We start from the raw sequence: 144,179 nt of genomic DNA, 5'->3' as shown, positions 1-144,179 counted from the left end.
TATAATGCTTTTATAAATCTTCAGTTAGCAATGTTAGTATATTATCCCAAAATTAAGCTAATGAACTCAGCAGAAGTCAATTTACCTTCCTGAAACCTTACATATCAACTACCATATGTCCTCTACTTGAATTGACTAGTTGGTTATTATGCAGCATATAATAGTTTTAGGGATTGGTTGTTCGATCTACCTCCCTAAAGATGGAAGTGGTAGTTTACCTTGTCTTTTAAACTTCATGTACTTGCATATATTATGTTTCGACTATGGTTTCTGGTGTAGGTTTTCCGATTGGAATTACACTGTAATCTCTAAAATAAATTAAGTAAGCGAATTGAATAATACAAAACCCCATGTTGTTTATGATAGAAACTTATATTGCTATATTATATTGAGGTATCTGGGTGACTAATGAGCACAACCAGAGAAGTCACTAGCTATCTTTTATGGGATTATGGTTATAGTTGGATACACTAGCTATCTTTTACTCACTAGCTCAGTATGCAGCAACAGCCAACAGGCACATCAGCACCATTTACCTCAGCAACAATAGTATTCGTCTCACCGTCTTGATCTTCAAAGACTTGGGATGCTGGTGACCTCAGCCTTGTGTGTGTCAAGCATCCCCCTCTCTTTTTTCCTGGCTTTATAGATTCTGCTGGTGACCACATGGACGCCAGGGTTTCTTTCTTTCTTTCACATTACTGTTGAAGACGAGTGATATATTTATTCCTTGTGCATTACTGTTGACATATGACTTTGTTGTTTAAATCCTCTTGAAAATTGTTGTCTCCAGATTTGCTCTTTCTGGAAGTTCCCTCATCATCAGTGTTTGTTTCTGCGTTCTTGTCTGGATTAAGCTTGTAAAGAATGTGTGTCCTTTAATAAAATACGGTCGTTTATGCAAAGTATATCCTTTAATAAAATTCGGAGGGAGTATATTCCACCTTTTACACTTTCCCATACATTATATTTACTTTTCCACTTTCCTATTACACCATATTTCACTTTTCTTAAAACCCGTATTTTTAGTCAAACATGACTATAATTTTTAGGACGGAGGGAGTAGCATTTTATGTGTTCAGTTAGCAAAATCAATACTCATATTAATAATTTTGAACAGGATTTCATGGATGGAAGTAATAATTATTATTATTTACGTACTAGTCCAGCGCCCATGCCCAAATACTAGAGTTGTCAAAAACTGACCTGACCCGAGGAATCGATCTGAACCGACCAATATTTTTAAGGACTCAGACCCTACACGAGACCTGAAATGTTGTTAAAATAGGAAACTTGTATCCCGACCGTATCCAACCCGTTAAAATCGAAGACCGATTGCGACTCGTTTATGCATGATCCGGACTTGGCACCCGGTCGAAATATAACCGATAACGGAATTGAGTCAACTGACCCGATCGAATAATGACTCGGACCTGATTCAACACCCAACCCGATGTCAACCCAAAACCGATTATAACCCCATGAAACCTGTTATTGACCCAACTCATGACAACTCGTTACCTGATTTTACGCGACTTGTTGATAAACCGATTTGTCATTGACCTAACTAAATAATAACTTAAATCAAGTTAATATTATTGTTTATAATTACCTAATCTAAAACAAGTGAAAAGCGTTAAACCAATTTTACAAAAGTCAATTATAAGGTTTAAATTTGACTAGTCCTGATAGTTATCTGACCTGATCTTAACTCGTGTCGTGAACTTCATCTGAATTTCAACCGACCCAATAAATATCCAATCCGAACTTGACCCGAATCCGAAATTAACTGCTACAAGTTTGACTCAAACCCTACTCGTTAAGACTCGAATCCAAAATTGTACCCGACTAGAAAAGCTCCGACCCAAACTCCACCTATACCGAAATGAAAAATATAATCCGACATGACCCGACAAATAATCAACCCAGATTGAACCCGGTCTACACCGGTAATAAAATGACCCGACACGACCTGACCAGATCAAAACCCGAGATGACCATACCCGAAATCGACTGAAGTAAGGGGGCATTTGGTTGGGGGTTTTCAGGAAAGGGAAAGGGAATGATGAGGTTTCATTCCATTTGTTGTTGTTTGTTTGGTGGTTTTTGTCATTCCCTTTACCCTATTTTCTTTTTCACTTGCCCCCAAATCCCTCTACAATGATACCCTACCACCCCCCAAGGTTTGCCATTCCCATTCCCTTTCCCTTGACCACTCTCTATAAATAATAAATAATAATAATTAATAATAATTAATAATAATTAATAATTAATAATTAATAATTAACAATTAATAATTAGTAATTAGTAATTAGTAATTAATAATCAATAATCAATAATTAATAATTAATAATTAATAATTAATAATTAATAATTAATAATTAATAATTAGTAATTAGTAATTAATAATTAGTAATTAGTAATTTATAATTAGTAATTAATAATTAATACTTTATAATTAGTAATTAATAATAAATAATAAATAATAAATAATAAATATAAATAATGAATAATTAATAATTATAATTAATACTCCCTCCGTCCCGGAATACTTGACCTGTTTTCCTTATCGGGCCGTCCCGTAATACTTGACCTGTTTCTAAAAATGAAAATATTCTAACAATATTATATTATTTCTCACTCCACCCCTATTAACCCACCTACCCCCTACTCCATACAAAAAATAATTAAAAATTCAACTCCTACTCTCCCCCAACCCCACCCTTTATAGGAATTTTGATCAGGAACTTAGAATTTGGAGGAGAAGAACATGAAAAGAATGAACTCTTTTGATCAAATAATATCAAAAATTATAAAATATGAATACTTTGCTGCTGGTTGTTGCAAGAACATAAATTAAAAAATCTATTTGATGATGCAAGAAAAATAAATAATACCTTTTAATTTTGAATAGTAATACTGGTTACTAATTTATTCATGAAGTCTTACACGTCACGAAATAGATTAGGCAACTAGACTACTGAACTGATGAAGATTTTATTATAGACGATAAGAACCTTAGAGAATACACCAATGGTAAAAGTAAAAAGCGACAGTTGGACCATATATAACCAAAAATCACTATATAAGAAGTTATCTTCTTTATTACGACATCCAAAACAGAAGAGAACGGGATCAGTTGGACCATATTGAATCTGGACAGCTCTCTCTGCCACAAATTCTTGCCTCTAAAGCTCATGAATGGGCTCATCTTGCTACTCATCTCAATAGCAACATTCTTCATCACTTTCCGAGAGGGCATGAGCTGGGCTCCTATTCCGGTTGCTCTTATTGCCTCAGTCCCTGTCACGCTCTTCACTTTCCAACAGTTTCTACTTCTGGCCGACATTTATCTTTCAACATACAAATCCAAGTCTATGTTTCAATCCAGTAAACCAAAGATTTTTCGGCTTCCTTCTCAGCATAATATTGAGAGAACAACCAGTTACCCTAAGCTCAGCTTTACATTCCTGCATCCAGATGTTTCTACGGCTCCTAAATTATCTAACTATCGTTCTTTACATAGGCAGACACCCTCTCTAATTGTTAATCCTGTTGTTGCCTCTCAATTTACATCTCAAACTTCGGAACAAGGAGCTTCTACACAGGAGGTTAATGAAACATGTCCAAACCCTTTTCCTTGAGAGAACAATTAATATACTGGTTTTGCTCATATACCTCCATAATCCATCTGTATTACGTGATGTCAAACCATTTAAGATAAATAACGATTGATGATATGTCCAAGGTACATAAAAAAATTAGTTACATAATTCCATACAGGCCAACTAGTTTAGTTATTTATTTCAACTTGATATATGGTGTGCTGAAAGGGGGGCAAGAGAAATAAATTAGCAAGAAACGAAATAAAAACCTCAGGAAACAAATAAAGATAGCCGAAGCAGTATACAAAGGTGCCAAATGAGGGTGAAAACTCTTTCTTCCTGGATTAAAATTTGTATGCACACGAGGACGAAGCTATCTGTAGGGAAGACAGAAATCTCTCCCACAAGAATGCTTTTTGGAGAACCAGGATTCCATTCATGTATGTCCAAAGATCAGGATTACGAATCTGGCACAATTCTTTCAGGAGATTGATTAAGGATATCTCCTGGAACCAAAAAGAAATTATCATCAGATTAACTTAACTGTATGAATGTGGTCCTCTAATCTCTCTATCCATCTTCATTCTCTTTGCACTCTGCATTTCTGAGATGCTACTAACCCGTTGCTGGAGCAACATGTCATGCTGATAAATACAATTCACACCATGTCTGCAACCTTTTAAACTATTGAAATAAATTCAAGGCTTCATCACCTTATGTTTTGCATCCCTTGGTTTTGAATTATCTACTTCTTGATCTATTATTCCTGACTGATGGATGGGAATGGGATGGGTTGAAAATGGAGGTTGAGCTTGAGCTTGAGGTTTGAGGCTCGCCTTGCCTTTCTCCTCCATGTTGGTGAATCAAGTTCTTGTAGTAGTTGAGATCCTTCATTTGAGAACCAGAACCAGACTGTACAGAGAGCGGTGGGATTGATTGCTGATGGGTCATAGGTCCAGTACCATTAGTATACGGGTAAACTAACCCATTTGACATCATCATTGGGGATGAGGATGATCCTGTTTCCATATTATTATACTGAGCTGGTGTATCCATCCTGTACACGGGTGCTCCAGAAGATAAAGGCTTGGAGATACTCTGAGGACCTTGATGCCTAACTAACTGTTCTAAAATTGTCGGATTACTTAGAATTTTTACAAACAGGTCGTGGTCAATCTGCTCATTGCTCTTCGCCACAGCAGTAAGAGCAGCTTTTAATGCATTTGCTTGACCACAACGTGCTACTCTAGCAGCCAATCTATATATTATACTAAAAGAGAGAAAATCAATGTGGTGATGACAAATGTCACTCATTGATTGGCCTCTCTTTTAGATATAAAAAAATTAAAAAATAAAATACTTGATTGTAAATTATTTTGTTACCTTTTTACCCAATAAAGTATTTGATTCTATTTTCCTAAAAAAAATGTCATTCTATACATGAGTAATACTTTATAAAATCTGTTTTTATATTTTGGTAACAAATATAACAATATATGATTATATATATTTTTTTTAAATAATCCATTAAACGGATTACGTAGTAGGATATTTATAAAAAATAATTAATGTAATCTACCGATTTGTACTTACATAACTAGAATACAAATAAATTAGAAAATCAATGAAGTATGAATATAGTATAAAAAAAAAGGTTACTATAATATTGTATAATATTTTGACAACTAAATTCGATAATTATAAGTAATATTTTATTACTTTAAAAAAGAAAGTACGGAGTATGTAACTTCCTTAAACAAGAGAAAAACTTACGTAACCTAATCTATCTACTACTCTACTATGTAACTCCTCAATTTTTTAGATGTAACTCTTTTATTTTTACACTAACTATTATATTACACATCTCTTGGTGACTATGATGAACATAGTCATGTACTCCGTATCATTTTGTAAGATTTGTCTAAATACTTACATAATACAAATTTAATATATTATATCATAAGCCATAGACGTTGTAATGGTTATATCTTATACAGTTAAATACATGGTGCTGACAAGTGCTGTTCTTTTATTTGATTATCTTATAATATCAAAAATTATACTAAAATAGTGGAAATCAATGTGGTGATGACCAATGTCACTCATTGATTCGCCTCTTCGTTAATATAAATAATTAAACTTAAAATAATTTACAACATCAAATATTTTACAGCCCTATAATGTCACGCAAATAGTATACATATTTCGAAAATATAGGGCCGAGAATCGTAATATCAAATGGTTCATTTCTTTTTACCAAATATAATATGCATAACTAACACTTACTAAAAGTTCTACTACGTTGTTATGAATATAAAATTTTTTTACTAATAACTTACTTATTATAATTTTGTTTATTTACTTAATTATTCAAATCAGACAAACGAATTGTCAAATACTCGAGAATAGAAATTCAAAAATGTCTTACCAAAAAAAAAATGTTGAGTATAGGGGTGGGTTTGAGGCGGGTGCATGTGGATACACGGGAGAGGGTGATGAAGAGAGGATGCATTTTATTTTGTACCTCTCAAAACGGGGATTGGAGGGATGAATATCATTCCTATCTTTGATGGAGGGGATAGGGATAAGAATTGTAGATGAGTGCGGATATGCAGGCTAAAAGTGTTAGTGGGGCAAGTTTTTTGGGGGATCCGCATGTGTATCCTCCATAAGTGGGCGGAGATCGAGGAAATTTTGATGGATGAGGGGTAAAAGAATGTATACGTTGCGGGGTGAACGAGCGGTGATGGATTTTAGATTTGACCCGCCTGCGTTGTTAATCCTACATATATAGAAAAAATAATACTACTAACTTAGGAGTATATATTATAATGGTTTGTGAGAGTGATGGATAGCTCAGTTAGTTAGAGCTTCTAACCCGGTTCCAGGTAATTTTGGGATTGTTTCTCATCCCCGCCCTTGTGCCTCATTTACACACAAAAAAAACATATTATAATGGTTTGTTTATTTACTCTTTTTATCTTTATCAGACAAACGATTTGTGCAAAGACTTTAGAATAAAGTTTTAAATTTCAAAATTGTCTTACCAAAAAAAACTTATTGGGTCTAGGGGTGAATTTGAGGCGGTTGTGGATACATGTGGGGTGATGAAGCGATGATGAATTTTTATTTTCTATCTCTCGAAACGAGGATTTGGATGGGTGTGTATCAATCCTATCGTGGACGGCAGGGATGGGGATGAGAATTGTAGGTGGGTACATGTGTAAAGGACCACCCCGCCTTAAAGTCATCTCTAACTGAATCAAGTAAATGATAGGTAGGTGTTAAATGATCGGGTAATTAGGTTGATGGGGCGAGTGTGCGAGTAATAAGTGGATATTACTATTGAAGTGAAATGTGGTTGAAATAATTTTATGCTTGACACAAGTGGTGAATGAGAATGAAAATAATTTTATCTCTGTACCCTTATTGGTTTTAATTGTTTTAATAAATAAGACGCGTCGAATGAGCAATAACAAATTTACCCATCATTCATTTTAATTTGGAGAATATCTATAAGCTCTACTTTGATGATAATTGTCTACCAGATTTCATATAAATTTATATTTAGATTATAAACCGTGCATCGCACGGGTACTATACTAGTGTCCCACTATATCTGGTGCATAAAATATTGCATTCAACCGCAAAACATCAAGAAAAACTCATAATCAATAAAAAAAATAGGAAAGAGACTAGAGAGAGTAATACCTGAAATGTAATGAACAGATTATACGTATAGTAATTTTCTTGATTTTTGTTGATCATACCTGAAATGAAATGACCATATTTCTGTGAGACTATATAAAATGACTTCTTCTATAGTGATTTTTTGGTTATTCCAAAATAGTGTTAATACTTTTTACATTTCACAAATATGACATAATTTTTTTTATGTGTAGATTAATGATGATTAAGGTGGCAAAGATAACAATTAGATCAAGATATGAAGCTTCGATCTCAATCACGGGGATTTAGGAACCAACAGTTCTTTGATGTTAAAGGAACGAAATTAGTTATTTTTATTTCTAGTGTGATTTGATATAAGACAAAAATTTCATGTATGGATATATAATATAGGATCCTATTTTTATTTTGGTATGTTCTTAACTAGTTTGATTATTGGACAATGCAAATACGCACATTGATGTTTTTTATTAAAATTAAGTATGTGATTACAAGTACGTTTGATTACTGGACAATGCAAATATGCTGTTTTGTTCTGTTGTTGCAGTCAGTTGTTTCTGTTGTGGTTGGTTGCTGAGCTGTTTGCAGGTTTTATAGTGTTGCTGCTATAAAGTTTTGGTTATAAAGTTTATCTATTTAGAAAAATATAAAAAAATATGATTGGTAGGTAAATTGTGACGCTTTTTTGCATCAAAGGTGTTTGGGTGGGAAATAATGGGGAGGTAAATTGTGACGCTTTTTTGCATCATAATAGTTTTGGTGGAAAATATGGGGAGGTAAATTGTGACGCTTTGTGGCATCACAATCGATTTGGCTCAAATGCAGCTCGACAAAAATCAACCATTAAAAGCGTCCTTATATTAAGGGAGTGGCTTAAAAAAGCGTCACAAAATTTGAGCTTTGTGGCTACTAAAAGCGTCATTATATAGTGGCCCAAACAATAATGACGCTTTGGTGAAGCGTCATAATAGAAAATTGTGACGCTTTTTAGCGCCACTTTTCGACCAAAAAAGCGTCACTATGAATCCTGTTTTTTTGTAGTGATTTCCTACTAACTACATTAAAATAATACCCCACTATCAACTACTACCTCCGTTCCTTAATGTTCTTTACGCTTACTATTTGCACGGACTCCAATGCAATATTTAACGACTTATATATCCATTTTCGTATGTGGAAAAATTATAAAAATTTGATATATTAAAGTACATAACGAGACCAATCTAACAATATCTTACATGATAACATTTTGATGTATAACAGTGAGAATCCACGACCAAAGTTTTCATATTTTGGACACATATTTCAAAGCGTAAAGAACATTAAGAAACGGAGGTAGTACTATCTATTAAATTAAATAAGTCAATTCAAGTCCCTTAAACTCTGTGCCGGTCAAACCGGGTCGAGTATTCCGGGACGGAGGGAGTAATTAATAATTAATAATAAATAATTAATAATAAATAATTAATAATAAATAATGAATATTAAATAATAAATAAATAATAAATAATGATTAATAAATAATTAGTAATAAATAATAAATAATAAATATTAATTAATAATTATTTATTATTTATTATTTATTATCTTACTTAGGAGAGAGAGAGGAGAAAAATAGACAAACCAAACAACATTCCTAAACAAAGAATTTTCATTCCATTCTCCTTGATTCCCATTCTCATTCTCTTTCCCTTTCCCCTTCTCCAACCAAACGACCTCTTACTGTTTTAACAACTCTACCAAATTCTAGACATTTAAAAATCGAATCGGATGTCCGATTTTGCTCACGGCACAAGGGACAAGGGTAGTATTGGTAATCTCCCTCATCATCATTATTCATTACTTCCCTTTCCTTTTAAAAAGCAAGTACTTCTCTCTGTACTTCCCACCATTTTCTCTATCCAACTCCAACAAACCTCTAATGGCAAAATCCATGAAGCAAGAAAATTACTTTGACCTCCTCAACGAAGAAATCCTCTTCTTAATCCTCGATCATCTCTCAATCGAAGATGACCACCTCGCCGTAAAATCATTTTCTCTCTCCTCCAAATCATTCCACTCCGCCGAATCAAAACACAGAGGATCAGCCAAACTCCTCCGACCCGAATTCCTCCCTTGCGTCCTCCGTCGTTACCACTTCCTATCTCATCTCGACCTCTCTCTCTGCCCCCGCATCACCGACTCTCAACTCCAAACGGCGTCGTCTTTAGGACCCGCCTTGCGTTCCCTCAAGCTCACTTTATGCAGGTTTGTTACCGGGTTAGGGGTCTCGGATCTGGTATCAAAATGCCCGAATTTGGTGGAGCTGGACCTTAGTAATGCCACTGAACTTAGTGACTCCGCCGCCGCCGCCATTTCCCGGGCCCGGAATTTGGAGAGGTTGTTAATGGTGAGGTGTAAACGGGTATCAGATATGGGAATCGGGTGTATTGCTGTTGGGTGTAAGAAATTGAAGAGGATTAGTCTGAAATGGTGTTTAAGGGTTACTGATTTAGGGGTTGGTCTTCTTGCTCTCAAATGCAAGGACCTTTGCAGCTTGGATCTGTCTTATGTCCCGGTATTTGCTCTTCCCATTTTAAAATTAATGTATGGTTAAAGTTTCGGCTTTATGATCGAATGTTTATGGTAGAAAGATTAAAATGGGGCAGAAGTAGTAGTATTTCATTTATACTGCATAACTGGATGGTATTGCATTGGAAATTGAAAGTGGCATAATGTTTGGTTAAATGGATAAATAATATTTGATGGAATTATGTTATTGGTTGATTGAGTAATTGACTTAGAGATTAATATTACATTCTATAAGTGTGAATGAGGAATTTTGTGAGCTCACTAGGAGAGAATCATGCAATATAATGTTAGAGGACTTCTGTTTGTAGACTTTGTTTTTAATGATTACCCTTATGAATGTAGAGTAGATTGTAGAGTCATCTAACATAATATTGCATGATTCTCACTGTTGCACAATTGGAAGATTTCCTCTATTAGCGTAAGCAAGTCATATATCTCTTACGTAGTACTTCGAACATATCAGATGTCATTATCGTGACAACTTTGGATACATATCAGACACAAATGAGGCTCTATGAGTAATTGACTTACCCTTCTAAGCTACCTAGCTAATACAAAGCTCCTGGTGTAGAACATTTTGACTTAATCTAGTTTTCTTACAAAAAACTTGTCAAATTAGGAGTCCGTGGGATAGTTATCTAATTTTCTCTTCGAAGCATCTATGTGATGTGATTGAGCTGCTCTTCCATTGCAAGCTCCGGCTTGTAACTTGTAAGCATGCATTGCAGATTACTGAGAAAAGACTTCAGCCTATATAGCCAAATTCCGTTTCTTGTTTGGGCAATATATCGTTGCACAATAACTAATCTTGGGCTTGAAAAATACTTATCCATCCTTAATAACATGTATTGCAGATTACAGAGAAAAGCCTTACGCCTATATTGCAACTATCTTATCTAGAAGATCTAGTGTTAGTGGGATGTCTTGGCATTGATGATGACGGGCTTGCTTTTCTTGATAAAGGTCACACTATGTTGAAGGTCTGCAATTTCATGCTTCTAATTACTTTTCCTGTTTTCACGATTTCGGCTGATCGATATCTTTAAATGACACTCCGTACCTACTTATTCGTGGTTTCTGACTCTGCTTTTTATTCATATTATTGCTCCACTAGACACTTGATTTATCCAACCGTCAGAACATCAGTCACACTGGTATAGCAAATTTGACTAGAGGTGCTGGATGTCTGAAAGAAATTATATTAGCATATGGCTCAGCTGTAAGTAACAACCACCAAGTGATGTATGCACAATTTTACAAGTTATCTAAGAGGGTATAGTTTGGTTAATTGTTATTTGTTTGAGTACAGGTTACACTTGACGTGGCAAAATGTCTTGAGAATTTCTCAATGTTGCAATGTCTTAGTTTAGATGGTTCCCCGGTCACTTGTTCTGCATTGAGGATGATAGGAAACTTGTCTTGTTCTCTCAGAGAGCTTAGCTTGAGTAAATGCTCGGGTGTAACTGATGAAGGCATTGCCTGTATCGTGAGGAAGCATACTCAATTGAGAAAATTAGATATCACATGTTGCCGTAAGATATCAGTTGTATCTATTGACTGCATCACAAGTTCATGTACTGCTCTCACTTCCCTTAAGATGGAGGCTTGCTCTCGTATCTCTGCAGATGCTTTTGTATTCATTGGACAACGGTGTCGAGTCCTAGAGGAGTTAGATGCAACAGATAATAATATAGATGATGAAGGTTCACTTCTATACACCAGCTTGGAAATCCGTTCGCACTCTGTTTTAGTAGCAAGCTTATGACAGCTCCTATTGCAGGTCTAAAATCTATATCTAGATGCTCCAGGCTTTCCTGCTTTAAGTTAGGGATCTGCCTTGGCATAAGTGTGAAGGAATTATGTCCTTAGACATTTCCGGCAATTACTAAATATAAATAGGAATTAATTATGAAGATAATAAGTTAATTATTTTAGTAATCATATTTGCTTGCTAGAGAATAAATGTGATTAGCAGGACAATATTGATTGGACCTACAACTAAAATATATTAATCCTATAAGGTCACACATATAAGCATTAATTGGAATGGGCCCAAAAGGCCCGATGGCAACCGGTCTGTTAAGGGAAGAATGTTGGGCTTTGGTTTTGTGTTAACCTAAAACTCTCACATTATAATAGTTATAATGTCAGGGATTTAGAAATCACGTTCATTCAATATCTGACAAAAAGGAAAACACCAAAACCCTAATTCTAATTCTCTAAACGCCGTACATCCCAAACAAAGCAAGAGACAGATTGTGATCGTTCTCTTCCGTACTAGCATACGTGGGATTCAATTCGTGCTTGTGGACTGAGTAGAGGAGCAACAAGTGGGGCTCTAAGATCTTCGAAGCTTGCATACGAACGGGAGAACACGCTTCAAAGGTGATTATTCTTTCGACTTAATCTGATCTATACTATTGTTATGCATGAGATCCTGTGATAGATGTTAGGAAATTGTTTCCTGAAATTCCGCTTTATGCATCTATATGTTCCTACAGTGGTATCAGTTAGCTCCTTGCATACCTTAATTTTGATCATGATTAAAGTTTTAAATTTTTGATGCATATTCTTGATTATTTTGATTCAATTACGACAGAAAATTATATATGTATTAATTAAAATATTGATTTTAAATTGTTTGGGTTGTATAAAATATTGATCTTATACAAAGTACTCTCGTCAAAACACATCTGCCATACCCGAAACTTGAGCTTCACAACAAAGTTTTGATTTATTTCTTAAATTTATGCAACTAATTACGATTAATTGTACAAATTTATAAAGACATTGAAAATATTCGATTTTCATGTAAATATAAATCTGAAAATTATCAAGAACAATTCGAAATTTATATGTAAATAATTTGATTATTTAGCCTATTTAATTCGATTTCGTACCCAATTATGCCCAATTCTTCTATGAACCCTAATTTTATGAAAATTACACACCCCCCAAATTCAATCAAATTGTTGCTTGAAATCTTACCAAATTCACGCAAATTGTTGCACGAATTTAGTGGGAGAAAAGGGGATTGTGCGCAGCTTGTGCGGGGGCAAGGTTTTCTGGGGTCTCGGGGTTGTAGAGCAAGGCTGCACAAGCGGGAAAATCGGTGGGCTCGCGCAACAGTTGCGTGGATGCTCCGTGGTGACTCTGTTCTGTGCTGGTGGCTGCGCGGTGGCTCGTTTTGCCGTTGCTGCTACTAGATCGATGCCGAAAAGCGAAGCTGCGGGAGAAACCTCGTAATTGTTGCTTGGTTTCCGACGTGGTTGTATTCTATGGTGAAGGGGATGAACTGATGAAGTAGGCGCTACCTAATTGAATTGGGGTTTTGTGGTGCTGTGACTCGGTTTTCAAAATCACGTGAATACATGATCCATTGGGTTTTGGTTTACTTCGTTAGTACCGCAAACTACAAAGCATATTGACCAAACAATTCCATATATACATTAGACACGTTGAAATGTTGGTTGAATCAAAATAATAAGATAATTGTTTTAATTAATTAAAGTTAGGCTAATTAATTAAAAATAAGATAATTATTAATATGATTAATAGTAAATTAGGGTCATTTACTTTAATTAAGTAAATGAATGAATGATAATATTTTGATATTATATGATATGCGTGTATGGAATATATGATATTTTGTTACAGGCACGTGACTAGTATGGCCCAAAATAGGATAGAAAATACGATCTGCGTATCGTTTTGTATTCTTGTAAACTTTGAAATACGATCTGCGCATCGTTCTGTATTGTTGTAATTTAATTTAAAAGTTTAAATTAGATTATAAAGTTCGTATTATAAGCTCGATGGAGTAAGAAGGTTCAATCAGAAATTCAAGGATGGAGATCCAAGAAAGATGAACAGAAACCCAAGAAGATTTGAGCTTGTTTTTTAGGGGCCATACTAGGATCACATTTAATTTTTATGCATTTTATATTGCCTTAAAATGCTTATTGAGTTTATGTATGTGGTTATTTAAAGCAATGTGTTCACTTTTAAATTAACCAACATAGTAAACTTAGGTCCCAAAATAATATTGAGTTTAAGTGCTTTTCCATACAACGCCTATAAAGCCTTAGATCATGAGTAATAGGTTCTGCCAAAGCAGGGTGTTGCTTATAATTCCGGGGATAGTAGGGTAGGTTTTTGAAACTTACATGTCAATGTATGGTTTAACTCAACAAAACTATCAAAATACAAAGTTTTGGGTTTTGAAGCTAAGAGATAGGAAAATACAAAGAGTTGTTAACCTGTCTACCAAGAGTTATAATTAGTTATAATTAGTAAAATGTTTACTTACCTCGAATACTATAAATTAAAGTAGCAGGGCCAAAGTCCGTTTGATTGTAGTGGGAGGGGATCTTGGTTAATTCTTTATTCAATGGGGACTTCTAATTTTGAATAAAGGGTGGTAGTGAATTGAATTTGTTTAATTGCTACTTTTGATAAACATTATATTGAATCTTGCTTTATTTTTTTATTGTAGTTATCATGTCTGGTGCAAACAACTCTACTTTTAACTTGCGTCCTCTAATTGAAAAAGACAAACTGAATGCTACCAACTTCCTACAATGGCAAATGGCTGTGAGAATTGTTCTCAGAGCGGAAGGAAAAGAAAGTGTTCTTGACAATCCTCTCCCTGAACCCTTGCCAGAAAATGCTACTGCAGCTCAAAAGCGAGCTAGACAAACTCTAGAGGATAACTCCTTGCAAGTAACATGCTTGATGCTTGCTTGCATGGAACCAGAGTATCAAAAACGTTTTGATGGTCTGGATGCCTACAGCATAATCCAGCAACTGAAAACTTTGTTTCAGAAAAATGCTAGATTGGAGAGATTTGAAGCAAACTGCAAACTTCTGGATTCCAAGTTGGAAGAGGGGAAGCCCGTTGGTCCGCATGTGTTCGATTTGATTGGACATTTTCAGACCATGGAGAAATTGGGTTTCCCTTATCCTAAGGACCTGGCAACTGACATAGTCATCAGATCCTTGCCTGAAGATTTTCATAACTTTAAGTTGAACTTCTACATGCAAGGAGGGGAGGCTACCCTGCAAGAGTTGCATGGTTCACTAATTCAGGCTGAGAGAAACTTACCAAGTAAACCTAAACATAAGGATGTTCTAATGGTTAGTAAAGGTAAGCAGTTCAAGAAGAAAGGGGCTCCCATGAAGAAGAACAAGGGCAAGGTAGTTGCCAATGAGAACTCTTCAACCAAGCCAAAGGCCACTCCCAAGGCTAAGGTAGCTGCTCAACATGAGTGCTACCACTGCCACAAGATTGGTCATTGGAAGAGGAACTGCCCCAAATATCTGGAGGATAAGAAGACTGGTGCTTTAACTTCAGGTATCTATGTCATAGAAGTTAATTTAGCTACAACTGCTTCTTGGGTATTTGATACCGCTTGTGGATCTCACATTATTGGTAATGTGCAGGGACTAAAAAGAAGTAGGAGCTTGAGCAAAGGCGAAGTGGATCTCCGAGTAGGCAATGGAGCAAGAGTTGCTGCTTTAGCTGTAGGAGATTATAGTTTACGCTTGCCTTCTGGTTTAATATTAGAACTTTATAATTGTTATTACGTTCCAGTTATTACCAAGAACATAATTTCTATTCCGATTTTGGATTCGGAAGGTTTTTCATTTCAAATTATGAATAATTGTTGTTCAGCATATTTGAATGGTATGTTCTATGTCTCTGCTAAATTATCAAATGGTTTGTATGTACTAGACTTACAAAACCATATCTATCACATAGAAAACAAGAAACACAAACCAAATGATTTGAACCCTACTTACCTATGGCATTGTCGATTAGGCCACATAAGCTCAAAGCGCATAGAGAAACTTCATAAGGATGGAATTCTCAAATCATTTGATTTTGAATCATTTGAAGTATGTGAGTTTTGCTTAATGGGGAAAATGACAAAGTCTCCTTTCACAGGCTCAAGTGAAAGGGCCAATGATCTTTTAGCCCTCATACATACTGATGTTTGCGGACCTATGAGTACTTTGGCTAGGGGAGGGTACGGGTATTTCATTACTTTTACTGATGATGTGAGCAGATTTGGATATGTTTACCTCATGCGACATAAGTCGGAATCCTTTGAAAAGTTCAAGGAATTCCAAAATGAAGTACAAAACCAACTTGGAAAGAAAATTAAAGCATTGCGATCCGATCGTGGTGGTGAATATTTATCTCAAGAGTTTGGTGATCATTTGAAAGATTGTGGAATACTTTCGCAATTGACTCCACCAGGGACACCACAGTTGAATGGGGTTTCCGAAAGAAGGAATCGAACTTTATTAGATATGGTTCGGTCCATGATGAGTCTTGCTAACCTTCCTGCCTCATTTTGGGGATTTGCGCTTGAAACAGCGGCATTCACACTCAACAGAGCTCCGTCCAAAGCAGTAGAAAAGACGCCATATGAGATGTGGACTGGAAAAGTTCCAAAATTGTCTTTTCTAAGGACATGGGGTTGTGAAGTTTATGTAAAACGTTTACTTTCTGATAAGCTTTCACCCAAGTCCGATAAGTGTCTTTTTGTGGGTTACCCAAAACAGACTAAGGGATACTACTTCTACAACCAAAGCGAAAACAAAGTGTTTGTTGCTCGCGATGGTGTCTTTCTGGAAAAGGAGTTTATTTCCAGAAAAACAAGTGGGAGTAATGTATATCTCGAAGAAATTCGAGATGAGCAACAAATGGATGAGGTTCACACCTCGTCAGAGACGACCCAGCATGAAAATGCTCAGGAGGCGGTACATTCCATTCATGCGCCTTCTACCGTCCCACTTGGAGATAATCCATGCGAAGTCCCTCAACCTAATGAGGTGGAAACTTCTCCTGTTGTTCCCCAACGTAGGTCTAGTAGGACTGTCATTCCGTCAAAGAGATATATTGATTTCCTTTTGACTGAAAGTTCTGAAATAGAGATTTTAGAACATGAGGAACCTACTAGCTACACAAATGCTTTGACGAGTCAAGACTCCAAGAAATGGCTTGAAGCCATGAGATCCGAAATGGATTCGATGTTTGAAAATCAAGTATGGGACTTGGTTGCTTTGCCTGATGGGGTTAAACCCATAGGTTGCAAATGGATTTTCAAACTGAAAAAGGACAAAGATGGAAACATTGATGTCTTTAAGGCAAGACTAGTGGCAAAAGGTTTTAGACAAATTCATGGTATTGACTATGATGAAACCTTCTCACCAGTAGCCATGCTGAAATCCATTAGGATAATTCTTGCGATTGCTGCCTTTCATGACTATGAGATCTGGCAGATGGACGTCAAAACCGCTTTCTTGAATGGGTTCTTGAAAGAGGATGTGTACATGACACAACCACAAGGTTTTGAAGATCCAAACAGTCCAAGAAAAGTTTGCAAGCTTAAGAAGTCCATTTATGGGCTTAAGCAAGCATCCCGGAGTTGGAACCTCAGATTTGATGAGGCAGTCAAATCTTTTGGCTTCCTCAGAAATGAAGAGGAATCTTGTATATACAAGAAGTTGAGTGGGAGTAGTATTGCTTTCCTAGTCTTGTATGTGGATGACATACTTCTCATAGGAAACGACAAGACCATGCTTGATTCAGTCAAGGAATGGCTTAAAAGTTGTTTTTCCATGAAAGACCTAGGAGAAGCTGAATACATCTTGGGAATAAGGATCCATAGAGATAGATCCAAAAGGCTGATTGGACTTAGCCAAGAGACTTATATTGATAAGGTTCTTGCAAGGTTCAAGCTGGAAAACTCCAAAAGAGGTTTCATTCCCATGCAACATGGCATTTCACTTGGCAAGACTCAGTGTCCTTCGACACCTGATGAGGTCAAGCGCATGAGTAATGTTCCTTATGCCTCTGCAGTAGGGTCCATTATGTATGCCATGGTATGCACTCGACCGGATGTTGCATATGCTTTGAGTATGTGCAGCAGATACCAGTCAAACCCAGGAGAGGCGCACTGGATGGCAGCAAAGAATATCCTTAAGTACTTAAGAAGGACTAAGGATGATTTCTTGGTCTATGGTGGAGATAATGAGTTGGTTGCCACTGGATACACCGATGCAAGCTTCCAAAGTGACAAAGATGATTTCCGATCACAATCTGGTTTCATATTTTGTCTCAATGGAGGGGCTGTGAGCTGGAAGAGTTCTAAGCAGAGTACCATCGCAGATTCTACAACAGAGGCTGAGTATATTGCAGCAAGTGATGCAGCAAAAGAAGCTGTTTGGATCAAAAAGTTCATTAGTGAACTTGGTGTAGTTCCTAGCATTGAAAATGGCATTGAGTTGTATTGTGACAACAATGGTGCCATTTCCCAGTCCAAGGAACCCAGATCGCACCAAAAATCCAAACATGTGCTCAGGAGATTCCATCTTATTCGAGAGATCGTTGAAAGAGGGGATGTGAAAGTAAGCAAGGTTCATACTGAGGATAACGTGGCTGATCCTCTGACTAAACCGCTTGCTCAACCTAAGCATGAGAGTCATACTAGGTCTATGGGGCTTAGGCATATGGGAGAATGGCTTTAGTTTGTTTACTTTATGTTTACAATTGTAAAGACATTTATTATGCTTTGAATGTTTATCAATAAAAGTTCATTCTTATTTAATTGTTTGGTTTAGTATTAAATAAAATGTCCAAATAACTTGTGTTTTCAAATAGGATTATCGAAAACGTTTTGATAATGGAACCCTTTAAAGTGAACTGAAATCACAACTTATTAAGTCCCTAGTCTGAATCACTAAATTGGACATAAGTGATTTATGAGAAGACTAGCATGTAATTAATTGATAGTGCAGTTCCATGGGCTATGGAGACATAGGGATGTCTAATTGATTATATGGATGTATACTTGATGCATTGTGACTTGACCTAACTAGATTCTAAAAGTAGAATCAAACTTCTATATTTAGTGGATTCCTTAGACATGAGTATGTCTTAATAACCACGAGACAATTAGTTTAACTTTGACGCTGTTAAACGCCGCGCCGTAAAAGGAGGTTATAAAGGCAATGATCAGGTGGGCTAAGAATTGAGTGGGAGTTATGGTCATACAAGAGTGAATAAGTCCTCCTATTTGATAGGAATGGTGTCTGGGCCTCTTGATGAGCGAGAACTGAAAATTGCATGGCCATGCGGAATGGGATTAAAAGTTAATCTTTATTTGAACAGTTCGAACTCGGCGATCAAGAAACTAGAGTTTGAGAATAACAGTGTGTTATCAAATTTTGGCATTAAGAGACTTAAGGAATTTAGCATTGCGTTCTTGTCTTCGGACAAGTGGGAGATTGAAGGAATTATGTCCTTAGACATTTCCGGCAATTACTAAATATAAATAGGAATTAATTATGAAGATAATAAGTTAATTATTTTAGTAATCATATTTGCTTGCTAGAGAATAAATGTGATTAGCAGGACAATATTGATTGGACCTACAACTAAAATATATTAATCCTATAAGGTCACACATATAAGCATTAATTGGAATGGGCCCAAAAGGCCCGATGGCAACCGGTCTGTTAAGGGAAGAATGTTGGGCTTTGGTTTTGTGTTAACCTAAAACTCTCACATTATAATAGTTATAATGTCAGGGATTTAGAAATCACGTTCATTCAATATCTGACAAAAAGGAAAACACCAAAACCCTAATTCTAATTCTCTAAACGCCGTACATCCCAAACAAAGCAAGAGACAGATTGTGATCGTTCTCTTCCGTACTAGCATACGTGGGATTCAATTCGTGCTTGTGGACTGAGTAGAGGAGCAACAAGTGGGGCTCTAAGATCTTCGAAGCTTGCATACGAACGGGAGAACACGCTTCAAAGGTGATTATTCTTTCGACTTAATCTGATCTATACTATTGTTATGCATGAGATCCTGTGATAGATGTTAGGAAATTGTTTCCTGAAATTCCGCTTTATGCATCTATATGTTCCTACAAAGTGATGAAGGCCTGATTCAAGTCGGGATGCGTTGCTCTCAGTTAAAAGAGATTGATTTATACAGGTAAATAGATGGATTAATAGATTGATTGCTTGAGTTCATGACAAAATCATTTAAATACTTTTCCAGAAATGCAAACTCAAATAACATTAGCTTCCAATACTTTTGGTAACTTTCGGTAACTTTTGGCTTTGTTCATTATCAGGGCCATAAGAATATCTGATGAAGGCATTGCATCAATAGCTCAAGGCTGCCCTATTCTTGAGTTGATCAACATTGCATATTGTGATCAAGTTACCGATGTCTCTCTAATATCGTTATCAAAATGTTGGAGATTAAAAGCATTGGAAGCCAGAGGGTGCTCGCTTATCACATCAAAAGGTCTAGCGTCCATTGCTGCTGGATGTGGGCAACTTATGGTACTAGACATAAAAAAGTGTTACAAAATCAACAACTCTGGAATGATTCCTCTAGCTCGTCATTCCTTAAACCTCAAACAGGTATTGATCAAACTCTTATTTTTTATTTCTTGATTCATTATCCTGATTACACAACTCTGACAGGCCTTGTTTACACATGTTGGCAGATAAATCTGTCATATTGCTCAGTTACTGACGCTGGGCTGTTAGCATTAGCGAGCAGGAGCCCGTTGCAGAACATTACGATATTACATTTGGCCGGACTGAGCCCAAATGGACTAGCAGCAGCCTTGCTGGCCTGCAGGGGATTAAAGAAAGCGAAGATCCATGAATCCTTTAAAGCTATGCTTCCTCAATCTCTTCTAAATCACATGGAGAGCCGCGGCTGTATATTTCACTGGAGAGACAAAGCCTTTCAACCTCAGGTGATCTCCCTCGATAAATCCCTTTTCTTGTGTTTAATAACAAATGACCGAGAAAATCCGAATCATTGAATTCTAGACAAGATGCATTAAAATATAGGGAGTACTACTTGATGGTTGACAAATGACTGAGAAAATTCCTTTATGAGTTGAGCAGGTTGACACAGACCCATTGAACTGGAACCTACAAAGTACTCCGTAGTAGACACTCAGGACCCATTACATTTGGACCAGGCAGAAGAACACATCTACTTATTTTATTTTAGTTTTTTTCTTTCACTTTTGCCCTGATTTGTTTGTATTTTTAATGAGAAATGAGAAATCCCATGATCTTTACATATAATGAGGGACAACAACTTGATAAGGACTTAATTTAACAGAAATTTTGTTATCAATTAAAATTATTATTATTGTACGTCTGTCAACTTTGTGATAATGTTATTATATAGGATTAGATAGCGTATACGGTTGGATTGATGTCATTGTCAACCACCTTGGTTGACAAGATTTCATACATTGTATATCCTGCCCGAATAGGAGACGTTTTGGGTAGCTTATCTTTCGCCTAAGAACAGACTCGTTACTCCGGCATCTAAAACACGAAAATCTTCCTTAAAAAATATCATACGTTGGACTTGTGCGTTGTGTTTTGTACTTATGATCAGGGTATGCGTTCTTGTTAAATAGGGGCCTGCCCACGAACACCAGGCCCCGTAACCCAAACCCGGAAAGGAGAGAGAAAGGGTAAGTCTGAAAATAGAAATGCTTTTGGGATTTATAGGAGTGACAGACGGACGAAATTGGGAAGTGTGATACCATGATTTTAATCCAGCATCACTACAATTCATCAAACGTGTGAGAGACGACAATTGGGATCCTTGTTTATCTAGAAGCCTGTCTTGTTTTAAAAGTTGGCGTGGGGTTACATAAGTTCATCTTGTCTTCCAAAAGTTGATCAATTATTAACAGAATCAAATAAAATACATCTCAAAATAGTTCTGTTATAGATTAATGGATTATTATGACCATGTAATTTCCTTTCAATAAGACAATTTGGCAGTTAATTCAAACCATATACATCGTATATACTTTTTTTATATGATCGAATTTTGAGTACGGACTATTGAGTATATGAAAAATGGTTAGTACGGAGTATCAAGTCTGATCGAATTGGGATGCCAATCTTGCCATATTAAAATACCAAGTTCATTTAGTTTTATACTTTGTATTTTCAATAGTGACTATTTTCTTGTTTATAAATTAAAAGGGCATATACATTATACATTATACATATATAGTAATTTTATTAAATAAACACAAATATTTCATCATCTACCATTATTTGAAAGAGACGCACACTAACATCATCTTTAGAGTGTGTTTTATTTACCTGATTTTTACTTATTTTTCCGGAACTTATCTTATTTTAACTGAATTTATCTAAACTTATCAAAACTTATTTTAGTTATAAATTACTCCCTCCGTCCCTTAATACTTGACATGCTTTGACTTTTTGTACTATTCACATAATTCACTTTGACCCTATTTTATTTCTAGTATATGAAAATAAATGTTAGTATATAATATATTGTTGGCTTCATCTTAATATATATTTTCAAAATATTAATATTTTTATAAGTTTTTATAATATGTAGTTAAAGAAATAGGTGGTCAAAGTTGTGCATCGGCAAGCGTGTCCGGTCAAAACAGGTCGAGTATTAAAGGACAGATGGAGTATACTTAATTGATCAACCCTTATTTTTTCTAAATTTATTTTTACTGAAATAAGAGAAAATAAGGTGAACAAAACAAAACCTTAGCCATGGACAAAATATTTTTTTTATATTTGATGGACAATATTCTTTTGGTACTAATAATGAACAAAACAATATTTGATTTATCAAATACTTGAAGGAACACTTGAAAACGTTTATTAGTGTTTGAGCTAACGTCCGCTGTAGAATAAGAGTTGATGACTTCTGGCACAATCATTGAGCAAGTGATATAACACGGTATTTTAGGAGAGAGAAAATAAAGATAATACAAGCGAGCTTCATTATTTCAAAATCTAAAATTCAGAAAACATAATAAAAATCTCCACCATGAAATTATATTTTTTGTACTCAACAAAACATTCACTTTAATATAATTTTTAGTTTTGTACTTTTGTTATATTTATGTTGAAGAGATAAGAAAAAAGGGATGAACTTCTACTTTGGTTCATGGTTAAGGAATAAAATGTACCGTTGTTCATGACATATGAAGCGGAGGAGAGAGAAAGTTAGAGAAAAGATGATGACATTTTATTTTTGTTCATTGATAATGTTGCTCTAAGAGCTACGAATACATCAAGTGATCAAACATGTACTAGTATATACGTGGTATATGACAGATGGAAGATTAGTTTGATGGTAGCTTCTCATATATCGTAGGAAAAGTCTCAAGTTCAATCCTCAATAGCATTACGATATATAGACTCATTGTCATACATAGGTTAGGTTAGTACTAGTACATAGTTTCTCCATCGATTATTATTTGTCAATCGCACAAATTTTCTATACTAAATGTTAAGTTGAGTGAATTTTAGAAAAATATCAAAGTAATGAAATTACAAGTTGTATATTTTATGTGAGAGTAATATTTTAAGAACAAACCCAAAAAAAAAAAAAAAGCAAGCCAAAAATTTGTGGTAATGTGTAGCAAGAATTTCTTTTAAAGTTTTAAAGTTACTTTTGCCCAAAAATGGAAAGTATGAAATGCACAAAAATGATCGAAAGAAGAAGCAGAAAGGAAAAGTAAAACATCCTTGTACAAATGCAAATTGGGGAAAAAAAAGGTAAGAGGACCAATAGTAAGAAGCCACAGTGGTGCTGCATATGAAGAATGAGGATAAGGGACCCACACACAAACTGTGGAAACGTCCTTATTTTTCTCTCCTCCTCCTCTCGTATCTCACTCAGCCGCCTCCTCCCTCTCTTGTCTGCTTTGTATGTATCCTTATTCACCAATCCAGTCAAACCCACATGTTTTGACCACTATTATCATTTTTTTCCTCTTTTTTTATTTTATTTTTAATTTTCCATTAATTTTCTTAATTTTTTGATTGCTGCCTCGCCGTGGGAATTCCACGGTCAAATGGTCCCTCACCTTCGCGGAAGATGCCAACCTCAAAATGCCTTGCGCGTTACGTGACCGATTTTATCAATTATTTAAATATTATTAAACAAATTTAACCAACCAAATATTGTCAATTTTATGTCTTCTTCTTTTACTACTACTGCTGGTCTACTACCGTACTACTGCTGGCTTTAATCAAACTCTTTGGTAACTTCACACTCGAATCAATCTGAACTTTTTAAAGTATTTTAAGTTTACTTTATATGCGAATTAAATTATATCTATATCATTAAAGAATTTTATCTTTAATTTTTTTAAAAATAAGTTTTAACTTTAATAAGTTTAGATAAGTTGCAACAGATTAATGAGTTACAATCAAGTGTTATAAGTCACTCTATCAAATTTAATATTTTGCAATTATGTCTGATCAAGTTTAATAAACTCCAATTAGTTTAGATTTTATCTGTTAAAAAGACTATTTCTTTGATCTCAATAGCACATTTACAATCTGCACTACAAAATATGGAGTAATAACAATATTTATATTAGATCTCTAATTTTTAACATGGATGTATTTTAAAGTTTATATATATATATATATATATATATATATATATATATATATATATATATATATATATATATATATATATATATATATATATATATATATATATATATTTATATAATAGGTAAGAAGAAGGGACCCTAACTGAACCAGCACCTAGCACAAGTTAACCAGCCCAGCTCCGCAGGTCATCGCTTGAGCCACTCCCAAGCATTTTGCAGTTGATGGGGCTCGAACTTGTGACCTCCAAATCACAAGGTGAGTTCCCCACCAACTCCACCAACTTATGTTGGTTCAAGTTTATATATACTTGTACTTGATATTTATAGTTAACTTTTTACTGCATACAGTAGTAAATACTCCCTACGTCCCGGAATACTCGACCCGGTTTGACCGGCACAGAGTTTAAGGGACTTGAATTGACTTATTTAATTTAATACTCCTTCCGTCCCAAAATTATCTTCCTGTTCTCCTAAACGAGCGTCCCAAAATTATCTTCCTGTTTCTAATTTTGGCTACTAAGGTCTCCACTTTCTCATGTACTATATTAATTAAAATTGAATTGAAAACCTCACCCAAGTACTATATTCCACTTTTTCCATGTACTATATTCTCTTTCACATGTACTTTATTCCACTTTTCCATACAACTCAATCATCATTTGTACTTTATTCCACTTTTTCATGTACTATATTCCACTTTTCTTAAAATCCGTATTTTTGGTCAAACAGGAAGATAATTATGGAACGGAGGGAGTAGGTAATAGTTGATAGTGGGGTATTATTTTAATGTAGTTAGTGGAAAATGTGTAAAGGGGTGGAGTTGGGGGAGAGTAGAAGTTGAATTTTTAATTATTTTTTGTATGGAGTAGGGGTAGGTGGATTAATAGGGGTGGAGTGAGAAATAATATAATATTGTTAGAATATTTCCATTTTTAGAAAAAGGTCAAGTATTAAGAGACGACCCAATAAGGAAAACAGATCAATTATTCCGGGACGGAGGGAGTATTTAACATTCCACTTAAATACAGACTCCCATGTCTAATACGGAGTAATATACGGAGTACGTCATAACTAGTAAAATACACATCAATTTCCACCCCATTTCTCTTCAACCCTATAAAACTCTCTCCCACTCTACCTTTTTATAATTTTCTCTCTCTCCAGTCTCCACCAACTCATCATCTCATCCAAAAAACCGTCTCTCCATTTTTATCATTTTTATGGGCTATGGGCTTCTCAAATGGTAGCTTAGACAACAACAATTACAATTTCATGACCAACTCCTCCTTCACCGACCTGCTTAACTCCGGCGCCGACGACTCTTCCAAGCTCACCGTACCTAACCGGAGCTTATCCGATCGTATCGCCGACCGAACCGGCTCCGGTATCCCGAAATTCAAGTCCTTACCACCTCCTTCAATCCCATTATCTCCACCTCCGGTCTCACCTTCGTCATATTTTGCTTTTCCTCCTGGTTTAAGTCCTACTGATCTCTTAGACTCCCCTGTTCTTCTCTCCTCTTCTCATGTGAGTTTTTCATCTCTTACTCTTCAACAACGTTGAATTAATCATTAATCAAACCAATAATTACAATAATTATTAGCTTAAAACACTTTTAAAATATTCTCGATAATATTGCGTAATTACGTCAAGTATTCTCGTAGCATTCGGATTGTGTAATGATGAAGGTTTATTGTGTAAAATTTGCAGGTGTTGCCATCTCCGACAACGGGGGCTTTTGCGGCAAACTGGAAATCGTATTCCAACAACAACAGCAGCAACAACAACAACAACAAACAAGAAGATGTGAACAAATATTCAGATTTTACTTTCCAAACCCAAACAAGGCCTAATCATGTTTCATCCAACATGTTTCAACCTTCATTTCTTAATGTAAGTAACTTTCTTTTATTGTTTTACTTACTAAAGATTTAATACCGATTTTGGAAACTTTATTATAGAAGTATCCAAATTACGCGTCTAATTAAATATTTTCTACCTAGACGACTGTGAGGAAATACGCGTGTTATGCTTACTTGTTAATAACAGTTTTATTCTATCTTTAAAAAAAATTCAGGAACAGGCTGTAAGAGGAAGGGAAAACCAACCAGTACAACAACCAGCACAACCCCAACAACAATCATGGAATTTCGATCAAAAGAATGATGGATCTTCGAACTCAATTACAGCTATGGTGAAATCAGAGTTTCCTGGTGAGAATTACAACCAAGGAAGCGTTGTAAAGTATGAGACAGACCAAAACCCTCCCTACCAACCAGCTCAATACATAAGAGAACAGAGAAGATCAGAAGATGGGTATAATTGGAGAAAATATGGACAAAAACAGGTAAAAGGGAGTGAAAATCCAAGAAGTTATTACAAATGCACGTTTCCCAATTGTCCAATGAAAAAGAAGATTGAGACAGCAATAGATGGTCAGATTACTGAGATTGTTTATAAGGGTAGTCATAATCATCCTAAGCCTGTGAATACTCGGAGATCTTCTGCAGCCGCTTCAGCTGTTTCTGCAGCTTTTCAAAACGGTTCTGTTCCTCCATCGTCCTCAAATGATTACCATGATCATTCATTAGGTCCGCAGAGATCATCCTCGGGGCAAATGGATTCCGGTGCTACCCCAGAGAATTCGTCGATTTCGATGGCTGATGATGAGGTTGACATGGGTTCTCATAGGAGTAGATCATCAGCTGATGGTGATGAACCCGAGGCTAAAAGATGGTACGCCTTTAACTTGTTTGAGTTTCATGAATTTTTAAATGTTTTTTTGGGGGATAATTTGCTAATTAATTGATATGTTTTGGTGAAATCAGGAGAGGAGAAGTTGATCAGAATGAATGCATGTCAGCTGCACCAGGGAGTCGAGCAGTGAGGGAGCCAAGAGTTGTAGTTCAAACAACTAGTGATATTGATATCTTGGATGATGGATATAGATGGAGAAAATATGGTCAAAAAGTGGTTAAGGGAAATCCTAATCCAAGGTAATTAAATCAATCTCTAAATGGAAGTATTAATCCGTGTCTAGATACTAATTAGTGGACATTTTTGTATTGAAATTTGTCTGCCTTTTCAACACATTTTTGGGTCTAGCTAGGCAATAAAAAAAGTTCCTTATAGATGAGTGGTGATCATTACTTTGCTAATTAGAAATATAATTAATTTAATTTGATGATTATCCAGTCCGGGATCTTTAATTAGTTATGGATACATGTATGATTAGGTCCATTTCAATTAGTCGAAGCTGAGTTCATACATACAGTAGCTATATTTTGGAAACCTATTGCAACATTTAAAACATTTCGATCATCTAATGGAGTTCTACATGATGCGAAATTACAGGAGCTACTACAAGTGCACGCAGCCAGGTTGCCCGGTGAGGAAACACGTGGAACGGGCAGCTCATGATCTTAGGGCAGTGATCACAACCTACGAAGGAAAGCACAACCATGACGTGCCAGCTCCCCGAGGCAGCGGGATGAGCAGGGCAGCCATGGCTCCTAACAATGTTCCAGTTTCTTTAATGGCTATAAAGCCATCAGCTGTTAACTATACAAGTAACGCTCATTCGTTCCAGACTAGTAATCAAGGAGGAATGCCCTCGTCTTTCGACGGGGCAGGACCATTATCACCTTTTACATTACAGTTGTTGCAAAATCCGGGGAGTTTCGGGTTTTCTGGCTACTTGAATCAACCTCAATACTCAGACAACAACATGTTTTCTAATACTACTGCTACAACTACTTCTACTATTAAAGCCAAGGAGGAACCAAAAGAAGACATGCTTTTTGAGTCATTGCTTTGCTGAAAGTAATACTTTGCCTCTTAGTTTTTTTAGGAAATTTTTACTAAGAGGAAGTTGGTACTTGGTAGAATTAGTTCATAAACCTGGTTATTGAGCAGGCCAGGTCACGGAATGGGGTCTATTACTTCATACTGACAAAAAAAACAAGATCAGGATTCATTTGTTTATTGTATTCCACATTGGGTTGGTTTGTTTGTTTATTTGTTTATATATTAGTGTACACAGAAATGACATATACAAGAGTTTCGCCCATTTGTGTAATGTACATGGAATTGTATGTATAAAATACTTTAATTTATCTCTAGAAAAAACTTCAACTATATGAATTGTGATTGTGTCAAATTGGCCGGGTTTATATCATACTTAGCTTGTTTAATTTGTTACTACTTACGAAGTATCGATCAAGACGATGAAGAGACGAGTTGTGCTCAGTTTGATCATAGGATCTTTAAGTGAAAGGCGGAGGGAGAAACCGATAACCCGTTTCTTACGCCCGGCCACACGATGTAATTTGTTTGGAGGGATGTTTGTTGACAATTCTATATTTCTAAGTGTACTTATTCCTCCACAGACCATAGTTCTATAATACTATAGTAGTATATATAGAAGACTTTGGAATAGCTTTTCATTGTTTTGACTTATGTTATACGTAGTAACTTCATAGTAAGGTTCAATGGGTACTAATTGACTTGTAGTTTTGGACGAATTAAGTAGATTTGCATGGTTTTGCTTGGTTGGTTGGTCAAATTCCAACAAAGAGAGTCTTAAATGGCAGTATGTTTGGAATTAGGATGAAATAAGGTAGATATTAGCTAGTGTACGTGAGTGCATGATGTCGGTAGAGTAAAACTCACTCAGCGTCACTTTGATTCTTGTCCGGTGTCAAACTTAATGTTTCAACTTGGAATTATGTTCAAGTACCATTCACATTCAAATTTATTCCGCACTCATGCATGGTTTCAACTAATACGTACTCAATCGTCGGCAGATAATTGTTAGATTGTCCGAATCTCTTATAGTTGATGACGTTGATTACTTGGACGATGAATACGAAGAAAGGAGAAAATTAAAATCAAACGTGGCAAGCTGGAAAGGAGTGGATCGAGTAGACATCAGCCTCATTGTCGCATGAACTTGAAAATATTGTCACTACAAGGTTTAAAATAGACTTGTAAGGCAGTAACCAATTACTACTACCATCCACGACGGGGGGTGAGGTGGGGTGGGGTGGTGGAGGTGTTGGAACCCTCTTTATATGTCGCGCTACGCTTGTGAACACTTAAGTAATCTAAGCACCCAATCGAGTTTAACTAAGCTCTGTCTTGGGTTCGAGTTTTGGGTATAGAAAAGTCTCAGTTGGAGGGATGCTGTCCATCGAGATATTCATTTAAACTCCCGCAAAAAATTAGTCTACTCACTAAACGTGGTAAGAATTCCTTAATAATAGAAAGGAAAAAAAATAGGCGCCGACAACAGCCTCATGTTGCACGAACCTAGATAAAATTGCGATGACTAATGAATGAGTACTACATCTACATGTGATAACCAAATCCTCCTATCAATCAAGTTACTGCAATTAGAGCATGATTCATGAGCTTAAAATAGTGTATTGGACTATTAGTGATTTGTGAATAGTGATGACACTAACAGCACGTCACGAGTGACATACACCATGACTTGCCAAAAGAGATATAATTAGCACGTAGTAATTAAAATGAAAAGAATAAAAGGAGGATATTTAATTAGGCTAAATTAGATGGCGGTGGCGCCTTTTAGTAGTCAAGTAGACAAAAGTCTCTTTCGCGTTTTTTTTAATCTCAAAATATGCTTTATTTATTTTTCTTCTCTACTACCTACAGTCCTACACGTATAGGCTAGAGGCTTAACATTAATTAGTTTATCATCGAAGTTTGTAATTTGTACAAAATCGGTTAGATGTAAAATGTAATCTCAGACACACTAATTAATTCGTTTTATGTTTGTCTATATGCTATGGTCATAGTAAAAATGACCATCGTTTAGAATTAATATGGGTTATACAAAATTCTTTTTTTTACCTTTAAATTTAATAAAAATAATATATTTTAATCAATTTAATTGTTCTATCTTTAAATTTAAATACACAATTTATTTTATGAAAATAGTTTTTGTAATTTTTGAAATTTTCAAAATTAATTATTAGTATTTTCGGAAATTAATAAACAAAATAATTAGAAAAGTTAATTAACAATTAACTTTATTTCTCTCTCCTCTTGCTTAAGCTAATCCAATGTTATCACTAATTCTCGCCGGAGTTCCGATGGCCAACAAATCAACCCCATCATTCCTAGAGCTGGCAAACGTGTCGTGTCGGGTCGTGTTCGTGTTCGTGTCGAATATAAACGGGTTGGAAAAGTCTCAACACTAACCCGACCCATTTAATAAACGTGTCGTGTCGTGTTGACCCGTTTAACTAATCGTGTCATAATCTCTTGACACTAACACGTTTTTTTCGTGTCCGGTTCGTGTCGTGTTGTCGTGTTTGCTCGATAAAGTTGACTTTATTATAAGGTTTTTAACCGATTACATCAAATTATTGATTGATTTTTCTTAATCGGTTTAAGTCGTGTTAGTTTCGTGTTGAGAATCTCAACACTAACTTGACCCATTTAATTAAACGTGTCGTGTCGTGTTGACCCGTTTAATTAAACGGGTCGTAAAACCTTGACACTAACCCGCTTTTTTCGTATCCGGTTCGTGTCGTGTTATCGTGTCGTGTCAGATTTTGCCAGCTCTATTCATTCCTCATGTTCTTCTGGACATTATCAACATCATGTATGGATAGTATCCAAACACTTTGGTGGTCGAGTTACCATCCTTATGTCCTTAGGAAATTACTAACATCTGCAAGGTAGTATCCAAACACATTGTTGGTAGCTACCTATCGTAAGTTATTATGGATATTACCAACATCATTCATGGATAGTATCCAAACACAATTAAAAATGATGATTTAGTACAACGTGTCCGTAAATTCCCCATTTTTTCTCCCGACGGTGAAACCCTTCTACTTTATTTCCCGCTTTCTGCCCTCCACTTTCTTGTTTAACCTACACCTATAATTGTACATTCAAACCCTAAATTCTATTATTCTAAAACCTAATTTCTCTCTATTTAACCCACTCCCAGAATTGTACATTCAAACCCTAATAAATTCTATTCTTCTAAAACCTAATTTCGCTCTCTTTAATTTCAATTTAAGCCCCTTCTCAGGTGAATTGAGCATTAAACCCTAATTGAATTGTACATTAATTTATAATTTGTAGAATTTATGATGATTATGAGTCCTTGTTTCTTTGTAAATGCAAGCGAAGGTATCCGGATTACTTCCCAAATACAGGTTAGTAACGGAAAACTACCGTACTGGTCATGTTCGAAGGGATACAAGATGCAAATGGAAAAGGTTCCCTTGAAATTGTTTTAGATGTAAGTAGATTAAATTTTGAATTACAAAAGCCTTTCATTTGTTTTTGGGTTTGAATAATTGCTTATTTGTTTTCTCTTATGTCATGGTTGCTTGAGTAGCGAATGAGTGTTATAGAAAACCATGTGATTCAACTCAATTGGAGGATATCCAACATGGGTTACACATTGAATCAAGTGAAGGACCTCATAATTAAGTCGATGAAAACAAGGGACGGTAATCGAGGATGTTCTCCGAATTCCCCATTCTCTATCAACGACAACAGCCTAAAGGGTAATTGAGGATGTTCTCCGTTCTTAAATCCAGTCGGGAATTATGTGAAAAGGAAGTTGATTATTGACCCGGATAAAAACGGAGTATATTTGGATGACGATGGTGTCCAACAATCAACATTAGAAATATCCACTTCACGACATCCCAGTTTCCTGATGGTATGGACACTTTAATGGAATTCTCAATTCTTGATGTGGTCAATAAAAAGAAAAAATATCTTGTGACGAGTCCGGTGGAAAAGAAAACACCCGACAAGGCTCCAACTAAGAAGAGTCCTGACAATACAGGCGGCATAATGTACGATGCTAATCAGCTAGAGAGAAAAATTACAAAAAGAAGAGGAACTCGTCGTGGTAACAAAGATAAACAACTGGTAACTTACTCATTTATGCACTATGTTCATCTTTCGTAGTTATAACAGCGATGGCTGCGAGCAAGCCCATGCCTCGTTGCATCGATTTTTTCACTTTTGCTTCAGTTTCAGTTCAAGGCCTAATTTTGGGTTTTGGGCTTACTTTTGCACGAAGGGGCTAACGGTGGAATTTTTCATTATTTTATTTTATTTGACTTGGGTCGGGCCGTAAGTTTAATTATTTAAAATTCTTATAAATTATGATTTGGATCACGCACATTACGTGGTTGTATAGGCCTTGGAATAAGATTTTTCATAGACTTATCATAAGCCCAAATCCGATATAAAACGAATAAGTTATAAGACATTTAGTTGGGTTTTGCCAAAACGGACCGACTTTCACTCTTTGGGTCATAACTCGAGATTTAAGAATCCCATTGATGCAAGACCGGTGCCATTTGAAAGCTGGATTCCGTAGCTTTCCAACAAGATATTAGTTTCTGGAATTCGAGTTTGTATGAAGAAGTTATGAGCTGTTAAAGATCAAAGTTCCAGGAAAAAGCGGATCTGGGCAGCGCAAGAATATTCTTGCGCCCAAATACCAGTGCGAGAATATTCTTGCCCCCAGGTGTTGCGCGCGAGAAATTTCTTGCGCCCAATACAGTTTCAGCCAGAAACAAAAGAGATTTAAATCTGGTTGAAGAGATCATAATTCTATCGGAATTCTACCAGTCTACACTATAAATACTGTTAGGTTATGATACATATGACAATTCATAAATCATGCGGAAAAAACCATAAACCCAGGAAAACATATTATTTACACATAATCATTTAGCATAGAATAGATGCATACTCTTTGTTGCGTGCCTTCCCTAGCTGCGCCCGAACCGAACAAGAACAAGTCTTTAGGACTCCAAGTGTCGTCCCTCCGTAGATAGTCCACAGCACGTCCGGATCCGCCTTAAGATTGACCAACTAGAATCGCCCTTAAGGTACTAGAAAATTTCGGCAATTTGAGCAAGATGTGTGTTTGAATTTTCTCTCAAAAACTCACTTTGAATACTTTGAAACTTGTGTTATAAATTGTGAGCCCTAGCCTCATATTTATAGCGGTATGGAAAGGGAATCGAAATCCTATTCAGATACAAATTAATCAAACCTAGAATCCTACAAGAACTCTAATTTAATTAATTTATCAATTAGAATTAGGAATTTAATCATTAACCGAACTCTGCATGTTTTAGGAAACGTGCACGAACACAAACACTTGCACACACACGCACGACAGCCACGATGGGCCTCATGCGTGCGCGCGAGCAGCAGCCCACTCAGCGCCCGCGCGCGCTGCGCGCTGCGCGCGCTGTGCGCGCTGTGCGCTGCGCGTGCTGTGCGCGCTGTGCGCGCTGCGCGCTGCGCGTGCTGTGCGCGCTGTGCGCGCTGCGCGCTGCGCGCAGCCTGCTGGGCCTGGCCTTGCTGTTTGTGCGGCGCGCTTGGCTTGCTGGGCGATGGCCTGGCTTCGTGCTGGGCCTCGTCCGGCAGGCCTCGTCCGATGCTTATTCGTACGATGCGCTTCCGATTAAATTTTCCGATTCCGGAATTCATTTCCGATACGAACAATATTTAATATTTCCGATTCCGGAATTAATTTCCGTTTCGAACAAATATTTAATATTTCCGTTTCCGGAATTATTTTCCGATTCCGGTAATATTTCCGATTCTGACAATATTTCCGTTTCCGGCAATATTTCCGATTCTGGCAATATTTCCATTTCCGATAATATTTTCCGATACGTACCATGTTTCCGTTTCCGGCAACATCTACGACTTGGATAATATTTATATTTCCGATACGATCCATATTTCCGTTTCCGGCAATATCATCGTTTCCGGAGTATTCATTTCTTGCCTGTGACGATCTTAGCTCCCACTGAAAACAAGATCCGTCGGTTCCGAATATTCATAGATGGAGTATTTAATGCCATTAGATACTTGATCCGTTTACGTACTATTTGTGTGACCCTACGGGTTCAGTCAAGAGTAAGCTGTGGATTAATATCATTAATTCCACTTGAACTGAAGCGGCCTCTAGCTAGGCATTCAGCTCACTTGATCTCACTGAATTATTAACTTGTCAATTAATACTGAACCGCATTTATTAGACTTAACATAGAATGCATACTTGGACCAAGGGCATTATTTCCTTCAGTCTTCCACTTGTCCTTAGGGACAAGTGTGCATTTCCTAATTCCTTTGTCGCTCGATGCTTGCTCTTGAACATAAGGTAAGAGTTGTCATCCTTATTATGTCCAGAGGTGTTCCTCGGTTTCAGAGTTCAACTGATCAAATAAACAGATAATCATAGCCTATGATTCATCCGAGCACGGCCATGCATTTCACAGTTTCTAGCTCTCCGAGTGGCCTTGTACAACTTTTAAGCATCTCATCCCGATTTATGGGAGGACAATCCCAATCTTGCGATCTTGAGATTAGACTTCGTTTGATAGGTGATTACCTGAGCGTTGCCTTTATAGCCTCCTTTTACGGTGCGACGGTTGGTCAACGTCAAAGCAACCAGTTCTCAAACAAGTAATCTCAAATCACTCAGGTATTGAGGATTTAGTGTCTAATAATTTAATGAAATTTACTTATGACAGACTTTCATCTCTTACAGTAAAGTTTCATAGGTCTTGTCCGATACTAGTCTTCCCAAAGTAAGTATCTATGCAAATGATTATGACATTGCCATGTCCACATAGTTCAAGAAATAGAACTACTAGTCATCTTGCATTCTAATCGTCTAACGTTTTCTATGCGTCCAATTTTATAGAAAACTCCGATTAGGGACCATTTTCAACCTTTGACATTCAAGTTCACTTGATAGACATTTCTTAGTCACAGGACTGGTCCTGACAGTCTATCTTGAATATATCGTCAAGTTGAAGGGACTCATCATTTAATAAACCACAAATTAAATGGAAAAATGAATTCCTTTCATTTATTGTGAATGATTAACCAATAATGTTTTACAAAGATTTAAACTCTAAAACTTTAAAACATTAAACAGAGACATCAAAGCCATTCTCCAATATGCTTGATTCCCATAGCTGCAGTGTGCGAGTTGTGCTTCGCTTGTGGCAGAGGTTTAGTTAATGGATCTGATATGTTGTCATCAGTTCCAATTTTGCTTATCTCGACTTCTTTTCTTTCAACGAACTCTCGTAGAAGGTGAAATCTACGAAGTACATGCTTGACTCTCTGGTGGTGTCTAGGCTCTTTTGCCTGTGCAATAGCTCCGTTATTATCACAATACAGGGCTATTGGTCCTTTAATGGAGGGGACTACACCAAGTTCTCCTATGAACTTCCTTAGCCATATAGCTTCCTTTGCTGCTTCATGTGCAGCAATGTACTCCGCTTCAGTTGTAGAATCCGCAATGGTGCTTTGCTTAGCACTTTTCTAGCTTACTGCTCCTCCGTTGAGGCAGAAGACAAACCCAGACTGTGATCTGAAATCATTTTTGTCGGTTTGGAAACTTGCGTCCGTATAGCCTTTAACAATTAATTCATCATCTCCACCATAGACCAGGAAGTCATCTTTGTGCCTTTTCAGGTACTTCAGAATGTTCTTGGCAGCAGTCCAATGCGCCTCTCCTGGGTCTGACTGGTATCTGCTCGTAGCACTGAGTGCGTACGCAACATCCGGGCGTGTACATATCATAGCATACATTATTGAACCAATCAATGATGCATATGGAATCCCATTCATTCGTCTACGCTCATCAAGTGTTTTTGGGCACTGAGTCTTGCTTAGAGTCATTCCATGAGACATGGGTAGGTAGCCTCGCTTGGAGTCCGCCATCTTGAACCTATCAAGCACCTTATTGATATAAGTGCTTTGACTAAGTCCAATCATCTTTTTAGATCTATCTCTGTAAATCTTGATGCCCAATATGTACTGTGCTTCTCCTAGATCCTTCATCGAAAAACATTTCCCAAGCTAAATCTTGACAGAGTTCAACATAGGAATGTCATTTCCGATAAGCAATATGTCGTCGACATATAATACTAGGAAAGCAATTTTGCTCCCACTGACCTTCTTGTATACACAAGATTCGTCCGCGTTCTTGATGAAACCAAAGTCACTGACTGCTTCATCAAAACGTATATTCCAGCTCCTGGATGCCTGCTTCAATCCGTAGATTGATTTCTTTAGCTTGCATACCTTTTTAGCATTCTTTGGATCCTCAAAACCTTCAGGCTGTGTCATAAACACAGTTTCTGTTAAAACGCCGTTTAAGAAAGCAGTTTTGACATCCATCTGCCATATTTCGTAATCGTAATATGCAGCGATTGCTAACATTATTCGAATAGACTTTAGCATTGCAACTGGTGAAAAGGTTTCATCGTAATCCACACCGTGGACTTGCCTGTAACCTTTTGCAACCAATCTAGCTTTGAAAACTTCAAGTTTCCCATCCTTGTCCTTTTTCAGTTTGAAAACCCATTTGCTTCCAATGGCTTGGTAGCCATCTGGCAAATCGACCAAATCCCATACTTGGTTTTCAGACATGGAGTCTAATTCAGATTGCATGGCTTCTTGCCATTGCTTGGAGCTAGGGCTCGTCATAGCTTGCTTGTAAGTCGCAGGTTCATCACTTTCAAGTAATAGAACGTCATAGCTCTCGTTCGTCAAAATACCCAAGTACCTTTCCGGTTGAGATCTATATCTTTGCGATCTACGCGGGGTAACATTTCTAGATTGACCATGATTCTCACCAGATTCTTCTAAAGATCTCTGAGTTTCATCCTGAATGTCATCTTGAGCATTCTCTAGAGTTTGTTGTTCGACTCGAATTTCTTCGAGGTCTACTTTTCTCCCACTTGTCATTTTGGAAATGTGATCCTTCTCCAAAAAGACACCATCTCGAGCAACAAACACTTTGTTCTCAGATGTATTGTAGAAGTAATACCCCTTTGTTTCCTTTGGATAGCCCACAAGGATACATTTGTCAGATTTTGGATGAAGTTTGTCTGAAATTAATCGTTTGACGTATACTTCACATCCCCAAATCTTAAGAAAAGACACATTTGGAGGCTTTCCAAACCATAATTCGTATGGAGTCTTTTCGACAGCTTTAGACGGAGCTCTATTTATAGTGAGTGCAGCTGTATTTAGTGCATGTCCCCAAAATTCTAATGGAAGTTCGGCCTGACCCATCATTGACCTGACCATGTCTAGCAAGGTTCTGTTCCTCCGTTCCGACACACCGTTCCATTGTGGTGTTCCAGGAGGAGTCAATTCTGATAGAATTCCACATTCTTTCAGATGGTCATCAAATTCATAGCTCAGATATTCACCGCCTCTATCAGACAGCAGTGCCTTAATCTTCTTGCCTAATTGATTCTCTACTTCACTCTGAAATTCCTTGAATTTGTCAAAGGATTCAGACTTATGCTTCATTAGGTAGACATAACCATACCTACTGAAGTCATCAGTGAAAGTGATAAAGTAGCTGAAACCACCTCTAGCATTTGTACTCATTGGTCCACATACATCTGTATGGATTAAACCCAGTAGTTCATTTGCTCTTTCTCCAACTTTAGAGAAAGGTTGCTTTGTCATTTTGCCAAGTAAACATGATTCGCATTTACCATAATCCTCTAAGTTAAATGGTTCTAGAATTCCTTCCCTTTGAAGTCTTTCTAAGCGTTTCAAGTTTATATGGCCTAATCGACAATGCCACAGATAGGTGAGATCTGAATCATCCTTTTTGGCCTTTTTGGTATTTATGTTATATACTTGTTTGTCGTGATCTAATAAATAAAGTCCATTGACTAATCTAGCAGATCCATAAAACATCTCTTTAAAATAAAACGAACAACTATTGTCTTTTATTATAAAGGAAAATCCCTTAGCATCTAAGCAAGAAACTGAAATGATGTTTTTAGTAAGACTTGGAACATGGAAACATTCTTCCAGTTCCAAAACTAGCCCGGAGGGCAACGACAAATAGTAAGTTCCTACAGCTAATGCAGCAATCCGTGCTCCATTTCCCACTCGTAGGTCGACTTCACCCTTGCTTAACTTTCTACTTCTTCTTAGTCCCTGTGGATTGGAACATAAGTGTGAGCCACAACCTGTATCTAATACCCAAGAAGTTGAATTAGCAAGTATACAGTCTATAACGAAAATACCTGAAGATGGAACGACTGTTCCGTTCTTCTGATCTTCCTTTAGCTTCAAGCAATCTCTCTTCCAATGCCCCTTCTTCTTGCAGTAGAAGCATTCGGATTCAGAAGTGGGTTGACTGACCTTCCTCTTTGCAGATTTGGCGCCAGTTTGCTTAGTTGGGCTGGCCTTGTTGCCACCTTTCTTAGCATTCCTCTTCTTTCCAGATTTCTTGAACTTGCCCCCACGCACCATAAGCACATCCTGCTTATCACTTTTGAGCGTCTTTTCAGCGGTCTTCAGCATACCGTGAAGCTCAGTGAGCGTTTTGTCCAGACTATTCATACTGTAGTTCAGTTTGAACTGATCATACCCGCTATGAAGAGAATGGAGGATGGTGTCTATAGCCATTTCCTGAGAAAATTGCTGATCCAGCCGACTCATATTCTCAATGAGTCCAATCATTTTGAGAACATGTGGACTTACGGGCTCGCCTTTCTTAAGCTTGGTCTCAAGAATTTGCCTATGAGTCTCGAATCTTTCGACTCGAGCCAGATCTTGGAACATGTTCTTCAACTCACTGATGATTGTGAAAGCATCTGAGTTGATGAACGTTTTCTGCAGATCCGCACTCATGGTGGCGAGCATTAGACATTTCACATCCTTGTTGGCATCAATCCAACGATTGAGGGCTGCCTGAGTGACCCCGTCGCCTGCAGCTTCGGGCATCGCCTCATCTAGGACATACTCCTTTCCTTCCTGCATAAGAACTATTTGCAAGTTCCTTTGCCAGTCAAGGAAGTTTTTCCCGTTCAACTTCTCTTTTTCGAGAATTGATCGAATGTTGAATGAATTGTTGTTTGCCATATTAAAAACTACAATTGAAAAGAATAAACAAATAAATAACCATTCACAGTTTCTCTTAATAAACTTAAATTCTAGCATACATGCATAATTCAATGTTTATTAAGCATTTTATTCAAGTTGTGTGTTCCGGCAGGTGTGAATAAAATGATTCCAAGATCCTAAAATCATTGAAGAACTAAGCACAGTTTGTCGACTTAATCCTAGAACATCTTAGGTAAGCAAAAGCCTTTTGCTAATAGTCTAGAAACTATTCTTGGTTGATAGGTACGTCTAAGAACTTATTAGGTAAACCTATCGAATTTGCCACGACATAAAAGGACTCCTTACTTATATCGTTGAGTTTCACCAAAACTAACATGTACTCACAATTATTTGTGTACCTTGCCCCTTTAGGACCAATAAGTAACACCTCGCTGAGCGAAAACTATTACTAGATTGATGTAAAGGATATCCAAGCAAGTGTATATTTTGGCATGGCACCTTTTAACTCAATTTTTAAGTTTGGAACTTAAGGCTCTTACTATGTTGGTTAGATTTTAAGTGAACTAAAATCCTTAATCATGCAACATAATCAAGCTTTTGATCTCATGCATTTTAAGACATATTTAAAACAATAAATAACTTAAAACATGCATAAGATATTTGTGATCTAGTATGGCCCGACTTCATCTTGAAGCTTTGACTTCAAAGTCCGTCTTGAAAATCTCCGTGGGAGGCACCATTTTCTTCAAATAGGATAAGCTATAACTAATTACAACTATTTGATGGTTCGCAGACCATATTTGAATTGAAAAATAACTTTGGTACTTTAGACCAATTACATTCAAATTAATGGTACGCAGACCATATTTTCTATCCTATTTGGGCCATACTAGTCACTTCATAACCTGCAAAACAGTACATATACAATATATACCATTCACCCATTCATTATCATGAATGGCCCACATAGCTGGTTAGTAAAACACATTATGCATCACGTAAACATTTGCAGCAATTAATCAAGGGCACCAATAATCTACCAATTATTCAGTCCTTATTAATTCTAATCAAGTTGTTTTAACCTTAAGGATTTGTAGACCTAATCAAGAGTTTATGACTAAAAAGCGCTCCCACTTAAACCAATAAATTCATATGCTTTACCAATTTTAAACATAAAAATGTATTTCTAGTCCAACCGGAAACATACAAATTTAATTAAAATTTAAAGCTCATATCAATTTATAATTGAATCCAAAAATTTAATTTAATTTCAGTCGTATTTAAATTAATTCATGATTTTAATTTTAGTAAAATAATTAGAATAAATAACATTTATTATAATTATAATATTCAAAATTAAAATCCAAGAAAATAATTCAAATTATTAATTTTAAAATTAATTAAAATTACGTGAACTGAAATTTTCAAATTAAACATTCAAAACGATCTAATCGTAACGCAAACACCCTACGCGTTGCACGCCCATGGGCCGTACGCACACAGCCATTGCTGGCCATGTGCGCGCAGCCCATGCGCTCGTCGCATAGCTGCTGCTTCCCTATCGCAAGCCTCCGCACGCATTGGTGCTTGCTGCGCGCGCCAGCGCTCATCGCACGCGAGCTATCGCTCGCAGTGCGCGCGCGCGACATCGCTCGCTGGGCGCGCGACATCGCTCGCTGGGCGCGCGAGCCATCGCTCGCTGGGCGCGCGACATCGCTCGCTGGGCGCGCGACATCGCTCGCTGTGCGCGCGAGTAATGCTGGGCGCAGCGCTCGTGGCACGCGAGCTTGCGCTCGCTGCGCGCGAGGCTGCGCGCTCTTGTGCGAGGCAGCGCGCGTTGTGGCGCAGCTCGCTTGCTGCCCACACGCGACTGCCTTGGCTCGCTCTTCGCCCATGCCCATTCGTTCATTGCTCGTGGCACACGACACAAGGCAGGGCTGCTGCCTTGTGCTCGTGCACTACGCCCTTGCTCATTGCATTCGTGCCGCACGGGCGACGAGCTCCCTTGCTCGTCGTCGCATGCCCGCATTATACAACACCCCTTAAGGGTAACACGAAGCGTCCATTGCTTCGTGCGTGCAAGTTTTATGAACGAATCGCATAAAAATTTAAAATTTATTTTCAAAATTAATGACAAATTAATAAATAATATTAATTTCATAATTTTAGGGCGAAAAAATCGAAAATTTATTATCCAATTGATTTCCGATTGTTATGGATTCAAGTCTAGGTCATAAAAATTTAAAATTTATCGTAAATTTACAATTTTTATGGTGGTTTTTAATCATAGGTTTCTAATTAAATTACAATTAATTATGAAAATCAAATTAATTCTAAATTATTCTAATTTTCAACAAATTAATCATAATTACAAATTAGATTGCATAATTAACAAGACTAGGCATTCAAACTTGTTAAACATATGCAGTAGGTCAATCAAAAATTCAAGATTTATCAACAAGAATCGCAAATATTTAATTTAACATCTTAAATTTACGAAATTTTGCATTCGAAAAACTAAAACCTTCGAAAAGTCATAGTTAGGCTTCGAATTTGAGAATTCTGGGTTCGGCAGAAAAATACTCTTTTTGTCAAAATTTTAGAATGCCTTTTACATGCGGAATTGACACAAAAATCACTCAATTCGGATGAGTAACGAAGCAACTGCCGAAAAACTGCGTACGTATAATTAAATAAACGCAATTTGCAATTAATTAACAATTACGAAAATTAATCACCCCTTTTAATTCTTGCAAATTTGTAATATTTAACCATGTTTATGCAATTTAGATTATGAAAATAATAAGGGGCTCGTGATACCACTGTTAGGTTATGATACATATGACAATTCATAAATCATGCGGAAAAAACCATAAACCCAGGAAAACATATTATTTACACATAATCATTTAGCATAGATTAGATGCATACTCTTTGTTGCGTGCCTTCCCTAGCTGCGCCCGAACCGAACAAGAACAAGTCTTTAGGACTCCAAGTGTCGTCCCTCCGTAGATAGTCCACAGCACGTCCGGATCCGCCTTAAGATTGACCAACTAGAATCGCCCTTAAGGTACTAGAAAATTTCGGCAATTTGAGCAAGATGTGTGTTTGAATTTTCTCTCAAAAAACTCACTTTGAATACTTTTAAACTTGTGTTATAAATTGTGAGCCCTAGCCTCATATTTATAGCGGTATGGAAAGGGAATCGAAATCCTATTCAGATACAAATTAATCAAACCTAGAATCCTACAAGAACTCTAATTTAATTAATTTATCAATTAGAATTAGGAATTTAATCATTAACCGAACTCTGCATGTTTTAGGAAACGTGCACGAACACAAACACTTGCACACACACGCACGACAGCCACGATGGGCCTCATGCGTGCGCGCGAGCAGCAGCCCACTCAGCGCCCGCGCGCGCTGCGCGCTGCGCGCGCTGTGCGCGCTGTGCGCTGCGCGTGCTGTGCGCGCTGTGCGCGCTGCGCGCAGCCTGCTGGGCCTGGCCTTGCTGTTTGTGCGGCGCGCTTGGCTTGCTGGGCGATGGCCTGGCTTCGTGCTGGGCCTCGTCCGGCAGGCCTCGTCCGATGCTTATTCGTACGATGCGCTTCCGATTAAATTTTCCGATTCCGGAATTCATTTCCGATACGAACAATATTTAATATTTTCGATTCCGGAATTAATTTCCGTTTCGAACAAACATTTAAAATTTCCGTTTCCGGAATTATTTTCCGATTCCGGTAATATTTCCGATTCTGACAATATTTCCGTTTCCGGCAATATTTCCGATTCTGCAATATTTCCATTTCCGATAATATTTTCCGATACGTACCATGTTTCCGTTTCCGGCAACATCTACGACTTGGATAATATTTATATTTCCGATACGATCCATATTTCCGTTTCCGGCAATATCATCGTTTCCGGAGTATTCATTTCTTGCCTGTGACGATCTTAGCTCCCACTGAAACCAAGATCCGTCGGTTCCGAATATTCATAGATAGAGTATCTAATGCCATTAGATACTTGATCCGTTTACGTACTATTTGTGTGACCCTACGGGTTCAGTCAAGAGTAAGCTGTGGATTAATATCATTAATTCCACTTGAACTGAAGCGGCCTCTAGCTAGGCATTCAGCTCACTTGATCTCACTGAATTATTAACTTGTCAATTAATACTGAACCGCATTTATTAGACTTAACATAGAATGCATACTTGGACCAAGGGCATTATTTCCTTCAGAACTCTGCCCGTATAAGCACTCAAACCATCCAAATTACTACCAAAGTTATAGCCAATTCATAAGCCTAAACCAAGGAATCTAAGGGGAAACTCTGCCGGAATTAAAGGAAGGATAAGGATCTAAAAGTCAGTACAAAGGTTGTTCTAAAGCTAAAGGAGGCTCTGCTAAGGCGAGTGGTAAGTGTCCTGAGAACCGCAATATAGCAAAACTAAATTGTAACGTGCCATAATGAAGGAAATAATGCCCTTGGTCCAAGTATGCATATAATATTAAGTCTAATAAATGCGGTTCAGTATTAATTAACAAGTTAATAATTCAGTGAGATCAAGTGAGCTGAATGCCTAGCTAGAGGCCGCTTTAGTTCAAGTGGAATTAATTATATTAATCCACAGTTTACTCTTGACTGAACCCGTAGGGTCACACAAATAGTACGTAAACGGATCAAGTATTTAATGGAATTAAATACTCCATCTATGGATATTCGGAATCGACGGATCTTGGTTTCAGTGGGAGCTGAGATCGTCACAAGCAAGAAATGAATACTCCGGAAACGACGATATTGCCGGAAACGGAAATATGGATCGTATCGGAAATATAAATATTATCCAAGTCGTAGATGTTGCCGGAAACGGAAACATGCTACGTATCGGAAAATATTATCGGAAATGGAAATATTGCCGGAATCGAAAATATTGCCGGAAACGGAAATATTGTCAGAATCGGAAATATTATCGGAATCGGAAAATAATTCCGGAAACGGAAATATTAAATATTTGTTCGAAACGGAAATTAATTCTGGAATCGGAAATATTAAATATTGTTCGTATCGGAAATGAATTCCGGAAACGGGAATTTAATCGGAAAGCGTATCTTACGAATTAGCATCGGATGAGGCTTGCTAGACGAAGGCCCAGCACGAGGCCAAGCCAACGCCCAGCAAGCCGCACGCCAACTGCTCGACCATGCCCAGCGCAAGGCCAGGCCCAGTCAAGCAATGGCGGGCGCGCACGAAGCCCATGGGCTGCGAGGCCGCATGCGCTGTGCGCTCGGCGTGGGCCGCAAGGCCTGCGTGCGGGCGTGCATGCGTGTGCGTGTGCTCGTGTTCGTAACAAATCCTAATCCTATCGGAATTCGTGCATTGATTAAATCCTAATCCTAAAAGATTAAATTTATTATTTAGAGTTCTAATAGGATTCTAATTAATAAATCCATATCCTAGTAGGATTATAATTCCTTTCCATAAACTCTATAAATAGGTGCCTAGGGTCACATATTTACATCGAGATTTGAAGTATTCAAAAGGTAAGATTTTCAAGCAAAAATCAGCCAAACACTTGCAACCCAAATAGCCGAAAATCCTAGTAACCTTAAGGGCGATTCTAGTTGGTCAAGCTTAAGGCGGATCCGGACGTGCTGTGGACTATCTACGGAGGGACGACACTTGGAGTCCTAAAGACTTGTTCTTGTTCGGTTCGGGCGCAGCTAGGGAGGGCACGCTACAAAGTGTATGCATCTGAATTATGCTAAATGATTATGTGTAAATAATATGTTTCCCGGCTTTATGGTTTTTCCGCATGATTTATGTTTATTCATATGTATCATAACCTAACTGTGGTATCACGAGCCTCTTATTATTTTCATAATCTAAATTGCATGAACATGGTTAAATTTTACAAATTTGCAAAGAATTAAAAGGGTGATTAATTTTCGTAATTAATTGCAAATTGCGTTTATTTAATTATATGTACGCAGTTTTTCGGCAGTTTCTTCGTTACTCATCCAAATCGAGTGATTTTTGTGTCAATTCCGCATGTAAAAGGCATTCTAAAATTTTATTTTCGGCCGAACTCAGAATTCCCAAATTCGAAGCCTAACTATGACTTTTCGGAGGTTTTAGTTTTTCGAACGCAAAAGTTTGTAAATTTAAGATGTAAAATTAAGTATTTGCGATTCTTGTTGATAAATCTTGAGTTTTTGATTGACCTACTGTATATGTTTAACAATTATGAATGCCTAGACTTGTTAATTATACAACCTAATTTGTAATTATGATTAATTTGTTGAAATTCGAATAATTTAGAATTGATTTGATTTTCATGATTAATTAATAATTTAATTAGGTACCAATGATTAAAATCCACCATAAAAATTGTTAATTTATGTTAATTTTTTAATTTTTATGACCTAGATTTGAATCCATGTTAACCGGAAATTAATTGATTAATAAATTTTCGATTTTTCTCCCTAAAATTATGAAATTAATATGATATATTAATTTGTCATTAATTTTGGAAATAAAAGTTTTAATTTTTATGCAATTCGATCATAAAACTTGCACGCACAAAGCAATGGACGCTACATGTTACCATTAAGGGGTGTTGTATAGTGCGGACATGCGACGACGAGCAAGGGAGCTCGTCGCCCATGCGGTATGATGCAACGAGCAAGAGCCATGGCACACGAGCACAAGGCAGCACGTTGCCCTGTGTCGAGTGTTGTGCGCATATGGGCGAGTGGTCAAGGGCGAAGGGCCGAGGCGCAAGCCACCGGGCAGACGCGTGTGGGCAGCAAGCGTGCTGCGCCACAGCGCGTGCTGCCACGCCCAACAAGCAAGCAGACGCGAGGCAAGCAGGCGCGACGAGCGAGCGGGCGCGCGCAGCGTGGCCTGCACTGCTGCGTTGCGTGTGGCCTGCTTGCGTATTGCTACACGAACACTCGACAGGGCTTGGGCGCAAGCCCAAGTGCTCGTCGTGTTACGATTGTCGCGTTTTAAATTTTAATTTGAGATTTTCAGTTCGAGTAATTTTAATTAATTTTAAAATTAATAATTTAAATTGTTTTCTCGGGATTTAATTTTGATTATTATAATTATTATAAATTTTAATTTATACTAATTATTTTACTAAAATTAAACCTTGAATTAATTTAAATTCGTTATATTCAACTGAAATAAATTAAATAAGTGGATTCAATTATAAATTTATATGAGCTTTAAATTTTAATTAAATTTGTATGTTTTCGGTTAGACTAGAAATACATTTTTATGTTTGAAATTAGTAAAGCATATGAATTTATTGGTTTAAGTGGGAGCAATTTTAGTCATAAACTCTTGATTAGGTCTACAAATCTTTTAAGGTTAAACAACTTGATTAGAATTAATAAGGACTGAATAATTGGTAGATTATTGGTGCCCTTAATTAATTGCTGCAAATATTTATGTGATGCATACAATGTGTTTTAACTAACCAATTATGTGGGCCATTCATGATAATGAATGGATGAATGGTATATATATATATTGTATATGTACTGTTTTGCAGGTTATGAAGTGACTAGTATGGCCCAAATAGGATAGAAAATATGGTCTGCGTACCATTAATTTGAATGTAATTGGTCTAAAGCACCAAATTTATTTTTCAATTAAAATATGGTCTGCGTACCATCAAATAGTTGTAATTAGTTTAATTATAGCTTATCCTACTTGAAGAAAATGACGCATCCCACGGTGAAATTCAAGACGGAGTTTCCGATCCATTTTCAAGACGGACTTTGAAGTTGAAGCTTCAAGATAAAGTCGGGCCATACTAGATCACATTTATCTTATGCATGCTTTAAGTTATTTATTGCTATTAAATATGTCTTAAATATGCATGAGATCAAAGCTTGGTTATGTTGCATGATTAAGGATTTTAGTTCACTTAAAATCTAACCAACATAGTAAGAGCCTTAAGTTCCAAACTTAAAAATTGAGTTAAAAGGTGCCATGCCAAAATAACACTTACTTGGATATCCTTTACATCGATCTTAGTAATAGTTTTCCGCCATAACGAGGTGTTACTTATCGATACTAAAGGGGTAAGGTACACAAATAATTGTGAGTATATGTTAGTTTTGGTGAAACTCAACGATTTAAGTAAGGAGTCCTTTTATGTCGTGGAAAAATCGATAGGTTTACCTAATAAGTTCTTAGACGTACCTATCAACCAAGAGTAGTTTCTAGACTATTAGCAAAAGGCTTTTGCTTACCTAAAAGATTTTAGAATTGAGTCTAAATACATAATGTGCTTAATTCTTCAATGGGTTTTAGGATCTTGGAATAATTTTATTCACACCTACCGGAACACATAATTTGAATAAAATGCTTAATGAACATTGATTTATGCATGTATGCTAGAATTTAAGTTTATTAAGAGAAACTGTGAAAGATTATTTATTTGTTTATTCTTTTTCAATTGTACTTTTACTATGGCAAACAACAATCAAAACATCATCATGGGTTCTGAGCTTATGGTCAAGCTGAACCTAACAAATTTTCTTGAATGGGAAGCTAAGCTAGTTGAAATAGTCAGACTCACTGGACTTGAGTATGTACTGTTACATCCCATGCCAAGCTACTATGCCAGAGACATGACCCCTGAAAGATTTTCCGCCTGGGATGCGGATCTCAAAAAGGTTATGAGTCTCATGCTGAACAATATCCCTGATGAATGGGCTAGAAGGTTTGTAGCTTATGAACCTTTTACGCTCATCAAGAATCTGAGGGATATCTGTCGTGGAAGCACGGAGGACAGGGACCTGAACGTCCATGAGTTGATTGAATCAATGTCTGGTCTAAATGTTAGTTCTTCCAACAGGTGTTATAGGATGGAAGTCCAAGAAACACATGTTCAGCTCCTTCGTACTAAACAAAGGGTAGGCGTCCCACTAAGGTTCCATGTGGATCTTATGCTTTCATATTTCGATCGCCTAAGTCTGCTAGGAACACCAATAAGCGAAAGGATGGCAGTCTCTATCTTGCTCAATTCACTGCATAGTTGGTTTGGTCGCTTCAAACAACTATACCTAAGTGAACCAAGAGAAGAAACAGTTGCAGAATTTGTTCACCTTGTCAGAAAGGCTGAGATAATACTGGACTGTGAAGCCAAAGGTTTACTCAAGGCTAAAGGGAGACCATTCAAGAAAAGTGGAAAGTCCAAGGGCAATGCTAAATCAAAGCAGGACAAGTCCACATCAAGCTGTCTTTATTGTGATGGAATAGGCCATTACAAAAGAGAATGTCCAAAGCTAAAGGAAGATCAGAAGAACGGAACACTCGTTCCATCTTCAGGTATTTTCGTTATAGACTGTATACTTGCTAATTCAACTTCTTGGGTATTAGATACAGGTTGTGGCTCACACTTATGTTCCAATTCACAGGGACTAAGAAGAAGTAGAAAGTTAAGCAAGGGTGAAGTCGACCTACGAGTGGAAAATGGAGCACGGATTGCTGCATTAGCTGTAGGAACTTATTATTTGTCGTTGCCCTCTGGGCTAGTTTTGGAACTAGAAGAGCGTTTCCATGTTCCAAGTCTTACTAAAAACATCATTTCTGTTTCTTGCTTAGATGCTAAGGGATTTTCCTTTTTAATAAAAGACAATAGTTGTTCATTTTATTTTAAAGAGATGTTTTATGGATCTGCTAGATTAGTCAATGGACTTTATTTATTAGATCACGACAAACAAGTTTATAACATAAATACCAAAAAGGCCAAAAAGGATGATTCAGATCTCACCTATCCGTGGCATTGTCGATTAGGCCATATTAACTTGAAACGCATTGAAAGACTTCAAAAGGAAGGAATTCTAGAACCATTTGACTTAGAGGATTATGGTAAGTGCGAATCATGTTTACTTGGCAAAATGACAAAGCAACCTTTCTCTAAAGTTGGAGAAAGAGCAACTGAACTATTGGGTTTAATCCATACAGATGTATGTGGACCAATGAGTACAAATGCTAGGGGTGGTTTCAGCTACTTTATCACTTTCACTGATGACTTCAGTAGATATGGTTATGTCTACCTAATGAAGCATAAGTCTGAATCCTTTGACAAATTCAAGGAATTTTAGAGTGAAGTAGAGAATCAATTAGGCAAGAAGATTAAGGCACTGCAGTCTGATAGAGGCGGTGAATATCTGAGCTATGAATTCGATGACCATCTGAAAGAATGTGGAATTCTATCAGAATTGACTCCTCCTGGAACACCACAATGGAACGGTGTGTCGGAACGGAGGAACAAAACCTTGCTAGACATGGTTAGATCAATGATGGGTCAGGCCGAACTTCCAATAGAATTTTGGGGACATGCACTAAATACAGCCGCACTCACTATAAATAGAGCTCCGTCTAAAGCTGGTGAAAAGACTCCATATGAGTTATGGTTTGGAAAGCCTCCAAAAGTGTCTTTTCTTAAGATTTGGGATGTGAAGTATACGTCAAACGATTAATTTCAGAAAAACTTCATCCAAAATCTGACAAATGTATCCTTGTGGGCTATCCAAAGGAAACAAAGGGGTATTACTTCTACAATACATCTGAGAACAAGGTGTTTGTTGCTCGAGATGGTATCTTTTTGGAAAAGAATCACATTTCCAAAATGACAAGTGGGAGAAAAGTAGACCTCGAAGAAATTCGAGTCGAACAACAAACTCTAGAGAATGCTCAAGATGACATTCAGGATGAAACTCAGAGATCTTTAGAAGTTTCTGGTGAGAATCATGGACAATCTAGAGATGTAACCCCGCGTAGATCGCAGAGATATAGATCTCAACTGGAAAGGTACTTAGGTATTTTGACGAACGAGAGCTATGATGTTCTATTACTTGAAAGTGATGAACCTGCGACTTACAAACAAGCTATGACGAGCCCTAGCTCCAAACAATGGCAAGAAGCCATGCAATCTGAATTAGAGTCCATGTCTGAAAACCAAGTTTGGGATTTGGTCGATTTGCCAGATGGCTACCAAGCCATTGGAAGCAAATGGGTTTTCAAACTGAAAAAGGACAAGGATGGGAAACTAGAAGTTTTCAAAGCTAGATTGGTTGCAAAAGGATACAGGCAAGTCCACGGTGTGGATTACGATGAAACCTTTTCACCAGTTGCAATGCTAAAGTCTATTCGGATAATGTTAGCAATCGCTACATATTACGATTACGAAATATGGCAGATGGATGTCAAAACCGCTTTCTTAAACGGCGTTTTAACAGAAACTGTGTTTATGAAACAGCCTGAGGGTTTTGAGGATCCAAAGAATGCTAAAAAGGTATGCAAGCTAAAGAAATCAATCTATGGATTGAAGCAGGCATCCAGGAGCTGGAATATACGTTTTGATGAAGCAGTCAGTGACTTTGGTTTCATCAAGAACGCAGACGAATCTTGTGTATACAAGAAGGTCAGTGGGAGAAAAATTGCTTTTCTAGTATTATATGTCGACGACATATTACTTATCGGAAATGACATTCCTATGTTGAACTCTGTTAAGATTTGGCTTGGAAAATGTTTTTCTATGAAGGATCTAGGAGAAGCACAATACATATTGGGCATCAAGATTTACAGAGATAGATCTAAAAGGATGATTGGACTTAGTCAAAGCACTTATATCAATAAGGTGCTTGATAGGTTCAAGATGGCAGACTCCAAGCGAGGCTACCTACCCATGTCTCATGGAATGACTCTTGCTTAGAGTCAGTGCCCAAAAACACTTGATGAGCGTAGACGAATGAATGGGATTCCATATGCATCATTGATTGGTTTAATAATATATGCTATGATATGTACACGCCCGGATGTTGCGTACGCACTCAGTGCTACGAGCAGATACCAGTCAGACCCAGGAGAGGCACATTGGACTGCTGCCAAGAATATTCTGAAGTACCTGAAAAGGCACAAAGATGACTTCCTGGTCTATGGTGGAGATGATGAATTAATTGTTAAAGGCTATACGGACGCAAGTTTCCAAACCGACAAAGATGATTTCAGATCACAGTCTGGGTTTGTCTTCTACCTCAACGGAGGAGCAGTAAGCTGGAAAAGTGCTAAGCAAAGAACCATTGCGGATTCTACAACTGAAGCGGAGTACATTGCTGCACATGAAGCAGCAAAGGAAGCTATATGGCTAAGGAATTTCATAGGTGAACTTGGTGTAGTCCCCACCATTAAAGGACCAATAGCCCTGTATTGTGATAATAACGGAGCTATTGCACAGGCAAAGGAGCCTAGACACCACCAAAGAGTCAAGCATGTACTTCGTAGATTTCACCTTCTACGAGAGTTCGTTGAAAGAAAAGAAGTCGAGATAAGCAAGATTGAAACTGATGACAACATATCAGATCCATTGACTAAACCTCTGCCGCAGGCGAAGCACAACTCGCACACTGCAGCTATGGGAATCAAGCATATTGGAGAACGGCTTTGATGTCCTTATTTAATGTTTTAAAGTTTTAGAGTTTAATACTTTGTAAAACATTATTGGTTAATCATTCACAATAAATGAATAGAATTCATTTTCCATTTAATTTGTGGTTTATTAAATGATGAGTCCCTTCAATTTGACGAAATATTCAAGATAGACTGTCAGGACCAGTCCTGTGACTAATAAATGTCTATCAAGTGAACTTGAATGTCAAAAGTTGAAAATGGTCCCTGGTCGGAGTTATCTATAAAATTGGACGCATAGAAAACGTTAGACGACTAGAATGCAAGATGACTAGTAGTTCTGTTTCTTGAACTATGTGGACATGGCAATGTCATAATCATTTGCATAGATACTTACTTTGGGAAGACTAGTATCGGAAAGAACTATGAAACTTTACTGTAAGAGATGAAAATCTGTCATAAGTAAATTTCATTAAAATTATTAGACACTAAATCCTCAATACCTGAGTGATTTGAGATTACTTGTTTGAGAACTGGTTACTTTGACGTTGACCAACCGTCGCACCGTAAAAGGAGGCTATAAAGGCAACGCTCAGGTAATCACCTATCAAACGAAGTCTAATCTCAAGATCGCAAGATTGGGATTGTCCTCCCATAAATCGGGATGAGATGCTTAAAAGTTGTACAAGGCCACTCGGAGAGCTAGAAACTGTAAAATGCATGGCCGTGCTCGGATGAATCATAGGCTATGATTATCTGTTTATTTGATCAGTTGAACTCTGAAACCGAGAAACACCTCTGGACATAATAAGGATAACAACTCTTACCTTACGTTCAAGAGCAAGCATCGAGCGACAAAGGAATTAGGAAATGCACACTTGTCCCTAAGGACAAGTGGGAGACTGAAGGAAATAATGCCCTTGGTCCAAGTATGAATATAATATTAAGTCTAATAAATGCGGTTCAGTATTAATTAACAAGTTAATAATTCAGTGAGATCAAGTGAGCTGAATGCCTAGCTAGAGGCCGCTTCAGTTCAAGTGGAATTAATTATATTAATCCACAGCTTACTCATGACTGAACCCGTAGGGTCACACAAATAGTACGTAAACGGATCAAGTATTTAATGGAATTAAATACTCTATCTATGGATATTCGGAATCGACGGATCTTGGTTTCAGTGGGAACTGAGATCGTCACAAGCAAGAAATGAATACTCCGGAAACGATGATATTGCCGGAAACGGAAATATGGATCGTATCGGAAATATAAATATTATCCAAGTCGTAGATGTAGCCGGAAACGAAAACATGGTACGTATTGGAAAATATTATAGGAAATGGAAATATTGCCGGAATCGGAAATATTGCCGGAAACGGAAATATTGTCAGAATCGGAAATATTATCGGAATCGGAAAATAATTCCGGAAACGGAAATATTAAATATTTGTTCGAAACGGAAATTAATTCCGGAATCGGAAATATTAAATATTGTTCGTATCGGAAATGAATTCCGGAAACGAGAATTTAATCGAAAAGCGTATCGTACGAATTAGCATCGGACGAGGCTTGCTAGACGAAGGCCCAGCACGAGGCCAGGCCAACGCCCAGCAAGCCGCACGCCAACTGCTCGACCAGGCCCAGCGCAAGGCCAGGCCCAGCCAAGCAATGGCGGGCGCGCACGAAGCCCATGGGCTGCGAGGCCGCATGCGATGTGCGCTCGGCGTGGGCCGCAAGGCCTGCGTGCGGGCGTGCATGCGTGTGCGTGTGCTCGTGTTCGTAACGAATCCTAATCCTATCGGAATTCGTGCATTGATTAAATCCTAATCCTAAAAGATTAAATTTATTATTTAGAGTTCTAATAGGATTCTAATTAATAAATCCATATCCTAGTAGGATTATAATTCATTTCCATAAACTCTATAAATAGGTGCCTAGGGTCACATATTTACATCGAGATTTGAAGTATTCAAAAGGTAAGATTTTCAAGCAAAAATCAGCCAAACACTTGCAACCCAAATAGCCGAAAATCCTAGTAACCTTAAGGGCGATTCTAGTTGGTCAAGCTTAAGGCGGATTCGGACGTGCTGTGGACTATCTACGGAGGGACGACACTTGGAGTCCTAAAGACTTGTTCTTGTTCGGTTCGGGCGCAGCTAGGGAGGGCACGCTACAAAGTGTATGCATCTGAATTATGTTTAATGATTATGTGTAAATAATATGTTTCCTGGCTTTATGATTTTTCCGCATGATTTATGTTTATTCATATGTATCATAACCTAACACATAATCTGTTTTATTGCTTTAATCACCATTATAAATATGTCAAACATAATATGATTATTTATCACGCCTAATAAGATATTCTTGGGACAATACGGATTATTGTTTGGTAGCTTAAATCAATCTAAATCACATCTTGACGATTGTTAGTTAATACTTGTGCATTAAAGCAATTCAGATTAGTAATGTAGTCTAACACATGTTTCGTCTTCGTTACATTGAACTAGCAAGGACCGCTTCATGGGCTAATGCATTGCACTCCCCGTATTAGTAAATGTCCCCCGAACCCTCAATCTCTACTCCGTTAGATGTATGTTGAACGATTCCCACACCAGGAATAACAAGGGAACCTAAGGCCGTTATGTAATCCCCCGTAAATTTATAGATTTTATTAATATATTTTAAGGTATAGTTATTTATAATTTAATAGAATTTACGAATTTTAATAATAAATATATAATTAACGTATATTTATTTTAGTTAATTACATTTAAATTTTTTTTTAACGATTTATGAAATCAAAATAATTTTAGAACTTTACATTGAAAAAAATTCGTTTTACGAAAACACGTTCGATTGAATTTAGAAAACAATCCTAACCGTTTTGGATTCAAACAAACTCAATTCTATTCCTAGCCCAAGTTGACAAAGCCCAAAATAAGTAAGCCCAAAATTTCTCCTCCCTTCCCTTCCAACTTCACGTGAAACTCAAAACCAAATACACAAAACCCTTCTTCTTTCCATTCACGTAAACCAGCCAAAACCCTCAAAAACTTTGCTCCTATCTTTGCAGCCGTCGCCGGCAACCACTGCCTAACCGCCGTCCCTGCGCCACCGGTGCCCCACCGCCGGTAACTCCCTCTCCTTCCTCCTCTTCTCTTTCGTTTTCCTTTCTCTCTCTTGTTGTTCTTTGTCTTCCCCCTCACTTGTGCTCTATTTTGCGCAGCAACCACTACGACCACCTTCTCCACCAGTGCACGCCAACCACATTCACCGTTTCCACCGCATTGCGCCGCCCCACCTGCACCGTCGCCGCTGCTCCAGCCGACGCCCTTTTCCTCTCCTCTTTGTTTTCTCCTTTCGCACGCAACCAGCGGAATCACCACCCACTCGCACCACCAGTTGCGGTGTTCAGCCTCCGAGACCGCCCTGACCCGCTGCCGCGAACGACCCTGCCGCCGACGTGCCTCTGTCCGCCGGCCAACACACTCTCCCCTCCTTTATTTGGTTATTTCTTTAAACCCTAAACTAATTAATGAAATTAATTAAGTTTTAATAATTTAAATTATGTTCTTGAATTTAAATTATACGTTTTTATGATTAGTTAGATTTTCAGATTATATATTATGTTTAAATAATAAATTTAATTTTCAGATTATTTAACTGCATTGAAATAATGATTTTTAATTATTAAAGCATGAATTTTTAAGGTTTTAATGGTTTAAGATGATTATGAATTATTAAAGTTATGATTTTTATGATTTCGGGCATGATAATTTGGTTTTGATGAATTTTTAAACGATTTTATATTGCTGGAAATTTTAAAAAGAATGTTTTATTGGAGTTTAGAAAGATTGGGGATCATTGATTCAATAATTATTATGCTAGGAGATTAAACATTCAAGTTTTGATATTGGGGAATGTTCTAAATATGTTTAGAATGTACTTAGAATGCCTTGTTATGGTTGCGAACGATTAGAAATTGATTGGGAATAATTGTTGGTTGTTTTAGGCGGAGAATTCTCTTTAGGCGAATTTTGAATTGTTAAAGTGGTTTCGCAGTTTGTTTACACAAGGTACGTACATACCTGTGTGCTTGGAATGTGTGCTAATTGTTGAAACCATGTTGAATTTGTTGGTGAACTTGGTTGTGTTGAGATTGTTGTTGAACTTGGTTATGTTGATATTATTGACGAACTTGGTTATGTTGAAATTGCATGTTTAATACTGTTGGACGGACATATTGAACTTATATTGCATTATGAGAATTGTAACATGTTAGTATGGATGATTGATACAAACATGTTGGTTGGGAACACTAGATTATTCTATATATGTTGGTTTGGATCGATTGATTGTTGTTCCCTTTTTAGCTTTTCACTACTTTATGAGGGCGGTGGACCTTGTTTAGTAAGTTGAAACTTTATACCCATATACAGGGGTTGATCATGGTTAAAGGAAAGGTTGGATAAATTGGAATGAGTCTTGATTGATGCCTTTATGATCATTGAGTCATAACAGAGTCTCAATTTGTAAATCATGTAAAGTGAAACTGAGTAGCAATAGCTTTAGACTGTGCACGTCTAAAGTGACGGACAAACAGGAGTTGGGGTTCATGGTGGTAGCCCATGGCCTTTATCTCGGACCGGATTGATCACCGTGTCCTATTTTTATTCAAATGTTCCTCGATATCGCAGGTCTCTGAGGTTACGGAGTCGCGCCCGTACCTCGTCTTCCTTAGTAAAGACTGCCGGACGGACAACTCGGTCCATTGTCTATTTCAACTAAAATAATATTATTGTTATAAGTCTAGCCTATTCTAGTCAAGTATGGTCGTCAAATTATCATGTTTTGTCTGCCCTTATTTATGTTCATTAGTATCATGTTAGGGTTGTTCGTTTAATAGTATCATGTTAGGATTATTATTGTTTTAGTATGTAGTACTCAGTTTTGCTGATTACGTGCTTTCAGGGCCGGCCCTGGGGCAGGGTATAAGGGGCCACCGCCCAGGGCCCAATTTTTAGAAGCCCAAGTTACGTTATATGATTTAAAATAATAATAAAAAAAAAATTAAATCTCCAGCAAGTTACGGGGTAGTGGAGTACCAAAATACCAACTTCCCACATTGTTTCTTCCGCCTTCTTCCCTTCCAAATCAACCTTCAATGATTCAACTTCTCAACCAAAAATTCAAGAAACCAACTCCCTATAAATCAGACCTCTTTTTCCAGATTTTTCTTCTTCCTGTTACTATTTCCCCCAAATTTCCTTCCCCATTCAATCTCCTAAAAAATCTCTAAATTTGTTTTCAATTAACGGTAATCTTTAATTTACAATGAAATTCGATTCACAATCTATACTTATAAATAAACCTCCCTTCATGTCTTCTATATATCAAAAAATATTCTTATTTCTTCTGATTTTTACACACCTTTCAATTGCTAATTGTGTTGGAGTGTTTCACGAGGAAGAACGGGAAGATCGACATTCGGCAATTGTTGCTTCAGTAATTCGAAAAACCTTGAAATCCTTGAGGTATTTTAGGTCTGATGTTAGTTTTTAAACTAAATTTGATATTTTAGTTTTGTAATATGTTATTCTGAATCTCTGATTATATTTTCTATGTGAATTGTGATGATTAGTTACATCTGTGTGGATTTGGAGACTTGAAGTTCAATTAAAAGCAGAGTGTTCTCACTTTTCAATTGAAAAGTACAAGATCAGGTGCTACTGTTCTTTAACTAATTTTCTAATTTATGTTTGGCTTATGTTTTTAATATATAATGTTGCCTAGAAAGAAATTATTTGGTTATGAAAAAAAGAAGAGAAAGCAACGAACAGAGAATTTAATAAAAACACAAAAAAGGGCTATTCACAATTATTTTTCTAAAAGAGCAGGAGAGACTTCAAATGGTGGTGAATTGGGTGTAGATGAAAATGACCTTGAACACTTGAGTGATGAAAATCCAATAAATGAGGATGCTGCTAATTTGAATGCCCATGATAATGTACCAAATTCGACAAGTGGTGATGATGTAGGCATTGATGATCACTTAGTCCCTCCATTAGATTTTTATGATCCTATGAATTGGGGTAATCTTGACAACAGAGTTAGGGATATTATAGTAGAAAAGGGGCCTATAAGAAAATTAAATCTTACATATCCTAAAGATAATATTAATAGGCACTTTTCAGATACTTATTATTCTAGAAAGTTGAGTAATGGAGAAACTAGTGATCGAAAGTGGTTGATTTACACTAAAGTTGCTAATAAAGTATATTGTTTTTGTTGCAAATTATTCACATCTCAGAATAAAATTAGTCTTTTAGCAACTGATGGGGTGGATAATTGGAAACATCTTAGTGAGAGACTTAAACAACATAAGAATAGTGTTGAGCATATGACTAATATGAATATTTGGAATGAGGCAAAAGTAAGATTAAAAACGAATCAAGGAATTGATAAAGAATTGCAAGAAGGGATTTTAAAGGAAAAAGAACGTTGGAGACAAGTTTTAATCAGAATAGTATCTGTTGTAAAATGTCTTTTAAAAAATAATCTAGCTTTTCGTGGTTCTAATGAAAAACTTTATGAGGATAGTAATGGTATTTTTTTAGGGGTAGTTGAAATGATTGCTGAATTTGATGTGATAATGCAAGATCATGTTAGACGTATTCGAAGCCAAGAAATTCACCATCACTACCTTGGTCATAAAATACAAAACGAGTTGATTTGTCTTTTAGCCCAAAGTGTGAGAACTTCCATAATAGGGATCATTAAAGAGGCAAAATATTTCTCTGTAATCCTTGATTGTACGCCTGATACGAGTCATCAAGAACAAATGTATCAAATAATAAAATAAAAGTAGAGGAGTTTTTCATAGAGTTCTTAAAAGTAGATGATACATCTGGATTAGGCCTTTTCAATGAATTGTTAAATATATGCAAGTCCCTAGATTTAGATGTTGATAATGTGAGAGGTCAAGGTTATGATAACGGTTCTAATATGAAAGGAAAACACCAAGGGGTTCAAAAGAGATTACTTGAAATAAATCCAAGAGCTTTATACATGCCATGTGCTTGTCATAGTCTAAATCTTACTTTATCCGATATGGCACTATCTTGCACTAAAGCTAAGTCTTTTTTTGGAATTGTGCAACGCATATATACATTATTTGCACATTCTCCTAAAAGATGGAAAATTTTAGTTGATAATGTTCCGGGTTTAACTTTGAAATCTTTGTGTTATACTCGATGGGAGAGTCGAATCAAAAGTGTTAAAGCTATTAGATATCAAGCACCTCAAATCAAATTAGCTTTGTTAGAATTGTATGATTCTAGTGGCAATGATGCCCTTGCATCAAGTGAAGCGGAAAGTTTGTCTAATTCTTTATCCAGTTTTGAATTTTTGCTTGGCATGGTGATTTGGTATGAAATTTTGTTTGCTATTAACATGGTGAGTAAGAAATTGCAATCTAAATCTATGTGCATTGGAGCTACAATGAAAGAAGTGGGAGATGTAATGTTATATTTTGAGAAGTATAGAAATGAAGGTTTTGAATCTAGTATGAATATTTCCAAAAACCTTGCATTTGATATGAATGTTGAGCCAACACTTCCAACAAAGCGTCATATAATTAGAAGAAGACAATTTGATGAGGATGATAATGATGATGAAATACAATCACCCGAAGAATCTTTTCGAGTTAATTATTTTCTAGTGGTTGTTGATATGGCTATAACTTCTTTGAAAAATAGATTTGAGGAACTAAAGGGTTTTGAAAGTATTTTTGGATTTTTGTTTGATTCAGAAAGATTGAAATCTTTGGATAATGATGAATTAAGAAAATCTTTCACAAATTTTAACAACATTTTTTCTCATAATAATTTTTCGGATGTTGATGCAGATGATCTTTTTTCAGAATTGAAAGTTTTACAATTGACTTTGCCAAATGAATTTATCTCGGCATTGGAAATTCTCAAGTTTGTCAAAGCTGCAGATTGTTATCCAAATGTTTCAATTGCTTATCGAATCCTTTTAACAATGCCAGTGACTGTTGCATCTGCTGAAAGAAGTTTTTCGAAGTTAAAATTATTGAAAACTTATTTGAGATCGTCAATGTCGCAAGAAAGGTTGAATGGTCTAGCTATTTTATCTATAGAGAAGGAAATATTAGAGCATATTGATTTAGACACTACTATTAGTGATTTTGCATCTAGAAATGCTCGAAGACAACGTTTTGTAGTATGATCAAGTACTTGATTTTTAACTTTTAGTTTTTTTTAGCTTATAAAATGTTATTTAACTTTTTCTATTAGACCTTTTGATGAATTACTGTAATAAAAATTTCCATTTCGAAGGGAAAAGTTTTCTATAGTTATAATTTTTGTAGTTTATCTATTAACTAGGGCCCCAATTTATTATATCGCCCATAGGCCACCAAAACTCTAGGGACGGGCCTGCGTGCTTTGTTTGTGTGTGTTGATCATGGCTATGCCTTATTGATCCTGTGATGACCCATCTTTGGTGAGCAGTCTCTAAGGATCAATAAGCGTTGCCCATCTACAGGTTTGAAGATGATGCATCATTGGGATCGGGATTAGAGAGCTTGTAGTTATATGTTTTATTAAGTGATTTGGTTTGTTAACTTGGATTTGAAATTTGTCGTACTATTCGTATTTCCTTATTTCCGTTAACTGGTTTTGGGCTTAATATGTAATCGATTATTTATGAACCTAAAAGTTAGTGTTATGTTTTCCGCTGCAAAATTCTGAATAAGCCGTTACGTTTTCACACGGGCGATAATACTTTGATAATTCTCTATAGTTATATTCATAAAAGGGTTATTTTAGAAAAAGGGAATTGTCAGGGTATTACACGTTATGGTCAAATACGTTGAGCCTGGGTCTCACAAGCTTGTCGCACGTATCACAATAATCGGGTTTTGTCAGTTGAGCCATGAGGACATTATAAATTACAACGGGGAAGGTCTCCCTTTAAAAAATTACAATAGGGAAAGGTGGATTCAAACCCATGAACTATCATACATGAGACTGTAATAGTATCTTTACCACCAAGCCAATACCTATGTTTCTCCGTATGTCAAAAACAGAAAGATAATTGAGTTATTTTTCAATTAGTGTCATCATTCGCTATTGAGGTTCTTTTGCTACGATTATAAGATTGGTCACATAATTGCATAATTGACAGAAGAAGAGGGGTCCAAAGATTATAAAAAAATTAAGCAGTACTCTGTATAATAAATGACAGGTTTGGATAAGATATACTCCTGTTTGGAATATAAAAAGTTTGGGATAAGATATATTGAGTTTATCCTGTTTCTTTTTGTTCACAATACTAATTTACAATAAACTTTAATCATAATCCATATGAATAAAGATCTATGCATCGCACATTTACACACATTTACACACAAACAAAGTACACTTTCTTAAGCCTAAAAAAACTTCTTCGGTACCTAACATTTCCTCTGAAAAAAAATGATTCTAACAATTGGGCTCAAACCCAATTTTTGATTCGGACTTCATGGGCCAATACCCCCCCCCCCCCCCCCCCCCCCTAACCAAAACCCCCATTAAAATTAATAAAAAGGAGTACAAGTATAACTTCTTAATCATCTCCACATAAACAAGAATCAGCACTCTAATTCCCGCGCCAACAGGAAACGCCATTAACAAAAATGAAGCCAAGTTTCGTGAAAAACATCTTCCTTCGTCTTCTCATCTTCTTCATCTTCCTCTTCCTTTTACGCTTTGCTTACATCATCTCCTTCAATCGCGATTTCTGCAACCATTCTTCTTCCTCAAATTTCTGCTTCTTCTCCAAAACATCATCATCATCTCTTCAACGACAATCTTCCCAAATTACTTTTCTTCCCAATTTTCGCGGTTCGACTGAATACGATTTTTACTCCAAAATCTTCCAAGATTTCATCTTCCATGGCTTTCTCTCTCCTAATTCTTCCTCGTTTTCACTCTCTTCATCCCACGTTATCGCTCTGAAAGACCTTGGAATTAATCAATCTTTTTCTCTCTCCTCTGGGATAATCTCGGCTTCTAATTTACCCTTTTCCGATCAATTTTTCGATTTTATGTTTTTCCATAAATTCGACCTCCCTTCTTCGATTCCGGTTCTGGGTTTTGTTGGGGAGATTGGAAGAACGCTGAAACCATCTGGGGTTCTTGTAATTCACATAGAAACCAAAGACTTTTACGCCTTTCGTTCGGTTCTCAAGCTTTTCGATTTCTGCAATTTTGTGGAGGCTCGTGATATACCTGGTCCTAGCCCTTCAATTCCCTCGATTCGTCAGATTATCTTGAAGAAATCCAGAAATTCAATGAATAAAATTCACAGAGAAGATAATGAATGCTCTGTTTCTGGGTATAAAATTCAATTGATCAAGAATTTAGAACCTCTGATTGAGAAAGAGCCATTGAAACCATGGAGTACACTGAAAAGGAACTTAAAGAATGTAAAGTATCTTTCTTCTATGGTTGATATAAGCTTCAAGCCCCGATACGCTTACATCGATGTCGGGGCTCGAAGCTATGGGTCCAGCATTGGTAGCTGGTTCAACGAAAGGTACCCAAAACAGAACAAAACATTCGAGGTTTTCGCAATTGAAGCCGATAAATCTTTCCACAGAGAATTACAAGCAAAAAAAGGCGTTAAGCTTCTTCCTTATGCAGCTTGGGTGAGAAATGAGACACTGTTCTTTGAGATAAACAGAGAACCCACAAAAACGATTGAGGTGAACAAAAGAAACAGAGGAAACAGGGGAATGGGAAGGATTCAACCGGTGCAATCATCGATAAATTTCGAGGGAAACGTCGATAAAATACGGGGTTTCGATTTTGCAGAGTGGTTGAAGGGTGAATTTGAGGAGAGAGATTTTGTGGTGGTAAAAATGGATGTTGAAGGAACAGAGTTTCAATTGATTCCAAGGTTGATAGAAACAGGGGCAATCTGTTTAATTGATGAGATGTTTTTAGAATGTCATTATAATAGGTGGCAGAAATGTTGTCCTGGGATTAGAAGTCCTAAATATGATAAGACTTATGATCAATGTCTTAATCTCTTGTCTTCTCTTAGAAAAAGAGGTCTTCTTGTTCATCAATGGTGGTAGTATTGTTTTTAATTGAGATTTTTTAGGTCTTAGATTAGGAATTATGATGTCATATTGTTTTACAAAAGTTGTACAGAATGAGAATTTTATTTGTCTTTTCTTTTTGGTACAAAGTTTAATGTTTTTTTGGTTAAATATGTGAAATATTTCCCCATTTCCGAATAAGTGCAACACTTATAAATGCACAAAGTTTCCGAATAAGTGCAACACTTATAAATGCACAAAGTTAAGTTTACCATTTACATGCACAAAGTTCAAATGTTTAAAGGTTTCTAACAAAGAAATCGAATTGTTCTCATTGTTAATCACAAAATTATTCAAATGTCTAAGGGGTCGACAATGAAGGTTGCTTTAAACTAATCGTCCATATGAATAGGTGAACTAATGAACGCGTGATATCAAAATGTAACATAATCGTACAGAGAAAATATACATGCTCCAGGAAGCTCTCGTGTAAGTTTTCTCCAAAGAATTTTAGCTCATTCTCAAATACATTGTTTGATTAGAAAACAGGGCCCATAAATTGTGTTTGTTAAAAGCATTGGAAGCCTCATGAACGTACAAGTCACTTAGGAGTTAGGAGATATGTTTTCAGTAAAAGCATCTTGATTATGATTCTATGAACTCCGATATTGCTAGGGTTACAACTAAAAGACGTGCTCTAATAAGATATCAACCACCTATAAGGCTATAAGTAACATATTACAGTTTCATATGAAAAATGAAGAAAAAAATTAAAAAATAATACAGGGTAATATCTTTTTTGTTATCATCAATTTAAGGCAAATTTGCCAAAAACAACCTTTTATAATCTTTTTTTTTTGCAAAAAACAACATTTTATAAAAAAAATTGCGAAAACAAACCTTTAACTAATTTTTTTTTGCAAAAGACAACCTAATTGGTATTTCAGGAGTCGACCCACCATTATCCGGCTTGACTTCTCACGTGACGGTCACGTGCGTTCGTTTTTCATTAACTACACCCTTTTCCCTCCCTTTTGTCTCCCGTATAAAAGGGAATTCCTTAAAACCTAAAAAAAAAAAAACTGAGAAACCTATGAGTTCTCTGGCGCCATTAAACCAAGATGAAGATTTCTCCCAAATCGAAAGCGCCGCCTTTAGCCACCACATTGTATCACTTTTTCCCAATGACACCGCCAAAGCCACTTCCTTGATTCACTCTCACCCCCAAATCTCTCTCCGTTGACCCACCTCCATCTGCTATAGAAGTCATCAACTCTTGGGAACTCATGGATGGTCTTGACTCTACAATCCCTGATAGTAGCAGCAATCACAACAATAATGACGGAAGTTTTCGATTTTCTCTGCCTTCATCAAACTCAAAACCTTTTACTTTTGCCGGTACCCCTAATTTCTTCTCTGATAAACTCAAAGAAAATTTGAACCCGAATACCCTTGTTCGGAGGCCCCCGAAACTGTTTCCTGGCAAAAATTAATGAATTAGGGGGGGAAACCCCTAACTTTCCTACATTAAAATTAAGCAAAATTAATGAACAAAACTTACCAAAAATTAGTGGTAGAGTGTCGAAAATCACTTAGTATAGCAGCAATCTACCAATTTTATGCAAATGATAAAGCAGGAAGAGAGGAAAAAAAAATTGGTTGGGGAAGAACATAGAAGCCAATTTTGGGGGTTTTATTTTGGCAAAAAATTTGGCTCCAAATGGGTTTTAAGTGAGAAAAAGGGAGGGAAAGTAGGTGCAATAAGTAAAACCGGCCAAATCAAACCGGAAAAATGAAGGTCAAGCCTGAAAATACCAAAAGGCTGTCTCTCGCAAATCATTTTTACTTTTAGGTATGTTTTCACAAAAAAATTATAAAAGGTTGTTTTAGCAAAAAAAAAGGATTATAAAAGATTGTTTTTAGCAAATTTGCCTCAATTTAATTATCATTATATGCATTGCATATTTTGCACGGGAGTTATTTTACGTAAGTTAGTCTATAATGTCTTATTCTCAAAATAATAATACTCTAGTCTATCGTATCATAAACAATAATAAGAACGTCATTTTCTCAACTTTTCAACATATCAAAAACCTCATCCTAACAGGATTAAAAATTCCCTCTTAAAATAGTTTTAAAAACTTCCATAATAGCACACACAACTTTGACATGTAGCTTGGATCAAGTGATAATTAATATGACAAAATGATTACAATGTTGACAGTATACAAGGGTCAAAATTTTATTAACTTGACTCGGGTCATATATGTGATCCAATGTCAAGTTAATTGAAATGGGATGTGGGGCCAAATTTTTGCGCAATTTGCATGAGTCTAGGCAATTGTTGCTTCCTGTTTGCATACAGAGTATTATCCTGGACTAATATTGGCTAATATCATTTTGTACTATTGCATGCAACACATTTTTTTTTTTTTGGGTTCACGTGGTGCTGCCATGCATGCAACGCATATTTTTTTTTGTAGAAAATTTTACATGATATATAATTTTACTTCATTGTGCTATATATGTATGTTTAAGATTGTACGTTACATTTTTATTTATTTATATGTATGTTAATTTAATTTCACATTTTTTGTTTGTTAAAATTAATAATTGTGTTTGAAGGTGAATTTAAAGTGTAGTATATGTAAAAGTAAAAAAGTAGGTAAGAGAAATTAATGATCTTGAGTCAAGATTGTAGAAGAAAATAGAGAGATTTAAGTAAAAGATATGTCAAGTTAGTGGAAGATAAGGTGGTAGAAGGAGAAGGATGAGAGAGAATTTATTTTTCACTTGACCTTTATTGAAGAATGCACATGGTCTAATGTTAGCAATCTTGTCAAGAAAACTACATGAAGTCACCGATGTCCAAAAAAAAAAAAAACTACATGAAGTCTTATTTTTCCACAAAGTATAATATGTTGTGCATTAGCAAAATTACATTATAGTTTGATTAAAATGTGATTGTTTTATATTTTTGAATTAAACATGATGTCAAAGTTATTTTGCCTTAATTAGGATAAAATAGAAAGCCAACGGTTAATATCCCTCAATTCTCTCTTCCGTTCCAACTCTATTGCTCCTCCACCCATCTCTTTCTCTCTAATTGTCTCTAAACATCTCTCTTTGTCATTTTTGGTTTCTCTCTTTTCCATTCAACCACACCATTCTTTCAAAGTTGGTCGAAAACTCGATTTTTCATTAACTGCTAGCAATTAATTAATTAGAAGATGATGTTGGGGGGATTCATAAGCGCCAAATGAGTAAAATTATTGGTAAGTGTGATGGGTGGAGATCATCATAGTAGGAAGTTATTAATTAGTTTCAATGGGGAGGGCAGCATTTGCAATGCTAATGCAGGATGAGAGTAATAATGATATGATTTTAGAAGCAGCAGCAGCAACAACAACAACAACAAGACCGACAACAACAACAACAACAACAAGACCAACACCAACAAGACCAACACCAACACCAACAACAACAACAACAAGACCAACAACAACAACAACAACAACAACAACAACAACAACAACAACAACAACAACAAGACCAACAACAACAACAACAACAACAACAACAACAAGAACAAGGAGAATGGTTTTAGAAGCACAAAACAAAGCATTTACAGAAGATGATGCATTTAGCATAGGTAATGGATACATATGTCATCCTTTGGGACGAACTGGATCTCGGGGCATATTCTTTGGGGATGATCCGTTCCGTTTCAGCATACCGGGTTTGCTATTCCAGCTCTCCCTCATCTCCATTTGTACGCGTGTTGCTTATTTCCTTCTCAGGCCTTTTGGCCAGCCTTCCATTGTTTGCCAAATCTTGGTTAGTACTCGATCATCATATATTTATTTGTATCATTTTATAACAAAAAATTATTAGGCTTTTAAACCATACTCCGTATATATTAATTAAACAATGTTATGGTTGGATATTATATTACATGTAGGGCGGCGTGGTTCTAGGTCCTTCAGTCCTGGGACATAACAGGAAATTTCTAGCAGCAATATTCCCAGCGAGAAGCAGAGTTCTTTTAGAAAACTTATCTGTTTTTAGCCTGATGCTATTTATATTTCTGCTTGGAGTAAAGATGAATCTAAATTTGGCATTGAATTCGGGGAAGAAGCCGATAGCCATAGGAATACTAGGGTTTGTAATTCCTTATGTGTTGTCTAGTTTGGTTGCCGTGTTTTTGCAACATATTGGTTCATTGGACAATGACATGTTGACAATACTTCCCTTTGTTGTTGAGACTCAGTCTATGTCAGCCTTCCCTGTTATTGCTTGTTTCCTTGCTGATCTTAAGATCCTAAACTCGGAAATAGGGCGTTTAGCCTCTTCTTCTTCAGTAGTCTCAGATGTTTTACAATGGTCTTTAGTAACAGTTAGGTTCGCGTTTAGGATAGCTAAAGTAAAATCATTCTCATCATCTGTAGGAGCTTTTCTTTCAGTTGTCCTTTTCATTGTTTTAGCCTTATATGGAATACGACCTGCGGTATTATGGGCAATCAGGAAAACACCTGAAGGGGAGCCAGTTAAAGAGAGGTATATTGTTGGTGTTCTTTTGGCACTTCTAGGATGTGGTTTTATAGGCGAAGTTATTGGGATTAGCGCAGTTATAGCTTCCTTCATTGTTGGACTTGTCATACCTGATGGACCACCTTTAGGAGCTGCTTTATCAGAAAAGCTGGATTCTTTCGTATCTGTGCTTTTGATGCCCATCTTCTTCGCCATATGCGGTCTACAAATGGATGTTTTTGCTATTCAGAAGTTGAAGAATGTAGGCATTATTCAGTTGGTCGTATTTGTTGCCTTCATTGGGAAGGTCGTTGGGACGATTGCACCCCCATTGTTTTACAGGATGCCATTTCGAGATGCCCTTTCTCTTGGTCTTATCATGAATGCAAAAGGCCTCATTGAATTGGCATTATTGAATCACAAAATGAAAGACAGCGTAAGGCTTCAATCTTGTTTTCTATCTTACATATAATTGACTATATATATATATATATATATGATCTTACCAGTACAGTACTCATCTTAGTCGTAAATCTTTTTGCAGGGGATGTCTGATGAAGGGTTTGCGATAATGATCATATCAGTGGTGTTCATGACAGGAGTATTGTCGCCTGTTGTAAAGATGCTATATGATCCATCAAGAAGATATGTGGCTTTTAAGAGGAGGACCATAAGACACAATAAACGAGATGAGGAGCTACGCATTTTGGCATGTGTACATAGTGCAGACAATGTAAGGGAAGTTATGAGTGTGGTGCATGTTTCCCATCCAACCAAAGCAAGTCCTATTAACTTAACTGTCATGCATCTAACAAGGCTAATAGGGCGGTCTTCTTCCCTACTTGTTGCACATCAACCGCGAGAAACATATTCTGTTTACCCAACCCAATCAGAGAGGATTTTTAATGCATTCCACAAGTTAGAGCAACAATACCAAGGCCTATTCACGGTGCAATGCTTCAAGGGTATATCCCCATTTGCATCTATGCACAATGATGTGTGCTCTATCGCCTTAGAAAAGAGGACTTCGTTTATCATAATTCCTTTCCAAAGACAGTGTAGTGATAAAGAGATTTTAGAACAGTCTTTTGTTTACAGGAACCTTAACAAGAAAGTTCTTGACAAGGCTCCTTGTTCTGTTGGTGTCCTTGTTGACCATGGAGGATCACACAAGAAAAAGAAAATACGACCATCAACATCAAAGCCCGGACTATATAGCGTGGCAGTCTTCTTTTTCGGGGGCCATGATGACCGAGAAGCGTTAGCATATGGCATGAGAATGTCAGAGAATCCAAGAGTAAACCTAACCCTTAAAAAAATATCAGGCACTTGTACTTCTTCTCAAGACATGTCTGACAATGAGAAAAGCAAGTTGTTAGATGGAGATATTCTCAGTGAATTTAGTCTCAACACCTTGCACAAAGAAGATAGAATATTTTATCAAGAGATGGTATTGAATGATGCCACGTCTTTGATAACTCTGATCAAATCTATGGAGAATTATGATTACGACTTGATTTTGGTAGGAAGACGTCATAAGAACTCACAGTTAATGACTGAACTTACACAACTGACTGACTATTCCGGAGAGTTGGGACCGGTCGGAGAAATGCTCACTTTGAATAACAAAATCAAAGCTTCAATTTTGGTGGTGCAACAACAAACTAGAGTTTGGGGTCTACATGACCCTGAGGAGTCCACACATCTTAGAAGAATTGAATTGTAGGTCTTTCCCCCTCTTTGTATGTATAAAATTTTGTTAGAAAACATCTTGTATTCAATCATTATACACTTAAAGTTTGTAAATACTTGAAGTTTTTCGTAATTTTGTAAATCGTAGAAAAACCTTTTAGTTATCGTTAGATTCCTTCATACACATTTCATAGAAAAATACGCGTACACTAATCATATCGCTGATATTTACTATGAATAATTATCCATTAAATACATAGGTTTTTCATAGTACATACACAGGGATAGAGTGCCCATAAATAAAAAGGATATAAGCCGAGATAATGTTCAAACTTCAAACAACAACCACGACGAAGATCAGATGGAACATTGCTATATCCAAACATATATTATTTCTCCTTGTACATTGAATGAATATAGAGGAGTCTCATCAGCATAAGTACTTAGGCAGCTAAGCTTGAAACCACGGATGTTGAGTAATCTCTGCGATAGTTAATCGCTTCTGAGGGTTAACATTAAGCATCCCGGAAATCAGCTTTTTAACCTCAGATGACATGTTATCGTGAAATCTAAAACGCCCCCTCTGAACAAACAAACAAACAAACAAACAAACAAACAAACAACGAATTAAGTATAAATTATTAGAGATCTCACGTATAGTAGTAAAATAGTGAAATACATTTCCCCCCTGAGAATCATTGATTTCTATGGCAGGAAATCTTTCATTTCATTTCCTGCATTTTTAACTGAAAACCTATAGCAAAGGAAAAATTTACAAGTCCAAAGATTCTAGATTTAACAAGAAATTATGGACGTCGTTCCCTCTCCCACCCACCCCTGCACTTACAATAGGCCAAGTAAGGAAAAAAGAAACAAAACTCGGATGAATTGAAGCAAGAACTAATTCCTAATATACAACTTCGGCAAGGTTATTATTATATCAAGCCAAAATTACAATTACCTTTATTTTGCTGAAAAGGATAGCAGGATCTGCAGCTTCAAACGGATATTCACCAGTGATAACAGCATACAAAATTACGCCGCAGCTCCATACATCTACTTGAGGTCCATGATATGTTTCTCCTGATAAAACCTAAATTGAAGAAGTTGAGGTATTCCCATCAGTAAACACAAACATTCAATACGATTATAAAAACAGTTACAACGTATAAGGTTCTGCAGGCAGTGTTTGGGAAATGTTGAACACGCATACATACTAAAACGAAAAATGCACGCAACTTCCAATTAACAGTAAATTTTACATTCAGACATATTCTAGTACAAGAAAGTCATTCAAACCTCTGGAGCAGCATAATGTGGGCTTCCACAGCCTCGTTCCAGCATATAATCATCATTCATTATGGCACTTAAGCCAAAATCAGATAACTTCAGATTGAGAGTTTCATCTAAAAGCAAGTTCTCAAGCTTCAGGTCGCGATGTGCAACCATCATCCCATGGCAGTACTCCACACCTAATATCAACTGAGTCCAAATAAAAGAGAATCAAACCATTTACTAGTATCTAAAAATGAAAAATACTGAAGAATGTGCCCATTAAGAAGATAAAATCTATGTGCAATCTAATACCTACCTGCCGGAAAAATGGACGTGCTTCATCCTCTGGCAACTTCACCCTCACAGAAACATAATCAAAGAAATCCCCTTTCGAGGCATGCTCCATCACTAGACATGTATAATTTTGAGTGTATACAACATCATACAGTTGAATTACATTTGGGTTTGCTAGTCGTTTCAGTATTGTGATTTCTCGTTCAACTACAAGGTGAAAGTACAGAATCTCAGAAAAAAATAGCAGCTCAGTCTCTTAACCCCCTAACGGAGTGATGTAACAAATTTCTACCCTGATGATAACATAGTCGAAACAACACATAACTAAGTCAATGACAAATGTTACAGGGCAACAAAACCTTAATGTAAAACCACCTGTTTCTACAATCAAAGTAACGAGGGACACAAAGGAGTTCTGTAATTTCATCAAAGACAACCATATATCTCAATCTGTATGCTAGTACTACGTATGTAACGGGACAGAAAAACGGTTTTCTCGTGTAGAAGCAATCCCAAGCATATATAAGAGGCGAAACAATTGACTTCCTGTATTTTGGCAATAAGTTAAACAAACACAGCATTAATACAACATAATCAACATCACCTATATCATATGACATGTTTGCCCCGATATCTTCCAAGGATATGATCTTAATGGCTACTGAACATCCAGTCGTCCCATGAGTCGCTTTGTGCACTACACTGGTCGAGCCAGAGCCAATGAGTCCATCCAACTTGTAGTCGGGCAAGAGCCTAGCCAATTCATCGCCCTCCGGAAACCCTGATTTAGCCATCCTCCTATCATGTCAGGTTACACATATCCATAAGTTAAATCATATATCTGTATCAAAATAAGAGCAATTAATAAGATTATATAGGCAAATTAAAGATTTTTCATAAATTAGATCTCAAATGGCAGTAACAACTTTAACAAGTAACAAGCACTTGAAATCTTATAGTCAATCAAATAATTAATATCAGTTGTCAGTGTCACATTGCCACTGTGAAGCACAACCCACCAAAGCCTGCATCTGTTCCTACAAATTTGGTATTCAACACAACTTTTTTTATCTTTTTGTTTTTGACACCGGCTTAATCACACATTAATCATAAAGAGTCTACAAAGAGTTTACAAAGTACAACAACAACAAACTAACAACATAAGCTTCGAGGGCCCTTCCAAACCCTTACACAGACGAACTTTTTGTTATTTATCATTGCCTACAAAATCCCACAAAATATTGTAAGAGAATTTTTTTTAATTTTTTATTTAACTAGAATAAAATATTTTAATTGTACCCTTCTTGAATTCCAGTTTTTTCTGGACCTATAACATATATCATGAATTCATGATTTGCATGTTTCCATAACATATACAGCACAACCACGTTACATTAGATGTTCCCCTCGAGAGTAGAATCTTCCGATATTCATATTTCCTCGCCATTATTAAAAAAAAATTAGCATAGCCACATTCACTATAATCTAAAAAATAAAACTGGATCATTTCTTGACAATTTTGATAACTTTTTTAAGGGAAATCTAGATTTAAATATTAATTTAAAAAAATCGAATATTGTGTATTCCAACAACAACAACAACAACAACAACAACAAAAATTTAGACAGTCTTTTGGGATAAGAAATTTAGGGGAAATTTGAGTAAGAAGCAAACCTAAAGGTTAACTAAGAATTGAAAAATCAAAGAACAAATTTGAAGAAATGAAGAAGGGCAGAAGAAAATTTGATGAGATAATCCAAAGATTTGGAGGTGCTATATATAACCACACATCATAGTCTACAAGACTGCATTCAGTAGAAGGAGCTTTAGAAATGGAACATATCCCATAAAATGGAAACAATTCTAAATTTTCTAAAATTATTTTTAAAATTAAATTTAATGAGATTAGAAGAAGAGAGAAAAGTGTGACGATGCATTGATGATACTCCATTACAATTTTAATTATTATTAAAATTATTGAAATTAGAAGAAGAGAAAAGATAACTTTAATAAAAAGTCAGATTTTGATAACTTTTAACATGTTTTGATTAACTTTTTTATGTTATGAAGTAATTTTGACGGGTAAATTTTTTAAAAGAGTTATATGGTCACCATTATATATCATGAGTGATAAGTGACTTTTATTATAGAAAACGAATTCATCACCAAAAAAATAATTGAATATTGGGATAACTTTTAAGCATTTGAGTTAACTTTACAATTGTCTTACAATATTTGTTGTACATCCGCCTTTATTAAGGGTTTGTGTAAATTTAATTAAAAGTAATTTTGTAAGTATTGTTTAGGAAAGATATCCATTTTGCAAATTTAATTACCTTATGTGTGAAATGGTTCTCAAAAACCAAGTTTAGACAAGTAAAATAATCCAATATTAACGTCAAAAAAAATCCCAATATGATTTTCATCCGATAATGTATGATCCGATTGGATTACAGAGTATTTTTAAAGTAAAATCAATTCATTTACAATCATATGTACTTGTATCAGTTTCTTTATTGGGATAATATCTCAATTCGTACTAATTTAGGAGTATTGTTATCAATTAAACTAATGTTGTTAACTTTGAATTGTTATGAGAAATAAATCCAAAAAGTTGATATTATTCTATTATTTAATGGAAAATTCTAATTATTTTAAGAAAACAATCTCCGGATTTGGAAGTAAATCAAATACTTCAAAATCACTTCAACAAGTTTGAAATAAATTTGATTTGTGTCCAAATTAGGAGTATAAGTGTCTAAGTGGACTGGAAAAAGTTCAATCCAATACAATCGAAGGTTGTTGGACATGAACCGATTACCCCAAAGCATTCCACGTCTAGTTCTACCCTAAACTCAATATTCTAAAGACCCGAAAATAAACCATAGTCAGTAGTTCTCACCAATAAATGCAAACTGAACTACACTCCTGCACTCCATCAATTCCACGCAGCATTCCAGCCGCACATAAAGGAAAAAAGGAGTTCAAGCACCTCAGCGCCACAAACCTCAACCAGTTTATTACCTAATTCTCTCTCACCCCACGAAACATAACCTGAAGTGGTGCATGGTACAATGGCACGCTTTTAGAGTAATAAATTGTGTTCCCCTACCTATTCCACATACCAAAGTGTACTGCAACTTAGACTACATCTGGATAAGAAGAAATGGAGGGGAAGGGACAGGGAGAGAAAGAAGTCCCTTGTTTGGATAAGGGTTTGGGAGAAGGAAGGGAATGCAGAGGGAGGAATCCATTTTTCTCCCTTTTTAATAAATATCATCCTTCCAAAATTGGAGAAATTTGGAGGGAAGTGGAGCTCCACCTTTCTCTCCCTTTGTTTTCCTTCCCCTTCCTTTCTTTTCTATCTTCTTATTCAAAGTGCCAGCTAACGTTGATCTCAAATGTAGGTCTTCTTGTTGCTCGAAAGAAGAAAAAAATTATATGAAAAGAAGAAACCTAAGATACACAAAACCTCCTCAGGATCACCAATTACCAGAGTACACAACTGGACTGACATCAAGATGGCAATATCTCCTTCAAAAACCAATATTCCGTTGAAAATTGAAATTAAGCACTTCTTTCCATTACATGGGTTTTATAAAATGATCTGTTAAAATAAATACATGACATAATTCACAAACTACTCGGATATAGCAAGGAAGACAAGGTACATCAAACAACCAGGATCAAGGCAAGACCTATAGTCTGGAAGAGGGAACCTGGAAAAGTACGTAGTTCTTTCATTCGTTTAAATGCTCTTAATTGCAAAAAATGTGGTAAAAGTTTAAGTGATTTATAGGGAATTAATTGTTCTATGTCTAGACAACAATTATAAAAGAAAATGTATATACATAATTTGATTTGAAATACTCCGTATTTGTTTCAAATTCGTATCATAAAAGAACATAAACCAAAACCAAAATATAGTTTATTGAATACTCGTGCATGTAGAACTTCGGGGAGTCTGCTTAGCTAATTTATTTCTAGTAGTGACTCATGAGATATTCCATTGGATGAAACATTTTTTCACCACAGAATCTTTGGTTTCTACATTTGTTACAGTCCTTTTGAACATAGTTCCTCCTATTGCTTATGGCTCCCAGGTAAATTTCAGGCATCTTCCACCTTTCCACCGTTCTTAACATGTTTCAAGGTTAAAGACACTTTTTGACCATTGTAGCGCTCTATGATGCAGGATAATGTTCTTCAGTTAAAAATTTAAATAATACTGAATTTCTCATACACTGAAGTAAACAACTCAGTTATAGGCCTAACAACGATTTTTGTTAAATCTTTGACTTTTGTGCATAAAGTCTCTAAATAGTTAGCTAGGTAGATACTCTTTTCTCCTTTCAGATTTTTATATAAATAGTAAGTAGGTTCGGTTCATTCGTGTTGTAATAAGCATTGTCTCGAACACATTGTACTCAAATTTTCTACTCAATAACAATTACCTCCAGGTTGATGATGACAGCAATGAGGGTTTAGGAAATTCTCATAGCAAGAACCTAACAACCATTAGTCCATTACATACAGCTGATACACATTAACTCGAAACCTAACAGATGACAAGATGCCAGCAGGATTTTACAAGCTAATACAATTCTAAAGCATGAAAGGCAATACTGATTATCAATTTGAAGTTATGCAAATCATGTTTAAACAACTGGCCTAGTACAAGTCCCTAAATCAACTGTCAACGTCTTAAAACCAGACTAATCTTTAGTTTCCATAACAATCTTCTACAATAACTAACAATGTGTCAGCATTCAATCCTGCTTCATTTAACCACAAATATTGATCAAGGTCAATACCATCAACAACACTACATGCAATTTAAAACATCGAAACACGAAGTGACAAACTCGAATGCTTAATCTAGGTTGGAAAATCACATTTCCCATCATCATCAAAATTAATGAAACTATAGGCCCAAAAAATAGATAAAAAATGAAAAGAAATTAAATAAACCTGAGCCGGTGTGAGTCCTTTTGATTGGTGAGACTTAACAAGCTGATCACATTGTTGTTTGATTTTTCTCAAAGTAGCACTGGGGATGATGTAAATGGGTATAAACACACAAAATCTTCCTCATTTATCAAACCTAAACCCTAATTTTTTCTCTCCTCCCCTCCACCAGAAAAGCAATTCGCCTACGTCTTCTTACCCTTTCTCTTGTTCTTCCTCTTAATTTCATCTTCCTCGCCCGAATACCCGAATTGGATCCGAAACGACAGGCGAAAACAGAGCACCCCATTTGAGGGAAATAGAAGGTAAGACCTCCAAAAGGATTGATTGAGGCAATGTGATCGAATTCAATTGATAGGCATTTTAGGTTTTATCTGAAATTATAGAGAGAGAGAGAGAGCTTGAGGGTTGAAATGGAGGTTTGAGATTGTGGGTCAATTTCTTCCTTTGGTCTTGAAGATGGAGAAAAGGAGAAAGATGATAGCAACAACAGTAATTCATGTCACTGCCCTTTCAGTTTTTGGATTTTTTGGTTTATAAGCCATATATTTTATATTGAATCACAAACTAAAAAATAATCATAATTATAGTAATTAGGTTAATTTTGAAAATTGGTAATAAAAAATTGGATTCTACTTTGTTATGATTTTCATATTTTGGATTTTAGTTTTGTAAAAAATAGAAAACTGAAATAAAAAACGACACTGAACGGACCCTAAACAATTACGTTGATTAACGAAACTCGTCAATCAAGTGGCAGCACTGCAATTTGAAGGAGAAATAAGGGTAAATAGGCAAAATCTGGAAAATATGCTCGTAATCTAATCAACTGAGCAAGTAGTTTCGCAAACGCCAGCGAGTTGATAACAAGGATATATATGTGACCATTTACTAGATGCGTCAATTAAAATCATAAAATATCTAAATGTACTACACGGTGGGTGAATCAGCCCACAAATATCTCCTACATTCCAGAAAATTGATAGGTTCAAAATTTATTTTGGCTGGTGAAGGTCGTATTATCAACTTGCCTTGTAAGCAAGAAGCGCATGAGAAATCATTAGGAAAAATTATCTGGTTCTTCGATGAATGTCCACATGAACTTGAATTGTTTTTCGCATCATTATTGAACCGGGGTGGCCCAACCGGTCATGCCAAATAGTGAAATTATTTACTTCTGGTTTACTGTAGCATATGTTTCAATTGTATTGATTTTAGTGTATTACAAACCAGTGGAGGATGCAGGTAATTTCTCTAGAATATGCTTAGTGCCTTGGGTAATATTCGTGATGCCAAGGTATTCAACATTTTCCTTCACTTGTTGTCTCAACGTGATATTCATTATGGCGAATATCTTTAAAACTCAATAAATTTCTTTGAGACTTGGGAGAATATAATGCATCAAAGATTTCAAATTTCGTTTCCTTAGGCAATAATATATTTTCTCTTTCGGAGCCTTCAATTCTCTTTGTACTACCTGATAAGGTACTCATACTAGTTTCTTTCATTGTCAAATGAGAAAAATATCTCTTGGTTTTCAGTATGGTATGAGTAGTTGCACTGTCGGTTAGGCATAAATTTTCACCATTAATTGCTAACTAAACTTGAGAGGTATACATGTTCTTCAAATAGATGAAAAAAAAAATATATATGAATAACTTAACAATCGAAATTTAACAATGTCATATAAAATCATAGTTCGAACAAATAAAATTCAAAATTAAATAACATTAATTCATGGAAACAAAGTTCATTCTTTAAATGACCATAATCGAATCTAAGGATTAATTATTCCCTTCGGGGGAGGTCAAAAAATCAGCAACTTCTAGGTGAGTTGTATTGCCACATTAAAAGTCACCTTCGTCATCTTCATACACAAGATTTGTTTCTACTTTCTTTCCTTTTTGCTTCATTGATTGTTGATAGAGCTCAACCAAGTGTTTTGGTGTATGACATGTATGAGACCAATGACCTTTTCCTCCACATCGCTAACATACATTGGTCACATTCTCACTTTTATCTTTCTCTTGTTTGTTACCATCTTTATTGTAACAACCCAGAAATTTAACTATATAAATATAAGAAAGAAAAGTATTTATTAAAAAGGACGGTGGCGGAAACACCGTCTTCTGGGAATGTCACTATCAAAACAAATGGTTTAACTATGTGAATAATTAAAAGAAATAAGGAATTTAAAGAGAACTATACAACTAAAGTTCCTAATTCATTTAAACTCGCACCACAACTCGAGCCCAAAGTCCAAAAGAAAGCCCAACATCATTCACATGAAATATTGAACAACAATCCACAATCAGTGGGGAGCAACTAGCAGCTCTCCCAGTCCAAGGTTTACTAAACAAATATAATCAATAAGAATAATAGAATAAAATAAACAGGGACAAATAGTAAACAAGGACAAATGCATATACTCACAATAACATGACTCTTAAGATATTCATACCTATAATCATTGAGATAAATATCATGAAAAGAGAAAATTTACTATTCATAAGAATACATAGTTAAACTAGTCTAAAAATAAACGCATTAAGTAGAGGTAAGAACAAGCGCCTGTAAATTCACAGTTTACATCGTAATGGAGTAAAGTTAGGGATACGCCCTTCGGACCATGCCGTCCTAGTCTAAGTATGGCCACACTCTCAAACCTAGCTCACAGATCATGCCACCCGTGAGTAAACCCATTGGATCATGCCGTCCAGGGGTAAATTCTAGAATTTGAGCGACAACTCTAACCAAACGAACTCCGGATCATGCTACCCGAGAGTAACCCATTGGACCATGCCGTCCAGGGGTAAATTCTAGAATTTGAGCGACAACTTTAACCAAACGAACTCTAGATCATGCTATCCGAGAGTAACCCATTGGACCATGCCGTCCGGGCTTGGCGTGCTCATTTCCGGGGACCATGCCGTCCCTACGGAGATCTTAACCTCTAGAAAACAATTAAATTAAATAAATCGATAGATTCAAAAAATCATATAAGAAACCCAACTTTGAAAATTTGGAGTAACCTTAGTCTTAAAGTAACGAGTTAAACTCCGAGATTCCATTTCCCATATTAAAAAATTCAAATAAGCGAATCGATCATTCATTAGAAAATCGGGACCATGCTGTCCCTACGGATAGGTATCGGTGTCTCACAAGATCATAATGTAACAATTTCATAAGAGTTTAAAATAGTAAGACATACTTAGTAATCATATTCCAACATACTAGTACAAATAAAAGATATTCCTAATAGAAATTCCTAAAACAAGTCAACAGCATAGTAGCAAGTCAGCGCGCATGAGCAACAATAAAAATCGTCATTAAGCATACTAGTAATAAAACCAAAACCACATGCATATACTCTGTTTTACTCCAACGCCATCTCACGCCCTCAAGCACACCGATCAACACACACGCGATAATCATGTAGCCCACAGTTACTAGCACTGAACCCCGACTCATGCAACACACGCTACAATGCAATCATATACTATACTCATAGGAAGCAATACCATGCCATCAGCCATCCCTAATTCCGCCTCAACATAAACCCAACATAAAATCCACAGGAAGGTAAAACAAGCTCGATTCAAGACGATAAATCCCAGATCATATAAACAATACATGGGACTATATAATACAAGACAACCTAAGCATGATACTAAAATCATATAATTGTATATATAACGTACATTTTATCCTAATTTGAAGACTTTGATAATCATTTCAGCAAGAAAGAGTTAAGCAACCAGCATTTGTTTCATATATTTGATTTCTCAGAATTGTGTGCTACAATTACAAGTGTTCCCTTATATAGTGGATACACCCAAAACTAGGTTAACTATCAACCAATAAAAAACTTACACTAGTCCCTAGAAAGATATCCTAGAAAAGACAGCTAATCACAAGATGCCAAACTGTCATAAATGATCACATGATCCTAGGTTGATTGCTGGCTGCTTGCTTGATTTGTTGCTTCTGTTTTGGGCCTTTTACTTGGACTGATGGCCTCATTTAACACTCCCCCTCAAGCTTAGAGTGAGGAGGATCGAACTCCAAGCTTGGATAGAAGATGATGATGCTAAGATGTAGGCAACAACTTAGTAAAGACATCTGCAACTTGTTCAGAAGAAGTAACATAACATGGACTAATGATCCCTTCAACCGTCTTCTCTCTGATGAAATGACCGTCAATGTCCACATGTTTAGTACGCTTATGGTGTACTGGATTTGCTACAATAGCAAGAGCTGCTTGGTTATCACACATAACTGGTGTAGTTCCCATGTTTTTGAAGCCAATATCCTGTAAGAGTTGTTGTAGCCACATAACTTCACAGACTGTTAAGGCCATGGATCTGTATTCAGCTTCAGCACTACTTCTGGATACAACACTTTGTCTTTTGAAATTCCAAGATATAGGAGATTGACCCAACAGGATACAGAAACCTGAAGTTGATCTCCTTGTAGTTTGACACCCAGCCCAGTCACTATCACAAAATGCAGTTAGGTGTGCATTGGATTTGCTAGCAAGTAGTATCCCTTGTCCAGATGCCCCTGAGAGATATCTAAGTACCCTTTTTGCTGTTTGAAGATGAGCAGAGGTAGGAGCATGCATGAACTTGCTGAGCACATGCACTGTGTATGCAATGTCAGGTCTGGTGATTGTAAGATAAATGAGTTTTCCAACCAACTGTTAATACAATTCAGGATGAGGAAGAGGGTCACCAACATCAGCAGCAAGTTTTTGATGACTATCCATAGGTAACTTCAGAGCTTTGCAGTGAGTCAATCCATATTCTTGTAAAAGATCAAGAATATATTTCTTTTGTGACAGAAATATTCCATCTTCTGTTCTGTCAACTTCTATTCCTAGAAAGTATCTCAGCTCACCCATGTCCTTCATGTGAAACTGACTTGATAAAAATGTTTTTGCTGCATTGATTTCAGTCAAATTGTTTCCTGCAACAATCAGGTCATCCACATAGACAAGTATGACTGTAAAGTGTGATCCTGCATCTTTAGTAAACATTGAGTAGTCAGATTTTGATTGAGTGAAACCATATGATTTCAAAGCTGAACTCAGTTTGGCAAACCACTGCCTAGGTGCCTGTTTGAGTCCATATAGAGACTTGAGAAGTTTACAAACTTTTCTTGTTCTTGGTGATTCTGTCAACAACTCCCCCTCTTTTCTCACTTGGATTCTGCTTCCTGTTCCAACATATCCTGGTGGCATCTTCATGTACACAGTCTCCTGTAAATCACCATGCAAAAAGGCATTTTTAACATCCATTTGTTGCACATACCAATTTTCAATAGATGCCACAACAAGTAAAGATCTAACAGTGGTCATTTTTGCCACTGGAGCAAAAGTTTCCTCATAGTCAATGCCATAGGTCTGCCTATTTCCAAGGGCAACAAGTCTAGACTTGTGTTTGTCAAGGTTTCCATTCTTGTCATACTTAGTTCTGTACACCCATTTTGATCCTATGGCTGTTTTACCAGGTGGCAAGTCAGTTATTTCCCATGTTTGATTTTCTTCAAGAGCATCAAGCTCCTCATTCATGGCTTATACCCAGTTGTGGTTTTTTGTGGCTTCTTTGAAGTGAGTTGGGTCAGGATTCTTTGTGATTTTGGCTAGAAAGCAGAAGAATTGAGGAGTGAGGTTAGCAGTGGTGGTTTTCTGAATTTGGTGAGGTTGGAATACAAAAACATTATTGGATGTGTGGTAGTCTTTATGCCAGGAGGGAGTTTTGTGTGGTCTTGAGGATTTTCTGGTGGTAGGTTGTGTTTGAGGGTCAGGTTGAGGTAACACTTCAGTCTCACTTTGTTCAGATTCTTCCTCTCTTTCAGACAACTCTTCTCCAGTATCAGTATCTTCACAGTTTCCAGAGGCAATTTGTGAAGTTTTCTCACTAGGGACATGATTGTAGGATGCACTGTGAGGTTTGAACAACTTATATGGGATTATATTTTCATAGAATCTGACATCCCTACTTACAAAGTGCACATTAGTTTGCAAGTTTAGAAGTTTGTAGCCTTTTTGTGTGTGAGGGTATCCAAGAAAAACACATGGTACACCTCTTTCACTGAATTTATCAACAACTCTACTTGGATTACTTGCCATAGCTAAACAACCAAAGACTTTCATATGAGAATATTTAGGTTCAATTTTGTGCAATACCTCAAATGGTGACTTGTGGTTGAGAAGTGGTATAGGCAACCTGTTGGTAATGTACACAGCAGCAAGCACACATTCACCCCAAAACTGCAGTGGCAAACCAGCTTGAAACCTTAGAGACCTAGCCATCTCAAGTATATTCCTGTGTTTTCTCTCCACCCTTCCATTCTGCTGTGCTCTATTCACACAAGATGTCTGATGTATAATTTCAAGTTTTGAGAAGAAAGGTCTGCATTTGTCATCATCAAATTCCAAGGCATTATCTGATCTCAACACCTTTATGTACTTGTCAAACTGATTTTTGCACATATTGGAAAACATTTCAATGGCTTCAAATGCATCTGATTTGTGTTTGAGCAAATGAACCCAAGTAGTTCTGGAATGATCATCCACAACAGTGAGAAAATATCTGTGATTTCCCTTTGTACAGACTTTGTAGGGACCCCAAATGTCAATGTGAACAAGATCAAACACTTCCTTAGCCCTGTTATTGCTCACAGTGTAAGGAAGCTTAGTGAACTTGGCAAGAGGACAGGTTAGGCAGGTGTCAAACTTCATCCTGTTAAACCCTTTCAAATTGTTTATCTTCTGAATTTCACAATTGGTGCATGTCCCAAACTCTGGTGCCACAGTGTTGTTTCTTTCAACACAGGCGCATCACTCACCAGTGAGGGGATTTTCATGCTCTCTACTGTATTTGCACTTCTTTTTCCTTCTTTTTCTTCTTTGACTTTCTTCTTGAGTTCTTCTAAAACAGTCTCCATGGGTTCATTCTCCAGATAGTAAAGACCATTCACTGCTGTCCCAACTCCTCTTATTGTCTGATTGTGTATGTCTTGAATCAGACAATAGGTGGAGTAAAAATCTACTTTGCACCCATTGTCTTGAGCCAATTTCTGAACTGAGAGCAGATTATGTTTGAATTCTGGCACATACAACACATTCTTGAGTTGCATATCATTTTTCAGACACACCAATCCACTGTGTGATATTGTGGAAGTCTGACCAGTAGGCAGATTGATTTGAGCCTCATTTCCCATTCTTACAGCTTTGGTCAGATTCTCAAGAATTCCAGTCATATGATCTGATGCTCCTGAATCTATTATCCATTCATTTCTTATTGTCCCTGCATAATGACAATTCACCATACATGCATAACTGGCATCTATTTCTTCATCTGTAATTGATCCTCCATTTTCATTTTTCTGTGAAGGAAGTGGAAGCAGCTTCATGAGAGCTTCAAGTTGTTGAGCTGAGAAGGGTGAGTTTACTGATTGTGAGCTAGATTCACTAGATCCTTGTGCCTGTGCAGCCATTCTTCCACCTCTTCCATTTCTGCCTCCACCTCTTGTCCATTTTCCACCTCTTGCATTGTATGGACTGAACACCTTTCCTTTTCCTTTTTGATCTCCTTGACCTCTGGGATGCCAACTAGGGTATCCTACTACAGTCCAACATTTCTCCTTGAGATGACCTCCCTTACCACAAGCTAAGCAATTTGTGTCTATTCCTTTGCTAAACATAGCAGTAACCTTAGTGTCCTCTTTCATAGGTCTAAGGACTTCTCTCTGTGACTCTTCCTGTTGTAAAATACTGCATGTTATCTCAACAGAGGGTAATGTAGACATCATCAATATATTGCTTCTTTGAGGTCCAAACACTTCATCCAGTCCATTCAAGAACTGGAACAACTTTTGTTCCTCTTGTTGCTGATTCAAAGCCTGTATGAATGCATTGATTTCTGTTGTAAGGCTAGTAATTGGTGGAAGAGAGTTCAGATTCTCTAACTCTTGCCACAGTGTTCTCATTTCAGTATAGTATTCAGAAATCAGTTTTCCTTTCTGTTTTGTTTCATATATTTCTTTGTTCAACTTATATTTTCTTGACCCATTTGTCACAGTATATGTTTGTTGCAATTGTTCCCAGATCTGCTCACAGCTATTCACAAACATGACAGACTTTTTTATGGATTCAGACACATTTGCTATTATCCAAGATATAACCATGCTATTGCAAGTATCCCGAGCTTCCTGCTTTACTTCATCTAACAAATCCTAACTTTCTTTTAGAAGCTAGACTGATTTCCATAAACCTTTGCCAAGATCTAAAGTTTGCTGACCCTACTAGTTTTTCTACAACAATAGCACTGCTTCCATCAGAAGGATGCAGATACAAGGGACTACTTGGTTCTATTTTAACCATTTTAGGCTAATGAAATCAGCAGTTCAAAACACAATGCTTTATAAATAAAGAATAGATTTTTATACTAGTTACTCTATGTACCATGTTGAAATAACAAGAACAGTAAGAGAATTGAAAGAGCTGATTTAGTCGAACCTGGCTCTGATACCATGAAGACTTTGATAATCATTTCAGCAAGAAAGAGTTAAGCAACCAGCATTTGTTTCATATATTTGATTTATGAGAATTGTGTGCTACAATTACAAGTGTTCCCTTATATAGTGGATACACCCAAAACTAGGTTAACTATCAACCAATAAAAAACTTACACTAGTCCCTAGAAAGATATCCTAGAAAAGACAGCTAATCACAAGATGACAAACTGTCATAAATGATCACATGATCCTACGTTGATTGCTGGCTGCTTGCTTGATTTGTTGCTTCTGTTTTGGGCCTTTTACTTGGACTGATGGCCTCATTTAACATAATCCTCCTATCAAAAACATTTATAAGATCAACCTAAAACTAGGGGACACCGCTAGTTACCTCGATCTTCATGGGATATTGAAATCATCGTTCTCGCATCCTTGTAAGGAACTTCATCAAAAGAAACCCGGGACGAAAACTATGGTACATTGCATCATGCTACTGCTCATAGGAGTAATAAGAAAAGAAAGGGAAAGAGATCATTTGTAAAATATGCTTGATGTTGTCGAATGGAGCAATAGAAAGTTGAAAATATAGAACCCAAAAGGTATTATGGCTGGGTAAGAGAAGAGGAATATAAAACGAAGTGTTAAGAAGCAAATGAATTATCAAGAGCTTAAAGTGTCTCAAATGAAATCAAACGGCACAAGGTTCAATCGTTAGTTATCCATTATGATGGAGGAAATAGGTTTCTATGCATCTACTTAAATGAATAAAATGAATGTAACCGTCCAACATTTAATGGGATAATAAGCTATACGATAATCTAATATATATTATAAATATAAAGGAGGCATATTTGCTGAAATATTAGAGCGCCACCTAAGATATATTACTATTGATTTCGGCCAATGAAAAATAAGATTTCTAATTTATTTTTGAATTAAAAAAATCAATTGCCACGTAGATAATTAATTAGGTGTCACGTAGATGTTTTAATTAATTAATTACTAATATATACAACTCCATCTAAAATCAAACACTCTAATAATATAATTAAAAAATAAATCCAAAATAAAATTCATCCAAAACCAAACACTAATCTAAAATAAAATAAATAAGATTCAATTTAAAATCAATCATTAATCCAATATTAGAGCGCCACGTAGGAAATCCAATGGTTTCTGCCGAAAAATAAGATTTCAAAATTAATTTTGAATTAAAAAAAAGGTCGAGTGCCACGTAGATAAATAATTAAGTGTCACGTTGATATTTTTATTAATTAATTTTTAACATTACGCATATACAATTTCATCCAAAAACAAACACTCTCATAATTTATTTATTTTAAAAAGCTAAAATGAAATTTAATGCAAAATCAAAAACTAATCTAATCTAATATATAAAATTGGTATGTATATACATATGAGTTTTATTTAAAAGTAACAATTTAATAGAATCCATGCATCGCACGGGCTAAAATCTAGTAATGGAAATAAGTATGGAAACTAAATGTAAACAACTTACATAATGTAGTTTAAGAAGACCGTCTAATAATTATAATCATTCTAGGATTGGTCCGAAAATACATAGCTTAACTAATGCAAAACGACAATAATAAAATCGGTCATGAAATAGATGTTTAAAAAGCGTAAATGACAATATAAAAATAGGTATCGAAATTACGTATAAACAATCTAGTTGTATTAACAAATATTTTTAACCATATAATATAAAATCATATTTATAAAGGACAAAAAATATGGGGTGTTACATTTATTGTCCTACTTTTGGTGGGAATATGAGTTCTTAAAGGAACCACCTCAACCTAGACCATAACCGTATCCATGTCCACGTCCATGACCACGTCCGTGACCACTATTGTTGGTGTGGTGTTTGTCTTTTCCATTATGGGATGTCGCATTCACTTCAGGGAATGGAGCAGAACCAGTTGGACGTGATTCATGATTTTTCATCAATATCTCGTTATTTTTCTCAGCCACAAGGAGACAAGATATAACTTCGGAATATTTCTTAAATCCCTTTTCACGGTATTGTAGGACAACATTGTTTGCGTGAAAAGTAGAATATGTTTTCTCCAGCATTTATGCATCATTGATTTTCTCTACACATAATTTCAATTGTGAAGTAATTCTGAACATAGCTGAGTTATATTCACTTACATGCTTAAAGTCTTGTAGTCTTAAATGCAGCTAGCCATATCGAGCTTTAGGTAATATTACAGTTTTCTGGAGGTCATACCCCCTCCTTTAGATTGCTCCAAATGACTTGTGGATCTTTTACAATCAAGTACTCAATCTTAAGGCCCTCATGGAGGTGATGGCGAAGAAATATCATAGCGTTAGATTTGTTTTGACTTGTTGCTTTATTTCCTTCTTTGATTGTATCACCAAGGTATTTTGCATCTAGGTGAATTTCAACATCTAACACACAAGACCAATAGTTCTTTCCAATAATATCGAGGGCCGCACATTCAAGTTTTGTGAAATTCGACGTAGTTCACACTACATGTGAATATTACAAATTAGGACTTTCTGTTTTTGAAATAATCTATTACTATATACTAAAAGAGACACCAGAAATGACACATGTAATTTTCTGGTTAAAAATTTTCCCGCCAAAAACTCTTTCCTAAAAAGACATATCTCCTTCTTTTTTTTTTCTCTGCTTTTGTATAAATGTTTATATATGGAAAAAAATATAGAATTATGGAATATGACATTATTCGAAAATTTTGGTAATATTTTAGTCAAGCTGTTATCAATAATAGAAAATATTCTTACACAATACTTTGGTCAAATTAGCATATTAAATATATCAAATATTTTAGTCAGGTCATCATATTAAACATATAAAATATATAATACGTAGTAGGTTAAAATTGTATATCATATGATAAAATGAGTACATTCTAGATTATTAATAACGCAATAGATTTAAGGGATAAATAATTCAATTAAAATTTTTATAAAAAAGATGGTCAAATAATAATTTTCAAATATCCATGCGTGCACGGAACCTAATCTAGTTACAAATTAAGACTTAGATAATAGACATATTCAAATCAAGTTGTAATAAAAAACTATAGTTTAAAAGTAGGTAATCAATTAAGAATCATTTCTTAAAAATAATATGTCAGAGAAAAGAACTTTCGTATCACCAGATTGCCGCACTACAAAATGCATATTAAGAAATAAACAGTGATCTCGTCGCATTCAACCGAAATAAATAATAAAATCCTCACAGCTAATCAATATAAAAGAAATCCTAACACTTATAAATCTTCATACTTTGATTACTATTTATCCAATAGTGCATTTACGTGCATGTCCCTCATTTCCTTCTTTGTTTTATTCTGTCTTATTCTTAACAATAGAGCATTTACGATTTCACCCTTCCATTGCTATACAAAATGTATTGTTTTCTTTGGGTATAATTTTCTATATATTGTACATTCGAACTATCAATTAAAACGCATATGGTTTCTATTTCCCGTTACATGTAAATCCAACATATAACTTTAACATATCATTTCTAGCATTTACCATAAATTGTAAGTTCCTAGCTTTTAAGTAACATTTTTACAAAAATAATTTTGTATACCTTGAGATAGCGCACGATCCAACAACTAGCCTACAACAAAAAGCTGTTGTTGATAAACCACATTACGCAATCTAATCATGGTATTTATCAAAATTTACACAGATGTTTGGCGTTTGTTTAAAAGTAAATTATAAATCATATACGGAGTATTTGATGTTTGTTATTCACTTACTCCTAAAACGAATGAGTTTTTTTAAAAAAAGCTAATTTATGAAAGTGGGGAAGATAAACACGTGCATTACATCATGCAGTATAAGAAAACAACATGAAGTCACATATTAATTCGTGTCAAAAGTCCACTATATCATGATAATCTAAATGCAAAAGTAATCGAAAACCGTCACTAGCAACATGACATCAATTAAAATAAATAAATAGCAATAAGAATAAAGGGTGATGATAAAGGTCGCAAGTTGCGACAACATTTAGTTGTCGCAATCTTACGTGTCAGAGTTTAATTGGTACATATAGACGCCACGTAGACTATGCATCATCGAAATATTTTTACTACCAATGCAATATTTTTACTATAAAAATATGTAAATAAGGTAATCGGTATAAAGAAAGAAACAAATTAGAATATTAAGATTTTCAGACATTTTTTTGTAATATGTATAATAGGTTATACATGTTAAATATTTTAGTTTCCAATTTAAATCATGACACATAAGCATGCCATGTCATTATTGTGACACGACTTAAATGTCGCATGTTGCGACCTTTATCATTTTCGAAGAATAAATTAAACAAATTAACATGTCAAACTTAATATTTGTTATATAATAATACTTCGTAATGTTTCATGGTTAAAATCAATAGGAAGACGAAATACTTACAAGTTACATCGGCAGTATATCGGCGGTATCTTGTTTCTTGTTCGCCCAGTCGGCTAGGATTTGGTGTTGATAACATGTGGTGAATAAATAGGAGAGATGAGAGAGATAATAGTGTTGTGTGTATTATTCTATATAGTATATATATGATACAATAGTTAGGGTTTTCTTGAAGCCTTAAATATCAATATGTTGAAGGGGTATAAAGTATAATGGCATCCACATTATATTTCATACCATAAAATAATTTTTTAAAATAATTTTACATATTATTATTAGTTTTGATACATCCATAATAATGTAGCACGTGGTGTAATAAATTAATGGGTAAAATTGAATCAATTTCAGATAATTAATTTTGATTTGATTTGGTTGGTAATTAAATAAATTTTTAGGTTGGATTAATTACCGGGTCGGATTAAATATCCTCACGCATGCCTAATTTTACCTTTGAAAAATATTCTAGTTAGTCTAAAATGCCAACAATAATGTATGGGTTAGGATCTTTGTTACGTACTACGTAGTATTTGTATTTTTGAATTTGAGGTTATTAGAAAACAAAAGAAGGGGAACACCGAAGATGAAGGAGCTTCATTATTAGAGTACCCGTGCATAATTTATTATACTTAATTTTCAATGGTTGAATTATAAGTTCACTAATTATAAGGAACAAATCTAGTCCAATCTCTCATCTTTTGTTTTTTCGTTATCATATCTTTGATGCAAATTTCATCTTTATTATTTTTCTTCACCATCTTTGACTCTTTTTTCTTTGCCTCTTTCTATTTCTCTCCATCTTTCGATCTTCATTTCATATATGTATAGCAAGCCATGTTTATACGATAAATTCATGCGCGCGCACAAACACACACAGACGCGAAAGTAATAAATTTAAAAAATAAAAAATAAAAATAAAAAATGAATTTGGATGGGGATTCATATCCAAAAGAATGGTGGTCAATGGGAATGGTATTCAAGGATAGACTAATATGCCAATATCAAAGATCAGGAACTTCTAATGGTATTTGGTATGGTGAAAATCCTCTGAGTTATCCCACCCCTTTAGTTTTGATGCAAATTACCATCATTTTCTTCGTCACCCGAGCCGTCTTTTTCGTTGTTCAACCCTTGCGCCAGAGTATGACCGTCGTCCAAATTCTTGTACGTAACTCATTCTTTTTGTATCAATATAATTATCCTTACATTGTTGTCCAATATGATCCAATAATGTTACCATATACAGTATTATTAGCGCGTAGTATAGTACTATGTTGTGAGGCCAACATACGTACAATCATGTGTCACATACACACACCCATGTGGAGGTAACATATGCGTGTGACACCATCTCACGTGTCACAATTGAATGGATTTCGGGTTCATATATAATAGTACATTTTATTAAGCTGATTGAATGAGATACTACGGAGTACATTGTAAATTAATTTGTCATGGATGATTTCTGTTGTTGTTTTCAGGCAGGAATATTAATAGGTCGATCATTATTAAACTACAGCCCAACTCTAATAAACACACTATTCCCACCCCCTGGAAGATATATACTCAAGACAATTGCTGGGTTTGGATTTATGCTTCAAATGTTCATATCAGGAGTTATGATCGACATGAACCAGATTAGGAAAAGCGGACCTAAATCAATACTCATAGCCTTCTCAGGCGTACTCATGTCCCTCGTCTTAGGAGCTACCGCCTTTTTTTTAGTTCGACAACTTGTAGAACTTGACCAAAGCCTTTACACAGGCATCCGAATTTTGATCGTCTTTAATTCCTTAACCTTTTTCATGGTGACTAGCTACTACCTTCATGACCTCAAGATCATTAACTCCGAGGTGGGACGTTTAGCCTCATCCTCATCTTTGGTTATCGATATATTTGGACTCTTAACCACCACATTTGGACTCATTTGGTTAACCCCTAATCCAGATGCACCCCCTAAATTCGTATCCGCGATAAGTTTGTGTGTTTACTATTTGGTATTGTTTGGTGTCTTCCGACCCTTAGTGATGTGTGTTGTAAGGAGAACTCCTGAAGGCACTCCCATGAAACAAACTCATTTCTTGTTAATCTTAGGCATTGTAATGTTTACTTGGCATTGGGGTGAAAGAGTGGGCCAAAGATTTTCTGCTTTCTTGTTTGGGCTTTCTTTACCTCATGGGCCCCCATTGGGCTCTGCATTGGTCCAGAAGCTACAACTTTTCACTTCTGGGATACTACTACCTCTCTTCTGCACCATGGCTGGATGGAGGATTAATCTCTTCTCTTGGCAAGGCACCCCTTCATTTTGGGGTGTTGAGATCATTTTTATCCTTGGTCAACTCGGCAAGTTTTTAGGTACCGTCTTTTCCTCCATGCTTGTAGGTGTGTCTCTTGAAGACGCTGTGCCTTTGGGCTTTATCATGACTTTTAAAGGCCTCATGGAGATTGCCACTTTCGGTGTTTGGATTGATCAAGCGGTATGTTAACCTTTTATATTTTCTACTTTTTTGTGTATTATATTATATTATATTAATTACTACTAACAATTAATTAATGATTGTAATTAATAGATTTTGGATGATCGATTGTTTTCTTTGGGGATGTTGAACATTGTGCTCTTTACCGGAGTGGCATATCCACTAGTACAATGGTTGTATGATCCATCCCATAAATACAACACCGTTAGAAAGAGAAAGATAATGGGACTAAGTGATCATGGAGATCTCCAAGTGTTAGTATGCATACACAATGAAGAAAGCATCGCCGCGATTTTTAACTTGCTAGAGGTGGCTAAGTGTGACCAAATGGGTGGATCTATTTCAGTATTTGCCCTTCAACTGATACAACTTGCAGGAAGTGCAATTCCTATCCTAGCACCACTTCATGAATTCAAGAAGACAGCAAGCAACTTCAGTCTGTTTGATCACACAATCAAAGCCTTTGAACAGTTCGAGCGAGAAAGCCCTGGGAATGTAAGGGTACAACACTTTGTATCTGTCACACCTTATAAGAGTATGCACAATGACATATGTACACTTGCACATGATAAGAGAACAAACCTTATCATCGTCCCTTTTCATAAAAAATGGAGGATCGATGGGACAGTGGAGACTTCAGACCCTCAATTAAGGAGTATAAATAGAAGTGTGCTTAGAAAATCCCCTTGCTCAGTTGCAATCCTTATTGATAGAGGAACATCTGATCTGACAGGAGGAAGCTTGTATCGCGGGGCTGAAAGATGTCAAATAGTGATGATCTTTATTGGTGGGACAGATGATCATGAGGCCTTAGCTTTAGCAAGGCGTATGGCTGAGCATCCAAGTGTGAGGCTGATAGTAATATGGCTAAGAGTAAATGATTATAAGTCACAAGTATTACAAGACATGCAAGAAGATATAAGAGTAATGAGAGAATTTCATATGAAAGCAAAAGGGCATGAGAGAATTAGTGTTAGAGAAAAGGTTGTGGAAGATGGGATAGGGACAACTAAAGCACTCCTTTCAGTGCAAAATGTTGCTGATTTGTTCGTCTTAGGGAGATACCATGAAGCAGATTGTCCTGCAATTCAAGGCCTTGCAGCTTGGAGTGAAAGCCCTGAAATAGGAGCATTGGCTGATTCATTAGTTTCTTCAGATTCAAGATACTCAATATTGGTTGTACAGCAACAACCCAGAGTTGATTGGAAGATCAACTTCTCCAATAAAAGCAGAGATGATGATTCTTCTATCGGTTTCAGCATTGATAACACCTCTCCTAGAAGCACAAGTATTAGATCACGCATCAGTTTAACCAAGTAGATTATGTTATCTACCTTTCTTTTCTTTACTTTATTTAGATAGCTAAGCTAGTTCCTTTTTTTTTTATCCGAATGAACCACAAGAGGTATTACAAATTACAAATTACAAATTACAAATTACAAATAGGGGAAGGGTACTCGAACCTGCGATGGATCGTGCACAAACCCTCGGTCTTTGCGTCTAGAACAACACCCTGATGGTAGATAGTTAATAAGCTAGTTCCTTGTTCATTCTACAGAAACATCTTTACATTGGCGATTGCAATCTTGGCATAATTGTTAAAGCCTATTATATGTAAATGTAAATGTAAATGTAGTACAACTTCCAATGTGACCTTATTTGATTCACAGAGTTTTGAATTTCATATCCTCGTACAACAAGGGGACATTTGGTTCGTATAGTAGTATAGAGTTTTGAATTAGTGTGTTTCCACGATTAAATGATTCTCTGCTTCATCATAAAACTTAATATTTTATATGAAGAATGAATTACTCATCCCCAAATCGAACCAAACACATAGTATTAAGAATCAAGTTTCAAACTCATACCACCTTGATATCATTCATGATACCAATCTCATACCAATTTGCGAACCAAAAACCCCCTAAGTGTTACGGAGTATTTTGCAACAAAATAACACCATGATATCCATGGTAATGAAATTTTGTGTCAAACTTGGTGTTTTTTACCTAAACTTGCATTCTCACCTAATACAGTAATACAACTCCCCAAATGGTAATGGATGTAATGAAAATTTATTTAGAAAAAAATATGATTATGAGTGAACTAGCATTACCATGGTAATTAATATCGATTTTTATTGTCACCATTTATAGGCGGCTACCAAACGGGTCGTAGCTGTAGTTACCCGCGAAATACTAAAACAATACAACCAAAGGGCCCAACCCAACCAACTATGCCAGCCCAACAAATAGGGATAATCTAGAATAGTGTGTGCAGCGTTGACTTTTATAAGTTGAATGATCTTGATTCTTTGGTCAAGGTTGAAACTTGAAATTATGGTTAGGATTTAATTACATAGGCGTCAGAGTTGACTAGCAAACCACACAAAGAATTGATTTTGTGTGCAAAATTGTGCAATTGATCAACCTTCTCCCACGAATTGACTTTAAATATGACAAAAAAAAAAATTCACAAATGAGGCGCAAGAGATATAAAATACAAATGGGAGAGTAGAGAATCGAATCTATTATATTATACTAACACATACATTAGGATTCAGGAATAATACGTGTCACTTTCTGGTACAAGTTTTTCCCGCCAAAATAATTTTTATATTTATACTTTAAAAATTAAGATAAAAATGAAATAAAAATATATATTATTGGAGGAAAGATGAATCAATATTATTTTTTCCTTTACACTTTATTTTTGTATAATTATAACAACGATTTAAATAATATTGATGAATGGACTTCTAATGTTAGGCTACTGTTAATAATAATAATAATAATACTGATGAATACAGATGTTAACTAAAATAATAATATATACATGGTAAGTAGACTAACGTTAGAAGTCCATTTATCAAAATTGTATTGAGTTCAAACTATTTGACTAAATGCTCGGGACTTTTCAGGTTATCTATTTTCAGAAATAGTTCTCGGGTCACTCTTTTGTCATTCGGGTTTGGTTAACTATGTTAGATCGATCTACATACAAGTATACAACTACGTTACTACGTAAAATCTTTAACTTTATGAAGTAGTATTCAAATTTAGTTCATTTGATTATTTATTTTACACATGCACTTTGAATTTAATTATACTTTTGCATATAACCTTTTTACTTTCACGATTTCCTAATATCACAAGTCTTTTATTTAGTTATTATTAAAATAGTAGGAAAATGTAAAGAACAAAAAGAGACGGAAGGAATAGTTGTGATTGTCTTATACTTTTGTATTTCGTACTTAGTATTGATAGATTATGCAAGGTAAAACCGCACTACAAAAATTTGTATCTTTTATGACAACCTAATAACGACGGGTAAAAATCCCGTCGTAAAAGGGCTTTTGTGACGGGGATAACAACTTAACAAAGACGGGATCAACCGTCGCTAATGTCTTTTACGACGGGTTAACGACGGCCACCTTTTATGACGGGTTCGCGACGGAAAATCCCGTCATTAATCAACAATTATTAACCTTTAGTGACGGGATTTCTTGTCGTTAATAGTACAATTTCTTGTAGTGCCGGTTATAAATAGAAATTAGATATATATAGTGCATGATGTGGAATAGATGCAGAGACAATGAAGATAACAAAAGAAGATGGTGCATTATGTAGGAAGTACTACATAATGTGAAAAGAAAATAGTTGCAAATTCAAGAAATAAAAGTATATATCCAACCAGTTCAGTAAATATCTCTACTATTAAAAGCAATTCTTCATAATTTTGGTATGCACGTAAAATATTTACCATACTGTTACTAAAATTTAATTGTTAAAAAATGTTTTTAACGTAACAGTTTTGAAAATGTTCGCAAGCAACGACGTGCACAAAAACTAGTAGTATAATAATACAAGTTCTAGAAGGAAAAAAAAAACTATGAATACTTAGCTTCATTTTGCGGTATACGGAGTACCAAAGAAAATCAAATAACGCTATAAAAAAAATCAAAGAACAGTCGTGATTTAATTTCTTAGTCAAAAATATGAGATTTCATACTACTTGGTACTTGGTATTTAATAAAAAACAAGGCAAATTTGTTAAAAAGGACCTTTTATAACCCAAATTTTGCGAGAAAGGACCTTATATAATTTTTTTTGTGAAATAACACCTTAATGTAAATTTTTTTGCGAGAAAGGACCTTATATAATTTATTTTTTGTGAAATCACACGTTAATGTAATTTTTTTTTGCGAAAGACAACCAAAAGTAAATTTCCGGCATTGACTGAGCTTTTCCGGCCATTGACTTGCACGTGAGAAGCACGTGTGGCATTATTTTGCTTATCACACCCAATTTTCCTCCAAAATTCTAAGCTTCAAAACCTAAAATTGAAAAAAAAAACCGAAATAAAATCAAGTTTGAAAATTCAAGAGTCGGGAAAATCATTGTCTTTAGCTAACGTAAGCCACACGTGCTGCTCACGTGCAAGTTAATGGCCGGAAAAGCTCAGTCAATGCTAGAAACTTTCCTTAGGTCCTTTCTCGCAAAAAAAATTACTTTAAGGTGTGTTTTCACAAAAAAAATTATATAAGGTCCTTTCTTGCAAAATTTGACTTATAAAAGGTCCTTTTTGGCAAATTTGCCAAAAAACAATGGTGGTCAAAGTTTGATCAGAATTTGTAGTATAAGAAGGGGCCTATAATTGGAATCATTTCCATATTCTGTAATCGAATTTCATAAAAAAAATCTCAAGTTCAATTTCATCATCAAATTAATCAATGGCCACACAGTAATATTAATAACCTTCAATTTTGACTTATTTTAATTTCTATGAATAATTCTCCTTTTTCTGTTGTTTAATTTTATGATTTATGTTTATAATTTTATGTACGATCCTGCTAACGAAGGCCTTTGAGTTCTAGATAAGAAAATATATTTACATGTTGGTTTTTATATCATGCCCTTTTGTACAATTTTCAGGGAAATTCAAGAAGTTCTTCCACCATTCTTAACTTCCAACTCTGACCCACCTGCTGTCTTCGATGGAACAACAAGGTACATATATACTTGTTCATCTTTTAACAATACAAATAAAATTGTATGATTTCTTAATTTTAATCTTATTGTTTTTGGATTTAATAGGTTGTACACAACCTACTATTGCCCTTTTGCCCAACGTGCCTGGTTAGCCCGAAATTACAAGGTTTGGCATCACAAACTTTACCAGTTGGATTCACCGCCTTTCTCGGCATCTAATCTCTTTTGTCAACTTTTGCTTCTTTTTTTTTTTGACATAGGAGTCAACTTTTGCTTTAGTAGTAGTTCTTATCGGCTAACTTAAATAGTAAAATCTTTCAAGTTTGAACGATGTCGCCAAATTTGAAAAGTATATGCAACTATTAGCCATTACGCCTCCTCTTAGAAACTAGGGATTTTCAGTTAATTTCGTTTTTAATCTGTTTTGTCAATTTTTGCATTGGTAGGAATTAACATTTGCTAGCTTAATTGGTAAAATCTTTGAAGTTTGAACGATATTGTTTGAAAAGTATATGCAACTATTAGTCATTACGCCTCCTCTTAGGAAGCGAGGATTTCCAGTTAATTTCGTGCATTGAAACTAACTTTAATTTAACATTACATGGATCTTTTCAGGGATTACATGATACAATGGAATTAGTTCCCATTGATCTAGATGATAGGCCAACTTGGTACAAAGAGATGGTGTACCCAGCTAACAAGGTGATTATTCCATTTAGTTGAGAAGATATTTGCTTGAATTGGTCAAATTGAGTATTTGTTTTCTGAATCATAGATTTGGTTACAGGTACCAGCATTAGAACACAAGAAGAAGATAATCGGAGAGAGTCTGGACTTGATCAGATACATTGATGCCAACTTTGAAGGACCATCACTTTTCCCTGATGTAATAAATAAAGTCTCTTTATATATATTTCCTAATTAATAAAGTCTAATCTGGATAAATATTTGGTCTGACATTTGAAAGTTGTGCCTGCAGGATCCTGCTAAGAAAGAATATACAGATGAGTTGTTTGTGTACAGTGACAAATGGAACCCTACTCTTTTCTTCTACCTCAGAGGAACTCGTTCAGAGGATGAAATGAGTAAGAATAAAAAATATAAAAACTTAGCTTAGTCATTGGTTTATTGCTTTTGATTTGTAAGTGAGTAATATTGTGCATTTCAATTCTAGGGACTTGTTTCGACAAGTTGGAAGAGTGTTTTTTAAAGTACAATCACGAAGGGCCTTTCCTGCTTGGTGCCCAGTTTAGCGCGGTCAGTCACACTTATTCATTCATATATTGCATAGATTGATAGAGTATTATTAATTAGTTAAGAATGACAGTTGTTCTGCTGATATGATGTTTCACTGACAAATTCAATACTAATTTGCTGCTATCTATGTGATCAGGCTGATGTTGTGTATGCTCCATTTGTACAAAGATACTATCCATTATTTATAGATTTGCACAAGTATGATATCACACAAGGGAGGCCCAAGCTCGCAGCCTGGCTTAAGGTACGTATATTGCACGAGATCTTGTAACTGTTGTCTGTAATATCATATTATATATATGTAAGGAATGCATAAACATTATTTATACCTATAAATTTAAATGGTGCAGGCACTGGATAGTGTTGAGGCCTTCCGACAAACCAAATGGGATGATGAGCTCAACATAAAGATCTACAAGAGGCGTAACCTGGTAAGCTAACTAAACTTACTTTAAATTCAAGGCATATATGATATATATTATATATATAGCAAGCTGAGTTATTTGCCTAGCCCACTTACTTGATCTTCAATCTATTTATGGCACAGGGGATTGTCTAAGTCTGATGCTACTTGTTCGCGCATACCAGCTCAAATTCTTCCTCAGAAATTCCTACTGTTCTATAAAACTTGCTCTTCAATAAACAACTTATATATCTAGTCTTTTGCATTTGTACCAATTGTTAGACTTGCTACTTTAATTCTGTAATATAACAGGATTTGGTTTGTAAATTGTAATAATGTTTTCAACTTTATAATTACAGTATTTATATCCGTAAATATATGTTCATTCTATCCTAAATGGAGCCTAAGACACAAACATACGATGCAACTTCAAGAAATGAACCTTAGGGTCGCCGGTTGCATTGTAATTAATGAGCTAATATGAAATATAAATCAACATCAAATATATTGATTCACATATGATTTTATCCTGTTTTCTTAAATTAACCCAATTCAAGAAATGAATTAAATGCTACTTTGAAGTAGTTATATGCAAGCGTGGATGAGAAATAAATTATTCTTACATATCAGGATATAATTAAGATAATCAAGGCTACCATTATATATCCCCTCCACAAAATTATAAGGCTCCCGGCCTATAATGGTAACATATGTAGTACTCTGTACTCTGTACAAGAGAATGTTATTTTATCTCTTTTATAATATTTCATGTGGAAAATTATAAAGGTTTTTCTCATTTTTCATTTTAGTTGTTCCATTAATTAGATATCTTGATCACCGTATATTTATATGGAGGGATTTATTTGAAGAATATACAAGTACATACTTTTGTTAATTTCCATGCTCTTTTGTTACATTACCTTTTAAACATCTCATGAATTAGTACAAATTTACGAGTGTAGTAAAGTTGTAAAAATAAGGAAAAAAAAATTCCAATGTTGCAAATTAAATAAAAATAACAGATTGGAAATAAAAAGGGTAAAAGAATATTAAAAAAAAGCATACAGAAGTGGTAAAATTGAGCACCCCACAGATTGAGATGGCAAAAGGAGAAAGAATAGGGCCATCGTTGTTCAACAACTAACTCCTCCAATCTCCTGTGTTTCCTCTCATCTCATCTCATCTGTTTGCAGATTGAACTCGATCAATTAGGCCATGGCAACCTAAACAAATTCGACTAAAAAATCAAATCAAATTATTCTTAGTAATATTAGGAAGAGGATTAACATCTTAATTAAGGGGGGAGCACCAATGATTAAGCTAGCATCTTGGATTATCATCATAACATCAGCCATTTGTTTCTTGTATACTTTCAACCAAATCGTGTATCACCACCCTGAATGTCCTACAACCACCGCCATTTATAACATCTCCACCCTTGGAAACTTAGAGACATCCCTCTCTTTCTCTAATTACTCAACCTTACATAACAATTACAATAATAATAATGATAGTAGTTCTCCCCCTCCTCCTGACATGTCAGAGGAATATGATCAACGATCAACTTCATTGAAACACATCGGATCACAAGATGAAGAAGAAGAAGCAACACAGCTGAAACACATTGTGTTTGGGATCGCAGCCTCTTCGTTTTTGTGGGATAAAAGAAAGGAATACATCAAACATTGGTGGAGGCCTAATCAAACCAGAGGAGTTGTTTGGCTTGATGACAAAGTTAAAACCTACAAGAATGAGAAACTCCCTGAAATTCGAATATCTGGTGACACCACTAAGTTCAGGTATACCAATAGACTTGGAAGCAGATCTGCATTGAGGATTTCAAGGGTGGTATCAGAGACCCTTAATCTGGGTTTGAAGGATGTCAGGTGGTTTGTTATGGGAGATGATGATACCGTTTTTGTTGTTGATAATGTTGTTAGGATCTTAGAGAAATATGATCATAATCAATACTATTACATTGGGAGTAACTCTGAAAGTCATGTCCAGAATATTATATTCTCTTATGCTATGGCTTATGGAGGTGGTGGTTTTGCCATCAGCTATCCTCTTGCTAAGGAATTAGCCAAAATGCAGGATCGCTGCATCCAACGTTATCCTGCTTTGTATGGTAGTGATGATAGGATTCAAGCTTGTATGGCCGAGTTAGGAGTCCCTCTTACTAAAGAACACGGTTTTCATCAGGTACGTCACTACGTCTATCATATCTTTCGCCAGCTTTATAACTTAAAATGCATATCATTACTGTTATAGACCTGGAGTTCTCTACTACTTTCATTCACGTTTAATACTTGGAATTGTCATTAAGTTCTTAGCTAGGTATAATTCTTTATCATGTTTGCACACAGTATATCTTAAAGTCTAAAACAAACAAAAGGCTAGTTCTATCCACATAGATCTCGTTACATTCACAAGGCAAATATATGCACATAATGTATGACAGTACTACTAAGTACATATATAGAACCAGACATTTGACTATTGGAGTTGAACTGGAAATAATGCAATAAGGAAAATATATCATATATGCACATATGTTATGTATGGTAGTACTAGTGAGTTAACAGACAAGAAAAATAAAAAGTTGTGATGGTAATTGTTAAATGCAGTATGATGTGTATGGAGACCTATTGGGGCTGCTAGCAGCGCATCCAGTGACACCATTAGTATCAATCCACCACCTTGACGTGGTGGAGCCAATATTTCCAGGTATGACACGACCCCAAGCAATCCGTCACCTGTTTGAGTCGGTCAACCAGGATTCAGCTAGTATAATGCAGCAATCAATATGCTATGACAAGAACAGACTCTGGTCTGTCAGTGTTTCCTGGGGCTATGTAGTTCAGGTTATTAGAGGAGTAGTCTCTCCAAGAGAACTGGAAATGCCAACTCGAACTTTTTTGAATTGGTACAAGAGAGCTGATTACACAGGATATTCCTTCAATACCAGACCAGTCACCAGGCACCCTTGTCAGTCTCCCTACATTTTCTATATGAGCCGAACAAGGTATGATCGTGGCAGTAAGCAAACAATTGGAATCTACCGCGCTCATGACAGGTATAAGCACCCTTACTGCCGCTGGAAGATGGAAAACCCCGAAAAAATTGACTCCGTTGTGGTTCTTAAGAGGCCAGATAACCTCCGTTGGCAAAAGGTATGTCAAACTTAGAAATATCCATCCTTTATTTGCCTATTCTTGTCAACTACAGAACAACAATATATGACTAGTTGTTTCTTTTCTTATTTTGTGGCAGTCACCCAGGAGGGATTGTTGCAGAGTAGTAAAATCAAAGAAGCGGTCAGTGTTATACGTAGGGGTCGGCAGTTGTCGCATTGGTGAGGTAAGTGAACTGTAATACCTAATCCAGTTCCTAACACACAAAAGAGGTGGAGTATCCAAACAAAAGGGATCTATTTTGGAGACACACAAAAGTAAATCAAGACTACCAGAAAGAACCCACAAACCCATCAAGGCACACAACAGTCAAAAGTGAATTTGCAATTCAAATTCAGAAATTTTCAAAGCATACCATGTAACATTTTGAATCCTTTAACACTTACAACCATAGCCAACTTCTTCTCTCAAGTATTTTTTATGTCTCAAGCAAAAATTGATTGAAATGTAAGTTCTACATATGGAACAATTATCGCCATATAGCTAATGTGTCTTATACTGAAAAGTGAGAGACAAAACTAGTACGCCATAACGTACATGGGGACAGTCTAATATATGAGTAAAGAACGCAAACTAATACTTCTGTAGCACATCACACAGATGAGAAGAGTGTACACTTCACTTCAATTGCTGATGTTGCTCATGAAAATGCACCATCACCCGCCTTATCAGCCTACTTATTACTCCATCCTAGAGTTTCGTATTATTGTAACTAAAAGCTAAAACAGTAAAAAGAAAATGAAAAATGTTTGAAGCTAAGTGCACATTACACAGACCAGAAGAGTGCACACTTCCGTTACAGCTGTTCATGAAGATGCCGCCTTATCGACCATCGACATGATGAGCTCAATGTTGGGATTCGGCGAAGTAGCAACAGCCAAAACAGTCTGACGGCTCAAAGTAAGGTCGGTCTCATTCAGAGCAAAAGGCCATAGATTAGAGGAATGTTCTATGAACCTGCCATCCTTGATTGCCAAATTCACTGCATCAACCCAGATAATATTATACTTGTCAGATTTTGCTGGAACCAAACGACTAAACAGATAGAATGACAACATATCACCAGAACCAATCAACTAAATAATCTAGATCCTAATTTAGAACTCAGGCAATATAGAAGATGAGTGCGCAAAAATTACCCATTATTGATTTCTTTCCGTTTTTGTTATCAAAATCAATGCGAATTCTGAATTACCACTCCAAATTTAACCCAGAAAAAAAGAACTAGATGATTGAGCTAGAACAGGAAAAACTAACAATTAACAGAGATAGAAAACTATGTGATGAACAAAAAATTAACAAACAATCAAGAGAAGAAAAAAGAGATGAATTCTTCAAGAAAACCCAGAAAAAACAGCGCAATAAATTTCCAAGAAAGAACGACGAAGGTACCTGGGGAAGAGAACCACCAGAGAAGGATTACACAGAGTATGACGATTATAGGACAAGCATGGAGAAGCCGAGGAGACCCGAAAAGACGACGAAACCGAAAACCCAGGTGTTGGTGGTGGGGGTGGGGGTTGCAGGAGGGAGGAAGAGTGGTGGGGTTGGTATCAAGGTTGGGGTTATTAGGATGTAACCTTCTTCTAGGAGGAGTATTAGGCAGCTGCGGAGTCTGAAACTGGGATAACAATGGCGAGTGATGTTCCTCTGTTTCTTGAGGACGAAGAAGACAAGCCTCCAGATCATGCATATGGATGATATGCTCCCCTTTTGATTCCTCTAAACCTCTTGAGGATAAACTCCCTCCTCTCTGATCATTCCTTTCCATGGCTTCCCTTTTTACCAATTTAGAGAGAGAAATAAGCTGTTTTTAGAGAGATAAAATGGAGTTAATTCTGTTAATTTCAAGAAGGCAGAGAGTTGAGAAATGGAGAGAGAAGGGTGAATATATAGTGAGAGATGAAGAGAGAGCAAAGCTGGGTTAGTTAGACTGGGTTTCAGTTCGTTACATTTCACAACTGATTTTTGGCGGGAAAAAGTATTTCCTCGTATATTTCAGTAGAAGTCAGTTTCTGAAACAGAATTACTGAGTTACCCTTTCGGTAGAATATTTTTTGATTGATATACGTAATGTTACCGGAATCCATTTCTAATGATTCTTCCCTCAAACACCATCACTTGGATATTGGCACTACGACAAAATTATGCAATTTATTTTAAAAAATAACCGTGTCGGACATTTGAATACATACCCATGTCCGGTATGAACATACGAGTCCAGATAACAATGGGATATATATAAAAGGAATTTTTGAATCCGCTTCCCAAATCAAACTAACGAAAAATCCATCAAAATGGATCAAAGATGAGAAAAGAGTTGATAAATGGCTGTCTTTCACGAAACCGTAAATATTTTTGACAAAAACTTTACGAGAAAAAGTGAACCAAGTAATTACAAAACTTCAAAACCTTGAATAAAATTCTCAGCTACACTAGTACAAATTCTATTTCCATCTTTAGTGTCACCTACATTTGAAATATGACTTGTTTCTCCAATGCAAGACAGTGCTAGGAAGAAGAGGTTTCAGTGTGTTTCCTAATCTCCCTTCCTCCGTTTCCTATGTCTACCACTACTGCTATCATCCTTCTTCCTTTTCCTGCGCCTATCATCATCAGAGCTTGACGAACTTGAATCAGATTCAGCAGAGGATGATGACCCCGAGCCTGATGAACTTGAATCAGAATCAGAACCAGAACCAGAACCAGAACCAGATCCAGACTCATCTTCTGACTCTGGTTTCTGTTGTTGCATTATCATTCGTGGCATGTTCTTAAGGTACTCCCTCAGATTCTCAGTTATTCCTCCAAGCCCTATGGACGTAAAGAAGTTGATAGCAAACCGTGTGTTTCTAGGATTATCTTTGGGAAATATTGAATCGAAGGATTCCTGCATTGTAGGGTCATTCAGTTTTTCATTGAGCAACCGGATACCAAGGTGCTCCGACAATTCCTGCATTAATGGTTTAACAATAACCAAATTAGGTAATGAAGCAAAAGTATATCCATAGAGAACAAAATAAAGTTTTATCATGTTTATAAGATACAAGATACAGCAAAAGCCCAGATTACCTGGAAAAGGATTTTGATGAAGATACGCGATGAAGAAGTCGTATCCTCCTCTGTCAAACGTATATAAGCTAACACGTGCCAAGGGAGAGCATCAGTGCCTAGCAAGTGAGCAAAAAACTTGGCTACATTTCGCAGCTTGTTTGTCTCAAGTCTATGTATCATGGAGTACTGCTGAACAAAGCACTTATCAAAATTCTCCTGATACACTCTGTTGAGCATACAAAACCTTTGGCCTAACAGACCATAATATCTGAGATATGTCCTCTCCTGGCTGCAGCACTCCAATAACATTATATTCAACTCCATCTGCAGTGACAATTTCAGATGAGTTCACATAATAACCAGTTACAAACAGCACAAAAACAATAAAATCAGCATAAAGAAAAAAGCAGTGCTACACAAACAAATAAAACCGGCATAAAGGCAAAGAAATAATTACTCCACTATATATTTTACAAAGTTTCGTATTACATGTGAGAAGGTTACAAATAAAACCGGCATAAAATCAGAGTAAATTTTACCGACAATCTTCAGAACTACAACTAAAGGGAGATTCCAGAAAATACAAACTGCATAAACAAATTAACATGCATCATTGACGTTCTGAACAGCAAAAGGTATACATCAGAGCCATGGTAGGATAATAACTGAAGGATTGCCTAGTATTTCTGAAAGAGTTCAAAAATATTCAGATTAAATTTACAGAAAACATGTAAAACATTGAAAGGGTGCAAAGAAAAGAATCTTCCAAACTACAAGAGAAACAATTTTCAAATCAAGCCCCATGTGCACAGTCTGATGCACTTCAAGAACAGAATTTAACGCAACAAGAAAAGCTGTTAGAGAACTCGAAAAGAGAAGAATTGCTCTACCTCTTGCCCGGGCTCAAGTTTGATTTTCAGCAATTTGTGGCCAGCTTCTTCAAAATCTACACTGGACATAATTGTTAAATATATAGTTCTTCGGAGATTTATAAGGTTGGTTTCTGTTTCATCTTTTATCTGCATTTGCTGCTCTTCATCGTCTTCGTCGTCTTCATCATCGTCCTCATCATCATCATCAGAACCAGCATCAGAACCATCCTCGTCCTCTGACTCGTCTCCTAGTATCGATTTCTTCAACTCTTCATATCTTCTCTCGTTTTCCGTGAAATTAGGGTCTTGCTTGAAAATGTCTGAAATAGCATATAGATTAGATAAAGTACTACAAATTACTTACCCCAAATGCTAGTTGGTACTCACTATAATCCGAGATAGTACATGCAAAGAATTACTCATTAGATAAAGTAATAAATAATTCAAGTATGAGAGAATAGTTCAAGTACCAAGACCAGTCTCAGGATTTATCTCATCTTCCAGTGACACCTCATGCGTGAGCTGATCTTCTGGATCCACAAGATCCAGTTCAGGCCGGACAGCTGGATGTCCCTGCAGATCCAAATAACCCCAGAAGTCATTACTCCAGCAATACTGAGAATTAAATAAGTAAATAAGCTATCATAAGTAAAATATAGCACCAACCTGGAATTTAGCTTTTCTAATGGCAAACAGGCCTTCAATCAAAAATTGGACCCTTTTGTCGATTTCTCCTTCGTGAAGAATCCCTCGAAAACGTTCGAAGATGCCTGATATTTCACACAGATGAATGAGAAGGGACAATGTGAGCACCAGAGAAACTTTGGCAAAGGCAAACAAAGTAATTGAAAAGTCAAACCCCTGAGAGATCGCATAATTACAAAATATACTTACTAAACTATGATTTTGGGCTTTTTTACCACTTCAATCAAACAATTCAAGCGTTCATCTGACTTAATATACCAACATACATACTAGTCAATTACACTAAATAAGCATCAAAAGAGGAATGCATCACCTTCAAACTTGGGTACTCAGATACTCAATCCACTCAAATTCTTATAGGTATTTACTTTAAGATGGTCAATTTTACTACAAAGCTAAAGTCTGATACTCCGTTAATTAGCACTTCGATCAAACTTAGGAAAATTTCAAGAGAAGTTATTGCAACCTTCTCACATGCGATACGAAACTTTGTAAAATAAGATATTGAGCTTTGAGAAGTTAAGGTACTTAAACTTGCCAAAATATAATACAAAAACACCAATAATTCAAAAAAATTGGAGCTCATTTTTCTCTCTACCTCCTCTAACACAACTGGCCTAAGCCGTCTAACAGAGTAACAGAGGAAAACAGTTATTACACAAATTCTTATTTACAATGGTTGTACAATAAATATTGTACATCAAAGTAAAAGTTAACTCAAAATGTCTAAAAGTTAAACTTATATATGTAAAAGTTATCCATTTTTTAATGATAAATTTTTTCATTTTAATAAAAATCATTTCTTCAAAATCACTAATAATGTATAAAATTAATCATTTAACTCTTTAGAATGTATATCTATCAACATTTTTTTTACTAATATAAAAGTTAATCAAAACTAGGTTAAAGTTACAAAAAAATAGGTAAAAGTTATCTTGGTGTACAATAAATTTATTGTACACCTAGTACGCGCAAGACCTTTTGCAATTATTATGGTATGTTTGGAAACTAGAATTTCATTTGAAATTCTGGATTTGGCCCAATTCACTTATTTGGAATCAACCCTTTAACAAAATAAGTCAACTTTTAAGAATTTGAAATTCTAACTCAAATGCTTTCATTTCAAAAAATTTAACCTCATGTTTTACATCTCTCATCTCGAGATCTCTTGAAATCAATGACCATTTTCTCCATATTCCTCAAATCCCAACAACTCATTTTCTCTCTCCTTTCCCAAACTACCACTCCTCAAACACCACTTATCCACCCTTCTCACCCCTTTTGAAATTAACCACCGCTTTCACAACGACCAGCTCAACCTCCAACTTCACGTCGACCACCTCCATAACCAATTCACCTCTGTAACAGCCTCCACCCTCACGAACACGACCGCTTGATCTTTGACCATCTACTCTGTCGCAGCGGAATCCACGACGGTCACCTCCATCTCTCCTAGTTTAGGATGTTTCTATATTTGCGAAATTTGCATCAATTATCCTAAAATCATCACCAATTCCCTCCATGTCAAAACCCTTTATGATCTTCAATAATGAAAATGGAGAAAATTTTACACTCCTCCACACCATAACAGCCATATCTTTCTGGTAATTTCTCCCTCTTTCTCTCCTGTTCTTCACATTGGAGTTCACCAATGGCTGCCAATTGAATCTTTCAATCAAATTAATCACATACGTTTATTTTTATTCTCAACAAAGTTGATGTTTGGAAGAAAATCATCTTGCAAGGAGCAAATGATTTGTATGTTGAAACAAGGGAAATCAAATTGTTCATGTATCAATACAAATCAGTTGACATTTTTTGTTGTTTTTTTCAATCAAATTTTACATGGATTCATGTTTGGAAAAAAATCATCTTGCAAGGAGCAAATGATTTGTATGTCGAAACAAGGGAAATCAAATTGTTGATGTATCATACAAATCAGTTGACTTTTTGTTGTTGTTGTTTTTTTCTTAAAGGATTTTTGTTGTTAGTAGCTGGTATAGTTATTAAATTGGATCACACAAGAAATAAACGGTTCAAGTATTCAATTCTGAAATTGGAATTCCATTATTTCCAAACAACACATAGTGGATTTAAAATGATGAATTATAATTCTTACTTTTTGCCAATACAAGAATTTGGAATCGAATGTTCGTATTTGAATTCCCAGAATCTGACTCATTTTAATGAAATGTTTGTATTCAAACACAACCTTATGTAATCTATACTATTATTAGCGCTCGATGGAAATACATGTGATGCCGCCACATGTGGTTATTAGTTAGCAAATTACGTGACGCAAAGTCACTGCTACACATTGATAAACAATGTTTCTTTACAAAAAAACAAAGAAATGTTAATATCAATGGTTGAATACATAACCTCATGTGTTATAAAGTAGAACTCTAACGATCACTCCAATAACACAAGTCATGATAGTAATATCATTACACATTATAAGTCATACAGTCATACTTATTGTTTAAAAGTTTAATATTCCACTTATACAAATTAGTATTTTCTTATGAATACTAAAGTGTACTTTTATTTTATTTTTTTCTTTTACAATTATAGAGAGCTAAAAGGAATTGAAATTATGAAAAACAATGGAACATTTTTTTCCCAATTAAGCCAAAAAATTGTTGGATACAAAATATTTTGTACTCCCTCCATTCTTGAATTCTAGTCCCTTTTGAAATCTAAGACAATATAGGTACACTTGTCACATGAATCTAACCCATGTGGGTATAAGAGAGAAATAATTAAGGGATTTAATGGGGATAAAGATTTATTTGGGAGTAAACAAGTGGGTCATTTTATTTAGGAGGGTATAATGGGGAAAAATGTTGGACAAACAAGGAAAGATTTCAAAAGGGACTAATAAAGAAAAACAACTCAATACGAAAAGAGGACTAATAAGTGAGTATATGACTTTATATGTTTATCAGTTTATGTACCATTATTGTAAGAACTTCTTATAATTGGAGAATTGAAAAGTTGTTTTTTCACTAATCAAATAAACTACACTAAAATTTAATTTTCATTAACCAAAATTTATATTCAATCACACTTATATAATACAGAATAATACAAATTTTAAAGTAAACCGAATAAAATATTTGTATCGAACTATTGTAATAATATTAATCTCAAAGTTCGGACTTTTTTCTTAATTTTTATAAAGATTAGTCTCAAATTACATACGACGACTCGGGACATAGCCCGGTCCAGTAACTAGTTTCATCATAAACAAAAAACAGAATCAAAGTTATCAGTAACTACCAAAAACCATACCACAATCAATCTACCAATAATGGGATAGTCTTATCATCTTACTTTCTTTTTTAATTGTTCCACTTTGACTTTCACTTTTGCCAATACACAACTTTGACCAATAATATCTTAATTAGTAAAAAAGTATATTTTAAAGTATACATTGGAGACAAATCCAATTAAAAAAGTACTATACAAAAGTTAGTTTATACATACACAAATAAGAACAAGAAACAATCAAATATTTTATGCTAACTATAACTAACTTATGTTGTTGAAAAGAATTGTTAATGGTTACTTTACCCCCCCCAAAAAAAAAGTCAATCAGAAAAGGGGAAGGTAAAAATTACATAGGGTGTGCTTTATGTGTGGCGAATATAACCACTAATGATAGAGCATAGACCAATGCAAAGGCATGTCCATACATTAATCCACATTTTCACACTTACAAAAAAATTATATAAGACGGTCTTATGTATAGGATCAACTTATTACCAAATAGTTATATTCTTGATCAAACAGTTACGCATAGGAATCAAATACTCCGTAGTTATGTTCTATTAATTATATTTCCAACAAATAACTATAGTTTCTAATCAAATAGTTATAGCTTTTATTCTAATAGTTACATTTTGCCATCATATATTTATGTTTTCTAATGCATAGAGCTTTAAAAGTATGAAGACTTAAAGATAGCAGCTTTGAAATTCGAATTTTAACAAACAAAAAAAAGCAAAATGGATGGATACAGAAGGATCAATCATATTTAAAAGACTGGAAATCAAACAGCAGTGTTAGGAGGGTGACAAGTGAACTCACCATGCAAAGCCTTGGGACAGAGGTCCTGAAGAACAGAGCCACATTCTTTGACAAAATCAACCGCAACTTCAACGCTGTCATCAGTAGGCTGCTCCAACAGAATGGTGAGCAACTCCAAAGCAACAAGCTCATGAGCGACTTGCTGGTTCACGAGATGTGCTATGAATTTAACAGCAGCCATTAGTTGAGGCTGTAGATAGATTTCAGCAGATTAGAACTCTATAAATGAGCAATGAAAATGATTAAAAACTGGGTATTGGAAAAGAGGAAATGGTCATACATACCTTATCATTGCGCTTGTAAGCTCTCTTTAGCTGCAAAATAATCCTTTTCAAAAGAAGTTCCCCAATTTCAGGGAACTTAGTATTGACCACAGCAACCAGTGCAGAAAACACATCAGTAAACCCTGGTGATGCCATCTGGGACTTCATGCATGATCGACAAAACAGACCCCTTCCCCGGATCAGATTCTCACCAAGCAATTCTGGGATTATGTTCTTGATATTAATGGCATTCACTTTGTTTACCAACCCATTGATACTCTTCCTAAGGGCATCCCATGTCAAACGCTGATACTCCATGCTGCTTTTGTCGTCAATCTCTTTCATCATTCGAGCCAACTTAAATGGTGGAATATACACTCCCCCAGTCCTCCCAAGGGTAGCAAGATCACCACCTGGATTGCCAATTTCTGTGGTAGTCTGTGTTTGTGGCTTTGCAGGTTCTTCTCCTTTCCCATCTCTGCCCTCTTTCTTCAATTCAGAATCTTTCTCATTCCTATCTCTCTTTGATCTTATTTCTCCTTCCTCAAGATCACGTCTTTGTTTCCTCTCTCTCTGATCACTCCTTCGATTACTATGCCTCTTCCTACGCCCATCAGAATCCGAAGAATCATCCGAGTCATATCGGTGCTTTCTCCTCTCTCTTTCCCGTCGGCGCCTTTCTCTATCCCGTCGCCTATCCTCCTCACCAGAACTTTCTGAATCACTCGCTCGACGCTCAATCCTGCTGTTTCTTTCATCCCTTCTTCTACCATGCCTGCCCTCGATAAGTCTCTCTTTTCCATCTTCTTCTTTGTCATCTGACCTCTTCTTATGATGTTCCTTTTCTCGTCTCTCACCTTTCTTCTTGTACCTCTCTTCGCCAGAACTCCCTGAATCGTTCTCTGGATGCCCATTCTTCTTCCCATCACCAGCTTCTTCCTCATCCAACCTTTTCCTAGGTTTCTCCTGCTCTCGTTTCCCACTTCTCTTCATGTCCCTCTCTTCACCAGAACTCTCAGATCCGTTCTCTCGTTGCCCATTCTTCTCCCTGTTATCTCTTCTCTTCCTATTCCCCCCATCATCATCTTCTTCCTCGTCCAAATTCTTCACAGGTTGCTCCTTCTCTTGCCTCTCACTTCTCTTCCTATCCTGCTCTTTACCAGAGCTCTCTGAATCACTCACACCACGCTCATTCCTATTCCCATCTCGGTCTGCCTCAAACCTTCTCCTCGGTTGCTCCTGCACCCGCTCTCGCCTCTCACCACCTCTCCACCTCCCCGTATCCTTTTCTCTCACATCCCTCTCACTGGTACGCCTATCATTCCGACGTCGTGGCTCCAAATCAGAAGAATCGCTCCTATTCCCACCAGAATTCTCGGAATCACTCCGTCGACGATCCCCACCTCTCTTCTTAACATCCATTCTCTCATTGTCCCTTTCCTCAGAAAATTTCCCCTTCCCATCTTCCTCCTTCTCCTCCCTCTCCCGCCTATCACTTCCTCTCCTTCTCGCCCTATCTTTTTCCGTGTCATCCCTCCTCGAACCACTCTTGAAATTTTCCATTTTGATTTGTTCGACAAAACCCTAGTATTTTCAAATCTCAAATTTCATAATACCACCACCAGACACCAGATTCCAGATTCAAAAAAATCGAAATTTGTATTGTAATAGTTAAAATTTACACTAACCTAAATGGAATTTGCAGACAATCAATCGAAAAAACCTCGCTAATTGATGGAAACCCAAGAAGAAATCATAAAATTTTGCTAACTTCTCTAAATCCAGAAATCAAGGGTGTCGGATTACTACTTACCGAATAAAATCGGCACTTCGCCCAAGTGAGTTCAACTCCGACGCCGGGACGAGAGAGAGTCTGAGCGAAGAGGGGAGTGCGAGGGCTTTAGGTTTAGCTGGTGTGTTATGGTAATTTACGAATTACGATAGGGTGGATTTGGAGGACTTGCAATTTGGTGAATCAGAAATAATCAGGCAATATTTCCCAAACGGATTTTGTCTTTCTAAGCAAATTTTTAGGCCTGAATTTGTTTATCACTGTCGATTTTTAATTTTTACCGACTACGTATAGGTAAAGATGGATGTGGGCCGGGTCGGGCTTCGTACCGGGGCCACGCCAGACCCATGTTGTTTCGTGACGTGCCGGGCCGAAAAATTAAAAATAAGGCCCTGGCCCGGCCCAAGCCCGCGTGCTTTCGTGCCGGGCCGGGCCGTCATGCCTAAGGCTAATTTGACTAAATTTAACGTGCTTTGTCGTGCCGGGTCGAGTCGTACCGTGCTTTGTCGTGCTTTTTCCAAAAAATTAAGGCCCAGGTCCGGCCCACGGCCCACGACTTCGTGCCCGTGTCGGGCCGTGCTTTTTGCTTGCTCGTGCCGGACCGTGCTTTTTTCGTGTCGGGTCGGGTTTCGGGCCGGGCCGGCCCACAGCCATCTTTACGTATAGGAGTAGTATACCACACTTTCGATTCTTTTATTTTTATTTTTATTTTATTTTTCTGTTTAGCGCCATGAACACGAATCTAATAAGGTGTATATATATAGTTAAAACTTCAATATTTACTGAATTATTAGAGCGATTTCCTTCAATATTGCACAAAGATACGTTAATTCCCAAAATACGTTACTTTTCTTATTAATTCCCACCATACCGTCCACGTCAGCGTATTGAACCGGTTCTTTTTTTTTTAAATAATCAGCGCAAAACCGCTAACTCAGAAAGCGGTTTGTATAGGTTAACCGCTATCTGAGATAGCGGTTTTCTATTAATGAACCGCCATCTCAGATGGCGGTTTAGTCTCAAAGCATACACCCTTCCAGGCGCAAATTCAAACTACGAAAATCAAAAAAAAAAAACCCCCGCTTTTTTCTCTTTCTCTCTCCGGAGCACCGTTCCTCCCTGTCTTCTTAGCGTCACCGCCGGCTCCCGTGCTGCCGGCCGCCGATCTTCTTCATCACCCTTCCTCCGGCCGTCACAGCCACCACAGCCAGCGCAGCCACAGCTAGCCTTCGCTCCTCATTCTCACCCTTCCCCCTTCGCTCCTCGGTTGCGGGAATTGTTCCTCAGCCTTCGCCGGCCGTCGGATTTTTTCCTCACCACCACCCGCTGTCGTGAAATTGAGTCACCACCACAGCCGTCGAGTTTCGACCTCACCACCACCGGCCGTCGGTGCTTCTACCGGTAAAGCCCTAATTTTTTTTTGAATTAATATATTCGTAGCTTATTAATAATTCAGTAGAAATCGTTCCTATGTTTAGGTTTTCTTGATGATGTTATATGAAGATCATGCTTAGGTTTGGTCGATGGTTTATGATCATGATTCCATGAATTGCCATGAACTGCATTTTTTTTTTATTGTTAATGTATTTCTAACCGCTAATTGAGATAGCGATGTTATTAATCTTATTAATTTAAAATGATTATCCTTTGATTTTTAATTTTTGTATTGGTTATCGTTTAAAAGTGCTCTTAAAAGTCTGATCTTTGATTCGTTTTTAGCTCTTGAGTTTTTCAATTTGGAATTTTAGTCGTCAATTTCTCAGAAACAATTGAATTGAAATCAGATTATGCCCCAAATTATGGATTCGTATTATTAATCATATTATTTTTTGTTTAGAATATGGAGTTGCCAGACTATCCTATTTATTGTCATTGTGGAGGGGAAATTTTGCAAAGTAGCGGTGATGTTACATATAAAGGAGGAGAGCGAAAATTTGGGTTTATCAATTGTCAAATGAGTTTCGACCTCACCACCACCACCTTCTCCACGCCCTCCACCACCACCTTCTACACGCCCTCCACCTCTTACTCCTCCTGCATCTCCGCCAGCATCACAAGTTATTTCATCTCCTCCTTTGCAGCTTCTCACTTACCGGCGACAAAAGGATTGCTCTCTTAGTCAACGTCCCGAGCCAATTGCCGAGGAGGATGAGTCCTCATTTTCATCGTCCGAGCATGCAAAGAAACAACGTAGAACTTAGATTTGAGCTACATTAGAAATTTTGTGTAATCTTTTGTTCTTTTTGCTAGTATTGGAACTTTTGGAACTTTTAGAAACTCATGTGTCATTATTGGAACGATTTTTGGAACGATTGAACTTTTGGAAATTTTTTGTTTGCACTTTTCTATTTTGTTGCATAAGTGTTATGGTTTGGTTGGTTGGTATGATTTGTGGAGGTTGTTGGAGTTGGATTATAGACGTTGGAGTTGGATTATAGACGTTGTTGGAGATCTTGGAGTTGTTTATAGGTTGTTGGAGTTGGACTATTTGGCAGGAAGATCTCAGCCCATTTTCTGGCTAAACACTGGAAACTGCAAGCTTGGATGCAGGGTGCATTATGAACCGCTATCTTAGATAGCGGTTTGGTTTGAACTAAACCGTTATCTCAGAATGCGGTTAAGTATCATAAACCGCATTCTGAGATAGCGGTTTAGTTCTAAACCAAACCGCTATCTCATATAGCGGTTTAGTGTTGAACCGGAAAAAAAAATTAGTTTTCTCTCTCCCTTGCTGACGTGGACGGTATGGTGGGAATTAACAAGAAAAGTAACGTATTTTGGGAATTAATGTATCTTTGTGCAATATTGACGGAAATCGCTCGAATTATTAAAGCGTCACCTAGGAAATCATTAAAATTCGGCAATGAGAAAAGATCATTCTAATTTAACTTTAGAATTAAAAAAATCGATTGCAACATCAGTAAATACTAACGAATTTGATAGAAGATTTTGAATAAATTTAAAAATGCAAAAATTATATGTTCTTATAAGAATTGAACTTTAGTACAAATAAGTTTGGAATAAAATTTGTTCTATTGGACTTATTTTGTATAACTTATCTGAACTTATTTTATGTGAAAAAAAACTTATTTTGTTTGAAATAATTTATTTTATCTAAACTTATTTAAACTTATTTGAACTTATTTTGTGTGAAATAAGTCGAACATAAGTCAAACATAATAAAGCAAACATTGCTATGTGTGTTTATAAGACAATAAACCTCTTTGTGTTATTGTGTATTGAGTATATAAATCCATGAGGTGATTGTCAAACTTACTTCCACCAAACCAAACACTACTCCGTATGTTTTACTTAAGGGCTCGTTCGGTATCACATACTATCAGTTTTCAGTTTTTGGTTTTAAAAGTCTTATGATTTAGATTAAAACATGAACTAATAAATAGTCATACTTATAGTATTTATGCTGATATTGAAAACTGACAACAAAAAACTCGAAACTACTTTTTGTGGTTTTCATATTTTGGTTTAGTTTTGTAAAAAACAGAAACTGGAAACCAAAAACGATATTGAACAGGACCTAAGCTTTTGTTTTTTTATTTACGTTTTTTTAGATTAGTTTTCTTTCGTGATTGATTTAATCTGTTCTTATAATATTTTGTTTTGTTGGGTGAGTTTCTTTTATTTCATAGTAGTAAGTCGTATTTTGACTGGATTGAGTAAGGTAGTTATTTTTCTTTTGAACACAGGTCAATGTACAAACTTTATCATTTTTTTTAAATACGGAGTAATTAATATTTTCTTTACTGCTTCATAATAATGTGAAGAAAATATGTCCTTGCACCAAATTTGCATTTAATGCAAAATCTAATAAATACCGTTCAGCTTAATTAAACAAGTTAATTATTCGGTGAGATCAAGTGAGCGGAATGCCTAGTTGGAGGAAATGAGCATCTTGGACCAACAACTGGCCCCACAAACCACCACTAGTTATCCCAGCGCATTTTGTCCTCACTCACACATGGGCTTCCTAAAAGAAAGATGCACCTTGGTGATATAAGTAGTACATTAGAATACTCCCCCGCTAGGCGACTAATCTGAGATCATAAATCCACATAATCAGTACATAGTCGCAGGGTCGCTCTGATACCATTTGTAACACCCCAACCCTTAATTAGGGGAGGAGCCCATTGTCACGAAATGAGCATCTTGGACCAACAACTGGCCCCACAGACCATCACTAGTTTTTCCGGCGCATTTTATCCTCACTCATACGCACCCCGGAAAACTTCTCAGGAGGTCACCCATCCTAAGAATACTCCCGGCCAAGCACGCTTAACTGTGGAGTTTCTTAGCACATGGGTTTCCTAACAGAAAGATGCACCTTGGTGATATAAGTAGTACATTGAATCCTTTTTAAAGAAAAGCAGGGGGATTACAGAACTCGTCAGGTCACACAAATAGTATGTGAACGGGTCAAGTGTTAAAGTAAATATATTATATCCAAGTAAATACTCTAATAGTGTAGACACCTACTTTTGTCCCCATTCCCGAAAGGGAAAGGTTCGATGATGAAAACATAAATCTCCACTTGACAACGCATCTCCTATAAAATAACGAATCTCAATCACCCTTCTCGTTTCACCCGAAACCTGCTATTTATAGAAAACTGCTATTTATGGAAACCTGCTAAAAATAGTAACTGCCGAAAAGGATAGCTTCTAAAAGTGGCAAGTCATAAAAGATAGAAACCTGTCGGAATTAGGTGTTGCACTCCAACATAAATCCTAAATGAGATAGAAAACTGCGAGAATCCTATTCCTAATATGATTCGGAAATAAGAGTTACGTATTAATTAAAATCCTAACGAGCCTAGAGTTCGTAACGGGCCCAGACGCATTCCGTCATGAAATTGATACGCACTAAAAGACTCGATTAAGTCTCAAACACTACGGATTTCAGGAATCCGAATCTGACTAAGAAAACAGCCCAGACCCTATTATCAACGCCTGGCTCTAGGCGCCGAAATCTTCGGCGCCCAGGCCTGGGCGCTGGAATTACCTGGGTACGTGTTTTTTCCTAATTCTTTGTGGATTAGAGCTCTGCAATTCTATCTTTCCACAAACTCTTTTCTATAAATATAGCCCAAGTTCGACGTGAAATCACAACACACAATTCATATTCTGAGTATTGACTCCAACCCCTAGCCTAAGCCTCACGCTGCGAAATTGTTCACGCGTTCTGTCGCAATCGATCCATAAATCGAGCAGAACGTATCCTGTCCTATAATTTGAGATTCGTTAAATAAAAAGGAGAAATAGCAAAGTCAAAGTGGTTAGTTTTCTAAGAACCGTGACGCACCTCTCAAGGGTGCGTCGTAATGTGTCCCTTTTCTATGATTTAATTGCTTTCCTCGCCCTTTTTATGAACTGTTAAACTAACTAAATCTGATTGTTCTACCACGCCTAACAAATATAATATTTTTGGGAAATTGGATTATCATGCTAGGTCCCTTAATGCTATTTAAATCAGATAATCGCGATCGATCTAGTATTATATGTTGCATATTGCTAAAATCAACTCAGATTAGTTTAATAGTTAACGCATGTCCCTTCAATTATTTATGCTGAGCTAGTAAGGATATCCTGCCTCTGGAGTTATCGACGAGCGAGTACTCCTCTCGGTAGTTACAGTCCCCCGAACCCTCAATCTCTACCTTGCGGGTGTATGTTGAGAGATCCCCACACCAGGGATCACAAGGGAACCTACGACCGTCGTGGTCAACCATAATTGCACTCCCTTTATGTCACGATAACCGGGTTTTGTCAGTTTTTCTCATTGTCGTTAAAAACTGAATGGCGACTCCTATATTACTAGTCAATTGGGTGTAAACTCACAGGAAATCCAATTACACTTGATTGAATAAAAAGAATCGTCACACCCACGTGGGACAAGGTCACGCATTAGCCTCGTGCTTTTTCGACCCCCTCACAAATAAATGGATATTCAGAAATGATGGATGTTGGTTCAATGGGAGCTAAACAAATAATCAAAAGGCAAAGTCGAGAATATTGCCAGAAACGAAGATATTGCGGGAAACAGAAATATGGTTCGTATCAGAAATATAGATATCGCCGCAATCGGAAATGTTGCCGAAAACGGAAACAAGGTTCGAATCGGAAATATTGTCATAATCGAGAAATATTGCCAGAAACGGAAATATGGTTCTAATCAGAAATATTGTCGAATCGAAAATTTTGCAGGAAATGGAAATATTGTCCGAATCGAAAATATTACCAGAATCGGAAACGCGAAGCTCAATGCATGAGCCAGAAGCACGGGCCAAGGGCCACGTGCATCGCAGCCCATGGATGAGGCAAGCCCACGAGATCGCCGCAAGGCAAGGCCATGGGCGTGCCATGAGCAGCTGTAACACCCCGACAATTCCCTCTTTTCTAAAATAACCTTTTAATATAAAACGTAGAGAATTATCAAGGCATTATCGCCCGTGTGAAAACGTATCGGCTTATTCAGAATTTTGCAGCGGAAAACATAAAACTAACTTTTAGGTTCATAAATAATCTATTACATATTAGGTCCAAACCAATTAACTGAATTAAGGAAATACGAATAGTACGACAAATTTCAAATCCAAGTTAACAAATTAAATCACTTAATGAAACGAATAGAACTACAAGCTCTCTAATCCCGATCCCAATGATGCATCATCTTCAAACCTGTAGATGGTCAACGCTTATTGATCCTTAGAGACTGCTCACCAAAGATGGGTCATCACAGGATCAATAAGGCATAGCCATGATCAACACACACAAACAAGCACGTAATCAGCAAAGCTGAGTACTACATACTAAAACAACAACAATCCTAGCATGATACTATCAAACCAACAACCCTAACATGATACTAATAAATATAAGTAAGGACAGACAAAACATAATAATTTGACGATTATACTTGACTAGACTAAGCTAGGCTTAATAACCATAATATTATTTTAGTTGAAATAGACAATGGACCGAGTTGACCATCCAGAAGTCTTCACTAAGGAAGACGAGGTACGGGCGCGACTCCGTAACCTCAGTGACCTGCGATATCGAGGAACGTTTAAATAAAAATAGGACACGGTGATCAATCCGGTCCCAGAAAAGGCCATGGGCTACCACCATGAACCCCAACTCCTGTTTGTCCGTCACTTCAGACGTGCACAGTCTAAAGCTATTGCTATTCAGTTTCACTTTACATGATTTACAAATTGAGATTCCGTTATGACTCAACCATTACATAAGACAGACAATTCACATTTGTTCACAACTGTTTTTATCTTGGAATTAAGTAAGTGATCATAAAAGCATCAATCAAGACTCATTCCCACTTAACCAACCTTTCCTTTAACCATGAGCAACCCTGTATATGGGCATAAAGTTTCAACTTACTAAACAAGGTCCTCCGCCCTTATAAAGTAGTGAAAAGATAGAAAGGGAACAACAACCAATTGATCCAACCCAATCATATAGAATAATCTAGTGTTCCCAACCAACATGTTTGTATCAAACATCCATACTAACATGTTACAGTTCTTATAGTGCAAAATAAGTTCAATAAGTTTGTCCAACAGTATTAAACATGCACATTCAATATAACCCAGTTCGTCCATAATATCAACATCACCAAGTTCAACAATAATATCAACATAACCAAGTTCAACAACAATTCAACATGGTTTCAACAATTAGCACACATTCCAAGCACACAGGTATGTACGTACCTTGTGTAAACAAAATGCGAGACTACTTTAATAATTCAAAAGTCGCCTAAAGAGAATTCTCCTCCTAAAACAACCAACAAATAATCCCAATCAATTTCTAATCATTGGCAACCATAATAAAACATTCTAAATGCATCCTAAACATATTTAGAACATTCCCCAATATCAAAACTTAAACCTTTGATTTCCTAGCATCATAATTATTGAATTAGTGATTGAAATTCGTTAAAAACTCTTTGCAAACATCGTACTTTAAATTTTCAGCTATATAAACTCGTTTAAAACTTCGCCAAGGCCAATTTAACATGCCTAGTACGTTGAAACAATAATTTTAATAATCCACAAACGTCCTACCATGATTTAAAACCTTAAAATTCATACTTTAAATAATTCAAATTCTTATTTCAATCAAATTATATAATCTGAAAATTAATAATTTAATTATGCAAAACATATAAATATGAAATTAATAATTGAATCATAAAACTATAAATTTAATTCAAGAAAACATAAATTAAATTAATAAAACATAATTAAAACCCTAACTTAAACATTATTAACAAATCTGAAAATTAACTAGTTTATAATATCAAACATAAAATCTGAATTCTAAATATACATCATTAAAACTAATAATTTAAACAATTAAAACATTAATTAATTTATTAAAACATGAATAATAATTTAAATAAATTGAAGGGGAAGAAATAACCAAAAGAGAAGAGAAAGGTTGGCCGGACAGTGGTGGCGCGGCGCTGGGAAGCAGTCCTGGGAAGCCTGTGGTGGCGTGGCTGGCGGCTGCACGGTGGGTGATGGTGGTTGTAGTTGGCGTGAGCAAGGAAACGCACGTAGAGGAGAACGAAAAGGAGTTTTGGCGCTTCGCGAAGGAGAAGGGAGAGGGCCAACGGCCGGTGTTGGTTGGTTGGCGGCAGCGACGGGATGCAGGTGGCTGGTGTCGGCGAGGAAGGTTGCACGCGACGGAGGAGGAGTGTCTGAGGTGGTTGGCCGGCGGCATGAGGGATAGCAGCAAGGAGGGCGGCGATGGCTGAAGCAGTTTGCTTGCTTTTCACGTGAATTGGAGGAGAGGAGAGAATAGGGGTTTTGGTTTTTTTTGTTTTTTTTTAACGTGAAGTTGAATTGTGGGTTGCGAATATGGGTTTTCTTGTTTTGGGCTTTGTCAATTTGGGCTAGGATTAGAATTGAGTTTGTTTGAATCCAAAACCGGTTAAGATTGTTTTCCGAATTCAATCGAACGTGTTTTCGTAATTCGAATTCTTTTCAACATAAAATTCTAAAATTATTTTTGATTTCATAAATCGTTGAAATATTTAGAACGTATAAAAATAAATTACGTTAAATATATATATATATATATATATATATATATATATATATATATATAATTCGTAAATTCTATTTAAAATATAAATAACTATACGTTAAAATATATTAATAAAATTTATAAATTTGCGGGGGATTACAATCTACCCCTCTTAAAAGAAGTTTCGTCCCGAAACTTGACACGACAATTCGCACATTTTTCAAAAGTTTTCAACTTATTCTTACCAGATAAGTACTTTTGCCACTCATATGCACTCTTTTGCCAACTTAAAGTTGCTTGTGTTCTTCATGAACACCTTTTTCTTATACGGAGAATCTATTTACTTTGCACCAACATGTATAAGTTGCTAAAAATGAGCATAAAATGCATAAAAATTGCCATAAAAATAGGTAAAAAGCGCGAATTTCTATCGCATTCTACCCCCTAAAAGAAAACGAGTTACGCCCTCGTAACTCATCCCAGGGAATGACTTTGGATATTTCTACTTCAACGAGTCATGCCCCTAAAGCTATATTTCCACTAAAATCGTAGCAAGTGGGATTTCTACACTTCTTTCCACACAATGCCTCAATAGGTTCCATCTTGAAGCTCGTATAGTAACTATTGTTGCAAGAAATTCAATCACTCTAATTGGTCTTCCCAATTACCCTTAAAGTCAATAGCACAGAATCTCAACATATATTTTGTAGTAATCTCAGTCTGTCAATCGGTTGCAGGGTGGAAAGAAATACTCATTTCAATGTCGTTCCCAAGATTCACTAGACCTTTTTGCCAAAAATTTTAGACTTTTATGGTCGGTAAGGATCTCAAATGTTGTCCCATAAAGATAATGTCTCCAAATCATTCAAAGCGAACGCACTAGCAGCTAGCTTTAGGTCATGAGTAGGGTAATTGGTTTCATACAGTTTCAATTGACGCGACAACGGGTGCGGAGGTCAAACGCTCTTTTAAAATCTAGAAAGCTTGCTCACATTTTTCACTCCCCTTGAATTTCGATTCCTTTTTCAACAAGTTGGTCATTGGTTTTTCTTTCTTCCAAAAGTCTTTCACAACCTCCTATAATGGTCACCTAGGCCTAGATAACTTCAGATATCGGACGCGTTCTTTGGAGTAGGTCACTCACTCACAGCTTGAACCTTAGCAGGATCTACATAAAATTTTCCTTTTTTTTTTTACCGAACCTCATTATGCCTTTCATGGACGTATAACTTTTGGGCTTAACTCTTTCACCAATTTCATATGTTTCCTCCCATCTTTTCAAGACAACAAATAATTTCTAACGATCCTGGACCACTCGAATCTTCTCTTAAATTTATTCCCTCACGTAACATAGTTTTTAATCAATTTAATCCTACAACCACTTTTCCGTCGGTGTCACTTTTACACACATGACTTCGAGATTTGTATACTTTATTTACATAAAACTAGATTTTTCCTAAGCGTTTCCAATATAATCCTCAAGTGTTTGTCATGTTCTTTCTCATTCCTTGAATAAATCGGGATATCATCAATAACATACTTATGGCAGTGCATTGGTTAACCCAAAAGACATTATTCTAAACCCATAATGACAATAACGAGTCCTAATGAGGTCTTAGGCCCTTATTAGTTATTCTCAATTGGTGGTACTTCAAACACAAATTAGTCTTCGAGAACACACTCGCCCAATAGAATTGATCCAATATGTCATCTATCCTAGGAAAAGGATACATGTTCTTGATGGTGTTTAGTTCCCTAAAATCGATGCACAATTCCATACTCTTATCTTTCTCCTTAACAAACAACCCAGGAGCTCCCCATGGTGATGCACTAGGCCTAATATACCCCTTAACGAAACAACTCTTGCAATTGTTTCTTAATTCGCTCATTTCGGGAGGTGACATTCTATATGGTGATTTAGATATAGGCTTCGTTCCAGGAACTAAGTCTATAGTGAACTCAAAGGCTCTAACAGGTGACATACTTGCAATTTCACTCGGAAACACATCAATGAATCCACTCATAATGGCAACATCCTCGGTTTTCACTCCAACTTCTTTACTCACCTCTACCACACTACGGAAAAATAGTTCACACTCCCTATTCATCAATTTCCTCACTTGCATTACCGAAATAACTAAAGGTTCTTGGTCTTCTCAAAACATCTATATGAGGTCAACCTTGCAATAGGGTTCCTTAAACTTACTTTCTGAATTTCACAATCTACCTTAGCCTTGTACAAACTTAGCCAGTCCATCCCCAGAATTACATCTAGGTTTCCCAGATTAAACTTTATCAAATCAGAAGGAAAACACAATCTTTTATTTCCAAGGAAAGTTCTTTAACAATTTAGTACACCTTATGGTTACACCAGTAGGTACACTAACAGGTAAATCAGTCACCTCAAAATCTACTAAATTCAGACTCTTAACAACAGATGACGAAACAAAAGAATGAGTTGCCAACGAATTAATTAATGCTTTAACTAGCACGGAGTTAATAGGAAAGTACCAGAATCTATATCGGCAGATCGTTCATCCTCATTCTGACTCATCATGTACAGTTTTCCTGGAGCCTTAATTTGGTTGTTGTTATCGTTTGCCGGCTTATTATAGTTTCCTTGATTGTTTTGTGCCCCTCCAGGCTTTGAATTTTGACCTCCAGACTGGTTAAACCTCACTTGGTTTCCAGCTTTATTACTATTTTGTTCCTTTCTGTGCTTAGTGAAGCACTCATACTCCCTATGTCCCCTTTTCTGACAATAGTTGCAGGTCACTAATTCTCCGTTGCAGTTCTTACCAGGGTGATTGCTACTGCACATCTTGCAATGATGCACTCTCTTAGATTGGGTCGAGTTGTTGTGGTGCCCCTGATTGCTTCTTCCCTGAAAATTTCCATTTCCACTCTCATTCCTATTCACGTTTCTATTCTTCTTGAAATTCCCTCGGTTTTTCCCAGCATCAAAGTCTTTTCTTTTCTCCCCAACAACATTTTTCTTGTCCCTTCTAGACTGTAAACCATGAATATGGGCGGTTCTCTCATACGCATTCTCTAAAGGTATAAAGGTTTCTCCACCTAATTCCAACTGGATCTCATCGGTCAACCCTTGCTCAAACATCTGAGCCTTTATCTCCTCTATGGCTACAACCTCAGGTGTAAACTTCGACAACGCTATAAATTTGCTATAATATTCAGCGATGGTCATACTCCCCATCCCAAGGTTTATGAATTCCTGCGCTTTTCGTTTTGTAATAAAAGGAGGATAAAACTTTTCCCTCAATGCAACAACAAATGAGTCCCAATTAAATCCTTCAACGACACTTAGCCTAGTTCTATTCTCTTTCCACCACGGATCGGCCTCATCTTTTAGGTAAAGGACAGCTTGACCCACTCTCATGTTCTCAGGACAGTTCACAACCCCAAACAATTTCTCAAACTCTCTAACCCAGTTCTCTAAAAAAAAATGTAGGATCAGTTTCCCCCTTAAAGTATGGTGACTTAACTTGGCTAGTCTCTCAAACATGTCCCCAGCCGAATCGGGACGCTCAGTTCTCTCTTGGATCAGCTTTTCCGCCAAGAGGCGAATAACAACAACTAAGTCATTATTGTTGGTCATTCTATAACACGACCTGAAATTAATATATTCTACTTTAGGTTCGAAACTTCAATTAACCTTTTCCTAGCAAAATACTCACATCCAAACACGACTTTCTTCATAAAGAGATATTTTATTCCTGAAAGAAACAACTTAAGGTCTCACTAACGATTTCCCAACCAAACCATAATCAAAGTTCAATAAAGCAATAAGTTCGATGGAATCAAACAATCTCTCTAATGCACATTTAAATGTAACATTAAACAATTAACACACACACGTACATAACAATCAATTTCTTATGCTAGCATTGACTAGCTACTAATGCACATATAATTCTATCTTATATGCCCTTCTTATACTACCCATCTCTCATAAACTAAAGCATCGGAATAATTTAAATTACAAAGTAAAAGGACGATAATCTAATAAAATTATAACATAGAATAATAACATAAATAAAAATATAAAATAAATAAAGTAAAATAAATTAAGGAAATGCATAGCGAATAAATTCAAAAATAAAGTTATTAATTCAAAAAAAAAAATTATATTTCCTAAATAACGAATTCTAACTCTTGAAACAACTAAAAAAAAATTGAACTTCTTTAAAAAAAATGTACTAATTTTTTTTTGAATAATAATTAATAAGAAAAATAAAAATGTCGAAAGTATCACTTTAACTTGAAAAAAATAATTTGATTTCGAACTAAAATAAGAAATATTATATACATTCAAACAAGATAAAAGGAAATCGGCCCCCCAAAAAAAAGTACCAATTTTTGAACACTATAATACATAGGAGCTCGATTTTTAAGAAATTTATTTTAAAAAACTAGATAGTTAGGCGCCCAAAATTTTATTAAAGTAAAACCTTAGCTTCTAGATACCACTTTGTAACACCCCGACAATTCCCTCTTTTCTAAAATAACCTTTTAATATAAAACGTAGAGAATTATCAAGGCATTATCGCCCGTGTGAAAACGTATCGGCTTATTCAGAATTTTGCAGCGGAAAACATAAAACTAACTTTTAGGTTCATAAATAATCTATTACATATTAGGTCCAAACCAATTAACTGAATTAAGGAAATACGAATAGTACGACAAATTTCAAATCCAAGTTAACAAATTAAATCACTTAATTAAACGAATAGAACTACAAGCTCTCTAATCCCGATCCCAATGATGCATCATCTTCAAACCTGTAGATGGTCAACGCTTATTGATCCTTAGAGACTGCTCACCAAAGATGGGTCATCACAGGATCAATAAGGCATAGCCATGATCAACACACACAAACAAGCACGTAATCAGCAAAGCTGAGTACTACATACTAAAACAACAACAATCCTAGCATGATACTATCAAACCAACAACCCTAACATGATACTAATAAATATAAGTAAGGACAGACAAAACATAATAATTTGACGATTATACTTGACTAGACTAAGCTAGTCTTAATAACCATAATATTATTTTAGTTGAAATAGACAATGGACCGAGTTGACCATCCAGAAGTCTTCACTAAGGAAGACGAGGTACGGGCGCGACTCCGTAACCTCAGTGACCTGCGATATCGAGGAACGTTTAAATAAAAATAGGACACGGTGATCAATCCGGTCCCAGAAAAGGCCATGGGCTACCACCATGAACCCCAACTCCTGTTTGTCCGTCACTTCAGACGTGCACAGTCTAAAGCTATTGCTATTCAGTTTCACTTTACATGATTTACAAATTGAGATTCCGTTATGACTCAACCATTACATAAGACAGACAATTCACATTTGTTCACAACTGTTTTTATCTTGGAATTAAGTAAGTGATCATAAAAGCATCAATCAAGACTCATTCCCACTTAACCAACCTTTCCTTTAACCATGAGCAACCCTGTATATGGGCATAAAGTTTCAACTTACTAAACAAGGTCCTCCGCCCTTATAAAGTAGTGAAAAGATAGAAAGGGAACAACAACCAATTGATCCAACCCAATCATATAGAATAATCTAGTGTTCCCAACCAACATGTTTGTATCAAACATCCATACTAACATGTTACAGTTCTTATAGTGCAAAATAAGTTCAATAAGTTTGTCCAACAGTATTAAACATGCACATTCAATATAACCCAGTTCGTCCATAATATCAACATCACCAAGTTCAACAATAATATCAACATAACCAAGTTCAACAACAATTCAACATGGTTTCAACAATTAGCACACATTCCAAGCACACAGGTATGTACGTACCTTGTGTAAACAAAATGCGAGACTACTTTAATAATTCAAAAGTCGCCTAAAGAGAATTCTCCTCCTAAAACAACCAACAAATAATCCCAATCAATTTCTAATCATTGGCAACCATAATAAAACATTCTAAATGCATCCTAAACATATTTAGAACATTCCCCAATATCAAAACTTAAACCTTTGATTTCCTAGCATCATAATTATTGAATTAGTGATTGAAATTCGTTAAAAACTCTTTGCAAACATCGTACTTTAAATTTTCAGCTATATAAACTCGTTTAAAACTTCGCCAAGGCCAATTTAACATGCCTAGTACGTTGAAACAATAATTTTAATAATCCACAAACGTCCTACCATGATTTAAAACCATTAAAACCTTAAAATTCATACTTTAAATAATTCAAATTCTTATTTCAATCAAATTATATAATCTGAAAATTAATAATTTAATTATGCAAAACATATAAATATGAAATTAATAATTGAATCATAAAACTATAAATTTAATTCAAGAAAACATAAATTAAATTAATAAAACATAATTAAAACCCTAACTTAAACATTATTAACAAATCTGAAAATTAACTAGTTAATAATATCAAACATAAAATCTGAATTCTAAATATACATCATTAAAACTAATAATTTAAACAATTAAAACATTAATTAATTTATTAAAACATGAATAATAATTTAAATAAATTGAAGGGGAAGAAATAACCAAAAGAGAAGAGAAAGGTTGGCCGGACAGTGGTGGCGCGGCGCTGGGAAGCAGTCCTGGGCAGCCTGTGGTGGCGTGGCTGGCGGCTGCACGGTGGGTGATGGTGGTTGTAGTTGGCGTGAGCAAGGAAACGCACGTAGAGGAGAACGAAAAGGAGTTTTGGCGCTTCGCGAAGGAGAAGGGAGAGGGCCAACGGCCGGTGTTGGTTGGTTGGCGGCAGCGACGGGATGCAGGTGGCTGGTGTCGGCGAGGAAGGTTGCACGCGACGGAGGAGGAGTGTCTGAGGTGGTTGGCCGGCGGCGTGAGGGATAGCAGCAAGGAGGGCGGCGATGGCTGAAGCAGTTTGCTTGCTTTTCACGTGAATTGGAGGAGAGGAGAGAATAGGGGTTTTGGTTTTTTTGTTTTTTTTTTACGTGAAGTTGAATTGTGGGTTGAGAATATGGGTTTTCTTGTTTTGGGCTTTGTCAATTTGGGCTAGGATTAGAATTGAGTTTGTTTGAATCCAAAACCGGTTAAGATTGTTTTCCAAATTCAATCGAACGTGTTTTCGTAATTCGAATTCTTTTCAACATAAAATTCTAAAATTATTTTTGATTTCATAAATCGTTGAAATATTTAGAACGTATAAAAATAAATTACGTTAAATATATATATATATATATATATATATATATATATATATAATTCGTAAATTCTATTTAAAATATAAATAACTATACGTTAAAATATATTAATAAAATTTATAAATTTGCGGGGGATTACAGCAGCTCTAGCCAAGAGCCAGCGCATGGGCCAGCACGAAGCCAGCCCAGTGCCAGGGGAATGCTAGCAGGCAAGCGAGCAAGCCAGCGCAGTGTGCCTTGGCCAGCCAGCGACACGCAAGCCCATGGATGACTTGGGCACTAATCCGAGCAAGTTACTTGGGCCGCAAGTTATTCCACTTGACCGGTTGGTTTTGATTAGGGCTCTATGCTAGTTTCCTAAACCTACTAAAATTCTAGTTACCTAAATCTAATGAAATAAGTTTCATGGTATTCTAGAACTTTCCGATGCACTATAAATAAGGGCCTTTGGCCATATTATTTATCAAGTGTTATTAAGCGTTTAACGTGAATTAACACTTTTGCGTATCACCTAAAGTGAGATCCCGAATCTCGTTTATACCTTACAATGAGATTCTAAGCTAATGGAATTAAGGCGGATTCGAACGTATTGTGGATTACTACGGAGTGGCGACACTTGGAGTCCTAAACTTATTCTTGTTTGGTTGGGGAGCAGCTAAGGGAAGGCACGTATCACAGAGTGTATGTATCCTCAATTATGCTAATTGATTATGTGATTTACATAATTACATATATGGATTGTGGCAATTATGATTTTTTTCAACATGTCAATTAGATTCTTCATAACCTAACATTATGTAGATGTATAGTATTCTATATAATCAAGGTATGATATGTAACGAATTACAAGTTCTGTATTGTTATTTAGTATTGAGTATGTATTATCTTTCAATTTTAACAATCAAATTAGTACTCCGTATTATTCCAACTTTATACAACAACGGCCACTTGAATATGTTCATTGTAGTTGGATATATATAACGGACATATTTTCTGAAATATTAGAGCGTCACATAGGCTATCATCTATACCTAGTATTTAAAAATTGTAACCATAGGTGACAAAATGACAAGTGTCATCACCTCATCAATGTACCTTTTTTCTACATTTTTTATAATTAAAATAGAGTAAATAAATAAATAAACAACTCAAAAGACACACATAACATAAACATACAATAAATAATCATAACTTAATAAACTAACTTAAATTATATTAATCAAATAATATTCCATAAAAATAACAATAACAATAAACATTAAACACCAATACTTACTTTGTATAAGTTAATAGTCTTTTTAAATTCTTAACTACAAAAAAAGAGAAAACTAAACATCTAATCAAAATAAGCCATCAACCTCTCATCTTCCTTGCACTCCTTATAAATAAATTGAACTATCAACCATTTCATCATATCACAACACCATCAACTCTATATCATCATCATTTTCAACAAAAAAATATCATCATACATTTTTCCCGAGGTTTGTGTGCGTGTTTTATGTTATGTGTCGCGTGTATCTTCTTTAATTTTCTATGGCCAAATCTCAATTTATGTCCATGTTTATTATGATTATTTTAATAATCATTTGTTTTATCATAGATATTATATTATACAGTATATTATCACGGTTGTTGATTGTTTTCTCTAAATATTATTTAGATTAATTTAGTAATAACCTTAAATGTTATTTATTTATATATTTATATCTTACAATAAACAAAATTTATGAATTTACATAAACAATTTAAAATTTCATAATACCTAACAATTGTTGTATATATGTCAAGCAATGTAAGTTATTTTAACACTTTATAAATTGCTCTCGTGCATTGCACGAGCCAAATTGCTAGTTAGAATATGAGAAATGAGATTTGCGATTTATTATAGGATTGATCCTTCCACCACGTAGGTAATAATGAGGTGTCATATGTATAGATATTTAATTAATTGTGCCACATAAACAAATTTTAATACTATCCACATGGATGATTCATTACCATAGTTACAAAATTAAAGATCCTAACTATCCAATATTTATGTGGGTTACCTAGGAAGAAACTCTTGCTCAGCTATTGGGTGCATTTGAAAAAAAAGGATAATTTTACATACTAAACATCTAACAGCTATCAGCTAATTTACCAAACACTTTTACACAAACAGCTAATGCAACCAGTTAGTCAAATCAGCTAATACAAACAGCTAACCGCTAACAGCTAGTCAAACCAGCTATCAGCTAACAACTAACAACTCCTAACCAAACAGGGCCATATATCTCATATGTTAGGAAATTTTACAGACTTGGTTACTCAACAAAATATCTAAGATCTATCTCATTTAAAAAATAATTGTTAATCATGTATTAATCTCAAACAATAATAAATTCGCTCCAAATTACAAATAATTCTAATGGTATTAGCTAAACTTCCACAGATTATACTCTTGATATTGGGAGATAAAATTCATATGTTTTAACAATCACATACTACGGAATACACTGATAATAAAACACTACACTGAAATGTCGGTTTAATAGTTGTTCCGGTGTTGTAAAGGTGGAAACAATGGGCTTCGAATGAAGGCCCTTTCGTGTATGTTGAAGATCTTGCTTGCTCGAATGAGTTTAGTCCGAATTCACCTGCACAAGAGTATAATCAATAGCCTCAGGGGTATTTCCGAGGAAAGCCCCTCCGATGCCTAAGTAAGAACGATGCTCGGATTCTAGAGAGAAGTTCTCTAGAAGAGTAGTCTTAAGGCGATAAATTGGACGTACCTTGAGGTGTGAGCCTTGGCGGCCTATTTATAGTATTTGCATAATAAATGCCCATAGGTCATTTATTGCTATTGGGCCTTGGGCCTTGGGCCTTGGTTGATGGCTGAATAACCATGTTGGTTTGTGGCAGGTTTGATGTAGCTGTTTTGAGCCATTGGGCTTTGGACTTAGTGGCCCAATTGATATTCAATTGGGAGCCCAAACAACATGCCCCCCAGACCCGGTCCATTTAGAATTAAATGGGTGGGTTTCTAGCCGTCAGAAGTCCAACAGTTCCCTCTCTTTTTTGAAAAGAGGTGACTTGCATTAATGACAAGTGTTGGGACTTGTTTTGAACAGTGGAGATCGTGGGTTTGAAAGAAGTAGGTGCGCCCTTTCTTTCTCTATAAATACTGGACGCAAGATTTCCTTCAAACCTTTACTTTCTCTCTCTTTCACACAAAATTCCTTTCTTTTTCCGGCGATCGCAGCTTTCGAGTTTCTTCAGATCTACGGCTTTCAGTTAGCTTTTGTCTTCGGGAACTTGTCTCGTTTGCTTTGTCGGCGAATTCCGCTTCGGAAAAAGGTAACTTGCTTGCGAATTCTCCTCCTTTTCTTGCTCTTTCTTCTACTCCTCACTCTGAACCCTAGACTTTTAGAATCTGTAACTATGGCGAAGAACAAAGGCAAGGGCAAGTTCGTCGTTCGTTCTTCGAGTGAGAGGGAGGATGTGCCTTCGGAAAGGGTACATAAATCCTCGAAGGGCTGGCCTTCGGATAAGGTGGTGGAGAAACGTTCGACTGGTTGGGATGCTACCAAGGATGGTGTTGTTGGAAGATCTGGTGGGTCTGAACGCGCTGCTTCTGGTAAGAAGGCTGGTTTTTCTGGTCACCGTCGTCCTTATTCTGAGTTTCCCGTTCATTGGACTGAAGCTTATCCGAAGGGTAAGCTTGCTCCGATTTTGCATGAGACCACCAAGATTGATGGTCCGCTGGAGAAATCAGTAAGTGGTGACTGGTTGGTGGAGGCGAAGCTGGGGGCCTACCATCGGAAGGCCGAAGAGCTATATGGAATCCAGCACGCTTTGGGGTACTGGTGTGAACTTCCCGAACAGGAGCGTCCTCGGGTGACTCATCCGCCGAAGGGGTTCATCTCTGTGTACACTCATCACTTGGAGAATGGTCTCCGTTTTCCCTTGGATCCATTCATTTCCGAGCTCCTGGTGTCGTACAACATCAGTTTGGCCCAACTTACTCCCAAGTCCATGAGGCACATCATCGAATTTCGATGGGTGTGCGATTTTGTTAATTTTCCCTGCTCTGTCTCCGTTTTTAGAGATCTTCACGATCTGTCTTTCAACCATGCTTCCAAGGGTGATGGGTATGGTTGGTGGACCATCGTCAACAAGAAGTCTCGGAAAAGGGGCGAGCCGAACTATATTACGGCTTACCCTTACCTCAGCTCTGACCATAATTGGAAGACGGAGTGGTTGCTCGTTCGCGTTCCGACGGATCCGAAGCATCCCAACTTCTATCGTCCTCCTAAGTGGTTCGTGAAGCCTGATCCTGACATGGTGGGGGTGGCTGCTTCGGATCGGAGTCATCAGCACTACGTGGATCTCCTCCAGTGGTTTCTGGCTCGGGAGGATAATTACAAATTACCGTCTAGCTGGCTCCCGAACCTTAACTACATTTTGCGGGAGGACATTCTTGCTGCTGCCGGTCTCAACAGGATTTTTGACAGGGGTAGGTGTCCTTCGGCTGGGACCGTGTTTCAGTGAGTTTGGCCTCCTCTCTTTTTTCGATTTATTGACTTGTTTCGTAATTTGTTTTGCAGAATACGGTTATAGTCATATCGATCCTGAGATTCTGGGCATTTCCTTGGATCTGCGAACTATTCACGACTCGACTCCTGAGTACAAGTTCGTGAAAGAGAATCCTCGCAATCCTCATCTAAAGGATTACGTGTTGTCTCCTTCGGGTGTTGCTCGGATTTCTGAAGTTCGAGCCGATCCGTTTGATTTAGCTTCTTCTCCCGAAGCTGTTCCAGTGAAGGTCGTGCTTCCTGCCCTTCGGACAACTTCGGACCCGGTGAGTGTTTCTATCTCGGTTTTACTCGTCTTTTACTCCTTTTTGGTTGGCCGTCGGCTAACGTCTTGGTCCTGGACCATCTTTTTAGGGTCCTGGGACTGACGCTGCGCCGCGTGCCGTTCCTTCGGTTTCATCCCTGGCTCGGGTAGATATTTCTTTATCTAGGAACCGGCTACTTCACCTTTTATCTTTATTCCTTCTTCCTCGTTTTCTTCTGGTTTATTGACCCCCGATCTCCTTTCTTAGGATCAGAGGAAGAGGAAAGGTAGCACTCTTCTGAGGTCTTCTACGCATCCAAAGAAGGCGAAGGCTTCTCAGACTTCGGAGAAGGTATGGCTTTGATCCAGTGACTTTCTTGGCCTCTCTTTTTTTCTTTTCCGAAGTTGACCTTTGAATGGTTGCTTTTGTAGGACACGGCTTTGGAAGATATGCCTCCTCCAAAGAACCTTCTTCACTTCATGCCCTTGCCAGGGCAGAAATTAAAGAGTGTGGTGGTTTCGGAGCTGCCGCCCGTTGATCAGCCGTTGGCTGAGGAGGCTGTTATCCATTCTCCGTTGAAGCCGTCTGCTCCTTCGTGGGTCGTGATCCAAGATATCACCAAGGCGGTGGAGGCGCTCGAGACCGACTCATCTCTTGGCTCGGATGTCCCCATCGTGGCCGAAGAAGAAGAGAAATCTGCTGACGTCCCTCTCGAAAGGGAGAGAAGTCCAGATAAGGTGATGGTGGATCTTACGGGTCCTGACGTTGAGATTCCCGTGGCTTCGGTGGCCGAGCAGACTGTCCCTTCTGCTGAATTCGCAGAGGAGCATCCTGAACAGGGCAAGGGGAAGAAGAGGCGTCATGAAACTTTAGGCTCTACCTATACTTCGGCTCTGGATAGGCTGATCCATGCCGATCCTTGCTTGAATATTCCACTGAAGCGAATTCCCGAGGAAGTGAGAGAAGCGATGGCTCAGTATGCTAGGCCTTCGGTCCTGGGGGAGGATCCTTTAGCTCATGTGGGCTCGTTGGTGGGTCCCGAAGCTGCTAGGGAGAACCTGCTTTGGGCCAATCCGCAGTGGAGGGTTCCTGGGGCCGAAGAGAGGAATCCAGCTATGATGGGCCAGTACTACTTGAATGAGGTAAGTGTTGGGATTCTTTTCGTGTTGTTTCCTTGTTTATGATTCTTCTCCGATTTTTGCTTATCTTTTCTTCTTTCCAGGCTGTTTTCTGGTCCTCGTTCGCTTCCGAGTGCAGCTCGGTTGAGGAGAGAAAACTGAAGAAATATCAGGAGGCTTATGCTCGTGATATTCCTATTTTGGACCAGAAGGCTGGGCAGCTACTCTCCGAGCTTGTGGAAGTCAAGCAACTGTATCTCAAGTACAGTCGCGAGGCTAGAGCTATTGCAGAGGAGATCGGGGCCGAAGTTGGCAAGCTCACCTTCCAAGTTGAAGAGGATGCTGAGAAGATAACTTCATTCAACAAGGAGAAGAAAGATATGGCCACCAAGTTCGCGGGCGAACTTGAAGAAAAGGATAGACTTCTCAAGGAGATGAAGTCTAAATTTGAGGCGGCTGATAAGGAGAGCAAGGATGCGGAGGCGAGGCTCCAGCAGTTTGTCAAGAATCGGGAGCTGATCCAGAATGAAGCTGACAAGGTGCCTGTTCTTCAGCTGAAGATCCGAGAGAAGGATGAGTACATTCGGAGGCTGGAGCAGGACAGGGCTGACCTCTATATTGCTGATCAGTGTAGAGAACAGTACTGGAATGGTATCCTAGGCGCTCGGCGCATGTTTGCGAAGCACATGCCTCATTTCCCTTGGAATGAGAAGGTTCCTCTCTGGATGCGGGCCCAGGACCACTTGGTGGAATGCCAGGCTGACCGAGATGAAGCCGAAGCTGAACGCCAAGCTGCTCTTGTAGAGGCTCGGGCTCAGAAGGTGAATTCCGAAGGTGACACCACTGCTGGGGGTTCTTCAAAAGATGCTCCTCAGGGGGCTGTTTCTGAAACTCCCAAGAGTTAGGGATTCGGGCAGTCGTCTTCCTCAGAGTCGGTTGGTTCCAGTTGAGGACTTCCGAATGTGTGCTTGCCTTTCCCTCTTTTGCCTCGGCGCTGCGTTGTACTTATTTCTTTTTGCTTTCTTAGTACTTCGGTAGGCCGGTATTGTCTGTTGATGGCTGTCGATTTTAACTGTTTCATTTGTTTTCAATTTTTGAGGGTCCTCGGATATGCACCGAGCTGTTTGATGTATTTGTACTTCCCCTGAATATTGAATAAAAAATGAGTGTTTGTTATTTGGCTGCCTCTTTTCAACTTTTTGCACTTCCGAAGCTTTAAGTCTGTCTTTGAATCCGTAGATTTTCGAGTTCTTCAAATCCGTAGATCTGCTAAGAGACTCTTGTATTTTTCGAGTTCTTCAAATCCGTAGATCTGCTAAGAGACTCTTTATTTTTCGAGTTCTTCAAATCCGTAGATCTGTTAAAAGACTCTTTAGTTTTGCGAGTTCTTCAAATCCGTAGATCTGCTAAGAGACTCTTTAGTTTTGCGAGTTCTTCAAATCCGTAGATCTGCTAAGAGACTCTTTAGTTTTGCGAGTCTTCAAATCCGTAGATCTGCTAAGAGACTCTTTAGTTTCCAGACTCTTCAGATCCGTCGATCTGCTAAGAGGTCTGAATTGTTCTTCCGATCTCTTGTGGTTCGGAAACCTGGGCAAGAGATCGCTAGTCTGCCTCTTAGTTATGACTTTGGCGATCCATGGATCTGAGCCGAAGTTTTATAACTTGATTTGAGCGACTGTTTGTTGCGAACAAGGTTTATCGAGGTATCGCGAATCCGAGGATTCTGGACGATGCCCCGAGGTGCATGATTTGGTCATTTCTTGCATTTTATCAAGGAATGGGCAAAGTCAACCTGTTTATAGTCTCGGATTGATCAGATCCGAGGCTGCATGTATATAAAAGGACAATAAATTTGAAATATAGAGATAGGTTTAATGAAACACATGGTGCCAAAGGCTTTCCTCTTCTCATTAAACAACTTACTTGGATTACAGACAGAGATCATACAAAATACTTCTTGAGAACATCGGTATTCCAATGGTTCTTCAAGATTGTTCCATCTAACTGTTTTAGCATAAAAGTGCCCGGCCTTTTTTCGGAATGGATGATGTATGGTCCTTCCCAGGTGGCTGAGAGTTTGCCATGGATCCGTCCTTTCTGAACTGAGGCGGCGTTTCTGAGTACTAGATCGCCGACTTTTAGAGGTCTAGCGTTGACTCTTCGATTATAATGCTTGTTGACCCTCTGTAAGTAGGCTGCGTTGAGTGTTCTAGCATCGTTCCGAGCTTCATCTAGTAGGTCGACAGCTTCGGACAGAAGTTGGTCGTTGCTTTCTCCTTGGAGTCCATCATACTTGTTGTATGCCTGGATCCTCAAACTTTCTGTTCCGATTTCCACAGGGATGACAGCCTCAGATCCGTATACTAGATGGAATGGTGTTTGCCCAGTGGCTTCCTTCTCGGTGGTCCGAAGGGACCATAACGTTCCAGGTAGCTCTTCTAGCCACTTGCTTTTTTCATCCTCGACTCTTTTCTTGACTGCGTTGAGAATGAGTTTGTTTGCAGCTTCGGCTTGTCCGTTGCTTTGTGGGTGGCAGACTGCCGAGTAAGTTAGGTGGATGCCGAACTGTTTGCACCATTTTTGCAGCGGGGTGTTGTCGAACTATTTTCCGTGGTCGAAGACCATTAGTCTTGGTATGCCGAACCTTGTGATGATGTTCTGCCAAATGAACTTGCGAACCTGTGGTTCGGTGATGGAAGAAACGGCTTCGGCTTCGATCCATTTGCTGAAATAGTCGACTCCTACAATCAACCACTTCTTTTGGTTCCCAGCTGAGGGGAAGGGACCAATGATGTCTAACCCCCACCGTGCAAATGGTAAGGGATATAGTGTTGATTGTAGAGTTTGAGCTGGCTGGTGGATAGCTGGTGCGAATTTTTGGCATTTCTCGCATTTCCTCGCCATCTGCTTCGCTTCGGAAACCATGGTGGGCCACCAGTATCCGGCCCGAAGGGCTTTGTGTGCCAATGTCCTGCCTCCGATGTGGTTTCCGCATATTCCGAGGTGGATTTCCCTTAGGATGTAGTCAGCGTCGGTTGGACCCACACATTTCAGCAATGGGGCAGAGAATGATTTCCTCATGAGCTCTCCTTTGGCGTCAATGATGAACCATTTGTTGAATCTTTTCAGCTTTCTCGCCTGTAGCTTGTCTTCCGGAAGTTCTCCCCTTTCTTTGTATGCAATTACTGCGTCAATCCAGCTAGGCTCGGTACGTAAACTGCATACTGTGGGGGTGGCAAATCAATGCTCCTTTCTTGGCGAACCTCCACGTGGACCGACCTGTTTAGGTCGATGAGTGTTGAGCTTGCGAGTTTTGACAGTGCGTCAGCTTGCGTATTTTGTCCTCGGGGAATGAGGATGACTTCAAAGGATCTTAACTTTGATGTTAAGGATTTGATTTTTGCTAGGTAAGCTGTCATGCTGGGCCATTTGGCCTCATACTCCCCTCGGACCTGGTTGGCTACAAGCTGGGAATCAGTTTTGAGACAAACATGTTCGGCCTCTAGGGATAAGCAAAGCTCTATCCCCGCGATCGCGGCCTCATATTCGGCCTTGTTGTTAGTTGCTTTGAAGCCGAACTTCAATGCATACTCTATGCTTTTCCCTGTTGGGGGGATTAATACAACTCCTGCTCCCGAGCCGTTTACTGTGGAAGATCCGTCAGTGAAGACCTCCCAAGTGCTTTTCGTATCATCCAACATCTCTTGGTATGAGCACTCGGCCAAGAAGTCTGCGGGTGCCTGTGCCTTGATGGCTGTCCTCGACTGATATTTGATGCTGAATTCTGACAGCTCGAAGGCCCATGCAGCCAATCTTCCCGACCTCTCTATCTTGTCAAGTACTTTCTCGAGCGGTTGGTCGGTCAGTACTGTGATCTGATGAGAGTCGAAGTTGAAGGAAATAATGCCCTTGGTCCAAGTATGCATTCTATGTTAAGTCTAATAAATGCGGTTCAGTATTAATTAACAAGTTAATAATTCAGTGAGATCAAGTGAGCTGAATGCCTAGCTAGAGGCCGCTTCAGTTCAAGTGGAATTAATGATACTAATCCACAGCTTACTCTTGACTGAACCCGTAGGGTCACACAAATAGTACGTAAACGGATCAAGTATTTAATAGCATTAAATACTCCATCTATGAATATTCGGAACCGACGGATCTTGGTTTCAGTGGGAGCTAAGATCGTCACAGGCAAGGAATGAATACTCCGGAAACGATGATATTGCCGGAAACGGAAATATGGATCGTATCGGAAATATAAATATTATCCAAGTCGTAGATGTTGTCGGAAACGGAAACATGGTACGTGTCGGAAAATATTATCGGAAATGGAAATATTGCCAGAATCGGAAATATTGCCGGAAACGGAAATATTGTCAGAATCGGAAATATTACCGGAATCGGAAAATAATTCCGGAAACGGAAATATTAAATATTTGTTCGAAACGGAAATTAATTCCGGAATCGGAAATATTAAATATTGTTCGTATCGGAAATGAATTCCGGAATCGGAAAATTTAATCGGAAGCGCATCGTACGAATAAGCATCGGACGAGGCCTGCCGGACGAGGCCCAGCACGAAGCCAGGCCATCGCCCAGCAAGCCAAGCGCGCCGCACAAACAGCCACGCCAGGCCCAGCGCAAGGCCAGGCCCAGCAGGCTGCGCGCAGCGCGCAGCGCGCACAGCGCGCACAGCACGCGCAGCGCGCAGCGCGCGCGGGCGCTGAGTGGGCTGCTGCTCGCGCGCACGCATGGGGCCCATCGTGGCTGCCGTGCGTGTGTGTGCAAGTGTTTGTGTTCGTGCACGTTTCCTAAAACATGCAGAGTTCGGTTAATGATTAAATTCCTAATTCTATTTGATAAATTAATTAAATTAGAGTTCTTATAGGATTCTAGGTTTAATTAATTTGTATCTGAATAGGATTTCGATTCCCTTTCCATACCGCTATAAATATGAGGCTAGGGCTCACAATTTATAACACAAGTTTAAAAGTATTCAAAGTGAGTTTTTGAGAGAAAAATTCAGTCACACATTTGCCTATAAAGTGCCGAAAATAATAGTACCTTAAGGGCGATTCTAGTTGGTCAATCTTAAGGCTGATCCGGACGTGCTGTGGACTATCTACGGAGGGACGACACTTGGAGTCCTAAAGACTTGTTCTTGTTCGGTTCGGGCGCAGCTAGGGAAGGCACGCAACAAAGAGTATGCATCTAATCTATGCTAAATGATTATGTGTAAATAATATGTTTTCCTGGGTTTATGGTTTTTCCGCATGATTTATGAATTGTCATATGTATCATAACCTAACAGTGGTATCACGAGCCCCTTATTATTTTCATAATCTAAATTGCATGAACATGGTTAAATATTACAAATTTGCAAGAATTAAAAGGGGTGATTAATTTTCGTAATTGTTAATTAATTGCAAATTGCGTTTATTTAATTATACGTACGCAGTTTTTCGGCAGTTTCTTCGTTACTCATCCGAATTGAGTAATTTTTGTGTCAATTCCGCATGTAAAAGGCATTCTAAAATTTTGACAAAAATAGAATTTTTCTGCCGAACCCAGAATTCTCATATTCGAAGCCTAACTATGACTTTTCGAAGGTTTTAGTTTTTCGAATGCAAAATTTCGTAAATTTAAGATGTTAAATTAAATATTTGCGATTCTTGTTGATAAATCTTGAATTTTTGATTGACCTACTGCATATGTTTAACAAGTTTGAATGCCTAGTCTTGTTAATTATGCAATCTAATTTGTAATTATGATTAATTTGTTGAAAATTAGAATAATTTAGAATTAATTTGATTTTCATAATTAATTGTAATTTAATTAGAAACCTATGATTAAAAACCACCATAAAAATTCTAAATTTATGATAAATTTTAAATTTTTATGACCTAGACTTGAATCCATAACAATCGGAAATCAATTGGATAATAAATTTTCGATTTTTCGCCCTAAAATTATGAAATTAATAATATTTATTAATTTGTCATTAATTTTATAAATTTTAAATTTTTTTTATGCGATTCGTTCATAAAACTTGCACGCACAAAGCAATGGACGCTTCGTGTTACCCTTAAGGGGTGTTGTATAATGCGGGCATGCGACAACGAGCAAGGGAGCTCGTCGCCCGTGCGGCACGAATGCAATGAGCAAGGGCGTAGTGCACGAGCACAAGGCAGCAGCCCTGCCTTGTGTCGTGTGCCACGAGCAATGGACGAATGGGCATGGGCGAAGGGCGAGCCAAGGCAGTCGCGTGTGGGCAGCAAGCGAGCTGCGCCACAACGCGCGCTGCCTCGCACAAGAGCGCGCAGCCTCGCGCGCAGCGAGCGCAAGCTCGCGTGCCACGAGCGCTGCGCCCAGCATTGCTCGCGCGCACAGCGAGCGATGTCGCCCGCCCAGCGAGCGATGTCGCGCGCCCAGCGAGCGATGGCTCGCGCGCCCAGCGAGCGATGGCTTGCGCGCCCAGCGAGCGATGTCGCGCGCCCAGCGAGCAATGTCGCGCGCGCACTGCGAGCGATAGCTCGCGTGCGATGAGCGCTGGCGCACGCAGCGAGCACCAATGCGTGCGGAGGCTTGCGATGGGGATGCAGCAGCTATGCGACGAGCGCATGGGCTGCGCGCACATGGCCAGCAATGGCTGTGTGCGTGCGGCCCATGGGCGTGCAACGCGTAGGGTGTTTGCGTTACGATTAAAGATCGTTTTGAATGTTTAATTTGAAAATTCCAGTTCACGTAATTTTAATTAATTTTAAAATTAATAATTTAAATTATTTTCTTGGATTTTAATTTTGAATATTGTAATTATAATAAATTTTATTTATTCTAATTATTTTACTAAAATTAAAATCATGAATTAATTTAAATACGACTGAAATTAAATTAAACTTTTGGATTCAATTATAAATTTATATGAGCTTTAAATTTTAATTAAATTTGTATGTTTCCGGTTAGACTAGAAATACATTTTTATGTTTAAAATTAGTAAAGCATATGAATTTATTGGTTTAAGTGGGAGCGTATTTTAGTCATAAACTCTTGATTAGGTCTACAAATCCTTAAGGTTAAAACAACTTGATTAGAATTAATAAGGACTGAATAATTGGTAGATTATTGGTGCCCTTGATTAATTGCTGCAAATGTTTACGTGATGCATAATATGTTTTACTAACCAGCTATGTGGGCCATTCATGATAATGAATGGGTGAATGGTATATATTGTATATGTACTGTTTTGTAGGTTATGAAGTGACTAGTATGGCCCAAATAGGATAGAAAATATGGTCTGCGTACCATTAATTTGAATGTAATTGGTCTAAAGTACCAAAGTTATTTTTCAATTCAAATATGGTATGCGTACCATCAAATAGTTGTAATTAGTTATAGCTTATCCTATTTGAAGAAAATGGTGCCTCCCACGGAGATTTTCAAGACGGACTTTGAAGTTAAAGCTTCAAGATGAAGTCGGGCCATACTAGATCACATTTATCTTATGCATGCTTTAAGTTATTTATTGCTTTAAATATGTCTTAATTATGCATAAGATTGTGGCTTGATTATGTTGCATGATTAAGGATTTTAGTTCACTTAAAATCTAACCAACATAGTAAGAGCCTTAAGTTCCAAACTTAAAAATTGAGTTAAAAGGTGCCATGCCAAAATATACACTTGCTTGGATATCCTTTACATCAATCTAGTAATAGTTTTCGCTCAGCGAGGTGTTACTTATTGGTCCTAAAGGGGCAAGGTACACAAATAATTGTGAGTACATGTTAGTTTTGGTGAAACTCAACGATATAAGTAAGGAGTCCTTTTATGTCGTGGCAAAATCGATAGGTTTACCTAACAAGTTCTTAGACGTACCTATCAACCAAGAGTAGTTTTTAGACTATTAGCAAAAGGCTTTTGCTTACCTAAAATGTTTTAGAATTGAGTCGACAAACTGTGCTTAATTCTTCAATGGTTTTAGGGTCTTGGAATCATTTTATTCACACCTGCCGGAACAATAAAATCGAATAAAATGCTAATAACTTGTTTGAATTGCATGGTTGCTTTAATTTCAAGTTATTATTCATGATAAATGTTTAGACTTTGCATGCTTCAATGTATGTTTTAATTATTGTTTATAATTAAATATCTTGCACTGCAATAAATCCTTTTAGAAAGGTAACAGTAAATTTCCTCGATTGGTAGTGAATCCAAGAACGATTCACGGAAAAGAGAGAAAGTGAGCAATTTAAAATGTACGTTTCTTATATCGACTTTTATGGTTGTTTTCGAATATCAAAATCGAATGGCAAACCAATTGGTGCTTGTGAATTCAAAATACACTGTAGTTTTGAGATCATAAAGCATTGAGCTTAAACGCCCAGCTTTACCAATGGTTAACAACCTAATATCTTTGTCCATTTAATTCTCGAATGAGTCTAGTCCCTAGACATTCGAATAGATCGATACTTAGAGAACTTTAGAAGCTTCTGGTAAGATCATCTAGTTGAAACAAAATATTCAACATAAATTAAAATGGTAAAGAACCTTGTTGGTGACATTGGACATGTCTAACAAAGTATAAAAGTCAACACTAAAGAATTCAATTCTTAAGACTATAAGAAAGGGTACAAGAAATAGGAAAACGAGGAACAAATGAAAGGAATTTACGATTCCGTTTCTACCTATAAATTTGTGTTTAAAGAGAAGTGACCTAGCAATCAAACTTCCTTGGTATCATATACCGCTTGAGGTTCTTACTTCGGTAATAACTCAAATAAATGGAAGCTAGGATACACTAATGACCTACAAGTGGGAAATGAAGCATGGCAATGCTACATTAGTTGTAGGGTCATCTAGTTTGTTTTAAGTCCTTTCAAAGGCTGGAACTTAATGGCTATTTTGTTCCATAATCAGCATACCTAAATTTCTGCTTCAAACACAGAAAGACTCACATTCAGAAGAACAAAAACAATGCTTGTTTGTTTGTTTATTTGAATGAAATGGTCAATTACAGGTTGAGTTAATATGCTTGATTAAAACAAACAACTCTTTAAAAGAACTTTACTAGGTTCAAATCAAACCCTTGATTTAAGTTCCATTCATCTTTGGCATTGTTGCTTAGACCATATCAACAAGTTAACATTCACAAACTCTATTTTGATGGACCTTTTGAAAGTTGGTTGATTTCTAGATCAACTTAAGACAAGCAAGTCTTACTTGTTGAAAGTAACAAAGAATATGAACTATTGTTAGAACGCCTAGACGATAGAGTTCAAAGCTAAAGAAAGGTTTTATGACTTTATTATTTCACATGGATTTGAGTGAATATAGGTTTATTTACTCAAATGTGATATAAGTTGAATCTGTTTGGCTAGTTCAAAGATTCATAAGTATAAAATCCACTTGGCAAGAAATCATAAAGATCTAGGTTAGATCATGTTGATGATTACTTGAGACCAAATATGATCATCAATGATTGTGTGTTGTAATTTCACAATCTAGCTCCATAAGATATGGCATATCTACGTTGGAATGATCGGAGTCAATTAGTACTTGATTCGATCAAATGATGAATCATAAAGACTTTTCCTATAATTTCTAAAACAAAATGCTCAACTACCACCAAACTAAACCAAATTCGTCAAAGCTATTGAAAAGTAATTTCAGAATATCTTTTCATAATATATCTAAAGAGTTCCTAAACTCAGTGGGAGCTTAGTGTTTGTTATTCAACAAACTAAAGCCCAAGTATAGATATATGTTTTCATTGTGATTTATTCAAATGAGACACAAGGGTATTGTTTCTACCACGAATTTTTGAGAACATAATGTTTGTTTGCTCGAAATGATGTCCTTTTGGAGATTCGTTTCCAAAATGACAAGTGGGAGAAAATAGACCTCGAAAGTCTTCGAGGCGAACAACAAACATAAACGGACATTCCGGAGGCTTTTCGAAGTGCTTCAGAAAACCCGAACTTATTCTTTAAGGACTTTAGAAGTGGCTTTAAAGAATAGACTTCTCTTAGAAGACTTTACAAGTGCTTCAAGGAGAACAGAATATTCAAAGGACTTTTAAGTGGCTATTGATATTATGTTGTTTGATGTTCTATACCCAAGTAGGCATAGAGTTCAAATCACTGAAACTATGAGATTCTTCTATAGTGAAGAAACATGGAGTTCAGTTCACTGAAACTATGCAATTCTTCTATTAGATAGTGAAGAAACCTACAACTTACAGTCAAACTATTATCATGTAGATTAATGAGTTTGTGACCTGTTAGAAAGCTATGACGAAACCCAGATTCCCTAAAATGGTTAGAGGCCATATATAGACTCAAA

At 36.7% G+C, this 144,179-nt stretch overlaps 11 protein-coding genes across 14 annotated transcripts; 8 read left to right on the top strand and 3 right to left on the bottom strand.

Annotated features, from left to right (window-relative positions):
* Positions 1–9,099: 9,099 nt before the first annotated feature.
* On the top strand, positions 9,100–21,119 carry LOC110800353 (F-box/LRR-repeat protein 3). Of its 2 annotated transcripts, XM_022005666.2 has the most exons (9): positions 9,102–9,849; positions 10,718–10,843; positions 10,978–11,082; positions 11,173–11,566; positions 11,644–11,712; positions 19,818–19,878; positions 20,021–20,315; positions 20,402–20,659; positions 20,814–21,119. In XM_022005666.2, the coding sequence occupies exons 1-9, from the start codon at positions 9,214–9,216 to the stop codon at positions 20,856–20,858; spliced, it is 1,989 nt and encodes a 662-aa protein (XP_021861358.1). In that variant the 5' UTR covers positions 9,102–9,213; the 3' UTR covers positions 20,859–21,119. The 2 variants fall into 2 exon arrangements, with proteins under 2 accessions (XP_021861357.2, XP_021861358.1); XM_022005665.2 differs by having other exon boundaries at positions 9,100–9,849; positions 20,402–21,119.
* A 4,371-nt stretch (positions 21,120–25,490) lies between these two features.
* On the top strand, positions 25,491–28,482 carry LOC110800344 (WRKY transcription factor WRKY24). Its single transcript, XM_022005656.2, has 5 exons — positions 25,491–25,870; positions 26,054–26,236; positions 26,421–27,079; positions 27,172–27,339; positions 27,698–28,482. Exons 1-5 carry the CDS (start codon positions 25,571–25,573, stop codon positions 28,161–28,163), a joined length of 1,776 nt encoding a protein of 591 aa, XP_021861348.1. The 5' UTR covers positions 25,491–25,570; the 3' UTR covers positions 28,164–28,482.
* Positions 28,483–56,790: 28,308 nt separating this feature from the next.
* LOC110800358 (uncharacterized) lies at positions 56,791–60,082 on the top strand. 2 transcript variants are annotated; one of them, XM_022005670.2, is made up of 2 exons: positions 56,791–57,240; positions 57,348–60,082. In XM_022005670.2, exon 2 carries the CDS (start codon positions 58,712–58,714, stop codon positions 59,954–59,956), a length of 1,245 nt encoding a protein of 414 aa, XP_021861362.2. In that variant the 5' UTR covers positions 56,791–57,240; positions 57,348–58,711; the 3' UTR covers positions 59,957–60,082. The 2 variants fall into 2 exon arrangements, with proteins under 2 accessions (XP_021861362.2, XP_056689050.1); XM_056833072.1 differs by having other exon boundaries at positions 56,797–57,249.
* Positions 60,083–61,309: 1,227 nt separating this feature from the next.
* Positions 61,310–62,952, top strand: LOC110800354 (uncharacterized). Its single transcript, XM_022005667.2, has one exon. The coding sequence runs from the start codon at positions 61,407–61,409 to the stop codon at positions 62,850–62,852; it is 1,446 nt and encodes a 481-aa protein (XP_021861359.2). The 5' UTR covers positions 61,310–61,406; the 3' UTR covers positions 62,853–62,952.
* A 142-nt stretch (positions 62,953–63,094) lies between these two features.
* On the top strand, positions 63,095–69,202 carry LOC110800346 (cation/H(+) antiporter 15). Its single transcript, XM_022005659.2, has 3 exons — positions 63,095–66,653; positions 66,778–67,782; positions 67,891–69,202. Exons 1-3 carry the CDS (start codon positions 66,144–66,146, stop codon positions 69,070–69,072), a joined length of 2,697 nt encoding a protein of 898 aa, XP_021861351.2. The 5' UTR covers positions 63,095–66,143; the 3' UTR covers positions 69,073–69,202.
* A 41-nt stretch (positions 69,203–69,243) lies between these two features.
* Positions 69,244–76,096, bottom strand: LOC110800356 (SNF1-related protein kinase catalytic subunit alpha KIN10). Of its 2 annotated transcripts, none has more exons than XM_056831147.1 (6): positions 75,579–76,096; positions 71,212–71,448; positions 70,630–70,814; positions 70,338–70,520; positions 70,000–70,131; positions 69,244–69,621 (listed from the first exon to the last, which is right to left on the bottom strand). In XM_056831147.1, exons 2-6 carry the CDS (start codon positions 71,399–71,401, stop codon positions 69,490–69,492), a joined length of 822 nt encoding a protein of 273 aa, XP_056687125.1. In that variant the 5' UTR covers positions 71,402–71,448; positions 75,579–76,096; the 3' UTR covers positions 69,244–69,489. The 2 variants fall into 2 exon arrangements, with proteins under 2 accessions (XP_056687125.1, XP_021861361.1); XM_022005669.2 differs by having other exon boundaries at positions 71,212–71,405; positions 75,579–76,095.
* Positions 76,097–89,244: 13,148 nt separating this feature from the next.
* Positions 89,245–92,688, top strand: LOC110800349 (cation/H(+) symporter 13-like). The gene is made up of 3 exons (XM_056831820.1): positions 89,245–89,708; positions 90,026–91,021; positions 91,115–92,688. The coding sequence occupies exons 1-3, from the start codon at positions 89,466–89,468 to the stop codon at positions 92,339–92,341; spliced, it is 2,466 nt and encodes an 821-aa protein (XP_056687798.1). The 5' UTR covers positions 89,245–89,465; the 3' UTR covers positions 92,342–92,688.
* A 2,993-nt stretch (positions 92,689–95,681) lies between these two features.
* On the top strand, positions 95,682–98,047 carry LOC110800351 (protein IN2-1 homolog B). Its single transcript, XM_022005664.2, has 10 exons — positions 95,682–95,764; positions 95,956–96,030; positions 96,118–96,178; positions 96,628–96,714; positions 96,800–96,898; positions 96,992–97,097; positions 97,187–97,269; positions 97,406–97,513; positions 97,620–97,700; positions 97,817–98,047. The coding sequence occupies exons 1-10, from the start codon at positions 95,754–95,756 to the stop codon at positions 97,826–97,828; spliced, it is 723 nt and encodes a 240-aa protein (XP_021861356.1). The 5' UTR covers positions 95,682–95,753; the 3' UTR covers positions 97,829–98,047.
* Positions 98,048–98,757: 710 nt separating this feature from the next.
* Positions 98,758–101,280, top strand: LOC110800350 (uncharacterized). Its single transcript, XM_022005663.2, has 3 exons — positions 98,758–99,874; positions 100,300–100,845; positions 100,946–101,280. Exons 1-3 carry the CDS (start codon positions 98,984–98,986, stop codon positions 101,045–101,047), a joined length of 1,539 nt encoding a protein of 512 aa, XP_021861355.2. The 5' UTR covers positions 98,758–98,983; the 3' UTR covers positions 101,048–101,280.
* A 142-nt stretch (positions 101,281–101,422) lies between these two features.
* LOC130464226 (uncharacterized) lies at positions 101,423–102,807 on the bottom strand. Its single transcript, XM_056833693.1, has 2 exons — positions 102,259–102,807; positions 101,423–101,848 (listed from the first exon to the last, which is right to left on the bottom strand). Exons 1-2 carry the CDS (start codon positions 102,635–102,637, stop codon positions 101,673–101,675), a joined length of 555 nt encoding a protein of 184 aa, XP_056689671.1. The 5' UTR covers positions 102,638–102,807; the 3' UTR covers positions 101,423–101,672.
* Positions 102,808–103,175: 368 nt separating this feature from the next.
* Positions 103,176–111,842, bottom strand: LOC110800355 (uncharacterized). The gene is made up of 7 exons (XM_022005668.2): positions 109,874–111,842; positions 109,590–109,779; positions 105,459–105,562; positions 105,263–105,365; positions 104,811–105,112; positions 103,939–104,244; positions 103,176–103,819 (listed from the first exon to the last, which is right to left on the bottom strand). The coding sequence occupies exons 1-7, from the start codon at positions 111,413–111,415 to the stop codon at positions 103,406–103,408; spliced, it is 2,961 nt and encodes a 986-aa protein (XP_021861360.1). The 5' UTR covers positions 111,416–111,842; the 3' UTR covers positions 103,176–103,405.
* Positions 111,843–144,179: the final 32,337 nt, after the last annotated feature.

The sequence above is a fragment of the Spinacia oleracea genome, chromosome 6, assembly GCF_020520425.1.
Source record: "Spinacia oleracea cultivar Varoflay chromosome 6, BTI_SOV_V1, whole genome shotgun sequence".
NCBI classification, from domain to species: domain Eukaryota; kingdom Viridiplantae; phylum Streptophyta; class Magnoliopsida; order Caryophyllales; family Amaranthaceae; genus Spinacia; species Spinacia oleracea.
The sequence above is the reverse complement of the archived record's forward strand: the minus strand, read 5'-3'. Positions and strand labels throughout refer to the sequence as shown.

Bases quoted from the DNA above. Each gene is read 5' to 3' on its own strand.
- LOC110800353 (XM_022005665.2), top strand. From the start codon at position 9,214: ATGGCAAAATCCATGAAGCAAGAAAATTACTTTGACCTCCTCAACGAA. The intron at 11,567-11,643 runs GTTCACTTCTAT...CTCCTATTGCAG, and splicing joins TAATAATATAGATGATGAAG to GTCTAAAATCTATATCTAGA. The intron at 19,879-20,020 runs GTAAATAGATGG...GTTCATTATCAG, and splicing joins AAAGAGATTGATTTATACAG to GGCCATAAGAATATCTGATG.
- LOC110800344 (XM_022005656.2), top strand. From the start codon at position 25,571: ATGGGCTTCTCAAATGGTAGCTTAGACAACAACAATTACAATTTCATG. The intron at 27,080-27,171 runs GTACGCCTTTAA...TGGTGAAATCAG, and splicing joins GAACCCGAGGCTAAAAGATG to GAGAGGAGAAGTTGATCAGA. The intron at 27,340-27,697 runs GTAATTAAATCA...GCGAAATTACAG, and splicing joins AAGGGAAATCCTAATCCAAG to GAGCTACTACAAGTGCACGC.
- LOC110800358 (XM_022005670.2), top strand. From the start codon at position 58,712: ATGAAAGGAAAACACCAAGGGGTTCAAAAGAGATTACTTGAAATAAAT.
- LOC110800354 (XM_022005667.2), top strand. From the start codon at position 61,407: ATGAAGCCAAGTTTCGTGAAAAACATCTTCCTTCGTCTTCTCATCTTC.
- LOC110800346 (XM_022005659.2), top strand. From the start codon at position 66,144: ATGGGGAGGGCAGCATTTGCAATGCTAATGCAGGATGAGAGTAATAAT. The intron at 66,654-66,777 runs GTTAGTACTCGA...TATTACATGTAG, and splicing joins CCATTGTTTGCCAAATCTTG to GGCGGCGTGGTTCTAGGTCC. The intron at 67,783-67,890 runs GTAAGGCTTCAA...ATCTTTTTGCAG, and splicing joins ATCACAAAATGAAAGACAGC to GGGATGTCTGATGAAGGGTT.
- LOC110800356 (XM_056831147.1), bottom strand. From the start codon at position 71,401: ATGGCTAAATCAGGGTTTCCGGAGGGCGATGAATTGGCTAGGCTCTTG. The intron at 70,815-71,211 runs GTGATGTTGATT...TTCACCTTGTAG, and splicing joins AAACATGTCATATGATATAG to TTGAACGAGAAATCACAATA. The intron at 70,132-70,337 runs GTTTGAATGACT...TCTTCAATTTAG, and splicing joins CACATTATGCTGCTCCAGAG to GTTTTATCAGGAGAAACATA.
- LOC110800349 (XM_056831820.1), top strand. From the start codon at position 89,466: ATGAATTTGGATGGGGATTCATATCCAAAAGAATGGTGGTCAATGGGA. The intron at 89,709-90,025 runs GTACGTAACTCA...TGTTGTTTTCAG, and splicing joins TGACCGTCGTCCAAATTCTT to GCAGGAATATTAATAGGTCG. The intron at 91,022-91,114 runs GTATGTTAACCT...TGTAATTAATAG, and splicing joins GTGTTTGGATTGATCAAGCG to ATTTTGGATGATCGATTGTT.
- LOC110800351 (XM_022005664.2), top strand. The intron at 96,899-96,991 runs GTAATAAATAAA...TTGTGCCTGCAG, and splicing joins GACCATCACTTTTCCCTGAT to GATCCTGCTAAGAAAGAATA. The intron at 97,270-97,405 runs GTCAGTCACACT...CTATGTGATCAG, and splicing joins TTGGTGCCCAGTTTAGCGCG to GCTGATGTTGTGTATGCTCC.
- LOC110800350 (XM_022005663.2), top strand. From the start codon at position 98,984: ATGATTAAGCTAGCATCTTGGATTATCATCATAACATCAGCCATTTGT. The intron at 99,875-100,299 runs GTACGTCACTAC...TGTTAAATGCAG, and splicing joins AAGAACACGGTTTTCATCAG to TATGATGTGTATGGAGACCT. The intron at 100,846-100,945 runs GTATGTCAAACT...ATTTTGTGGCAG, and splicing joins ATAACCTCCGTTGGCAAAAG to TCACCCAGGAGGGATTGTTG.
- LOC130464226 (XM_056833693.1), bottom strand. From the start codon at position 102,637: ATGGAAAGGAATGATCAGAGAGGAGGGAGTTTATCCTCAAGAGGTTTA. The intron at 101,849-102,258 runs GTACCTTCGTCG...GGGTTGATGCAG, and splicing joins CTGGTGGTTCTCTTCCCCAG to TGAATTTGGCAATCAAGGAT.
- LOC110800355 (XM_022005668.2), bottom strand. From the start codon at position 111,415: ATGGAAAATTTCAAGAGTGGTTCGAGGAGGGATGACACGGAAAAAGAT. The intron at 109,780-109,873 runs GTATGTATGACC...ATCTATCTACAG, and splicing joins CTTACAAGCGCAATGATAAG to CCTCAACTAATGGCTGCTGT. The intron at 103,820-103,938 runs GTAATCTGGGCT...CCATTAATGCAG, and splicing joins TCATCAAAATCCTTTTCCAG to GAATTGTCGGAGCACCTTGG.